Source organism: Lepeophtheirus salmonis, chromosome 13 (assembly GCF_016086655.4).
Source record: "Lepeophtheirus salmonis chromosome 13, UVic_Lsal_1.4, whole genome shotgun sequence".
Lineage (NCBI taxonomy): Eukaryota > Metazoa > Arthropoda > Copepoda > Siphonostomatoida > Caligidae > Lepeophtheirus > Lepeophtheirus salmonis.
Genome location: NC_052143.2, coordinates 37,774,076 through 37,918,254, shown reverse-complemented (window position 1 = coordinate 37,918,254; position 144,179 = coordinate 37,774,076). Strand labels below are relative to the sequence as shown.

General features: G+C 30.9%; 1 protein-coding gene across 1 annotated transcript; it reads left to right on the top strand.

Moving 5' to 3' along the window:
* Positions 1–45,668: 45,668 nt before the first annotated feature.
* On the top strand, positions 45,669–139,415 carry LOC121128209 (uncharacterized). Its single transcript, XM_040723783.2, has 3 exons — positions 45,669–46,980; positions 125,714–126,067; positions 136,110–139,415. The coding sequence occupies exons 1-3, from the start codon at positions 46,137–46,139 to the stop codon at positions 136,856–136,858; spliced, it is 1,947 nt and encodes a 648-aa protein (XP_040579717.1). The 5' UTR covers positions 45,669–46,136; the 3' UTR covers positions 136,859–139,415.
* The last annotated feature ends 4,764 nt before the right edge of the window (positions 139,416–144,179 follow it).

Below are 144,179 nucleotides of genomic sequence, written 5' to 3'. Positions count from 1 at the left end.
AGACTCCAGCAGCACTCTACGACCTTCACAATTTTTTCGAAACTTAGTTGGAAATTGAACATATCAGACACACTTTCCTTTCCGCCTCCATGCTAACAACTCTTGATTTTTTAAAGTTTATTTTATTATTTAGTAACTGGAATAGTGCTTACTTTTAACAACGCAACCTAGTATTTTAAAATATTCACACTAAAGTAATAAAGATTGATTTAATGTCAATTCTACGATTTTACCTTGTACAATGTAGTCATTGTCTAACTCTCTAACTGCGTACATTTGCGAGTATTTATTTCTTGTCATCCCTCAATTATTGTTCTGTCCTCCGTTCAAGTTCCTCATGATTTGTTCCATCCTCCTGACCCCTCTTCAATTTCGCATGAGTATACTATATAATTATAAGAAATATATCCGGATATACAACAAATATATTCAATTTATATAGTGTGAATTTTTTGAAAATTTAATGTCTTAGTATAACATTGGTCGAACAAAGGAGATGGAGTTAGCAAGGACTATTGCATGAAAAAAAAAATTGGGCAAAAGGCTTTAAATTGCTAATTTAATTAGTATACATAGATTATGCATGAAGTCAAGCATTTTATATTATGCAATTGTAGAAAGAATATGACTAATTTAAAATGGGCATTAAACTGTCATTGTTTCTGGTGAATATTTTCCTCCTACTGTTCAAAAACTTTTTCTGCTGGCGACAGCCAAAAACCTGACTGTGGCCAAGTTTACATATACGTACATAGTTCCCATGTAGATTTATGTAAAGAAAGGGGATATTTGCTAATTCCTGTACCTTTAATTTCATGAGTTTTAAGCTTATATTCTGGATAAAGAACCTAATCGTGGAGTACTTTGATGTTCAGCATTAATTAGTCCATCTTTTGCTTATTTTATTGCAACAAATCGTTGGGTTCATATTTTTTTCATTTCAAATTGATTTTGATAATTTATTGCGACAGCAAGTACAACTTTTACTTCAGACATTTATTTATGACATTATATTTAGATATGACTCCTATGAATTTTCTTCAATTGGAATAACTCATAATTACATTCATCAATGATAACTTGATGTAGACTAATTAATCTATGACATAAAATGTTAAAATAATCTTATAATTTATTTTTCAATTTTATAATTATTATTTTTATTTGAAAATTCTACAATGGTTCCAATAGGTAGTTAGTTTAAGATGTTTCTATAAAACAAAATCCTTGTTTTCAAATATTGGTGCTTATACATCAATAAGCTAGTACGTTCCTTTATTAGGGAAAGGCCTATTGCTCAGGTACAGATTTGTGGGGAAAGTCTAAAAACAATTTAATTGGGGCGTTTATCGGGGTTATTTATTTCGACGCATTCATGGGATTGCTTATGAGTTTTCAAATAATTAATTTAATGGCCTATCTCCTTATCTAACATCAGTGTTAAGTAATCCATTTGTTACAAATATACCTAAGGGTCAATAAAGTTATGTATTTTAACTTCATTATTTTTCAATAGGATGTTGAGTTTTATTTTTTACATTGAACAGACTTTCTCTTTTTTTTCGTTTTTTCATTTTGTCCTAATTCAAAGTTTTTCATCATTATATTGAAAAAATTATTTGATATTATGTAAAAAAAAAAAGGTCTAATTTACTGAACATTGAAAACATTCTGCAAAATTAGCGAAAAACACAATAACTAATTGAAGAGATTTACGAAAGAAAACGTTGAGGACATGGATAACTTAATATTATTTTGAAGTCGTTATATTTTTCAACAAATATTTTATTCTGAAGCTTAATACAATCTTCCTCTTCCACTTAATATATAACTTATTTTGTAGGTACACAATTTATATAATTGTACTTGTATTCAGGCAAATTTTAAATATCATCTTCTTGCAAAAAAATTTGCAACATTAATAATATTCATCACTTTTCTATTTACGCCTCACCTCAACCATTGACACTATACAAGCCCTCTGTTTAATTGTAACTTCTGTATCTGTACCCTTGTTCTTAAGATACGTCTTTACAGTTGTACATCTGTGCATTTAGTTTTTGTTTCAAAATCTTAATGCTTATAATGAAGAGAGCAAACACTTTTTTTAATAGCTATTAACAGATTTACCATCAATATAAATGATAATACTTATATATAAAGAGTCATAAGAATTACTAGAATAAATATAATGTATTTTTACCAGTATCTAATAAATGGGTTTAGCTGATTTCCATTTATAAAAAATTTCCATATTTGATTTTGAAAATTCATGCAAAGAAGTTTTTATATAAAAAACTTTGATTTTTCGACCAAATGCTTTAGCATTGTGGCCACAAAGAACCACGCAGTTGAAGACATATTTCATGTCTATGAAGAATAATCACTTTCTATGCAAATTATATATTTATTTTTAACTAATTGACAATAAAATAATAATACTAATCGAATCAAAATAATAACGGTTATAATTGAGAGTTAACGTGATTCTAAAAGTGGAGAATACATACAGATATTAAATAATCTATGATTGTCCAAATTCCAAACTCATATTGCCTTAGATTCATAAATGTATTTTTTTCATTTTAATTAATATTTACGCCTGCAAAATGAATGGAATAGTTGAAAAATCATACAAAATGTAAAAGACGTAAATATTAAAATTGATCAACTTTTTATTTTGCAATCAAATAAGTTTTTTGTTTATGCAGTTTCTCTTGTACCCAGCTCACTAACAGCATTATACAAGTAATGGTCATTACCGAAGACTTAAGGTACCACACTTATTTCACATTATGTGTTTTGGTTTATTGGTTGGTCAGGCAGCATTCCGTCAAGTCTTTTTCTAAGTAACTGCAAAAACAATCACTTTGCTGTGGATTGTCCACAAGCCAGTGGAATAGGTGCATTGTCTTGACAAATCTTAAGTGCATAAAACATTGTCTTAATGTCTTGCTCGATTCATGTTCACCATAGTCTTGATCAAAAATAAAAAAATACTTTAAAGAGAATGCTTTACATCCAGAGAAAAATGAATTAGAATCACTTTCGAGTCCTTGTCGAGTCGCGAGTGATGGATATCGAGTAAAAAACAAGTAGTATCGGGTCTTTGACTGAGAGATGATCCAGTCGAGTCTAATGTCGAATATAGTTACGAGTCGAATTTGAATACTTTTCAACACCTTTGTTGTTTGGTGTGATTCTATTTACCAGATTGAAGTTATATGCATTTTCAAACTACGCACACCGTTTTTGAAATTGAATGCGTAATAACATTTTTTTTTTTTTTTTTGGCTACTATACGTTGGATGGCCAGTTGTTGTCATTTGCCTAGATATGCCCTCTTTTAAATTCTAATATAGTGTCCAGGGGGAATTTTCTTAAAAAAGAGGACGGTTGATTTCTAGTGATGTCCAAATTATGTTTATAAACTTATTTGCTTTATGGTTTTTATTCAATTTTTTGTATTTTTAATCTCTGTCGCTTACGTTCCCTACCCCATTTATCCTATCCATCTTTCCAACAAAGCTATTTAGGTTTGTACAATCCATTTACCTCTCTTGCCGAATACCTCCCCTTAATAAAGTCAAACTTTAAGGCCCTAAAAGAGAGCATAACTCAGCACGTTGAAAGATTATTTTTGTACGTCACTGAGAATGTCCAAGAGAGCCTGACCATCCCCAAGTTTGCCAACTAGCTGGATGAGATTCTCAATAATAATCCAGTAATTGAGAATATGAGTAATAATGGTTCAGTGCTCTCTGGTGAGAAACCATGACATTCGTGGCCTGTGAAAGTGCCTTTAGCATTTTCAAGGACCCTTTCACAAATAAGAGCTAACGGGAGACCCCCTGAGGGAACATATGATTACTCAATGGAATAAGAGCACGCTCGAATAAAAGTTTATATTTTGATAGAAATATTTAAAGTTAAAATAGTCCCTTTTTTACTCAATTTAATTATATTTTTGGCCTTTTCTGCTTTTTTATTTGCATCTTCGTTTTTCTTTTTTTTTCTGTATATTTAGCTATTTTGACATCAATATGGATTTCTATAATAATAAAAAAATAAATTAAATAAATATATATATTTAAAAATATAGACATATAAGAACCAATTTTAATTTATTCAAAAAAATGTGAGATAATTATCAAGAATCCAAATTTAATCTTACAATTTATATTAATTTGAAAATATTTACCCTTTTCATATTAAAATTAACCATACTAGAGTATTTTTTTTTTGTCCTCTTTTCGAAATTTAAAAAATCAACACCCTAGAGATATGATAGTTGTAAACTATTCAAAAGTGGCTAGGCCATGGCCTACATGGTCTCGACGTTGCGCACCCTCTTCTTTTATATGCTGATACCCTATACACCTATCATATTATAATCTAGAATGTGCCCTCAGTAGAGTGCAAACCTTCAATAAAATAATTCTCTACTAAAAATTAATACTCCTTTGAATTATATATCTTAATTTTTCCAAAAGTTATGGTACCTTAAGCTTTTTTTACACATTTCGTTTGACCTTGACCTTTCAAAATTTCTTCTGAGTTATGTATCTCAATTAGTGAATGTTATCGTCCATTATGGGTTTGTAACATTAAGTGTAAAATTTAATTTAAGTTATGTACCTCCATTTGTTCCAAAGTTATCGTCAATTATGACCCTTTTACTCCTCAAAATATAATGATCTCTTACTCTTATAAGCTTGCTAAAAAGTTTCACCAAAATCTATTTTAAAACTAAAAAAATGACGTTTTTTATGACCTTGACCTCTCTAAATGTAATAGGTTGTCATTGTTAACATATATAACCTTCATACAAAGTTTTAACAAAATCAATTTCGAACTTTTTCCGGTATCTTGCTTCAAATATAAAAAATCAATAACATTTTTGTTACCTTGACCTTCGACTTTATTCTGTAACATTTTAATGGGGTTTACTGTTAACACACATAACATTCCTACAATGTTGTACCAAAATCAATCAATAGTTTTTTCGGTAATCTGCTTTAAAAATAAATAAAACAACATTGTATGTTACTTGAACTTCAACCTTGATCTCTTAAAAATTTAATAGGCTTTTACTCTTAACATATGTAGAAGTAGGTTTTCCCGGTGTTGCCCGGTCATTAAGAAATTGAAATTAATTAAGAAATCTTAATATATATATTAAGATACTGTTAAATCTTAAGAATTATTATCGCTGCATGTTGGTATTGGTAGTATCTTTGCAAGGAGATAGAGGGGGTATATCCTGCCTTACCGGGTATATTATGAAATTATATTTAATTCTGGAATCTTCAGCTTTATTTATAATCTTTGAGAAGAAAAAATATTCAAGTTGACCTATTGTTCGCTCAACTTTCGTTTTATTGTCAAAAATACTTTTTATTATTTTCTTTTTTTTTCTTTCTTCTTCTCTAAGCCTTACTATCTGCTCTTAAAAAAAGATATAAAAAGATATATTCCAAGATGTAGTGAGAGGGATACTTAAGATTTATCGTTCTTCATTTTTTTTTTATTATATGAAAAAAAAAAATTGTTAGTCAAAAAAATTAGTTTTTAGAAAATGCTATTTAAAGGCCGCCATAGTCTTCAAGGCTACAAAAATGGTTAACAGAACCATTTCTTGAGCCTTAAAAGCCTACATGAAAAATTTCATCAAAATACATAAATTGATTTGGGTGTGATCCCTGGACAAACGCACATACCACAAACACAAAGATATTTGCACTAAATAAATGGATGACTTTCCTATAAAGTTTTATCAAAATCAACATGTAACTTTTTCCAGTATCCTGCTACAAATATAAAAAAGTAATTACTTTTTATGTGACCTTACCCATTGAGCCCTACCACTCAAAATTAAATGAGCTCTTACTGTTGACATATATAACCTTTCTCCATAGATTTCCGACAATTAAGTTTTAACTTTTTTGGCAATCCTGATTTAAATATAATGTATGGAATGACCTTGGCCTTTGTTTTTGACCTCGCAAAATTTAATTGTCTTTATAGTTAACACAAGTAAGCTTTCTATAAAGTTTTTGCAAAATCAATTTGTAATTATTTCACAATCTTGCTATGAAAAAGAAATACGTTTCCTGTGACCTTCACCTTTGACCTAAATCTCTTAAAATTTAAAAGCTCCTATTGTTGACATATATAAACTTTATTATATAGATTTCCCAAAATTAATTAGAAACTGTTGCGGCAATTCTGCTATAACAATAAAAATATAATTTATGGTACAAACTTGACCTTCGACTTTGACTGCTGAAAATTTAATGGGCTTTTACAGTTAACATATGTAGGCTTCCTATGAAGTTTTACCAAAATCAATTTGTAACTTTTTCCGATATCTTCCTATACAAAAAAAAAGATATTTCTTGTGACCTTGACCTCTCAAAATTTAAAGAACTTTAGCCATTCTTCAATGTTTCATCAACCCCCACTGGTAACTTTTTCTGCATTCCTGTTTACAATAAAGTACATGAAATAACAAACAAACCGAAGCCATGCATAGCCTTCAACTTCTTTGGCGGAGATAATAACTATGAATTTATGTACAGTTAAATCTACATAGGATATTCAAATATCATATACCAACATACATTTAATCTACATATTATATATGAAATATAGGAACGGGTCGCTTAGGAAATTAAATCTCTTGGTTCCGCTCATAAATCTTTTCTTCTTATCCTCTCTTTCTCAACCATTATTATTCATTTCTATGTAAAAAAAAAAAACAGATTTTGAATATGTTTGTGCATGTATTTATACATTAGAAATGTATCAAGACAATTTCTTGGTTTTGCATTAAAAAAATACTTGCAAATATTAACCAAAAACCAATATCTTATTCTTATACACACATATGATGTATATTTAAAGTGATAAATCATATGCACTTTGGTGAGTATATTTAAAAGATTACAATTGTAAACATAGCCCTTACAATTTTAATAGTGTTTGGGAGAGAAGCAGGTAACTTGTCATGACCTTTTATTAAGTTAAGCTGCAAGCAGACGTGAGAGGAAGGAAATAAACACAAATTATACTCCGTTTATACCAAGAACATATAGGATGGGACTACTCGTTTGTCGATCCTCAATTCTACTCTAAATCCAAAAAGGACTTACCCTTATAAACAAAGTTGACATGAAGATAAACCCCAATTAATTACACCTCTCAAAATAATGTACCTTCAGAAATGCTGTTTCCTTTTTGAGAGTATCAGATCATAGAGCATTGAAAAAAAGATCTGAAATCAAAATAATTTGAGTGTGTTGAGGGACTAGAGGTCTGAATGTGGCTGGGAAGGAAAGGCTTTACGAACCCCATTTTGTCTCCAGCTGAAAAGTGGTTTACTTACAGAGTCTGTACAGGTACATTTCAAGTGTCTAATATTGTGAAACCAGAGGAGCAGTGTTTTTTTCTTCTGTTAAGTGAATGAGGTGACCACATCTCACATGTTATATGACTGCAAAGCTCTCCGGGCAACTTTTAACGTCGTTGCAAAAAGAGGTGGAATCATCTTTTGGAAGTAAAATTCTGAGGGACAACTTTTTCGCTCTGACGTCCCCAAAAAAGATCCTACATCATGCATTATAGTGAAAGTACAATATTATAGATTAATATTATGTTTATAGTTTTTATTTGATTGTTTTTTTTATCGCCACGTATTTTTTAAGGATTATTGACTGTTCTTTAGGCTATTAATGTTTATATTTTCTTTGTTTGTTAAAGTTGTAGCGAAATAAATGTTAATTTTTGATTGATTAAATAATACATTTGTTCAAATTAAAACTACAAACAAAAAAAAACAAAGTTGATATCTTCGTAATAGAAAAAAGTGTGCGAACAGAAGGCAGAAACAAAACATATAATACGCTTGCTTGCCTGTTATACAGAGAAAACCGTTAGTATTTATCCATTTTAACATACAAAGAATTGAAGTCAACATTAGGAAACATTTAGATACAGGTTTTCCACAGGAGGAGGGCTGGAGGGGCTTTAGTGCCCCCAAATTAAGGAATTTGTTATGTTTACCAGAAAGTTGAAAATTTGAATTTGTTTTTCACTGAATAGCTATAGATTTATGGAATTTTTCTCATAAAATTGAATATTTGATTTTTTTTTACAATAAGGTTTCTATTTTAAATTTAATTTTAAATTTTTCATTTTTTTTCTGATAAAGCTTTGATATTTGAATTTTTTTTCCACAAAATTTAGTATTTTCAAAAAATCAAAAGATTTTCAAAATTTTTGGGAGAAAAATTTAATAATTGAAATTTTTTCCCATAAATTTTATATTTAATTTGATAATTTTTTTTCAAAGAATGTCATTTTTTTGAAATGCTCAGGATTTTTGATTTTTTTTCAGAAATTTAATTTTTTGAGAAAATCTGTAAATTTATGAAATTTTTTTCCAAAAAATCTAATTGTTTGTGAATAGTATAATATTATATAATTTTTTGCAAAAAATTTATTATTGAAAAAATTTTTCTGAATAATTTTAGACTTGCAATTTTAATTTTCGAAATTTTTTGAGAATAGTTATGGATTTTTAAATTTTTTCCCTAAAATTTAATAGTTTGGAAATAGTTATGGTATTTTAAAATTTTTTTCCAATAAATTTAATAATATAATTTTTTTCCAAAATAAATCATTTTTTAATTTTTTTTTTGAAACAATTCCAAAAACAAAGCTCCCCCAAAAAAAAAAAAATATATTTATATATATGTAATCCTGCGGGCGCCCCTGAAATAATAGAAAATTGTCAAAAACAATACAAAATGTCTGATATTGTCAACATACGTTATGGACATGTGTAATAAAAAAAATAATGAAAACAAAGTTTGAGGTATTTTTGTCGAAGCCTAACAACTCCTAGGCGTACTCCTTTTAGTAATATAATGCTCCAAGGGCCAAAGGTTCATTCACCTGTAAATGAGAATTGAATGAGTTATTTTAATCGATCTACATGTAATCGATTAATAGTTGATAATTTATGTTTTATTCTCTTAAATTATGCAATTGGAATAAAAGTACTATAACAGGTAAAGCTTTGCATATATTATATGGGTTTTCATGGTGTTATTTTTATATAATGTTGTATGCACAAAAAAAAAAAAAAAAAAAATGACAATATTAGAGTTATAATTATAATCTATTGATAGCTGCAATCATTTTTATCTTTATATTTATAATAAACTTAGTGTGTGTACTTTATCGGTGCCCATGCCGTTACACCCAGGAGCTTGAAACCGTTTTTCGCATGGAGGGGTCATATAAGGGGTCTTATTCTATATCCAAAATAGAAAAATTGTTTTTTAGAGCTTAAGGAGATTAGATAAGGGGTTAAATACATCGACAAAAAGAGAAATCGGTGAAAATTGCTCCTTTTTTTTAGGTGGAAATAAATTGATTTTTATTGGAATATTGGATTGATAGAAAAAATACAGCTTGTAGAAATTTGTCCAAAAATTTTTCCATATGAATTTGACACATAAAAAACAGATGTTTAATTAAAATATGTTTCATTTTCTGAATAATTAGGAATGTATTATTACATACCTTTTTGCAATTATGGATTGTTATTTTTTAGACGACATTATTCTCCATATTTTTTTTCGTTTTGTAAGTACAAAAAAAAAAAAAAATCCAGGTGGATTTGTTTTCCTCTTTAGAATGACAATACATTATTATGGAATTTTAAAGCCTAACCTCTTCCCCTAGGTACATAAAATTTCTCAGAATGCAACGTCGTCTTTCAGCAGTAAGATGGGACCTCAGCTCACACTACAAAGTTTACTCAGACCTTCTTACCTAACAATATTGATTTCTAGGACAAGAGAATCTAACCACTATAAAGTTAGGATGCCAATCCTCCCAACTTTTCTTTCTGGTTGCACATCGAAAAGAGGACCTGTAGCAACCATTATACGAACGTTGAAGCTATGCCAGTCTCAGTCGTCGAGGAGTGGGTAGCCATGGATCCAAACTTCATTGACAACACATGTAAATCTTATTGCAAGAGGCTGTGATCTGTGAAGCCAACGGCAGCCTAATAGAATAAATCAATTTGACATTGGCTATGCATTAGAAAAAGATTAATAAGTATTTTTGTCAAATATATAATTAAAAGACACACCAAAATAAGGCTTGGAGTCCAGAATACAAAATCAATTGTCAAGTTAGTTTTTAAATCAAATTAAAAAATAATTATACTTTTCAAAGTCAGAATATTTAAGTATCTAATGATCTATATATAATTAAATTTTAATGTTACGTTATAATTTGTCTCATGATTAATTTAAATTTGTATTATGTCAAAGGATAACATTTATATTTTCAAGTTGTTTTTACCTTAATAACCTTCTGGTTTGCGAATTTACAATTTTAGCTTCGTTTTATTAATATTCCCTGTTAATTGTGTTCATCTTAAATATAATACCCTTTCGTTATTTTTCTTTCTCTTTGTGTTTGCGAACAGATTGTGCTCTTTCTATTTATAAATAGTGTGTGTCTGCTGAAGGTGGCACGTAGTCACCTTTAATAAAATCATAATTTACAGTCCACTAATTATTTGTGTTATAAATTAGGCCTGTCCTTGCCTCCTAATGAAAAGAAACCCCGTGACAAAAGTTTTATTCACATTCATTAAGTACAAGGTGATCCAAATATATTAAACCATCAACTTCAACTTAATATTTATCATTAACCAGTGTATAATTTTTAATTATGATTATTGCAAATGATTCTCGCAATCTCCGTCCTTGTTTGTGTTTATTCAAACTTTTTTCTATAATTTGTTCTTGAGCCTTTACCGACTAAATCATGTACCCGAACTGCGCCATTACCAAGGGACTGAAATGCCTCATTGTGTCCAAGTCATCAGCCCACTGCCTGACCAGACCAGGTGCTGGATCGGAGCATCGAAGATATTCCCTTGAACGTGCGCAACGTGTTGTTTTGGACGGCTAACCAGAAGTGTTGGGAGCCAGATAAAAAAAAATATTTATTCGACAATCCTGAAAAAGGTGGAATGTTCTTTTGGCGGTTCGCACCGACGAAACAATGTTGAGATTGAAAACTTGCTAAATCGGAGAGGCCCTTTGTCTGGAGTTTTAGAAAATACTGAAAGTGTTTGGAGCTGGCAGCAAAACTCTGCTCAATACCATATATTTATTTATTTTGACTTTGTTCAACCTATGGTTTGGGACCCAAACTCACCAGATATCAGTCTCATGGAGTTCTTTGTGTAGGTTGCGTTTGTGCATCCCACCAACAGATCTCCCTGCAGTACAAATTCTAAGCTGCTGTCCAGGATCCAAGAGGAAATCTAGAATTTGCCCAAGGAAACTTCTATCAAGACTTATTTTAATTCAGCTTTCATTTGACATTGGTTCTTATTAAAAATGGATGAATAGCTTAGAAGGAAATCCTTTTTTTTTTAAATGTATTCTTGGCTAAGAAATAGAGGTTGCATTCTTCATATAGAAAGAATCAACAGGACTACTTGTTCCTTCAACATTTTGTTTTACTAAAACTGTACAGTGTACTGACTATCAGATTACACACTTGTTAAAAGCCCTTTGACCTATTCTTTAGGATCTTTCAATAGACCTCATCCTTACATGCATACAAAAATATATATTGTATATTAAATATTTAATATTTTTATATGGAAATGGTTATTGCTGCGGAAGAAAATGAGAAAGGGATCGTGATTTAATTGAAAAAAGTACTCAAAGTCTCAAATGTACACATATACATATGTTCCTTGTAGAAAGTAACACAAAAGTAAGCTGGAATATTATTTATCAAAATTTGGTGTGGATTACAATTATATTCTTATACAAACTATCACCAATTTTTACTAATAAATACTAGTAAAGATAGCCAATGAAAAGTTAAAAAGATTTTTTTCATATTTACTTTGTTAATGCTAAAATTATTTTGTAAAACGATCTTACTTTAAATCTTTAATATGTAAATTTATATTATATAACCTCCTGGTATACAACATTTATACAAAATGTATACTTTCTTAATGTCCTTACCATCCTTTCAAGGAATTGGGATCTACTTAAACTATGTTCTTTGAATAACCAAGAAAGTAAAAAATATTGCTTTAGGACAGTAATCCGCGTGAGCATTTGCATATTTCTTATTTTTTTAGCCTTTACACTGATTGTTCGTTTGATATGAGAGAACATTATATTTCTCAAATGGGAACCTAATCTCACACACCTTAAAAACAAATTTATTTCTTAGTACTTACTCGAGATTACATTTTTGATAAGACTTAAAATACTTCAGACGTATTGAAGCGACTTTGTATAATGTGGGTTTGACGTATTAAACATACAAGTATAAATGTATGTTGAAAACGTTAAATCTATTATGTGAAAGTAAATAGCCTATCTACGAGGAAAAATATTTTCAAAATCAACCCACTTTTGCCGTTGAAATAATTCATGGCTTCATGTCCACTCAAATCTGAACATTTCCTCATTCAAAAATTAATGAAGGTTGAGTGATTCAGAAAATAACATTTCAATACATTAAATATATCAAAGTCACATCAAATGTCTCAACTTAGATTATTATTAAATATAGAAATGTCAAAAACACATTTTTGAGTCAGGATATTTTCTCATATTTTAAGAGAATTAGGCTATATTTCATTTATATAACTGGAAGGGAAATCGTACATTTTCATCCACAAAAAATGATAACTGTCAAATCAAAACCTCAATTCTGTTTCCTTTTTTCGTTCATACCGGGTAGTTTATTGAAATCTCAAGTCTTACTTATTCAATAATTAAATCAGGTTGAGTGATTGAAATCAATACATATATCAAAGCATCAACAACTGGATACAAAAACAAAACAAACCTAAGCTCTCTGGCTTACATACACGTCGAGAAAATATCACTTGAACCACAAATTTCCATTCACACACTCCAAGCAGTTTGGCGTCTCTAAGACGCCCTTCTACGCCGTTATCAAGTCCAAAACGTTGGAGAGGAAGAAGGGATCTGGCAAAAAGGTCAAACTGGACCTCGGAGGAGTTAAAGAAAACAGCCCAGGCCAATCCCTTCAAGTCAATGAGGGTTCATACAAGAGATCTTGGGGTTCCACACCAGAATTTCCGGAGATCTATCAAAAAAGTAGGTGGAAAGGCCACTTCTGGCATCAGCAATGAAATTAATCAATGTCTTCCATTGCAAGACACTTTTCAATTAGTCTTTTGAAATCTTTTGACATCTTTTTAGACACTTTTGACCCCTCTGCGGCCCTGACACCTTTAGGGTGCTTGTCAAGGGAAGGTCTGCAGTGTCGTCATTCAATTACCGATGCCCTCAAAGCCACTGCCAGCCGTCACTGCGAAGGAATGACAGAGGATTATATCCGCAGTGGACTCAGACCTTCCGCTGCCCCCCGGAAGCCATCATTGGCGCTAAGGACGGCTACATTAATGATTAAGAGTGCTTCGACACCCATCTATTTATACTATTCATTTTGTTGAAATTATATTGTTAATGAATAAATTATATCTTATTGAAGTTAAAAGTTTAATGTGTTCTGATTTTAATGAACCACTATGTCTGTAGGAGTTCATCTCAAAAATTGTATGACTTACAAACACACATTTTTAAAATCTGTCACAAATTGTTCAATAAACTAATATTTAATCAAAATAGGAGTATATTGAGAAACTATCACGTATGGGCAGGATTGCTAACGGCACCTTTTTTTATTAAATATTTATTTATGTACTTTATATGTTTTGAAACAGTGTTATTTTGTTATGGGTCTCCAAATTGTGACTTAACTGATGATCACTGCATGCAGCTGAATACTCTTGTCATTTATGGTTATTAAGATATGATGGAAAATCCGAAAAAAAGTAAGACAGTCGACAAATGAATGATAATAATATAAAAGAAAGCTGTAGTGGCTTTATTCAGTTATGACCTGAACACTATTTTAATTATCTAAAGATATTATCATTAATATTCTATTGTTGAAGATAGAAAATCAAAGTATAAAGTAATCACTTGTGAGTGTCCTCATGAAAGAAGGCAAGTAATGCTGAGGTGTATTGCTATACTTACAGTAGAATTAAGGATTGAAAACAGAGTAATTCCTGCCTATGTCGTTGCTTGATTTGGAGTGGTGCCTGTTTTTATTTTCTTCATCTTGCAGCTAATTTAATTAGACATCATGACAGCTAAAACATCGGGGCTTCCTCACAGATGGAAATACTATTGTCTAATCTATATTATTTTACGAAGTACCAACCTTCAAACGAAACATATCAAATTTTTTTTGACAATCTTACTATTTGTTTACAAGTTACAGTAATTAAAGTTACGCAACTTTTATTATTTGTAAAAATATGGATTCAAACCAAATTCGTGTGTTGTATCACAGCTTCTTGATCAAAAAAAATACCGCAAAGAGAAAAGTTTGGCTTAATGGGTGTTATCCGAACTCTGCTCCATCGAATGTGACTGTGGAACTTTGGTTTGATGAGTTCAAATATCGCCCTACAGACAGCGATGATGTTGAACTCTCTGATCGCACCAAATTCTGCAGTTGTTCCCGAAAACATACAAAAAGTCAACAAAATGTTTATGTCCGATCATAAAATGAAGGTTTTACGAGAGTGTTGGCATTCTAAAGATATCAAATGGCAGTGCGTTTACTATTTTGCATGAAAAATTTGTTATAAAAAAGATATTCTCAAAGAGGGTGTTTGCTCACAGTCAACCATAAGCTGAAACGTGTGGAGGACTTGAAGCGTTGTTCGGAGCTGTTTCGCCGCAATAAACTGAAGTTTTTTCATCGGTATGTCACAATGGACAAAGCATGGATTCATCACTTTACTCCTGAGTCCAATCGTCAGTCTGCTGAATGGAAACAAAGCGGAGAGAGTAAATCGAAGCGACCCAAAACACAGCAATTTGCAGGTAATGTTTTTTTGGGGGATTCGCCTGTAATATTATTCATTGATTATCTTCCGAAACGTCAAACCATCAACAGTGAATATTATATAGCGTTGATGAATATTTTGAAGAGAAAAATCGTAGCCAAACGGCCTCATAGCTTTTGGTATGGTGAATCTCTATAATCCCCACCGTAACTACTATCGGGCACCAAGATACCATGTCTATAATTAGGGTTTCAGATCCTGAGCAATTATTAGTGTGCAAGGTTTTTGTTGTTGCCAACCTAACCAGTGTTTATTTTACTTTCTAAAGCTGTTACCCGTATAAGAGAACATCTAAAGTAACGTATATTCCAGCTACATGGTTAAATCGATATGTTTATTAGTTGAGGGGCATTGCATAAAACGGTAAATCAATTAATAAGAGGGAGGAGAGGTGTATAAAATATGTCCAAGAATCCAAGAGCAACTTTTTTTAGTTGTCACCTGAGCATTTTATTTTATCATTCAAAGCTTTTATAATTATTATTACGTTCTTGAAATGAGAACATCTAAGTATTAAGTAATGACTAGTGTGTGTGTGCTCATGAAAGACAAGGAGTATGAGGGTTTTTTTCAGGAGCGATAAGTTTAATTCCTTGTTGGACTACGACTAGAATTGAGGAGCAAAATCGAAGTAATTCCAGCCTATACATCATGGTTATCCACCAAGTAAGTTTATTTATTATTTCTTTTCCACTCTCACGGCTACTAGCAGCTGATTTAATAAAGAGACCTTATAGCTAAGCTGCTCTTATCAAACATTCTTCAAATTTTCCTAATTAAAACGTTAATTTTTTTACATACCGCCAGGCATATTATATTTTTATTACTGGTTATAAAGTTAAGTCCTTGTTGGACTCATAATAAAATAAAGGATCGTCAACGGACTAATTACTACCTATTCTACAAAATGTCTTGGCTAGATATGGAGTGCTGTTTTTTTTAATAGTGTAATCATTCCTTATTTTAAATCAATCATAGAACGGAGATCAGAAATATGTAGACTGAATTAAAAATATAGTTATTGCATCAAAAACTATTTAAAAAAATGTTACTATTAGTTAATAGTAAAATTTGATAAAAAATAAAATAGAAAATATACTGACTTTTGAAGTTTTGTTTAGGGATGGAAATAGTGTCTAAATTGCAATGAGCATAAAACTCTGCCAAGATAGTGTCATTGAAAATATGGAAGCTTTGAGAGATGATGCAACGTCATTGCAGCTAAGCTGCTCTCATCCAAAAAATTCTTCAAACTGTCAGAATTGGGATATTGACTTTCGAACCTACGAATATTGAGTTTAGGAGAATAATTTATCCCGAGCACCTCATCTACAGAGCCACTCTTTGCTACTCAAAAAATCCCTTAAACCTTTTTGATTATTGTCACAAGTATGAAACATGGAGAAGAATAATAAAAAAAATTAATTAAAGTATTTTAAAAAGTTTAAATTATACGTAATTTATAGAGATTTATATTACATCTTACTAGTTAGTATTAACTCTTCAAAATAGACGAAGTTTTTTTCTTTAAAATAAGTATGTGGATATATATATGCTTATGTAGGTATCTATTTAAAGATACACTTGCAATTTTCTTCACTTATCTTTGTCTTAGAAAGCGTAGAGTAGACAGAAGGAGTTACAACCGTCCATTGATCTTGAAATTCCAAAAAGCTACATTCACAATGTCTACATTACAATTATAAGATACAGAAATTCCACGACGGATCTTGGATAACGTAGTATTTGGAATTATTCTGATGTCCAGGAAAGTGATGTTCTTTTAAACGTTCCCATTTTTCTCTGGCCTTATTCCATCTCTCTAGACACTGGTTTTAATACAAACACACCCTAATAGAGAGTAACTCCGGTATAAATGTGTTTCTAACACGTCAGTTGGCCATTGTGCTTCCTTGCAACAACGTACTCCATTTCTTTTAATCAGAAACCAAAACGTTGTGCAATATTATTGCTCACTAATGGATGATTAAGATGCCCCTAATTATAGTCTAAATTTGTCTTATTAAAATTATAGAAGATATATGGATGTATAAAAAAAAAAAATATAAATAATGTAAATATGACCGGAGGGTTTTAAAATCAAATTCAATTTTAGCACAACTTTTCGGATACAAAATGATTTTTTAAGCACTCTGAAAAAAAAAAAAAATAATCCACAAAAAAAAAAAATTCTTCACCAACATAACTTTAAAATTGAAACTTCTAAATCCCTTTACAAATGGAGAATGTCGTTAAAAAAAGTCCTTTTCAAGTAGCTATAGATGCCAAAAAACGCCCTTTGAAGAGTAAAATTTTAGAAACATAATTTGTCCGTACAACAGAAGATGGAATTAACAGGTCCCCTAAACACTGGACACACAATATTACATACGTTAAAATAAAAATTTAGAATAAGTTGACCTTTTTGTGACCTTTTAACTTTTTTATGACACTAAAAATGTTATATAATTATTGATTTATGCTTAAAAAACTTTAATTGGCATGCCATTCACTAGTTTCTTCTTTTTTCTTTGGAAAAAGACAAAATAAATACGCATTCATGGAAAGGTAAGGATCATTTTGTATCCCCGAAAAGTTGGGGGCTAAAATTTAATTTGCTCATTTTCATGAATTAAATTACCCCCCTCTAATTTAAGACCAGTCCATACCAAACTTCTTTTATTATCAGAATTAGTTCGCGCCACAAAATATATTTATTATAGTCTTAGACGGGTATTAAATTTTTAGACCCAAACTCAACACTAATTGCTAATTAATGTATTATTGCCAATCCTTACGCGACTTGATTATTTTCATCTTGTTCCTTCTTTAATATGTTATGTAATGTTATTAAAGCTTTTAGCAGGTTGTTGTTGAAATGAGCTTACAACACTCATTATCGTCCATTCTGTGTAGTTGTCTCCATGAATGGATACAAGGAATCAATGTACTAAGAATGATTTCTATTGGAGCTGTTGCCGAAGTTTTTTTAATACTTTGAGAAAAGTTTTGGAAGTATATTGATTTATTCTTGAATAAATTGTGAAATTAATTTTTGGCTGGTTCCCTTTGTCTTATTCGTATGCAAAATAAATAATTTAATATTGTTGGCACCTTTGCAAATTTTTTTTAGTATAAATTTTTTTTTATCAATCATACAAGGAAGATAAGAAATATATTCTGAGTTAATTAAAATCTTAAATATCATAAAAAAACGTGAATATTTTGATATTATTCTCAACTTGTACCCAATTCAGTATAAATTAGGGTTTTTTAAATCATAAAAGGCTAATTTATGACGACATAACTTGTAGATATCAATGATGACGTGATATTGAAAAAAAAAAAAAAAATAGGACGGCTTTTGTGTCCAATTCGGAATTGTCCTTAAAATTCAGGCCGGGAGGTCCAACTTTTGGGAATAATAAATTCCAAATCAAAACTGATTTTCAGGAGTAAAACTAATTATTTGTCAAACTAACAAAGCAGAAAAAGTTGACAGCAATGAGACCCAGTCCACAAGGAATCGTTATCTGAGAGAAACACAAAATATGTATCCGTTTTGGTCTTGTATCTATAGGAAGTCGGTGTTCAGTTTAACTTAACATGATATTTTTTGAAAATGGTGTTAGAGTGGAAGAATATGATAACGCCGTTTACTTGTACAATCTGTTTGTACAAGTTGAGATTTGTAAATAAGCAAATTGTACACATTAAGACATAAAGTTTTAATTTTTACACGCCGAATATCCTTATTTCCCTCCCTTAGACCCAAACTCAACACTAACTGCTACTTGAACCTGAATCGGAGTATACAAATTTACCATAGTTTGAGTCGGAGTTGCATAATTATAAATGGTTGGAGTTGAAAGGGCTAAAGAAAGGTTCCAACAGAAAACAAATTCAATTTACTGTTTTAGTATGTTATGACGTAACATATACTCTCATATTGATATTATAATTATTAAAATAAGAGTCAAAAAGGCGCTCCAATAAATCAAACAATATAATAGAGGATCACTTACTGAATGATCGATCGTATCCTCATTCCCAAATCAGAATTTTTTTTTTTTTTTTTGTTTCAAATTTGAGGATATCTTTGGTAATTTAACAAGTTTTGTAATTTTTAAAAAGTATTGCATTTTCGACAGAGTATTTAAGATTTGTGTAATTGAAGTTGTCCAATCACCTCAATCATAGATCCTTGATCTATAATGCAAATCTGATTATATATTAATCTTCTATAATATGTTGTGAACTGTTGCACCCATTTTGTTTATGAGGACATTTATAACATTTAATGGGCCGCATTCACATGTAATTTTTGAAAAAAACGACTGACTTGTGTACAATATTTAATTTGATTAAAACAACAGTTGATATATTATTGTAAATGTTGTATCAGTTTTTTGTGTTCTGTTGTTAAGCTACCTCTTAATAGTTGAACTAGAACAAAAAAATAAATATATACATCTATCTTCGGTCTACCCTAGTCCTATCTGTGCAATTTATCTCCATTTTTTGTAAATAGGAAAATTAAGGTAATGGCTCAGAGAAAATGAGTGGGTTACAAGAGATGGAACGCTTTAGCCATGGATCATTAATTATTATTTCAACATTCAAATATTATGTAATTTCATCATTCATCAAGAACCACACAGATAAGTAAAAAGTATTAAGTAATTTGAAAACTTTTTGAGGAATGACATGAAAATGTAACATATATATTTTTTCGTTCATTTGTGTTCAGGCCTTCATTTGTTCCCTTTGATGAGACGAAACAAAGAGCATTCATGCAAATAGGACATGAGCAAACCAAAATAAAGAAATTAAACAAGTCGTACTTTAAAATCTGAGCACTTTGAATTTTATACTTCAACAATATATAATTGATTAATTAACAATATTAATACTATATATAGATGGGTGTATGAGTTATTTTATTTATTCATGTAGCCGCCCTTATCGGCAATGATAGCTTCCAAGCCGCAAGCGGAAGGCCTGCCAGCAGCTGCTGATGTAGTCCTCTGTCATGAATGAAGTTTTGCAGGCGTTTAGTTCAACTCATATATAAAAAGAAAAAGAAAGTACTTTATATAAGGTTAAAACGATAAATTAATGGGACTTTAGATGAGGTTTAGCGACGACCTTAAGCACTCCCTGGCTAATTAAATCACTTTTTTCTCTTCTCAATCTTTTATTATTATTTTTTATTTTTGAGGAGGGAACGTTGAAGTATTGAGTGAGTAGCTACGTGTGAGTGTTCAATTGAAAAATAGAAAGCAACACAAATCATTTCATGGAGAATTGTCTTCTACCTATATTATTAAAGTATAATTTGTATGTTCTTAGACGCCTATTAACTCCGACAATGCCGGGTACTATGGCTAGTACTTTAATAAAGAAAAATAGACGAGGAGGTGCTATTTTTAAAAGAACCTATTTATCAAAGTGAAGCTCGACACTTTTATTTTTTATTTGTGTTGTTTAGTTATTTACTTTCTAAATATATATATAGTTCAGATATTTGCTTTATACATTTTATAGGTAAATAAATTGAAGAAAAAAAAGTTTGAAAAGGATACAACATTCTATATGTATTTGTGTTCTGAGAAAGTGAATGCAGTCAATTCTGTAGAATTTTCATTAACCAATCGTAAGTGAACCAGAATTTTCTATACCCCAATTTTATAAGATTGCTTCAAGTCTGTTTAAATAAAATTTTATGCAGGGAAATTATTGTATGCTCTTAAAACAGATTTGTTCTGGTAAAAATGTACTTTCATGGAATTATTTGTAGATTTACTGAAATTGATTAATTTGTATACTTTTAATCGTTCTTTTCCTATTTCCATTTTTTTTAAATTTAAGATATACGTGCTTCTATTAATGTGATATCAGCTGTTTTTCTTTATGTCATACTCAACCTCATCAAAATTAATAAATACATTTTTGTACCCCAAGTTTGTTAAAATATTTTATAAAGATTTATGAAGAAGACATTTTAATTTTTTAAATATACTTATCACATATTATATTTCGTCGATACCCTCGACAAGGGGCCCCCTAGATTTTATAATTTGGAGGGACTTCAGAAAATTTTAGAGGGTTCAAACCCCTCTCCCCTAAAAAAAAAAAGGAGCTAACGACACTATTGCCCTCAAATAATATTTTAAAGATTAATTTAAACAAAATAAAGTATTTTTTCGCCTTACATTGAACTCAAACAAGTACTTTTAACATTTTAATTAATATTTTGGAGTACAAACGGAATGAATTTGTTAGAAAATTATAAGAAATTGAAATAAGTTTATTTGAGTCTACGTCGAGTGTGTTTCAAACAATAAAAATTGCTTAATATTTGAGATAATGTTTAACCCCATTTCCATAACTACATACAAAATTATTCACTGATGAAGTGTAAAACGTGCGCGTCATATTTAAAATGAAAAAACAGGGAGGATATGTGTATTGAGTTGTTAAAAATGGTATACAAAATGTATGAAATCTTGGAGGCATTTACGTCAACTAATATTTTATACAACTTTATATGGTACAGAGTTGCATAAAATATTATTTAAGGACTCATTTTTAGTAACGAGTGTGTGTTGGAAAAAACTAATATTACAAAAAGAACATAAAAAGCAATTAAATTATAGAAAATAATGGATGCCACTTTTGATTTGGTATAGCAACGATTGAGAGCAGCTAAATCTCAACCAGGGAGTGCTATAAAGACTAAAATATCCTCTGTTTATGACAACATATTAAATAGAGAGAAAGGCAAATACATATATATGATGGTTGTAATACTAAACATTCTTTAGCCTGCCAGTTATTTGTTGTTGGCAAACTAAACATTTTTTTTCTTTTTATAAAATATTCATTTTGGAGGTGAGAAGACGTTGTTATCTATATTTGTAAAACAAAGTTTGTCAGTCAGTTTTTCTGAATGGATGAATATATAACAACAAGTCACGGGGTGCACTCTAGATAGTGATCCCTGATGTATATCATACACATATTTTATTTTCTCAAGAATGAACGAATTATAACAAAGACTTGTGAAATAAAATCTAAACTTATTACTCATCACAGTTGAGCCAGGAAGTAATTAGTCCCTAAAGAGCTACCTGACTAGGCAGTATCTACATACACTTCAACTGACATGCAAAACGCTTGCACGATTTCATGAATATGATAACATTGTCATTTATTGGATCGAAAATGGCTATTTTTCATTCCAACATACATATAGATAAACTTTGCTGATTTAATATAGATATAATAGTTATTAACTATGTTCTAAACAAAATAAGTAACAAGAAAAATACAGAAGACTCACTGACGTATGCTTATTAATTTTCTTTTTCACAGTATAAGACATAAGAACTCACACGATAAAAAATGCTTGAGATTTACAACCAAATATAAATCAACGTACTACTCTTTTTTTATACATGAAGCCATGACATAATCTAAAGTTTTAATCATTATTTTTATATTGTGCTTCCTTTTTTTTCTTTTTTATTATGTGCATTAGCTACAGAAACTTATTTTAAAAATATGGGCTGACCTACACGCCAGTCAGATTTTTCATTTCTTTTTTAATATGACATACACACTCGATTACATTGTTATTTTTTGAATCAAGTATCTATGCAGTCTACAAAAAAAAAATGACTGTACTAAAGCCAAACATACATATATCTAATGATGAAAATCCATTGTTAAAAAAATCAAAATGAAAATCAACATGGTAACCCTGACAATTTGAAAAATGTGTTGCAGGGGAGAAAAAATAATTTACATGACGTTACATTATATCAGCAACAATCAGCTGTGACAAGAGAGGATGGAGAAAAGAATGTAAATTAGGACATTTAAAAGAATTACTCGCCGATGTCGATCCCCAATTCTACTCTGAGTCCAAAAAAGGACTTACAATTATAACTCCGCAACAAATCCTCAGGATTACGCTCCATCGTTTATGAGCACACACGAATGTTCAAACAAGTTTTTAATATATAATTAAATCTACTTAGGAAAGGATGTTCACTAATCAGGAATTAAGTAATAATGAGAACTGCTTAGGAAAAGATAATTCATTTTGTATATTACCAAAAAAAAAAAAAAAAATAACGAACCGGCAAAAAAACACACACGGGATTTACATCAATACAAAAAAATTCAAGTAAACTTTGCTTCGTGAATGTAGGTAAAAGTTTTTTTTCAAAGAGGCATCACTTTCCTTTACAGCACCCTCGGATCAGTTATTTTTAATAGATTAATCTTCTAAATTTGTTTCATACTTTTGAATTCATTTATAAACAAAGTACATATTTGCCGCTTTTACACAACAAATTTTCTTAATATAAAACAAAATATGAGCTGAATAAAATATGTTATTCTGCCTTTTTTTCACAACTTGTTCAAAGTTTTCTGTTAAAATAAAAACCTATCTTGCTGCAGCTGTAATAATAACCTTCGTAATTTCTCCAAATCGTAGTTCATTGTCAGATGTAATTCGACTGGTGATAAGTCCTTTAGAACTTATTAATTGATAAATTCCTAAATTGATTTCAGGGCCGGAATTTCTTAGCAGAGGAATCCTAATCCACGAAAGCATGTATGACAGACTTGTATATCCTCCCACAATCCTTCTTCCGGAGAGGTTTTATCCACACACTTGTGATAAAACCTATCAAACATCGAAATAAAGAAAGTATGAGAAAATCTGGTGGCATAAGTGTATTTATAACTTGAATTCGTAGAAATGGAAAATAGAATCTTATTTAACGACGATGAAGGTTCTACAATTTACAAGGTGTAACAATAAAATCTAGCTCTTAGATTTTTGGAAATTTCTGCCATTTATAAATACAAAATTGATTTTTTGTTATGAAATATACATATAAAAGTTTTCCTTACTAACCAAAATACAGCCATTGAGTCAACAACAGAAGATTTTAACCCTATTACATTTACAAAGGAAGAACACAGGTGCGCTCTTGTGATGATTTTGGTGAAAAGCCAGGGGCGTCTTCCTGGGAGTCTTTCCTCCCAAATCTAGGATTTTTTACGTATTACTAAAATTTTTTTTGGTCATGATGAAAATTTTTTACGCATATCAATTTTATCAAATATGTAATTTTTGAATTTAAAAAAAAAATGTACAATTTCTAATTCTTTATTTCAATTTTTTTTTTTAAATGTGAAATTTTTGATATAATTTTTGAAATTATTATCTAAAAACTTTCATTTTATAAGAAAAAATACCAAAAAAATTAATATCTCTGTGAATACTTATGAAGTTTTAAATTTTTTTTCCCGAAAAATATAATATTTCAAAAAGAAATTCTGGAAATTAAATATCTCAATTTTTTTTTCTCCATACAAATTAATTCTAAAAACCAAACAACCCAGCCCCCTCCCCCCACAACAAAAAATATATAATTTGATAATTTGATTTATATAAGTTGAGGAAGGCCCTGGTGGAGGCCAAAAATTATGGAATAACATCAAGAACACAGTTACTACTGGTTGTCTAAGTTTATTCAGCCTCCAAGCTCCCTTTGACTGAATCTGATTGATCATTTTGTCAGGTGTTACCTTGATGATTTGGGCAACGGAGGTCCTCAAACAATAAAAATGTCCTGAATCTATTCCATCGTCTAGTAATGCAAGAATTTAGATCGGATTTCAGTTCTCACGACGAGCACGCGGTTCAAGGCCCGAATAGAGGCTTTTATGGAGACCAACAGTGGCTACATTAACTTAAATATATTCTACATGATTGTATCTGCTGTTCAGGTTTGGTTTTTAAATAAATCTTAACAAATGAGCATTTTATGTATGTAGATGCATCAAAAGCGTTGGATTTCTCTGTTATAAACTATATATAATTCCAGAACGAAGGAATTATTGATTGAACCTATTTTTAAATTTGTAGACATTTACTATTATGCACTCTCATGATAAAAGTTTAAAAGAAAAGCAAAGAAACAGTAGGTGTGCAACATTGTAGAGTCTTAATTATACAGATGTTTCATTTCCTTTCTGAAAGATAAGCATGGAAGAGTAAAATTCAGAACCCTTCGACGTGTAAATTTCAAATAAAAAGAAGAAAAATGAGATATTCAAATTCAGGTCGAAGAGCTATTCAAATAAATGTACATAAATTGTACACAGAATAATGAAAAATTACCAAGTATAAACTAACAATAAAATACTATTGGTCAAAAGTGGGAGAATGCCCATAATTTGCAAGTTCAGTAGAGCATAAAGGTTTTGGTATAGAGTCTCATATCTTATATCACAAATATAACTTATTGATTTTCCATTGAATCCAGTTCAAATCCTCAGATTTCTATCACGCTCTATTCAAGTCGTCTTTGTTGATTTGAGAATAGGGCTTTACATCATGAAACATCAACTTTATCAAAGAACCAACAATAGAATAAGGGGCTTAAGAAGATCATACTTGGTCAAGAAAACTCCAAGGCAAAAGACAAAAGGAAAAAGTTTTTTTCAATGAGTCAACTTTTATTAGTAAGTACAGGGCGGTCCATTGAACACTTACTAATTCAATAATAATCAAAGGTTGAGTCATTGAAATTAATTGATATTCCGATATACATATTAAAGCATAATCAATTGCTTACAAAACAAAACAAACTTGATCTCTCTAGCTTACCTACAAGTCGATAAAATTACACGTAGGAGTTGAAGAAAAAAGTCTAGGCCAATCCTCTCAAGTTCATTAAGGGAATGCAAGAGATATAGGAGTTTTCATTAGACTGTCTAGAGAGCTATAAAAAAAGTGGGTGGAAAGAGTGTAAGGAAAGCGCGCCCATGGAAAATTTATATCCGGAAAATTTGTCCTAGGATTAATTGCACTGGGAAAATTTTGTATAGGATAAAGCTCGCCAGGTGGAAGATTGTTCTTCCTTTATTTATTGTAAATAATAATCTCACTTATGTCGGGACTAATTTGTTGGAACCAGGCACGAAATAATAATAATAAATATAAGATTAAAAAAAAAAATTAAACTTGACAGCCATTCGAATGAAAAAAGTACTAATCACTTAATTATCCTTTATCAATTATCATTAGAATGTAGACATGATAGATTATTCATATTGGATGGATGGACAAACAAGCATAAAATCAGATTAGGCAAGAACAGTGATTTCATATTCGTTATGTGCCAGGATATAAATAAAAAAATCACTGATTAGTGAAAGAGGAGGTTGGATGGGATGAGACAAATCACTTAGAGGATTTGAGGAGGCAGTCAAAGGTCGGGGCGTAAGTTAGCAGGAGGAAATGAGAGATGTAAGCGAGAAAAACTGTACAGCCCAGTACATTTGGAGTAACCTAGAATTGGAATAGAGAGATGATAAATATATTCTTCGTTTCTTCATGAACCTTCATTCATACTCAAAGAGTACGAAGCAGACTGCATTAAGTAGTCACTCAAAGGTACTTGAATCCTCGGACTTATATTTATAGAACAGGGAATTTATACCTACAATGGATCACAAGCCAAGTTTTGAGAGCCTTAAATATTGACTTATGGACTCCTTCAACGAATTTTTGAGCGTACATATTTTTTAAATTAAATAAAGGAAGGCGAGTCTTCCACCTGGCAACCTTTATCTGAGACGATTTTTCCTAGGGGGGTAATCCCAGGACAAACTTTCCCAAGATAAATTTTCCGTAGACGAGCTTTCCTTACACTTGTTAAATGATTAAAAAAAAAATCAGATTTGAAAGGAATAAGAAACGGTATTCCTTATGTAGCCTTTTCTTCTGATTTTAGTGATTCCAATATTTTTTATATTTATTCCACAACGAAGGAGTAATCAGAACTATTCGTCAGAAATGACTACTTGATTTTTGTAGCTTTTTAATTCTATAATAGAGTTTTGCAACATACATTATTACATTGATGTGTCATGTCAGATTAATGAAATTTCATCAAACGATAATTGAAACATTTACCTCTGTGAGGAAATTTAAACAAATAAAATAATTTAAATAATAGGAGAAAATTATACCTAATAATATACCTATTACTTGAGTATTATAGATGAATTCCTTTCTTTCCTCCTGATAGCAAAATGAGCGCCACCTACAACTTCTTTAACAACCCTTCTAATATGTCTTAAAAATATGTTATTACATCGTTATAAAATCATATTTTCATATTGTTGATACAAATGAACTATTACAACTGAAATAATTTGATCTAATTCTCGTCCTTAATCGATCAAAAATATATATATTTCAACAAATTAAGCCATTTTTAGTATATATTACTTTGATTATATTTAAATAACACTGTTTATCATTGCTATCAAGTAGTATTCAATGCAGGTATTAAGCTTTCCTTATTCTGAATGTCAAATAATGAAGTTAAATCCAGATTTATTAGAAATTTGTCTATTTGATGCAGAAAAAATATCAACTTTGAGCCCCCGAAGGACTTCAATTATGATGCCATTTATAAAATGAATGAAACCCCTATATTATTAGAAGTTATAACAGTAATTAGTTTTTGCAAAAATTGTGAACTAATAAAATTAATTACCTTTGTGTAAGAAATATAAACAAATAGTTTTATCATTTTAAGGACTTTATAAATAATCCTTTCAAGAGGTTGAATGAATAACTTTTAATTTATTTTAGCAAATTAGGATATAATACGATTAAAGTTATAATAGATTATTGATTAGTACTATAGATTGCAAAAATGCCCTCTCTAAGCCTCTTCAAACGCCTGTGATGCGAATATAAGTATATACAGGGTTATTCTTTTTGTTTTCAATCGGGAATGACATAGGTGCAAAATCATGGAGAAGGACAACAGGACATCTTATTTCTGAACAGAGCAAGCTAAGACGGTTGGAAAGAGCACAGCAGATTCTAAATTTTATAAAGGCTAACAAAAATTTGGACGTAGTAAATATATAGTTGTATTATTAATATTCTTTGATAAATATCACAAAAGACTGTAATTACAAATAAAGTTACATATTCAAATGTCAGTGTACATATTATGAAAATATGTAGACTGAAAAATTCGTTGAAAGAGTCCATAAATAACTTTTTAAAACTCTCGAAACATGGCTTGAGATCCATTGGAGATATAAATTCCCACTTTTAAATATATAAGTGAGAGGATTCAAGTCACTTGAGTGACTACTTAATGCAGCCTGCTTCGTACTCTTTGAATATGATAAAGGTAAATGAAGAGACGAAGAACATCATTCACATCTCTCTATTCCAATTCTAGGTTGCTCCATATTTACTGGGCTGTACAGTTTTTTCTCTTTCTCTTTTCCTCTTTGAGTGCCTCCTCGAATCCTCTCAGTGATTTGCCTCGTCACATCCTACCTCCTCTTTCACTGATATATCCTGGATCATAACGAAGATTAAATCACTGCTCTTACCTAATCTGATGTGATGCTTTTTCGTTCATCCATGAGTCTTTTCCAATATGAATAACCTATCATATCTACATTCTAAGGATAATTGATAATTAAATGATTAGCACTTCTTCCATTCGAATTGCTGTCGTGTTTTCTTTTACTATTCTTTCATCTTATATTTATTATTATTCTTATTTTATCTCTGGTCGAACACATTAGTCATAACATAAGTTAGATTATTATTTACATTAAAAAAAAAGAAGGGGAGTCTTCCGCCCGGTGACCTTTATTCTAAACAAATTTTTCCAGTACGAGTAATCCCAGGACAAATTTTCTTAACAGAAAATTTCCGTAGGTGAGCTTTCCTAGATCTGGTGGAAAGAGCCCTGTGTAGGGTGGAAAGGCCCCTTTTCACACTAGCAATGAAAACCCCATCTTCTCCGTTGCAAGACACTTTCGAATTAGTCTTTTGACTTCTTTGAAACTCTTTCTTTTACTCCTTTGCCCTCCCCTACAGCCCTGATACTAAGCCCCTCGACTACACATTTGATGTGCGCGTGTCAAGGGGAAGTCCTGCAGTGTTCATCTTCCAAAAACCAAGGCCCTCAAAGACACTATCAGTCAGGACTGGGACACCATGGCAGAGGGGGTAACCAGGTTCCGATAAGGTTAAGAAAACAGCCCAGGCCAATCATCTCAAGTCCTTGAGGGCCCATGCAAAAGATCTCTCGGTTTCACACCAGAGTGTCCAGAGAGCTATAAAAAAAAGTTGGTGGAAATACCCTTGTAATGATTGGGAAGGCCACTTTTGACACACGCACTGAAAAAAAAACATCTCCTCCGTTGCAAGACGCTTTTGATTGACCTTAAGAACACTCTCCCCCCTTACAGACAGACACTATGGCCCTGTCAGCCAACATTGGGACCCCAAGATATAAGACTACATCTGCAGCGGGTGCCAGGCCTTTCACCGCCGTCTGGAAGCTATCATTGTCGTTAAGGGCGGCTACATTAATGATTCATAGAGCTCAGACAGAAATCTATTTAAAGAATTAGTTTTGGTACAAGTGCACAACTTTATCCAATCCCTCTTATATCATTTATATTTAGGCACAATAAAAAATTTTCTTTCTTTCAATTTTTAATAAAATTTAGTACTTCAAAAAAACTATAATTTGGAAACTCAAAGATGAAATTTGATTTATGTGTCTTAATGCAGCTCTGAGCTTCATTTCATAACGAATTTGATCAAATATCGTCTTGAAGATCCTTCCTTGGATGTTAAATTTTAGTTCTTAAACTACTCAACTGATAAATACATATTATACATTATTTGATAACTATTGAGTTCTTCCACAAAATATTTTATATAACTTTTTTTTATTGGGTTATAAAAAAGTTTGATTAACTTTGATCATTTTTTCTTTCTTTATGGATCACAAATATCTTTTGATTTTTATAAAAGTTTTATCAATATATGATCTAATTATTATTTCACTTTATTAAAAAAAATAGTGTGGTAAGTCTATGGGATAAGAAGATATCAAAAGTTTAATTAGTTTATATAAATGAAATTATATTTTATCATTTTACATTTAATGGTTTTAGAGGTGTAATGATTATTAAGTTTAGGAAATCTTGTGATTTTAAGCCAATTCAATTACAGTATTTAATCTTATAAATGGTATAATATTATAATTTATTAATCAATACATCTAATGGTTCAACTAAACCACTAAAGATAGTTCATTTATTGCGGTACAGTCATAAAATAAGAGTAATTGTGATATTTATAAAAAAAAACATAACTTCATTCTTATTGTAAAAAAAAAAAAAAGTTTTATCGAACATACATTTGTCTATTAAAATAGAATAAATCTACAAAATATATTATATTAATGAACTTATGATTTTTATAAATAATATTCTTACTCTTAAATACAGGAATTTATCTATTACACTTTCTTAAAAAAAAAAAATTAGAAGTTATTGTCTTTGAACGGCTCAAATTTGAAATAATTCCCCTTTCATTACAAAAATATAGAAAACTAATTAGATAACCTTTGTTAAGCTAACTGATTGATTTTTAATAATATATTTTATATTTCCATAATTGCTTTGACTTATGAAATATCACTAATCAACCATTTATACAACTGCTAATTTCCTTATCTTTAAAACCTCAGAAGACAGAGGTATATTGAGTTACGAATCCAATATTTGGTTTTTGAGTAGGACAACTATCAATAATACTACGGTGAAATTAACAATTATCTCATTTAATGTGCTTCCCCTCGAGCTGACCTACTGTGTGGATAACGTGCCTTCCATCAACAAGTCAAAGCATCCAGAAGGGCTATGATGACTGGTGTGGTTATCTCCAACAGCAAGCAAATTTCCCCATATTAGCTCCTAAATCGGCTGAAGATCGAAGCCAATGAGCATCTGGAAGTGATGAAATCAGTTGTTAAGCCTTTGATTGATGAAAAACTTAAGAGGTATGTTTGACAACAATACGGTGTTCCCGGCCATAAAGCAATCATAACTAAATAGTTTTACGAAGAGAATATCTTGAATATAATTTTGGGCTAATATTCGAAATTCCCAAAAATTGTTCTGACGCAAAAAATGACTAACTAAACGTGTTCCTTTTAAAATCAAAGTAGATTTACACTAAAAAGTTTTCTTACGTAAATCTTTAAAAAAGTATTGAATTAAATATTTAAATTGATGAATTTGCCTTACAAAAATAAAGCATCAACTTCTATTCGTGTTTATACAAGATTAGTATTTCGAAATTAAGTATTTATTAGTCATTACAACTAATTACCAAGATGTTAATATCAAACTACAACTTTCACTAATACTATCGCTTTATAACTATTCATACTAGTTTACATAAATGAGCTTCTCATCAAAAATAAAGATATTGCCCATAACAGGTTCTGTTATCAGAACTAGTGATTCTCCAGAGAGTATTTGAATCAGTGACACCGGAACCATAAAAGACAAGGGGTCATTGTTCCTAACATTTTTAGACTAAGTTTAATATTTCTATAATAAAATTGTAAATCTGCGTGACTTTGACGAAAATCATTAATTAATTTCGCAATGGTCCCTTCTCCCTTATGTTTCCTGAACCACTGGATACAACCAACATAATAATGGTTTCATAACTGATGGGACTTACATATGATGTCGGATTATTGGTTGAGCTTAATGAGAGACAACCCAGAAGCTGTCAGAGATTAGCCAATAGAAATATTCAAATTACTGCTATTTACCAATGATTTGTCCTATATAAACTTTTTTAAATATTTTAATTAGGTAACTATATTTGATTGTATTTTCTCGATCAGGTGTTTTATTCTTGAAATCTTTGATGTAATGACTGGTGAGTAATTTTTATAAAGAAGTAAAACATTCTGATGATATTAACAATAATAGATTTCGTATTCATAATATTTCAAAACTCATTCCAAAGGTTCTTGCAACGGAGGAGATGGGGTTCCTTCATTGTTGTTGTCAAAAATAGCATCTCCACTCTTACAAAGCTCTTTACTGGGGGGGGGGTATGGGGGGCCAAGTTTAGTTTGAATTTGTTTAGTTGACCACTGTTAAGAATAAGGACGTCCAACGCAGAAAACAAACTACACCACTAAAAGAGTAGGGTACACCCATAAAGAAATAAATATATAAAGGCATGCAAAAGGTTGTTCCATTGTATTCAGTTGTTAACTTTGGTCTAATGATTTCAGGAGATATTGGTTATCTTATTTGAACTCAGGGATTTAATTGTGCTTTAAAAAAATAGATATGCCACATATTGAATTGAACTCATAGTTTCTCAGTTTTTAAGAGTCTTAGAGGTCAAAATAATCAACTTTGTTGTCTGTAGAAAAAAAAATTACATGGACATTGATTTAAAGAATGACTTGTTTTAGTTCTCATTGGAGCAAATCGAATTTAAAATTTGCAATTCAAATTTAGGTAGTTTGAAGTAAAATATATTTGCATTTTTACAATTTTTTAAAGAAATACGAAACAGTTTGATGATACCAAATGTTAGAGAATTTTTTTTTTTTTTTTTTTGACACAATGGGAGGACTTAAAGAACCAAAAGAATATTTGTAGGCATGTAAACGGAACACAGAATTGAACGCAAGTTCTATAGAACGTGCGTTCAGTGAACGGAACATATATATATTTTTTTAAATGATGAACGTTGAGGTGTAAAAATCAGACTTTAGCTTTCTGTTACAATACTCCTTACAAAAAAAAGTCAGGATATCAAAGTTTATATATTTTAACTTCATTTAAGGCTGATGAAGCAAAAACGAAGGCTATTTTGTGACAATGTCACAGGGGGAGGGATGGATGAGTGGGCACTTTTTTGAAGGCTCTTATCGAACATAAAAGTTTATAGTCATCTATCTTAACTCGAACAAATGAACTTGACCAGTTCCGTAGTTCTGAATCATGGGGCTGAAGGTCATCATTTGGCCGTGAATGTAATCAAATTGGCCATTAAAAGTAAAAAAATCGGTTCTCGTATGTTCCAAGGGTCACAGTAGAGTCCTGATGAAACACATAGTTTCCCTCTGGGAACTTAGTCTAGTTGATCAGCGGAACCTCATCAAATACGTTGGCAAGGTAGCAGTCGTTCCTATAGTTTCTCAAATAGTCCACCGTTCAGTTTTTCTTGTCTTGTTCCCTGTACTGGGCGCGAATAAAATCAGCTATATTTTGCCTTTTGGCCTCCATCTCAACAATCGTGTACAAAAAATATATAAACCTAGTTGTTAAATGAGGCTTCCCTGGCACTATCAATGTGGAAGTTTCAATTTGCTGTCGTAGAGTGTATATTTTACTACCTTTTGATTCGAACGGAAATAATGGCAGAACGAAGATTAAAAAAAATGAATGGAACATTGAACGGAATGACAAAATACCTAGATGAACACTTAGAAGCCTGAATATTTGTTTTTTTTCTTAAACTTTGAACAAGAACAGAATCATCTTGTACCGTCAATGAACCCATTCCCCTCCTGTTAAAGCCCTATGCAATCAATAATATCACTAAAATCAGAACGATAACTTTGAGAAAGAAAGGACAACTTAGGAGAGAACTCTAAAAGTTGTACAAAAACTATTATATTTTATAAATTACAACAACTCAACATTTTCAAAATAAATGATCTGTTAAATGCACCTCCATCTTTTTTAATATTACTGGTGAACATTATGATGGACAATACTTTTTTTATACAAACAAAAAAAAACACTTTTTGAGATAAAATGAACAAGGGTGATGTTGTGATTGTTAATTCCTTTTGACGTAACCAACGTATTGTGCTATCTAAATAAGTCAAAACATCAAGCCTGACGAATATGTAATATGCCCCCTATTTGGTTTGGAATAATGCACGTTTGCAAAATACATTCATTTTTTTTTTTGCTATACATATACAGAATGGCCGTCAATATATAAAAATGAAGCACTACACATTCTACAGTATGAAGAATTTCATCCGATAGAGTGACATGTTTTAACATTTAGTTTATTTAAAAAGATATTATTATAAGAAAAGTTGAAAAATTAAATATTCAAAATTCAAATTATACAAATTCACCAAAATAAACTTGGATAGAAACACTATTCATTCCTGTGTCTTATTGCAGCAAAATGCTGAAGGTTATGACCACAAAAATATGGCATAGTTATTTCAACAGACTTTACCCATTGTAAAAGATGTGTAAGAGAGTTTATATACACGACTATACTCAGTGAGTTGCCTAAAAGAAATTATTTTAAACCTCTCAATTCTTGTTAGAGCTTTATCCAAAAGATTTTTTTTAATAGTTCCTCTAGTTAAATAACATTAGTTGGAGACAATGCTGCTTTTAATTTCAAGACTGGAAAAGAACATCCTTACTTTTAAACCCAGGAGTTTTTGTTTTGATGAATCCATTTCATTCATTCATCAATAGAGTTTGGCATTATCTGGACAGCTAATTTAACTCTCATTTTGCAATTTTTAAATGTATAACGTCCTATTACCTTATTACTAAGTATAAAATCATGATTATACTGAATGTTATAGAGTTCTTTAAAATAAGATCATCGGATCAAACTTTGATCTCCCCAAATACTGGTCTTGTAGTCTGCCAACAGATTTCCGATGTTTTGGAATTTTGAGATGGATTGCAAAATCCAAATATGGTTGTATTTTTGCATGGATGAGGAAATGTTGTAGACATGTCGAATATATTTTGAATTAAAAAGAAGGAATCATACCTAATAGGGAATGAAAAGACGTGTACCATATTTAACTGTATTTTTGAGATGTGTAGTAAGACATTCTGAACAAATATATCCCAATTCTTGACAAAGATTGAAACAAAAGTTTTGTGAGTGTAACTTTAATCTGCACCAATAATGTCATCTTGGACATAGTCAATCATCTTGGAGTAACCGCCACAACACTTACTACGTTTGTAAGCGTGTATGAAATGAGTTCGTCCTTTGTCAAAAGTGGTCAAAGCTGTGGGGGAGAGTCAAAAAGATTTGAGGAGAGGCAGTTCTTGACGCAAAACATCAACAATTCTGTATGGAGCGTGTTAGGCGTGAAAGGTACAGCATTAAACTTGAACTTATTCAAAATTATAAATACGAGAGTCGTCTGAAAAGTAGTCATATACTGAACAAAATTAGAGTGAGTTAATTTGAGTACTTTTGTGAAAATGGACAAGATCGATTATCGATCTGTTGATGCAGTTTAGGGGCAATAAATCCAAGTTTTTGAACCAATTCACTACAGTAGATGAAACTTGGATACAAAATTATACGTCCGAAACAAAAATATAGTATAAACAGTCCATTGCAAAGTTTTTTGTCAAATATAGTCAATCACCCTCGTAAACAATTATTTTTCAGAGAAAATCGCCTAGTACTATTTGGACGGATTACAGGGATGGAAAGATAGCTGATAGAAGTGAGGAGAATTACAAGGAGACTATGTTGAAAAATAGAAATTAAAAAATGTCTTGTATCTTTGTTGGTCGGGAACTTTTCAGATCCCCTTTGTATATTAATGGCTATTCATTCCTTGTACAAAAAGGGTTTTGGACATGAGGTGGAAATTGGGAAATTCTTAAATCCATAAGTCGAACAGCGTCTCCATTTCTGTCGCATTTATATTAAAGATAAAACCAGATCTAGTATCTTTATTTTAGCAGCTGTAGGCATAACAATTTACAACGATGATGAAAAAGTCAAATGATAGTTTAAAATAATTGCAAATCAATAGTAAGTACGTTAAATTTAGCTGAATCAAGTTGATTGATATTTAAATTAAATAAATTATTCGTCTTTTTTTTTATCTTCTCTCGATTGTTTATTTATGAATTGATAACGTCGAATCAGTCATAAATTTAATAGGCTGAATAAATATTCCTATAAATAAAATTAAGATTAGGATTCATGTAGTTATAGATGTGCTCATTTAAATCTAATTAACCTGAAATTTGGATTTAATGTAGCCAAAATACAGTATCAAATAATAAAAAAAAAGAAATGGATTGATTTTATGGTTGAAATGGGTCATATTCGAGCACATATCAGTCTCTTAAATCAAACAAATGGTAATAAATTAGATTTAAAATTCTATGGTATTTTAAGTCATTTCACAAATTTAAAAATAAAATCACCTATAATTGACTCAAATATATTTAAGAAGTATTGGGCTGGATATAAAGAAAAAAATCCATTTGGATTTTCTCAATTTATTGATCATTGCTCAAAATTGGTTTATGTTGACTTAACTATTTTTCCACTTATTATTTAAAAAAATCCTTCAAAAAAATAAAGCACTGTTAATTTTCTGAAAAAAATGAAATTATTTTTTAAAAGTTTGATTAATAATGTTCTTAAGTTTTAGTTTGGAGTTGAAGACAAGTCTCGAATCTTTGAAATACAAACTCGAGGTAACAACAAGGTTAGCCGGTCAAAATTATAGCAAAACGAATAAAAACAGACTACATTATTACTACAAAAAACGGTTCTTCCAAAAAGTAACTTTCACTCTTGAAAATCAGTTTTTACCCAACATGTCAAAGAAGAATTCACAAAAACTTTGGATTTTTTTCTTAATAATTGATATATATCACTTTATAAAATTGTTGAAAAAATGAAAGAAATAATCAATTATTTGTAAAATTCTTTAAAAACTTTTTAAAGATTGTTTTTTTTTTGTTTTTTTCTAAATTAACAATCTTTCAAGAGTTTTAAAAGAAATTTTGCCATAATTGATCTTTTTTTTCAGTACAAGAAAAAAAAAGCAGAGCTTATTAAAAGAAAGCCAACCTTTTTATCCGTTAAAAACAGACTAACATTGTTAAATAGCTGATATTGTTAACATATGCTATGAACATGAGAACCAACATACAAAATTAATAAATTTGAGAGTTGACTTCAAAACGAGAAAATAATGGTTTCTATATTATCATAGTAGTATGAACACAAATTAAAGTCTTCATTTATTTTAAAAGCTACTGCAGTTAGTGATCTGGTCTTTATGTATTTCTATGAAATCGTGTCAGAATGATTCGCCTGGAACATTTTTGCCTTGTACGTACTCGCTTTGTACAATTTGAAAGGACCAGAATGGTTATATTAATGGCTTAATTCTCATGAAATTAACAACTGTTTTTTTTCTATCTTTCTCCTACACATCGAGAGTTGAATATAAATAAACTGGAACAAATAAATTATTCTAATTATCCCCCCCCATTTTTAAATATGCGTATAATAATTAAAATTTGAAGAATTGTGATTGTCTAGCTTGATTACCTTTTTGTTTTTAATTTCTCAAAGCTGGAATACAAGGGTAAAAATCAACTAAGGAATATATAACTAAGAAGAAGTTGTGTTTCTTCTACTGTTATCCAAGGCAAGAAAGTATCAATGCGAAAACATCCCAAAGCAAGAGTGTCAAAAGAAGTACACGTCTCAAGGGAATATATACACGAAAAAATGTTCTCAGTGAATCCTTCGAAAACCGTATGAAACATGTCCATCCAATTTTACTCCATTTATGTAGTGATATCCCTAAATGGCTTTTAGGACAATTAACCGAATGACATTTTGTGAAAGAACAATTCTCCAAACGACCATTTGGGACATTTGACTGAAAAATGACATTTATTATATCGATATATGCGATGCATATTTTAATTCAATTTAAATTGATATCAGAATAAATAGGTACTGTTCTTATGTTATATGTATCATATAGGCAAATTAATTAGTCTTATTCTACAGAAAAATATTTTTTAAATTAATTTTACCCTTTAATTATCATTATATAAATACAACAAAGTAGTATGGGGCTCGAATATAATTCGAATCTTACTGACGTAGTACTTTATGTAAAGTAAATAGTAAACAAACACGACAGGAACTCGAATTCAAGAACCTATTATAGTTGTTTGTCAATCAATGAGCATTTTGCAATATGAATAATCCATCACGTCAAATGATAATTAAAGGATAATGAAGAAATGATTTGTAGTTATTCCATTGGAGTTCCTGTTGACTTACTTAATTTTTTAATTAACTTTTAGTACAACAACCGTAAAGATTGGAACTACATTCGAGCCATATACTACATATTTTTTTTTATATAAGGATCATTAAAGAATATAATTAATCATTTTAAATTAAATTAAAATATATAATCATATATATGAATAAATTAAATATCATTTTTCGGCCAAATGTCTTTAATGGACCTTCGGTGAAATGTCCGTTTGGTAAATATTATGTATGTACATTCCGCAAATTGTCCTTGGGCAAAAATGTTTTCGGTCAATAGCCTTAAATGGTAATCCAGTTCAAAATCCTAACTTAGTGTACCTAAATCTCTTTTGTGGTGTCCTTATTAAAGAAAAATAACTTGATTCTTGTATTGACACTCATCAAAATGATATTTTGCTAATGTTATTTTATTTTCAGAAGGGCAAATGGCTGAGACAGTTAGTGAAGAATAATTAGATGTGTCTAAGAATATTCTAACTTCCATTCCCATTTCCACCAATGGCTGTATTTAAACAACCAGAAAATCTCAAAGCTATTATCTGAGAGGGCAAAGTTCTGGAACCTTCAAGTGATACACCTAGCAGGTCAAATGTGCAAAAGGAACAAATGCAATTGCTACCCATTTCTGGATACTAACAAACGACTGCTACTCAATTAAAAGCTGTTATATATATTAGTCATTTGGTTGACTGTGAGACAACCGGAGTAATATATTGCAATACTTGCTCAAAGCCAAACTGTGGAGCCCAATATGTAGGCCAAACAGGAAGAAAATTAAGTGAGAGAGTGAGATAACATGTAGATTCCATGAAGAGTGGAGAAGAATTTCATCGGTTCCCACATGATTCATAAAATGAAAGGAAAAAAATTCCGAAAGAACCCCAAATACACAAACTACGCCCACAACTATATCCAAGTTTCCTTTTGAAAGAAATAAAATAATTAATTGCCAGATTGTGTTGTTTTTGTATGTAATTAGTATCATCAGTGACGATTGAAAAGGCTTCAAAGAAGGAATGAAATATATTTTTGTAAACTGAAAGAAATGATTTTTTTCCTCCTAAGTCCAACTAGGAGAATTGTTGGTCGTCTAACTCTAAAATCAATCTTCAGTTTAAAAAAAAAAAAAAATAAGAAATATTTGCATAATGCTGAAAAAATTAGACGTAAATCAGGGGACAACATGCTTGGTAGAAATTTTTCTATTGAACTCAAAGTGCTTAGGTTTGATTCACGGTCACTTTTATCAAATGAAATATAGATTGTGTATAAGGACTTCAAACACAAAATTTCCTAGTTGAGATGGAATAAAAGAATATGTTTTTTTTTGTTTACTTATGTTAGTTAGTAAACAAAACAACAGAGAGGTCCGTCTTTCGACAAAATAATACAACTCCTTGAATGTTGGTGTCAGAAAAGCTTGCCTTTGAAAAGTTTGTCAAGGGCAAATTTCCCCTGGGATTACTCGCCTTGTGGAAAATTTACCTTCCGGAAAGTTTACCTTGGATAAAACTTGCTGCGGGGAAAATTTACCTACCTTCACTTAATATAAATAATACGGTTGTAAGAAATCCAATATTGAACATTTCAATTATTACTCAAAGTCCACTTTTTACTATGTTTCCTTAGTTTATTTTTAGAAGGTTAGGACAATTAAAACGTTTTATTCATCATACATTATTTCAAATAATATATCATTTTAAAATTTAATCTAAATCGGGCATTTACTTGATTTTTAATTTGTCATTTCAATACTGTAAAATAAAAATAATCAGAACTTCAACAATATTTATTCAGGAACTTTTTTAAAAGCAAGCTTCTATGTTAAGTATAACCAAAATATATAAGTCTAGTTATCAAATTAAATACATACTACAGGACACTCCCACCTACAAAATTATACCCTTATATTTTATAAATATATAGGTAAAGTATTCATCAGCTAATCAAGAACTATAAAAACTCTAGTTACTTCAAAATATTGTTTTTTATAATTTATTATCATAATATTAAACTATATGGAGAGTCATATATCAGAATAATTCCAAATACCGTGTTACACGAAATCTTCCGTGTTTAAAACTGCGTTATGAGGATCATCCTCTACTTGAGGATAAAAATTGGTGAAATGTTTTCTTATACACAAGGAAGATGATCGTGCATTGACCTAAGAAACCTTCCTGAAGCATCTTATAGAATCAAAGAATTGACCTGCCACTGTAATTTTTTTGTTTGAGTATAATTTGCAAAAATTTATATAAAGAATAATAATTGGTTCATAACCAAGTTTTAAATGCTCCGCCTGACAATTTTACGAACAAAATATTTTTTATTCAAAGGCTCCCAAATTCATCCATAAGTTATAAGTTGTTTTTCGAGTGTTATTTATTTGATTTAAATATATATTTCTACATATATTAATGAGAGCCTAACCCTACGATACTAATACGAAATAGTTTCTACAGATCCCGAAGCTATTCAAAAAATCTTAATAAATAATTAATACTATCAAAATCCAACTTATGTTATGAGTTTGGGCATATTCGTATAAAAGTATAATCCCAGCACAGACTATATAACATCAGGATATAGATATTCAAATTAAATTACTTTAGTATTCAGTCTGTTGTTTTTTACAAATTTATTTTCAATATGCTGCAATTATTAAGATTCAATTTGTTATTGCATTTCAATGTGTAATAAGATATTTGTAAACTATGGCTTGTTTGGATGTTTCATTCAAAGTCATTTTTGAATGTTCACTTGATATTTCTTGTGTGTCTATTTGATCTAAGAAACAACAACGTAGCAACGAGGGTGTGTAATTAAGCCTCAGCTACTAGGATAAAACAACTTATACACTTATCATATATTGGTTCTTTATGAGGAACTTGACCTGTTTGTATTTGTACAGGTAACCATGTACCTCAAGCACATTCTGATTTTTGAATTGTTGAAATTGGACTAGTCACACTCCAACAGAGGTGGCCAGACTGACGAGAATGGCTCGAAATACAATGTACAATGTTAAGAAAAGAACAAACCACACCGAGACAATAGAAAGATAGCTCCAGAAAAAAAGATTCACCATTAATGTGGACGCCCTCAAGGACACCCCTGATCTATTTCTCCAGAAGGTTACATGCTATCTGTAGCTATGCCATCGACGTTGGGATGGGAGGCAAAACTGCTCCCCTGTGTCCAGGGGTATTTCATCGACGGTAACGTTTTCTTTCATCAAGATGGGCTCCCATTCACACTGTAAGATTAACAAAGGCCACCATATAGTCCGGATGTCAATCCCCTTGACTTTTCTTTCTGGCCACACATTGAGAGGAGGACCTGTAGCATCAGTCACCTGAACGTTGAACCCATGAATGCCCCCATCGACAAGGAGTGGGATGTCGTGGACTTGAACTTCATTGGCAATCCTTGAAACTGTTTTTGAAGGAGGCTTTTTGCCATCTGTGATGCCAATGACGGTCGATTAAAATACATCAATTGATGTTAACATTAGCTATGTATTAGAAGAAGATAAATAAAGATTTTTATTAAACGTATAAATAAAGAATGACAGTCTATTTTCTATCAAAGTGTGTAAGTTGCAAGTTTCTACCCGGTATAATATTTAATCACACATAAAATATTTTGATATTATGTAACTTTTTTTTTCTTTTTTAATTAATAAATTTAGACAGTGAAGAATATTTTAATCCATAAGCATCCTTTTATATAAGAAATACTTTCTGTATTTGCCTATAGAAAAAAAATATAATGACATACAAAATGATAAAATATATCCCGGTTGACGGAGAAATAATTTAAATAAATATGCAATGTTTCAAGTTAGCTTGACAATGCCTCGCAACTACAGGTATATGTCTCATCAGACAATAATATTTGTCTAAATTTTTACCATCCAGCGATTACGAAACATAAATTATTTAAAAAAAATTAATTAAAATTTGTTTTTGGTGGAAAAATTTATGTCTGAACATAAATTTTCTAATAAATATACAAAAATAGTGGACATCTGATGTTTTTGTACTGGTTGCCACTGCACAACTTCACCAAGTGCCCCAAGAAGAAGACATAATTGTTGGAATAATATGAGTTAACACTTATACTAGTCAGCAACACTGAGCTTTGCTCCGTTAGGACGTCATGAAAAAAGTTTTTAGGTAACGTTAACCAGACTGCGTTGCAATTTTCTTATTGAGACACCTTGACTAATTTGAATTATTACTGGAAATCTAGAAAAGTTCATCTTTTGGCCAAAAAAATGAATATATTTTGTATTGAATAATAGTATTCTATGACTATAAACCATGTATAGTTTATATAACGTGAGTTAATTTAAAGATGTAAAGTATTTTTAAGAATTATTTGTTTGTACAGAATATAAATTATTAAAAAATAAAATATCGAAAAAACTAAAAAATTAACTACATTAAATCTATTAAAAAAACATTTCACTACGAACCACTACGAACCGTGGGTTAGACTACTGTCCCAGTCCAAATAAATATGAATATAGTTGCAAACTCTAAGTATTTTTAGCTTGTGAGTGTTATTGTTGTTGCGAACCTGCAATATGTTTCTCATTTTCTCAAGCTGTTATGAATCATCATTATTCTTTCATTCTTGAGGAGAGAACATCCAATTATTGAGTAATTATGTGTAAGTGTGTCCATGAAAAACCAAGATTAACTCTAAGAATTTGTTGGGGAATCTTATACAAGAATACCCAATAATGTCCATACACCAAACAAATCGGAATTTGTTTTTTGTTTTCTCTTAGGTTTCTGAGGTTTTAGATGGATAGTTAACACTGGGGGGTCCCTGAAATCTGAACACTTACCAATGCAATAATTAATTAATAAAACAGTCCAAACCTATCCTTTCTTTGACGCCAGGAACCAGACTTTCGAAAGCGCTATCAAAAAAGTCCGCGAAAAGAGCCTTGTGAGGTTGGAGAGGCCGCTTTTAACATCAACAATGAAAGAAACTTATCTCTTGTATAATAAGACTCTTTTGAATTCTTTACATATTTGCCCCCTATAGCCCTGACGCCAACCCCTCGACTATCCCTTATAGTTGCATATCCAGTGCCATGACAGAGGATCTGCAGTGGGTGCCAAGCCTTCCAACGCTACCTGGAAGCCATCATGACAGCTAACGGTGTCTACATTAATCATTAAGAGATCTCAGATACACATTTATTTATAGTATTAGTTTTGTTGAAATTCTATTGTTTGTTAATAAATTATGTCTTATTGAACTTTAATGAGGCACTCGGTATTATAGAAAATAGGTTTTATATGAATAGTTATTTCTATTTAAAAAGATGCATAATGAAATAAAATAATCACTTTTGATAGTTGTGAATAGTTAGAGTATAAAACAATTAATTCCGTAAGGCTCCTAAAAAGGTTGGTTTTTTTTTACATTTTAAATACTATTTGCATGACCGGATTTGACAGGGGTAACGAAATCTTTACGCATAATACTCTCAATTTTGCAACTTTAAGTAAAAAAACGCAAAATATGGACAACCTTTTAAGTTGTAAGAAAAATAATGAAGAACTGACTAAATTATGGTAACAAAAATATATCTTCTCCTACTATTAATTTTACTCTTGAAAAGCAATTTTTATCTTATATCCCAAAAGAAAGTTGAGAAATCGTTAATGAGCATCATGTTTTATTATTATGAGACATTTGAAAAATAACTTCTTACAATCTTTACGTGTTGAAACTGCCCCATGTCTTATTTATATTACCGTCATTTAATGGTAAATAACGTTACGAAGAGGGTAGTTTAAATTTCGATACATTGTATGGACTGAAAATTATTATTTAAACAATTGAAATAATTATATAAAGTGTCAAAACATTTTTCATGCAACTATTTGTTGATTATACAGGGTTGAACTTATCCAATGGTACACAATTTATTATTTTCAATTTTAAATAAAGTAAAATTTAAGGGTAAGACTTTGTGAAGACATTTATTTTCCAAAATCATCAAGAAATAGTGATCGGCAATGCTTGTATTCAATATGTGAGCCCTCAGATCTAATAATTGCCACAATACGAGTCTTAAAGTCCTTGCAGACCTTGGCTATGTAGTCAGACTCGAACTTGATCCGCTCCTTCTTGATGAAAGCCTCCAGATATTGTGTGGTACACACTCTTTCCTCCTGACGCGCCTAGATAGAGTAGTCCAAGGGGTTCGCGTCTGGAGAGGATAGAAACCCTAAGTTTTGGTAGCAAAAGTCTAGAAAGTTGTCTCTCAGGAGGGCATGAATATTATTGGGTCGATGACACGGAGCTCCGTCTTCAGTGAAAAACAAAGTTATTCATCGATTTTCTTAATTTTGTGAATGTTATGTACATCCGGAAGAGTCATTGGCCTTCTAACTCGACAGAATTAAATCCTTGATACCATTTTGTCTGCGGCAATGCTGAATGAGCATCCAATGAAGGTTCCCTGAGGACCACAAAATTGCAATGTTAAAAGGGTATCTAATCAAGGTTCCCAAAGCACCACAAAATTTATCCAAAAAAGGAGCATTTACACCTTACTCAGTGGGACATTTTCTGCGACATTTTGATCGTGCAGTCTGAGCCAACGGTAATTTTATTCCTTGAATGTCAAATTCATTTTATAATGGTGATTTTTGTGAAAATCTAATAAAATCTGTAAAGAAACAAAATTTAATCAGCGTTTTACTTATTTTTCTTGGCTTGTAAAACGTTTAGATGATCTACCCTTTTTCTTGATGAGTAATGGACTTAAACATAGTCTGAAATATGTCAAAATTTGTTTCAATTCTAGTGGATGACCTGAATGAACTCAAACACAAAATTTGGATTTTCTTCATTTATTTGGATTTTTGTTAAATATTATGTTGCAAGGGTATTTTGTATCAATATGTGATACAAAACTATTTATAAAGATGAATAATTGTTTTTAATAAATATGTACAAAGTTTTACCAATTACTTGATGTAAAGTATCTTCGAAAAAAAACAAAAACAAGACCAACGCGGACGTGAGGAAAAAGCCCATTCATTAGAGTTGAAAGAGAATGAAACAGAAAGCGGGACACTGCAAAAAAACAACCTTGACTCATTCTTTTACTTATGTTATAGGTTTACCTTCCATTTTTGTATGGTTCTAAGTATCTAATGGTCTATGTATTAGCTTTTGCAATACATGCAAATCGAGATAAGGGGAGTTTTGAATCCCCTTTGCGATAATTTTTGTAGATAATTTTCAGAAGCAGTTGGAGTAGAAAAAAACAGAACCTTTTATGCAAATACGACCATAAATATTCTTTTATTTTTTGCATGAAGATAAGCAAATACACACAGCACAACGAGAAAAAGCGTGTGAGGAAAAGCACTCGAATAGAGAGTAGAATTACATATTTAAAAAAGGAAGAAAAAGAGAGAAGGGACAAATTATAAGCTTTCACAGAGCAGACGTGCGTTCTCTCTCCTTTTCCTCCAAAAAAAAAGAGAAAAATCCACGGAGCCAAAGAAAGAGAGAGCGAATGAGGAAAAAAAAGAAAAGAATTTATGCGTTAAATGATTTTTTTTTTCTGTGAGTATATATTTCCTCCAACTATTTTCTTCCCCTTCTCAGTTCTATTCCTAACAAAAATGTGTTCAATTGACGGACTCTCACACTTTTAAAACATGACTTTATTATCATTTTAACCCCCCTACCGCAATTAACAGCACACCTAGTACGTGCACAAGAACCATTTTTGAATCCTTCCTCTTCGTTACTAAAACCGCAGAGACAACTTATTATTTTGTGTGTATTTTGGGCTCTACCCATAAACGTAGTGTTTAGTGATAGTGACTCATGATTGGGGGATCGGGTTGTGAATGAGTGATTCAGTATACTAATATTTGAGCCCTGGGGCCTAAATTATTACAAACATAACTGTGTGTACACGAGTGCATGTTTTTTTGTTTAAGAAAGGGGTAATCCCAAATGCCCATCAGTTTATTGTCCCGTTCCCTGTGAGAAGCCGGATAACTTATTTTACACCGTGTCCTGTTTATGAAGGAAAACATGGATTTTGAATTAACGTTCCTCAGATCCACAGTCATGGGATCCTGTCCAGGTGGACCCTGTGACTTTATCTCCAATTATTCAAGTTTTCTGCTGGGAATCCTCATTTTCAAAGGCATCATATTCCTTCTGTCCATATTCCCCTTCATTGTATCCTGGAAAGAAAAAGTTGATGGAAAGTCCCGGATCTTTTTTGCAGTCTTCGCTTGCATATCCTTTTATTTCTGGTTGTTCCTTTTAGTGATCAATTCCACTCTTTGCTTCGGATTCTTATCTCACATGGGCCCATGTGCTAAGTCCAATGAGTCATCTATTCAAAGCTCTCCTTCCCCCATTTTAAATCCCGAGCTTCTTTCCACAACGACAATAGATTCCAAATTATTGAGTGAGGAACAGTCTTTTCTCACGACGATGAAACCAGCGTCGCCTCCATTGAAGGGCATTATATCCTCAACCACAACAACAAAAGCCTTGACGACAACGACATCTAGTACGCCAACAACTGCATCTACTACAAAAAGGGTTCCATCTACGACAGCCAAGGAACTGTCCTACATAGACGCAACATTGAGCCTCAGTTCTCCTTCTTCTTCAGCAGAACAGAAGGAGTCTCAACAATTCAAGGACGACCTAAGTACTAGCAGCAGTGGGGGAGCGGATGCGATTGGTCCTGTTGCATCTCCACTCTCTGCCAACTTTTTTGTTCGCAATATTTCCTGCACAAGTCAGATCCCATCAAATCAAAATGTAGCAGAGTTGAAAAGAGTCACATTTATGAATGGTTTCATCATTGCATTTCTCATCATTGTTCTACTCGCCAATGCACGAGAAGGTAAGGATTGTTATGAGCATCCATGTATGTACGAAACACGTGATGGGACAGAGTTAAATTATAACTCTATAAGACCACAAAATAAAAATAAAATATCTGTCCCTTTTGTCTTCATCATTTTTCTCCCTTTCTCCATTCAAAAAACAAACAAAAAGCAAATCTTTAATAGCTTTCCCAAACAAATATGTTGTATTTAAAAAAAATGTCCACTCAAGCCCTTATTATAAAAGACTCTTAGCTTAGGCACAAACCCTTCATTAAATGTCAAATGTATTGAGAGTCAGCAAGAAAAAAATGAGGTTAAGCTGAATCAGGCTGACATGTGTTTGAACCGGACGCACTATTATTTTTTCTCTTTATAAAACCTGTGACATAATCATCAAATTTAAACCTTTTAAAAATTGAAGTATTTGAATAAACCCTTAGTATTGTAACAATAATGGCAATCTATTTGAGATGTCAACATAAAAACAGACTGGGATAAAAATGAGAAAAAAGGAATTTTATTTTTCTAGCTATTTACCTTCATAAAAAAGAATTAAATGATTATTGACAATCCATTATATAACCATATATCTGTAAAATAGTACTTGCCGCTATGGGGTAATTATTAGTAGGCTTGGAGCTTTTTTAATGACCCTCACTTAAAATTTCAAGGCCTAGAAGTCTTGATTATAAAAATCAAGACCAATATATTACTATGTTTAACATTTATTCATGAATTTTGGTCAAACGTAATTTTGCAGCTATAAACCGCTCCTCACTGCCAACAAATTAAAAAAAATATTTTATAATTTAAAGAACATTACTTAATCAGTTATTTTTGCTTACTCATCGATTTTCACATAAACAATTTCAGGCTGTTTTATGTTGAAATAATCAACTTACAAAATTATCAAACTTAACTATAATTCCATTGATTAACTAAAGTACTTTATAAAACTACGGCTAAAAGACATATTTTGCATAAGTAATAAAGAGAATAACTCCTCAAGAAAGTGTCAATGTTACTCTCTGTTTTTCATAAACACGCTCAAACGTAACTACTCATAACTTATATCAATTCATATGTCTTGCTCAAAATGAAAAAAAAAAAGTATATAATAAAAGTTTGACAAACAAAATTGGATATGTTGGGCTGACTGATGAGTACTTTAGTCTTTAGATGGCTGACTCACAAAAACATTTCTACATATCAGCTTTTACATTTTATTCAATTCTTAACATATACTACTGATATAAATAAGAGATCGATAACAAAAGCAACAGTACTTCTGTTATACATGCATACGCCTGCAATATTTCAATAATACAACTACGTTGTTATTTCTTGGATCAAAATATGTTCATAATATACATCAGAGAGCATAAGTCATTTTCATATATTCATACAGATAGATAGACACACGATGCTTTATAGATATGGTTGTGAAATTATGTCATTTAACGAGAAGACATTTTAAAATGGAACGTATTTTTAGGAACAATTATAGGGACGGGATCTTTCATATGCAGTCATAGGACGATTAGAAAACAAAAACCCAATGCAATTTTAGTTAAACATCTGTATGTCGATTCCAACTCTTTAATATTTTAAAAAATTGTTAAAAATACCATTTTGTTATAAATTTCTAAGAATTGCAATTGATAAAATCAATTGTCTTCCTTTTTAATAATATATACCTAAAGTAAAGGAAGGTGATTCCTCTGCCCGGCCAGCTTTTTCAAGACAAACTTTCCCAGGGCGAGTAATCCGACGGCAAACATTCGAAAGGCAAATTTTTCTAAGATGAGCTTTCCTAGATACCTTTACAAAACTTATTCAACAAACATATCAATATTTTCACTGACACCATTTGCTTAGACACTTTTTTTTCACATTTAGTTTGTGTTCAAATTGTTCCTTCTCAGTTTTCGAGAATTTTTATGAAAAATTAAATAAATAATATTATTTATATTATTATAAGACTCATGTAACAAATTCAAATGGTCGTTTTTATACCTTGACGGATATAATTCAATACCAGTAATAAATAATAATACACATAAGAATCGGAATCCCAAATTAAACATTGTTTTTCCAATGCCAATTTCGATTCCAGAAAAAAACATTCCGATTCCGATTAATCACCCCATCTCTATTTTTAAGTCTATTAATCCTAGTTTTTCGATGCAAGTGTATATTTTCGCTTTTTCAAAGATTCAAACGTCCTTAGCCGATACATATGTTTTTTCTCAGGCTTACCATATGATAATTATATTATTTGTGTGTCATTTTTTTACATACCAAGGATCATACTTTTTTCACATCTCTAAAAGTTATTTCATCATTGACAATAGGCGCTTTGTATAATGGCCTAGTCGTCACCGTTTTTGACATTCAACACAACTATGAGCCCATTCTTTACACTCCTTAAATAAATATTTATCAATATTCATAATATATTGTATATTTGTTGAACATAAATCTTTAATTCCCAATAAAAAGCCCTCGTATGCAAACTTTTAAAAGTAAAATATCAATTTTTTATTTACAGAATATATCGAAAACACATATTTCAAAGAAATAATATTTGATGACCCCAGCATTTATTTATTTATTAACTAATATTTAGTTAGGTTGATAAAGTGAAAGTTGTAGGAAGGGTCCTACAACTTATATGTTGGAGACCAAAATATAGTTCCCTAGTAGACTGTAAACATTGACGTCTGCAAATAAAAAGTACCTCAATGCCATATAAGAGCTAAAATGTTTGCACTTTAATTAAAACTCGTTCATGAAGACGATGAGAACTAAATTAAGTTTATTTCTAGTGATTCATAAATGAAATCCACAATTTTCAATCCACGATATTACCTCTCTCATCCTTAATGACGGCCTCTACCGACTTCCTAAAGGCTATAAAAACTTTACGGATGTAGTCATCTGACAATTCAGTCCATGTAGTATTGATGGTGGACTCCAAAGATCTCACAGACCCATAAAGCTTGTTGCAGGTAGTCCATCGATCTTTACCTAGATGGAGTAATCAAAAAAGGTTAATGTCGGGAGAGCCGGTCGGCCAAATGTTCCTGGACACATTTAATAGAATCTTGGCTTTAGACAACCTCTTCTTCATTGGGGCTGTTGTAATGTGATGTTTCTTCCTCTTTGCTATTAATTTTTCTCCGAAGTCATCTTTAATTAACATTAGGAGGTAAACCTGCATATCATCCTGACTGGATACCTGGCAATGCCGTTTTTGACATGCATAACCATGCATTTGTTTTTCGTGTTATTTCTCGAGCTTCCCCAGAATTTCCTGCGAATGCTCCGTGGTTTTCCATCACTTTTTTAATGCAATATACAGATGTCCAGCTGTTCTTTAGGTAATATGCAATCTCAGTTGAGGTCCTCTGGTATTCCCATCACAATAATTATTTGGTCTTACATTTTGACGTATTTGAAGATCTGATCTATGTATAGAAATAACAATTGTTAGCATATGGTTAGTTGTTTTTTTTTTTGCTCAGTGGTTTAACACCAACCAAGAAACAATTGAATACTTGTATTTACAGAATTGTTTCGGACTTTAATTAGCAATGATTTTAATGTACCCCTATCCCTTGGCATAGTGAAGCTTAAAAATATTTCGTGATTCTTAGTTGTTGATATATTTAAAAAAATAATTATTATTGGAAAAATGTAGAGCTTTTAATTAATTAGAGAATAAAGGGTATAATAGTATCAACTGATTAATTATTAAAGGCTTATTAAGCGTGTGAAAAAGTCCATAAAATTACTTTGTAGATCAATTTTTTGAATAAAAGACCTTAAAAAAATGTTTCCTCGCAAATTACAGAAAGTTTACGAAGCATAAAATATTTTTTTAAGTAATTTATTTTATTGATTACAAGTCCAACTACTAACCTAATTTTCTTCATTAAAAATATTAAATATTAAAAAAATGCTTTTTTGAGTTGCAAGTCTTCAAAAATAGAGTAAATGAAGTATAATTAATTTCATATTGTATTTCTGTTTTATATGAATTTAAGAGAAATCTTGTAAAAGGAAGAAAGGAGAAATTCAAAAACTATTCGAGGAACAATTTAAAAAAAATAACGATCTCTACGAATATTTTTTCGACTATTAGCTACCAAACAACCGACGTAAATATGAGGAGCCAATTGTTTGTTGGGTAGCAAGTAACCATCAAAATACTATCTGTATGCTAGATTGGAGCATTGAAATGTTTGGTGTATCCAGAATTAGAGTCCCATTAACATTTACATTATTCTATCCACCCTTCGTTAGTGAATTGGGATATTAGACACCCCAAGATTTGTAAAAATGATTCTTATTAATTTAAATCAACATTTTATCAACAGTACTTTTTTGTATGCTCCTGAAATATTAAATCTGATTACATAAGATTCTTTGTTTATCTTGATAGAGTCTTGCTTAGGATTTATTCGTAAATGTAGCAATTTTTAATCAAGGCTTAGTCAATTTAATTAACTGTTTTACTTAAAAGTCCTTCCTTTAATTTTTCTTTTGATTTCATGGATTTTTTTTTTCAAGTGGGGACTGACAAAAACAAGGGTATCTACAAATGATGCAGTATTTCAGCAATTATTTTATATCATACACGCAGCCTCATCAAAACTGATTCCCAAAAATTGCGTTAAGTATTAAGAATTTTATAAAAAAGGTTTGTCATAAATATAAAATTAATGTATTTACATAAAGAATAACAAATTATATCTTGTTAAAACCCAAAACTTTTGTTATTAAATTTATTTTAGAATAGGGATTTATTTTTTCTCCGTGTTCCATATCCATTCAAGTATTTTTCGCATTTGAATTGATGTTTGCGAGTGTAAAATGCACAGAATTATAATAAAATAATTATATAATTATAATTGATCAACTTTCTATTGTTAAGTACAAAGTAAAAACTAGAGGGGCTGCTCATGAAAAGACAGAGCGTCAATAATGAGAGTTGCCTCTGGAGTCTCTAAGTAATCTATTACGTTTTTTATTATTTTTATATCACAGTTATGAAAAGGATGTCACTAAGGGAGGATGAAGATTATTGTGTGTAGAGATCTCGTTATCCAAGTTATAAAAATGACCACACCTAGCAGAATGGGTCCAAATTCCACACTGCTAATGAAGTGCAATAATGGTCATAAGACAATTTTGAGCACATTAGGGACATCTGATCATATCCACCTTGGATTTACCATGTAGGGTATAGTTGAGAGGTAGGGCTATGCAGTGTCTAAACTGTCCAAAGATAGAGGCTCCGAGGGAGAATATTCTGGTAGATGACGTCTATACTGGCTGCATGTCAGTGTCGAGGCGTCTCTTTTAAGTTGTTTAGAACAATGACAGGCCCATTGAATTATATGTATGGGTCAATTTAATACAATGTATTTTGTTGTCAGATGTTGGTCCACTCATTGCTAATTCTTCATGGCTAATTCATAATTTATTCTTTTTGATAAATAAACGATGTAACAAGTATTGCACTAATTATGATCCCTTTCCAAAATGAGAGGAATACAATTTCTAGTTTTTGTCCTCTATATATATTTATATATAGGTCATCGTCTTACTTCTATGCATATATTTTAGCTACCATATAGAATACAATGTATAGCTGCGCTTTTAATAATATATAACTAAGCAATATTATAATTCAGTGTCGAATCAAATAGGATTTTATTATTCTAAAATATACTAGGTTGTGTCCAGTTCAAATTTAGTGGTTCTATTGGTCCTGGCATGGGTTCTTTTATTTAAACAGTTTCGATCTCGATCCTCAGTTTGGTAACATGCACTAAAAATAAGAGACGTCGCTACAAAATTTACAAACTGGGCCGCAGCTACGTTATACAGAGAGTGCATAGTGTCCCAAGCTCACCAAATACTAAGATTGCTTAAGACAATGGCTTTCAAAGTGGGGCCATGAGGGGAGGCCTAGGGGGGGGGAGAGGGTAGCTCAGAAATATGGTTGACTTATTTTATTATCTACCAGATGCTTTCGTGTGTTTTCTCAGTTTCTTTCTGGGCGAAAGGTTGCGTGATACCATAAAGATAACGACGTTTTTCATTTACATCAAATTATGCTGATGGAATGCTGAAAGGTTATAAATATACCAAAAACTACAACAAACGAAAATAAGGATAAGAACCGAGACCAATAAGCGAGATATTACGGTCTTGGTTCGAATTTGTCGGTTCCAGTTTTAGGGGTCCAAGAACTCAAACTGCTTGAACCGTTAGAACTGCTTAAATGAAAAAGGCCTAACCTTGGAAATATAAATACATACATTTAATTCATTTTAAAAGTTGGGGAGAGATAATAAGACAATGATAGTCTCGAAGGACTTAAGATATTAAATATCAATTTATGTTATTGACTTATTGGGCTAACTACCAGATGATTTGGGGCGTTTTTTAAGTTCCTATTTCAAGGAAGGGATGTCATAAAGGTAACGACTTGTTATAGATATTTCAATACAAACCTGAAGTAAGAGAATATTTGCAATGGGACTCTTATTGTGGACATTGTAAAAGATTCAAAAGGAATTATTACATAGAATAACTATTTAATTCAAATTTGAATAATTGTAAATGAATACAAAATTCGGCTTTCTGCTTTTCTATCATTAATTTTTTTAGAACAAAGTTACAATCTTTCTCCCCTGTCTCAAACACTACGCACTTATACAGAAGAACAAGACATAAAATATGATATATATCGTACACTCAAGGCTTTCAAAAGATAAGAACGTTATTTGTTTCTTCATTAAAGGATAGGACTACATTTATTGCAGATGGCATAACTTTATCCGATATTACTTTTTTTGTGCAAATCTGTTTATTCGGGAAAGAAACATCTGTCATAATTAATTGTTGGCATTACTTATCAAACTAAGTATGGATATATTATTAAAATAAAGAGAATGAGAAGAGACTTAAATACATTTCCATTAGGGAAATTAAAAACGTACATATGCATTGAATGACTTTATAGTGTCAACCTGAACAGTAGGATGGTTTGTTTTTCAACTTGACCCAAATTTCGATTATGGCTAGTTCAGAAGAATATAGTTGCAAAATTTCATCTTTTACGATGTCATCTTTGGGTAGCACTTTCGGCTCAAAATTTGAAAGGAGACAAAAGTTATTCAGTTTGTCCATAAGGATTAAAATAGAGCATTAATTCTTATTTGGCATATATTAACTATGAAAAACATTATTTTAGCCAATTAAAAGATAAATGAAGTTTTTTATTAAAGCTACTCTATGGATAAAAAATAGAGAATAGATCTTTCCTTTCAAAGAAAAAAAAGAAAAAAAAAAGGATAGGCAGATCATCAAATTTTCTTGACTTTTTTCACATTTATCGTTCCGTATGGCTATTTTAGAAATATATTGGAAAAATAAATTTTATAGTAGAAACTATTGTCTATCAAAATAGTTTTTGTTCAGAATAACTAAAAGTGGATTTTTAGTTAATATATTTATTAATTAAATATTTTTTGACTTTTTTTCATAATTTTATTATATTTTCCAGAATTTTCGATTTGAATACTTAACGTCTTTTTACACTTTTATTAGATTTGAGACAACTTTTGAGTATGAAAATAATTAGTAACCCAAATGAAAACTAATTTTTTCTTTATAAAACTTTATGCTAATTATAAATAAGTGTTTTAATTTTATTTGTAATTATTCGATTTTAAGAAAATGTAGTTTATCACTAAAAAACGAAAATATTTTATGGTTTTTTTTTTTTTTTAAAGTAATAACCCATTGGTTTTTAAAATTTTCATTTCAAACCGAATTTGATATGGAAAAACTCATTGTAGATTCGTAATCAACGCATCAAGTACTATTAGAATTGCCTTTGAATTTGATTTTTTTAACAGGTGTACTTATTAAATTCAATAATTAATTAAGGTTGAGTGATTGAAATTAATTCATATTTCGATATATTAAAGCATAACCATAGAGTTACCAAATAAAAAAAATACAGAAATTACACTTGAACGTGATCCACGAATTTCCATTCGCGCACTACCTTACGTTGGGCGTCTCCAGGACCCCTCTGTACGCTGTCAGCAAGTCAGAAACGTTCAAGAACGAAAAGGGCTTTCTCAAAAAGGTCAAAGGGTGGAGAAGCCACCCTTTGACAACATCAATGAATGAAACCCTTCTCCTCCGTTACAGGGCTCTTATGAATGAACCTTTTGAGGTATTTCTCAAAATAAATTGAGATTTATAGCCCTCCTCCAGCTCTGATGCCAACACCCTTACTTACACGTTTTGGGTGCATGTTGATGGTAAGGCCAGCATTATCCGTCATCCAAACACGGAGGCTCTCAAAGACACTGCAATACATAATAGAGGACTACATTTGCAGCGGGTGCCAGGCCTTCCGCCACCTGGAAGCCATAATTCCGGCAAAGAACCGCTACATTAATTATTAAGAGAGCTCAGGTACACATCTGTTTATACCATTAATTTTGTTGAAATTATATAATTGATTAATAAATTATATATTATTGAAGATATAAAATTCAAAGTGTTTTCATATAAATTGAACAACATGGTATAATCTAAATAAATATTACTTTTTTTCAAACGCAAAAGGTTAATTACTATGAAAGTAAGTAGTTTTATTAGCATCTTGAAATAAGTTAGAAATAGAAAAAGAAAATTCATACCCGAAAGATTTAATGTACTAAAAAAAAGAAAATAAGAATATCGTACCATGCTATACCTAAACCTATGCAGTTAAGTATACAGTCATAGTTGCCCTAAACCACTTTTTAATTAAAATACTCAAAATTGAGTTTTACGTACAGGTTTATTATTGTACTTATTGAGGAGTTTAATTAACTCTGTTGCAGAATTACTTTGGGTTCTTAATTATAAGAGTTGAGAGTTGGTCTAAACCCGATTAGTTTCCTTGTTGGATGATAAGTAGTTATTTCGGTCCAGACCGTGGTTTAACACCGTGGAGCGAAATTTAATTCGTAAAAGGGTTTTATGGTGAAACTTTACAAGTTCCATGTTCTCTCAATTTTAATCTACCGATACCAGATCTCGAATCCTTCTAGAATCTATTCTCTTAACTTCCTGGAAAACGTAGAAGTCATGTTTGTATCGAAGGTTTCTTCATTGTGAGATAATGTCGACTATCCATGCAAACTCAAAAGACTTTAGGTGTATCACTTTATACTATAGACACGGCATTAAAGATGTAATTATACTCGAAAGGATTTATAAAATAAGAGATAAACTTATCCACCCCTCAACCAGGATACTAAACAACTACTAACTCTTCAATGAAATAAGACTCTCTGATCATAACACCATTTACCTCCCAAAACCCAATACGGTGATCTTCAAAAATAGTTGTTATTCTACGAGAAGGCGTGTTTTCAGAATTCCCCATCCGTATTAGGCTGACATTAAGCGAGTTTTTTTGTTTTTTTTCCACATATATTGATGATTATATATTATATACAATTTAGAATTGTTTTTTAAGACATTAAAAAGTTATTTTTTTAAATTATAATATTCTATGATGTGTATAACTTTTACATATACAATAATATTTTTAAGTGTACCTTGCACTAATTAAAGGTTTACCTTTATAAGCTTTTACTACCCTTGATGGTCGAAAAAAACAACTGCATAAAATAAATATTTTCAGGAAAAAAATATTTGTATTTCATTCTATTCTCATGACAATTTCTTTTTTTGTAGGAGCAATTTTTTTTGCGATGACCGAATATTAACAAAATTTATCTATATCTAACTTACAAAGATTTTTTTTTCTTTTAATTTCATCCTGATGTAAATGCTCTTAAAACAAAGGAGTTAAAATATAATATAGATATTTACATCTGGATATAGATAATTAAAAGAGCAGAAACATTCATAGAGGCATTTGTAATTATTCATTTGGATGATCATCTTACTATGAGACTTTTTATACCACATATTACTGGCAAATTAAAAAACTTTTTCAAATTGTTAATTCCATTAAAAAGTAAAGTTCTTCATGAAAATAGTTGATACATAACAGATAAAACATAAGACGACTCTTCAGTAAATCTATAGGCTTTATCTGTCTATCCATTTAGCAAATCTTATAATTTTTTATTTGACTCAACAGATTCCTTTCAATAGTCGCCTGTCTACCCCCATTGACGGGCCTAAAAAGTAAAGTCCAGGACTTTTCTACGAAATTCAAAATCTCTAGAACTTTCTTTCCAAGTTTTCTAAAATTCGCAGTTTTCACAAAGTCTGTAAAAATATGCAATGGCCTGTCTACTGTTTCACATTTCAACTTTCCTTCCGACGTTTTTCCTGAAAAATAGTTGCAAAATAAATACTTGTAGTTGATATGAGTTTGCAAATTTCATTTACACGGAATGAGTTCGATCTTACTAAAAATTATAGCGATCTCAGACCGGTCTAAAATTTCCTGAGGGAGCCGTAATACTAGACTAATGACACTAGTCAACAAATTTCTCACCTGGAATTGTGATGGCGTTTGTGTTTTTGCTTTCATATACTTTGGGAAACCTTATTATGACTGTAAAGCCAAGAATTTATGTTTTTATGGACAGCAACATTTTATCCAAGCAATCAATACGCTTTGATTAATTTAGCTTATTTCTTTTTTCAAACAACAAATCTTATTTTTTTTCTAGATAATTATGTTTCCAAAATGCTCCTTATAATTATACAGTTGTCTGATTTATTTTTACGACAGACTATCATTTTTTTCATTGTGATATAAGCTGAGGAATTAATTCTATTTTTTAATAAAATATTAATATTTTTTTGTTTTTTTTTTTTTTTTTGCTTACAAGCAATTTTTTCCTTTTTCGAAAAAAATAGTATAGTAATCTAAAATCATGTACCTACAGACTTTATTTAATGATTTTGTTAATTTATATCTTATAAGGCGAAAAGTAACATTTAATTAATTAGATGTTATTAAAAAAACATTGCAGATTTCAAAATCATAAGTATTGTGTTAGAAAGGTGAGTTTAATGTTTCTCGGGCTAAAATCAATAAGAAAAACAATCTTTTAATCACAAATTAAGTAGAAAATATGAAATTTGGTAGACGAATGTTATTTTGAAGCAAAGGATTTTTTTTTTAATTCTTCAATACTCTTCAATCCATACAGCCTTTTATTGATAGACCGTCAATTAAAAGCTTTGTATTCAAATGTCTGGGATTAATTGACATACCCAAAATAAGAACCCTCATTTATAAGACTCAATTTTACAACAATTTGTCTCTTTCAAATGAAATCCATCATTTTTTAATTATTTCATTGTAACGATGAACTTTTGCTTCTATAAATGTAATTTGAGGCAAACGCAAAGGATTAATCAGAATAATTTGTTATTAGAAATCGACAATAATTTGAACAAAAATATAACCCAGATTCAGTTTTGGGGAATATTATTTTAGCTTTTTTATGAGTTGACGGATCACGTAGTTTGTTTCCATTTTATTTCAATTCAAAAATTGATAAGAAATTGACAATCAATCCAATTTCAATTTATGAATTGTTTAAAAGGGCCTCTTTAGAACAAGTTGTAGTAGATGATTGAAGATGAGAAGAATGAAGGAATATTTTATTTTTGTGGTAGATGGCGTATAGAGAGAGAGAGAGTTCACGAACCATTGGTTTGGGAACACATTGTAAGCGATATTATTGTTTTCGTGTTAACTATCCTCCTGGTCTTCTTTTTTTCGTTAACTAATTAAACCATTTCCGGTTTTCATAACATTATTTACTTTATTAGATTAATTCTAAAGGTAAATGCTCTACTTATAAGGTATATTTATGTATGATTTGGTTGACACTAACAAATAGATATATAACTGATTGAATTTATTAAAACTTAATATACAAAGTAACTTTTTATTATAGTTTTAAAAAATTATGCTTAAAAACAAAAAAGTTTGAGACATTTTATGGACTACAGATAATAATCGTAATTTAATATTTAAGTTAGTAGAAAAATCAAGAACTTTTTGTATAAAAAATCAATTTTCTTTAATATGATATGTGTATTTAAAAATAAAAGGTATCAAACTAACTGTTTATAGGACATGAAACACTTGCAGAGGAGAGGGTCTCTTCAGAGGTGTGAGGGATTATTTTCGAACTAAAATAGTCACTCTGGTATGCCATTTTGTTATTTTCAATTCTAATATAAGAATACTTTTTTTTTTCTTTTGGGGAGATAAAATTTGCTAGCTGCAAAAAGGGCTCACAGTGAAGATTTTCTCATAAGAGAAAAAAATATCCAATTGATATTGGGTCCTTCAAATCATTTAGGTGTTTTTTTAATGTTCCTATAATTGGTCAGATCAAGTTGCACTGATTAGGTATAATATTACAATGCCTCTATCTGACCCGTGAATTGTCTTTGAAGCCCATATACATTATGTATTATAGATGAAACGATTCCAAAAGAAATCAACCATGCAGATTCCTTAATATTTTAAATAGCTTTTTCAAGAAGAATTTTCCCAAGGCGAGTAATCTCACGGTAAACTTTCTCAAGGTGAACTTTCCTAGATCCATATATTTCTTTTTTAGGAAGGACCGAGATGCAAACTTACAGACATTGAGTTCAAGAGAATAGTTTTACCTGAACCTCTTGTCCAGAAGCTACGTCGTTCTACAGAAGTATTATAATTATGTTTTTTTTGTTTCTTTTTGTTTTTTTGCAAGGTACTCGACTTGAAGTTTCATATTCTTCAAATCTTAGATATTGGGTCCATATCGAGTACCCTGGACTCCCACCACCTTGGCTGTAAAAGGAAGAATAGTTCAACATTGGAAAAGAAGGAGAATATTGTCAAGTTGCAAGTTAATTTCAAAGTCTCTTGTATTTATTTTTTGGAAAAAAGATTTAAGAGAGGAGTCCATGAAGTACATTCGTGACCCCTTAACACAAAAACAAGCCGAAATTTCGAGTCTTTGATTAATTATACTCATTGTATATTAACAAATTATTCTTATTTAATAACTGGCCGAGCTAAGGTAATTGCACTTTAAGTAGCCAAAATTGATCATTACAATAAAATAATGGAAATTGTTAGATTTTATGGTTGAAAAGTCCATATCGGGGCCGATATAAGTTTTCCCTGTCAACTAAAGGTTTTAAACTAATGCGAAAAGTCTTGAGTACCTTAAACTGTCTCAAAAAAATTATTTTCATACCTTATAACATAATTATCATTAATATTTGAACTAAAAGGTAATATGAGATTTTCTCTTTTTCCATAATTTTCTCCAATATTGTTTTCCTTTTGACCCATCCCATTTCCTGGTGTTTTATAGTTTACACTCAACCCATTAACGAAAAGTCATTTTTGTTCAACATTGAATAAAACAGATACCCAATAAAAGAGTTAACTCGCTCATAATTGAATTAGTCATTAGGTAGGAAGACTTCCTGAACTATTCGAAAATCAATTGTTATTTTTGACACAAATAAATTAGATATATTTATATCTAATCGATAAATCTTACTAAAAGAGAATAAGTGAATAATTCATTGGTATTAAAATAGTTATAATGTAAAAATCTTGCTTTTGCAAACAGTATTGTGTTATGTGTCTATTTTTATAATAAATCATTTTGATGATATAATATTTTTTGATTAAATATTTATTATAGGAACGAAAATCATTTTTGATCTTAAATTATAATTGTACAATGCATTCGACAAAATATGTAATTCCTTTTATTTATCCGTGAAAGCAGTGAACCTTTTTTTAAGAAATACTTTAGTTTGGAAAAAATTAGATTTAAAACGATAAAAATTCAATCTATGAAAGTGTAAATCGTCTTTGGATCATTTAATCTTATTCATAAATATTATTTATCTTACATAATAGAAAAATTGATTTATATATTCGTGTTTTTTTGTTTTCTTTACTTTATATTAAATACAAAGTATTCAGGTCTTTTTTTAAAATAAGTACTTCTTTCTTACTAATCTTGGAGTAGAATCATTAATATTATTGTGACTTGCACATATGTTAAAAAAAATAGATAAAAGTTATTTTGTCATCCAGACAATTTGAGGACTGTTTAGGAGGAAAATAGCTAAGCTGTCATGACATTTCATTTAATGAACTTCCGAGTGGTCAATTAAAATCTGAACGCATCGAATATTAAACTTTTTAGTGGCCCAACTCTCAATTTCCCACCCCAGCATCGGTCTTAGAGAAATTCTATTTTAACCCATGCAGTGTTTAGTACGTAAATTGACGGGTTTTTTTTTGTGCTGTTTTATAGTCCTTAATTTATATATTTTTTACCAACAGTTACCACTCGGAAATAAAATACATACGAAAAGATTGTAATTTTTTTTTCTCAATTTATTTGGACCATTAAAACATACCAAAAAAAAGCAAAAAGCGGGTTAATGAAACTTTTGCATTGGTTTTCCCTTGATGAGTGTCTCAATGTTCGGTTCGACTTTTGACATGTCACAATTTTGTAATTTGATTTTTATATCAAACGTAGTCGAAAACGCCGAATTGCACAGGTACGTGAAGGGAAATGCAACCACTACTGAGATGACTGTCACAGCAACCTGAGGATTCGAACCATGCATATGGGCCCAGAATCGGTTCAGGGTTAACTCCACAGCAATAACATTCGCAGTGGAGTCATGTACCAGGTCTAGAAACTGGTCTAGACCGTCTTTTGTTTCCTTGTGTAAGTTGTCAACTACTTAATTGAAGGGATCCTTCGTGAACTCCATGATTGGGCTGTCACTTTTAAAGTCTGAAAAAGCATGCGTAACTCGTCCAGCGGCTTGTTGAGGTTCGTGAGAACGGCGCTGACATTAGGTCAGGTAGAGTAAATCTAATAATATAATGTTTACTTATACTTAATCAGTGCAAATCCATTTGAGTAACTAAGAACAAAAAAAAAAAAAAAAAAAAAAATCACACGAGTGCCAGATATTATTTTCAACAACTATAGAAATAACTAATTATACAAAGTCCCATGAATATACACATATATGTATACCTAGAGAGTACCATAATTCCATAAAGGGAAAACTCATATTGCCCTACAACTTATGACAAAGTTTAGAGTAAGAGCTTCTGTTTATTTTGGTTGTAGGTAGTTACAATAAAATAACGCCTTCAGAAAAAGTTTCGTTGTTAGTAGTAGTCTCTTTTTTTCTTGTCTTAAAATGGACGCTTTTTTGTTTTAACAACAGAAAAAAAGTTTGAAGGAAAAACTTTTATGGATGTAATCACAAATGAAAAGGAGAAGGGCCCTAATAACATTGTGCCTGTGTTTAATTTTCAACTCTTTGTAAAAATTCTTAACAACTGTCATTCTTTGTCATATATGTATTGTGTACAATAATTTTTGATTCCTGTTTCTTTTTTTAAATAAGGAAAACAAATCATAATTCCTTTGTTCAACGTAGGAAGAGCGGGAAAAGCAGCAATACTTTTTTCACAATTGCTCAAAGTTATTTTGACTTAGACACGCGAAATGTTTGCACAAAATGCCTATAATTATCTATAATAATGCAGCAAGGCGTGTCCATCAGTGGAAGGCTTATTTTTTAGTGCACTTTTAATGTCGTAGACCTCCATGATCTAAAACATAGCAATGTACGTGTGTAGCTAAAGCTCAGCGTGTCATATAAAAAAGAAGAAAAAATATACGATTTTACATACAAAAAACGCCCAAGGGAGTAAATTTATTGGTGCATAACAGCAAATATATCTTATTCAAATCTTAAATTATAGTGTAAATACATATTCATTTTTCAGAGAGGAATAACAAAAAGAAATTGAAGTAGTTATCCTTGTGTTAGTGCACACTTCTGCAATATTGCATCCATGTAACTATATTGATATTTCTTAAAAGAAATATATGTATATAATATACAACCAAGAGCTTAATATAGAGTACACCCTGTATACAGAGTGGTGCCTAAAAAATTAGAAATTTTTAAAAGCCGTTTTTCACTTCTACTTATTTTTATTTTGTGCCATTTTTATGCCAAAATTTTGCATCAAACGTTGGTAATTCAACAATTTTTATTGAATATTCCCCCCTTCATTCTGAATGATGCCTTCAATTAGGAGACGAACAGATGCATAGATGGCCTTGATGAAGTCCTAAGACAAGTGGTGCCACTCCTCCGTGACCACAGTCTTCAGAGTATTAACATTCGGTGATCATGGCCCTCAGAGTATCAAAATTCGTGTGAGAAGTTTTGTTCGACTTTCCCTCCAAGACACTACAACCAGCAAAGTCCAGGAGGTTTACGTCGGGTGAGGACGAAGGAAATAAATTTATCGAAAAGAAGGCAGCCATGATTTCATTACAGAAATGTTGTAGCTTATTGGACGTGTGTGTGCCACACGCCATCTTGAGTAAACACATAGTTATCCCTGGAGAACACGCTCTTCAACAATGGCAAGGCATGTTACATGAGGACCTTGCAGTATAAGGCTATGATAACTTTTTCTCGTTGGCCTTCAAGAAGTATGGAGACATCAAGCTGCTGTTGGAGGCCATAATGACGAAGACCATGATCTGAGCTGAATGTTTGGTCTATTAAGCGATCATTTCTCCTGTTCAGAACAGCTTCCACTGTGAAGATCTTCATGTCGTAGATCGACGTGTTTGTGAAGGAGATTGTTACAGAGTACAGTATGATATATATAAATACCTGCAATTGAATTGTATAATATGAAATTCGAGTATATAAACTCTTCTGACGCTCTCCAGATAGCTATTAAAAATAAAGTAGCTGTTTGAAGAAAAAAGAGCTTGAAGTTGATTATGTCGGGTTAAAACTAATGTACGTCGCATCAACAGATTCTTTGCAAATCTCACAAAATAGTAAATTTATAAAAGTCCATTAATCATATTTTTAATTTGATCCATTTTACTTTATTTGTGGTTTTGGAGGCTACCTTGTGATTAATTATTTTCTAGCAATAGAGCGATTAAACGAAGTAACAGATGAAAAAAAAAAAACTTGCTGAAAAATTAAGAATTTGTCTACATTCTATATTTTTGATGTCAAGTTGATTTGACATATTTAAGTAATAAACATCCAGCATTTCTATAGAGTTCACTTTTAGACTTCTGTGCACGCTTCCTGCAAAAGTTTCCCTATCCGTAAATCGGCATTTTATAACATACCAACAACTTTAGAAAATAGAGAAAACGCTCATCAAGTTGCCAGCAACCGAAAAACTTGTATGCTAAAAAATTTTTAGGATATAAAACCCAAACTATAGACAGCGTGGCCGGCTTCCTCCTGACAGTTACGGCGCAGAGCAGAGCGTGTCCACCCTATCAAATTCTTGATAAGAGGGATGACAAACAGATTTCAGTAATTTCTATTTTTCATGACGTTTCACTAAATTAGCTGCAAGGTTGTATGACAGGAAGGATTAAAACTCATTAATTGTTGATGAGCTTCAAAGCTCATCAACATTTTTTATAGGATTCTTGTGGTATGGCCTTTACCTCCTTCGACGAATTTTGTTTTATGGATTAATTAGACTCAAAAACGGTTGCTCAGAGTGGCAATTTAAGTTTGGAAAACAAAAAAAGTCACAAGAAGATAAATCAGGTGGTACTAAATCTATGATATTTATTGCATTTATGGCTTCGTATTCAGTTCGGTGGGAGAAGACAATGGTCGTCTAGAACGCAGCATATCTTTGATGATCTTACGGCCTTCATTTAACACTTTGCCCCACTCACATGCAATGGTTTTCGATAAAACTGATTCCCCAAAAGCTTTTTCAAATATTTTTAATGCGTCAGCACATGAAATTTTTTTGTAACAAAAAATTTAAGGCAAACTCTTTGTTCAATAATTTTGTTTATTGAAAAAATCGTGAAACAATAGTGAGGTAAATTGACTTATCCAGCTGTTGCAAGCAAATAGGTCTACAGATCGCGCTTAAACTTGGCACGATAATGAAAGAAAGGGCTTCCGAAATAGCGAAAAAAAAATAATATTTTTAAATCCCTTCAGTGCAGACAATTTAAATGAACAATATCTGGTACTTTTTTGACAGAATTGAAAACTGTCCTTAAACCCATCTTTGAGGTTGTATCGGTCCTTAAATCAAACCCACCCTCTGTTATCGGTCCTTACAAACAACTCATATTTTAGAACGGCCTTTAAACCCATATTTTTTTCTTAGATTATAGTAATTTACATCATTTTACCAATTAAATAAATTTAGTTAAACTTTATGTATATTTCAGTCACGATAACTTAAATTGACTATTGTTCTTAATACTGTCTAATTAAAGATTTAACTCTATTAAAGCATTAACGCAAACTGACTAATGACTTTATTTAGCTAAAGCAGTCCTATGGAACAGCTTATGCCTCCAATTCGACAGTATGCGACGTAAAAGTTTTGAGGCCGATATATCCCTAAAAAATAGAAATCTCCATGCATCTCAATTTTAGTTATCCTTGTAACCACTTTTGAATTCAGTTGGAATAGAAAATAGTGTAACAGACCAACTTACATTTTCTTTTACATATAAGTGGACTGTGGAAAAACTTTTTGGAAATAGTTATAAAAAGTAGTAAAGTTTTTGTAGCTCTTTCACTATTTGAGGTTATTTCCTTCAGAAACATAAAAAGAGACGTCAGAGATAGATAAAAGCAGAAATGATTCAACAAATCACTTTTTAATACATTTAGTATTAAAAAGTCACATCAAATGTCACAACTTGGATCATTATTAAGTATAGAAATGTCAAAAACATATGTTTTTGACCGGATTTTCTGATACTTTTAGAGAGTGAGCATTTATATCAATTTTAAACTTGGAAAAGGGAAATTAAAAATTTTCATCCCCACAAATCAAAACTTCAATTATTTTTCCTTCTTTTTCCCGTTCATACTTAAAAATATGTGTACTAGTGTTGGATTTGGATCTGAAATCCTAGACGGGCCTCAGACAGAAATGATTTTTAGTGGAGCGAACTCATTCGGTCTTTTTTATAAGTTCCGTCAAGATTGGTCAAAGAAGAAAAATTCCCAGCACTATGCAACTTACATCGAATGTTGTTTCTTGTCTACCGTCGATTATTCTTTTACTTGTATCAAATACAATGTTACTAGAACAAGGCGAAGCAAAAAGAAAATGGCTGAGCAAGCACAGCAGATTGATTAAATAAATCTATTTCTTTCTATTTCTGGTGACATCACTGGGACGAGTCTTGGTTATGAATACTGCATCAATTAAAAAGTAAAAGCGATACTTTATTAAATAAAACGCCAAAAGTAAGTTTTTAAATAAATAAATATCGAACAATCACTTTTATGATAATGATAACTTTTATTAAATTTTTTACTTCTTCAATTTATGTTCTACTATTAACCAAGAATCGTCCCAATGACATCATTAGGAATAGAAAGAGAGAGATACATCGAATACATCTGCTAAACATTCCCAGCCCTTTTCTTGTTCTATGTAGGTACATTGATAAAATATAACATTCATATGTAAAAAAATAAATCATGCCCAAAACTTTTATGGAACCACTTACAATTTCAAAAATGTTTGAGAGGAGAACAGCTAAGATAGCATAACGTTTCATTAGGTTGTTATTAAGAACCCAGACAATTTGAAGAATGATGGGGAGCAGAGCAGCTTAGCTGTCATGATGTTTCGTTTAATAAGCTGCCAGGAGCTATAATTGGAATGAAATAAACACAAATTACACGTTATATCTAGAAATAACATAAGCAGGAATTATTTCGATGTCGATCCTCAATTCTACTCAGAATCCAACAAGGTATCATACACTTATAATTCTGCAACAAAACCTTACTCTTACTCTTCTTATTTAATGATCGCCCACAATGGTAGTTTTGTCTTTAGTCGTGGACTAATAATGATAACAGCTTAAAAAAGTTAAAGACTATTAAAGTTACAAACTAGAAAAAAAATCTTGTACAGGTTAAATAAATATTTAATCTTTATTATTCAGTTTTATTATTGTTTTTCCTAAGTGTTGTTAATTTTGAAAGGTTCAACACGTAAAAGTAATTGTCAGCTAAAACAATTTAATTTGTGCTATATGAAAAATAATCCCACAGTTTGCCAAGAGTTGACCATTCAGATAAATCAACAAACATACAAGATCACACCAGAACAAAAAAAATTCGAGGAATTTCGTAAAAATTTATAACATATATATTTTTTTTATTAATTGATTGTTCATTGATTAAATTAAAGAATATTTAACATTAAAGAATATTTCTTTCTCTAGGAATGAATGGGGCACGAACTTACCTATATTAAGTTCAAGAGAATAATTTCTCCCGAGTGCGTATTTGAAACTTTTTCTCCACTCAGAATTTGTAACCTTTCCTTCAAAGAGAAAGAGAAAAAAGTCCTAAAATCAGCTGATTTTACGCCAATTTTTCCCTACCATATAGAATTATTATTCAGAAATTGCTGGGAAATGTTTGCATATGAACAAGTGATTATTAGAATTCTACCAATAGATATTTAGGACACTGATAGGAATCAAGGGTGTAGAAAAATAGAATGTTTGGGTCCTTATTGAGAACGGAGGACCGCAGTGCATTCCCATTTAGTCTAGTTCTGCTTGTCAATCCTTAAATACACAAGAAGGAATTTGTGTTGAAGGACTTGAATTTAGTCATTAACCTCCCAATTCCATTTGATGCCACACATTCTAACTTCATTTGCACGTGGTAGACAGTCTTCATGGAGATTCAATTTCAGTTAGAGCGTTACCTATGTCCTATAAGAATGATGTTAATTCCTGCTCTGATTATATTGCTTTCATTAATTACCAAATATATGTATACACTTTTATATAGCTGATATTTCATTGAAATAATAAAAATTTGGAATTTTTAAAGTCAATCTCTTAGAATGCACATGATTTTAGCTCTACATAGTATAGCTGATTTTCTTTAAGCCCACCTGGCAACACTGCCAACATAAATTATTCGAAAGTATATTTTATCAAGATAAAGTCATTAACATTATTTGGGAGGGGGGCCTGATTGTTGCACAATATTCATTTGGGATATTGTAAATTTACATGGAGGAAATGCCTAGAAGCAAGGCTTCTTATACAAAAGAATAAAAATAACAACAAAAAAAGTGTTTGGACAGATGCCAACAAAAGTAAAAAAAAATGAAAGAACAAACGAACAAGAAAAAACTCGAATAATAAATAAGGAAAACCATCTTGTCCAATTTTCTTAATTGAGCCAATAGGAACCCCTCATTATATGTATGTTAGAAAAAACCAAGGTAGGGAAAAAGGTCTTTAAATTTATGTATCTTTAGTAGATATGTGGCACGTGAACATAAAAACAATCTTGAACAAAAATCAAGTAAACAGAAAATCCAAATTTATTTTTTAATTTATAAATATATATCTTTCTTTAGGTTGTTCATACCCTATACCAAGGGATTAGTTGATATTAGGGGTATACCAATGTATCAGAATCGGTTCAATACGGGCAAACATTGCGAAACGAAGAATATATTATTGGAGTAGGAGGATAGAGACCTCGACTTTTTCCAGATATTTGGATATTTTGGAGGATCATAAAAGTAGATGGAATTTCTCAATATGTGGGGACGGTTATGAGTTCTTCTATAATGAGAATACAAGGGAAGGGGAGGAGGCAGTGGCACAAAGTTGGGTTGAATGGTTTACTCTGAAACTATTAAATAGATTTTGATTAAATATTTCTTTTTGTGCATGTTTGTTGAACGATATTGTTTATAAAAGAACTGAGGTTGAGTCCATATTTTCTGAGTTAAGTTCAAGTCATCAGTATCCCCCCTATGTAAATTAAAAAAGATACGAGTCCGGACTCGAGCACTTGTTTTATACATATTTCACTTCCTAGAGCAAGCATATCAAACTCAGTTAGGAACTTGAGACGGTTTAAGACCATTTGATTTCATGCGGACCGAACTAGAAAATTGACTTTTGTTAGTGTCAATGTATTTTTTTTTTTTTTTCCCATCAGTGAGTCAGTTGAAATTAGATCAGAGGCCGATGGACGAGGAGGCTGACTTTAAATATCTAACAAAGGATGGGTGTCAAACTCCCAAATATGAGCCAACCAGAAATTAGTTGACTCCTGAGCAGGGAGAGTAATTAACTTACTGAAATTAAAATTGATTAAAAACTAATTATGATGGATAAAATTTACGTGTTTTGTTCCTATCCGTAATTAATAAAAAGTTAAATATTAAGAAGAGTAAATAACTTTGTGATATTTATTTATGCATAACAAGGAATCGGAATCGTCCATAAGGATGGTATCGGAATTAGAATTGGCTAAAAATTTGGTATCAGTACATCCTTAGCTAATATAGTTACAAATCTTACCTTTATTTGATTAAGGACACTTATACGTACCCTTATATTTCCTCTTTCATCTACAAAATCCATTATTTTATGGTAGTGATCAATTTGGCTAACTGTGCAATTCGCAGCATACTCAAAGGTTTAATAAGGATCATTTATTGATCGAACAGTACAAATTTACAAACTCAATTTTGAACTAAATCAATTTAGTTTGCTTTTGTGTTGACAGGCCACATTACTTTTTTTGTGGCTTCTATCGCCCATGAAAATGTGACCTCAGTCAGTTCTGTCCCAGTTCTATCTCTATTTTATGTTGTCCCAACATATGGTAAAATAGCCGAAAAAAATTGTATGTTGTAAATTTTGTATAACTTTAATCGAATAATTGGTCGATCATCTTTCTTTGTCACATAATTTTATAAAGCTAGTAAACAATGTCTACAAACTTCAACCAAATATAATCACCTTTGGATGTGATCTTATCTTTATGGGGAAGAAAACAGTGCCAAATATACAATCATATGTCTCGTTTTAATTCCTCCTTTGGGTCCATCTCTTTCAAATATATTATCTAAGACTATCTTTTGAAAGATTGGTCAGCTATGAAGCAAAGTGTAAAAAATTAAGATATAGCATGGGTATTAAAAATAAATATGATTATTTCTAGTAGATACGAATTTCAGGGTTGTTTTTCAAGGACAGATATCCAGGAAGGGACTGATTATATGGCCCATATGAAGGACCCACAAAACCATAATATTTATAGATATTATTCAATTAAGAAAAGACAACTCCAAACACATTTATGGCATGTTTAAATAATATATTTACCTATATTTTTTATTCAATATATCTTCCTTTACAAATAATAACAACAGGCTGGCGAATAGATTCATTGTTCTTGACTTATTGGACGTTCGCATTAAGAACCACACTGTCATAATAACAACTCTGAGCGAATCCATTTTTGGAAGAGAGGTATGGCAGATAGTATTCTCTATGACACTCCAAGCCTGGAATATGTAGGGGTTAAGGTCAGAGCTGGAGGAGAGCTAATTGGAGACAGGCCAGAAGTCACCCATATTGTTGCTGCAGAAGTGTTGGTTCACTCTGGTATATAATGGACTGTATTAGACTTTATGATGTCGTAGGAAGTCCGGTACCAACGATCTCTGCAGTCTTCTTGACGTGGAGGACATTTTTTAGACCAAACTAAACCGATTTTTTTCTTTGGTTCAATTTAGACCGAATTTTCTGTGAGACCGGTACAGACTGAGCTTTTTTATTGGACCGAATTAGTTCTATGTTACAAAAAATATCAAAAATTTCCAGATTAAAGACTAATACTTGTACCAACGTACTGCAAGTATTGGATACCGGGTCTGTATGAAAAGTTTATGCAGTTTTTTTTTTTTTAAACCCAATTAGTTTTTACTGCAGCATGCAGGTAAACACGTAAGGTGACCCTGATATTTGTTATATCCGATTAAACAAATTTGTTGACATACGATCCATCACTAAGGGCTCGGAAAAAGTCATTATACTCCAAGACCAAATCTAGTATCAAGGTCCTTAAATATTTTCTTCGATTCCTTATGTATTTCTTTCAAGCTCGTTTCAAGTCCATAATTATAATATATAGCAAGGATTAGCAATATAGGTCAGTAGGTCAACTCCGATCCGCCTAAAGTATTAAAAACTACTCTAAAAATATTTAATATACATGCAAAATAGACTAAACAACCTTGTGAGGGGATGAATCAATTGCTAAATATTGGTTCTATCGGTGCTAGGTATTATCCTTCCTTTTTCATCTCATGTTTTTAAATCAGCTAACATGACCTCGACAATAAATTATTCACTAGTACAATTGACTCAACAACCAGTTTAAGCATTTGTATACTAAAAGATTTGCATTCTCTAACCTAGCTTTCCATTTTTATCTATTTTACAATTTTTTAAGGAATAGACGTTTAATTAAAAATGTTCATACGTTGGAAACTATATTTGACCATGTGGTAGTAGATGTCAGCAATTATTTGCAGTTTCTTCCATTTTTTGTGGAAAACAAATAAAAATTTATATTATTAGCTAACAAACCGTTTTTATGAGCAGAAAAAGCTCGGCCGTGATGCACTCATACGGGATCTGGATGATGTCAAAGTTCATATTCCACCCTCATTTCCAAAACTGAAATATATTAAATACTTACATCTATAAATAAAAAGAAAAATTTGGAGGACATCGACATAAAATCAATCCGGGATAATAAATAAAAAATTGAGAAAAAAAAGGAAGTTTCAAATATATGCAAATATCTATTGAAATACCTCATTATTTGAATTGGTAAGAGGTGATGGGATAAAATATTTATTATAGAGGTGTGACGTTTTCCCCTGACCTCTGTAAGGAATTATTTACGTTCATCGTCGTAAACAGCCATTTACAATTTAATTTAAAGTTTGACTTTCAAATTAAATTGTAAAAAGAGTGGCTTTCACTCAAAAAATTAAAAAATCTTGTGAATATGGTTTAAAAAACAGACCTTAATCAATAATTTTGGTTTGCTGATGGATTTTTACTATACTAATTCAAGTCTGTTTTTATGCTGAAAATTAATAAATGATAATATATTTTCTGCAAAAATATCCCACCATTAAATTCTAGTCTTAAAAGCACTTAATTTATACAAATATAGGCGTTATACCTAGGTACTTATACATCCATATATTGTACGTGTAACTGGATATCTCTTCAAAGAAGTAATCCCCAAAAGTACTACTTCTATTTACTATTATAGTTTTTGAGAAGATGCAGGATCTAATGGCATTGTTTTTTATTCCACATATAAAATACTCAAGGGGGGAAAATTGAAAACTTTGGGGATTACGAAAAATGAAGGACCGACACAACGCTACTGCAGACGATTACAATCTTCTTCCTTTCGTTATTTGTGTTCGATATTATTTTTACGAGAACGCACCAGATATATATTATTGGAGTTTCATTTGTCAAGTATACATTTTGTTTCCGTTATCACCCAGTACATATAATAATCAGAGCTTGAATCAGCAATTTTCTACAATCCAACATGCATTTAGTCATGCATGTATAGCTGTAACAATACCATGATTTACATTAGATTTAGTAGATGAAGAGATACTAGACATACTCATTAGTCTTGGCTTGGGTCTGAAAATACTAGAGCGGGTATTAAAAACATAAGACTTTAAGTTGAATTATTTATTCGCATGGTTTAAGGCTTACAATGTATACTCCTTAAAAATATGATTTGAAAATTGTAATGTAACCATCAAAAATATCACAAATATTAACAAGAATGGGCACTCAGTTGAGGGCAAACCTCTGCCAATATTCCCTTTTCGTAAATTGGATTTTTTGCTATATGAAGCATCTTATTGAAACCTAAATAAAGACACAATTTTTGGCTCTTTAACTCAATTTTTTTATAAGTTATGTTTATACATTTTGATTAAACGTCTTGACCTTTCACCTTAATCTGTCTAAGTTTAATTGCATCTTGCGTAGGCCATTTTTGTACCAAGATTGATCAAAATCGATTCGTAACTTTCACCATTATCCTAACGACTAACAAACAAACAAACAGAGGCTAAGACGTAACCTCTGTTCAATTTTGTTGCAGAGGTAATTAATTATGAGAAAATTGTTACATTAAGCATAACTAATACTTATTTGTAGGAGTTTCTTTGTAGATAATTAGATACATTACTTTTTACTGTTTTTAGAACGGAATGCATCTTTTTTAAATGTGATCTAGGGCCTAATTTGAAAAGTGAGTTCGGAAAAATAAATCGCAAATGACATCATCAATAGGTTCTAAAGGAACTATTTTACATTAGAAATAAATGTTGGGCTGTAAAGTTCGGATCACAGACTTTTCATGCTTGGAAAAATGAAATTTGAACGGCGTACTTTCACTTTCGGGCCTAGACTAAGTCCAACTCTATTTTATAGATGAATGGTAGATGACGTCATGTGTGTTTAAAAATTGGGACTATTGACCTATAATAACGTCATATGAAGTATGTTTTTCATATATCATATTTGTAGAACTCATAAATCAGGATAACGAAAAAAAATCGATCTATATCACGACATTCTCTCACAAACCCAAAAAATATAAAGTATATTTGCTGTCAGCTGTCAATCTTTTAACTTATCTTCTTCTAATCAATGTTCTGAACGTAAACTGCTTTAATTATAATTATCTGTTGTTAAGCTTTGAATAATTCCCAATAATAATTGAGAAGAATTGGCTAACTTCCATAAAATTTTGGGGGCCATTCTTTGTGTTTCATATTCAGAGAAGGGGTTTCGTGATAAAATAAAAGTAACTACTTCGTAAATTACTACCAAAAAAAAATATCTGTACGATTTGAAACTATTAACTATCAGTCTATTCTCTGAGTTCGTGCTCTAAATCACCAAAATACAACTCCAAATTGCTCTAGAAAAAACACTAATAACCGAACCCAAAAAAATATTCGATTTCGTACGGAGGCTCAACACTAATATTTATATTCTGTTGGATATTGAGTCATCATTTTCGGGTAATAAAATAAAAAAGTATTTAATTGTTATTATATATCATTTCCCCTGACGTAAGGCATATCAGCCTACAGGTACGTCTATTTATAAGTATATTTATTAGGCCAGTTTGTTTTTCATTAAGCACAACTACTAATATAATATAATTTATGTCAAACTCATTGATCTACGATTTAAAGTTGATGTCGGCCATCTCAATGTAGTTTTGAAGAAAGGAAAACATAATTTATTTAGTCAAACAATAATGCATATTCGTTATTTCAACTAAAGTAACTTGAATTGACATTTTTTAAGCTACAAAAAATAAAAATATAATTTTTTGTCAAACTTATTCTATATTGCAAAAAAAAAACGTAAGAAAATTAATTAAAACTGCACAACCTACACGAGTCATCAAATTTTCGAAATAATAGCTGTAGAAAAAAATATACGATTTTGCTAATAGATGGCTTCAGTAATGAGTGTCTGGGGGTGCATAAACCCAATCGGTTTACAATTTCTAGTGTGAGAAGATAAGATATTGCCCTAAAAAACTCATTTGCACAGTTTTGTGATTGCTCGATTTGTTTAAGTAGTCGTCAACGATGGACACCAACAAAGAGAAAATACGCCCTATTTTAAAGCTTTCCTTGAAATAAGGTGAAAATGCAGGCAAATATCAAGAAATGTGAATAATGTTTATAATTCTAAAACTGCATCTGCCAATCACACAGTATTTTAGTTTTGTCGAATACGTTTTTGTATTTTGGATGTCAAAGATGCAACACACTCTGGAAGGCCAATTGTGGAAAAAGTTGATAAAATAAGTGAAATGGTCGAGTCCAAATGTATTATAAGCAATGTTTTGATTGCCAATGAGATAAAAATCCAAAATCACTAATTATTTCCTTCTTTTTTTCTCCATAGATGGAGTTTCGAAAATCACCTTACTGAGACTTTGCATAGATTAGAGCAATGTCAAACTGATTTATTGCAAAATTACAAATAATATCTTCTTTTGAATCTTTACTGACTAAAAAAATAACTTTTGCCTTTTTTCAAAATTTGACCGAAATGATAGATGTAACGATGTTTTTCTTTCAAAATAATATTCTAGATTGGTTTCTTTCTACAACCATCCTAATCTATAAATTGGATATACTATCATTGAAGATCTAAAAAAAAATACCTACAGACTCCATTTTTATTGTCTCATCCCTTCCAGAAAAAAAGAAAGCTTTGATTGCATGAACAAAGAAAAGAAAATACCAAGAAAGCAGGATAGGGTTCCAAGAACTGAATTAAAATAGTAGTTTATCACAAACTTTAGTGATCATATTTTGTCCTTGTCTTTAGGGCTAAATATCCCACCCATTGATAATATTCATCAACACAATCTCAAGTATTAATTGGTAATTTTTGTTTAATTAAATTAATAAATATGTGATAAATTAGCACAAAAACTAAAGTTTAGAAACATTATTTGCTTTATTAAACTTCACTTGACTCCGATATGGTCTTTTAAATCAAATCTACCAATTTTTAACTCTTTCATTGTGAGAATGATTTTTACTACTTTAAGTGGAATTTGCAAGAGCTTCAAAGGATTAATCCAAATAACTTTTTGGTAACGATTGATAATATTTTTTTGAGCAAAAAAATGTTTTATCTTGTAATCCAGACTCTAGTTTGAGGAAAATCAGGTTTGCGAGATTTGTGTTGATGGGCCTCTTATATTTTTGCTATAAGTACATGGTAAACTTGTTTTTAGTTTCAACGTCAGCTGTTTGTACATGATACGCAGATCGAATGCATAGTTTATCCCAAAAAAGTTAATTTTGTTTATGTTTTGCTTAAAAAATTAGTGTTCTCTAGTGATGATGATCTCTTTGCTAAAATGGGAAAAGCAACTCTCTGATTTGCTGACTAAATAATACATTTGAATTGTATTTTTTGAAGGATTAAAACTTTTTAGTTTCCAGGAAAAAAACTATCTGTCAGTTCAAAAGTACTTCTCAGATGCTAATTTAGTATAGTTATAAGTACTTTATTTGATTAAAATCTTGTAATAAAATTTACATTCTAGACTACCTTTTTGATTGACTATATATTTTATAAATGTTAATCATATGCAAAAGATCACAGAATTTTCTTGCTTTCCTAATAATCAAAAACTAGGAGATAACTAATATTTGTGATAAAGTTCTCAAATTCCATTTTTTTATTAATTTAAACTTGTCAAAAAGTCTTTTGTATTAAAAAAAAAAGTTCTTTGTCAAACTTGGCATTCAAAAAGAACAAAAAGATCAGTCAAAAAGCTTCCTCTACCACCCAAAAAAAAAATCCTATTCAGGCCTTGGCTGTGGCTTATGTACACTACTGAATTGCTATTGTTTCTTTAATTAATTGCTAGGTCCTCTATTTTTCTTCATCTTCAAAGATCCTTATCATATTAATCCCACCCATATAGGAAAAAATTCCCAGTCCCTTTCATTCTCTCACAAAATTGTCTTTCCTTTCCGTCATCAATCATTCCTCCAAAAAAAAAAAAAAAAAACAATAACAAAAATAATGTGCATATGGCACTACTGCCTTGAAGATGAATGATGATGACAAAGATATGAGCTTTTTTTTTCGTCATATGTACATATGGCTTTGATTAATGTAAAGACATCATTAATGTTTACATACTGTCTGTAAAGAGGGGAAGGACAAAGATCTTACTGCTAGAGGTGTAGAAAATATGTGGTGCCGGTATGCTAAAAAATCAACATAAAATCAACATGAATATCCTGATAAATTGAAGTATGTTTGGGGAGAGAGTAGCTAAGCTGTCATGACGTTGCATTCGATTAGCTACAAATACCCAAGAGATGAAGATTTGAGTTATACAAATCGCAAGCCCCATTCTAAGGGAAGTATTTACTGATATATTTGAAATGGGAGTCATCCCAAATTTATGAATAATGGAACTATAACTCTCATTCCAATAAAAAGGAAAATATATTTTACACATTGAGAACATTAGACGCATTACACTCATTGCTCAAAGTTCGAACGGGTAGCTGGAACAGTCGTATAAAAATTTTCTTACCTTATAGAGTGTACACCTCTCAAATACTCCCAGAGGACATACCAAGATCCCTTCAAGATGATCGATAAGTTACTGGAAAAACTAATAAAGAATTTGTAACGATAATTGTAGATTTCTAGAAGGTTTTTGATTCGATAAGCCATAAATTTAGTGTAAATCAATTACATGAGGATGGGTTACCTTCAAATTACCTTTCAAAAGTGGCAACAATTCTAAGGTTATCTTTCTCAATACTTGACCTACCTGAAAATTGGGGGAAAAGAAGACATTGACGTGGACCACTGGTCAAATTGTCAGAATTACCATGAAGCTCTTCAGTTTCTTTTATTTTTACATATTTGCAGGACATATGGACATGGTGGATAGTCCTTCAAAAGGGAAAACTATTGGACCTTTTTTAACGATCCAGACGAACAAAGATTTAGTTAAGCGAGCCATATTGTTGAATAAAATAAGACTTAAAAATGTATAGTTGCTACATTAACAGGATTTATTAGCATGTCAAGCTATTATCATTAATATTTAATTCGTGAGATTAGATCAATAAACTTATAACTAGAGCGTTTCCTCATGAAAAACGTAGTAACAATTTGGTGGGGAAGTTATAAGCAGTGATGTAAATCCTGAAAAATTTTTAGCTTGTCCGTTTTTTTGGAATTTTCTTTTCTTTTCTTTAGCAATTGTCATTATTATTTAATTTCTGAGTAGTGAACTTCCTTTCCTAAATAAATTATAGTACTTTCAAAACCTGATTGAACATTCGTGTATGTTCATAAAAGACGGAGTGTAACGCGGAAGATTTGTTGTAAAATTATAATTGGCAGGCCTTATTTGACTTAGAGTAGAATTGACGATTGAAATAGGAAGTAATTCTGTCAAATGTCCTTGTTTATTCCTTTATTTTATCCCTCCCTTGTCACAGCTGATTGACGCGGATCTAATTAGTATTCTTTAAAGTGTTAGGGTTATTATTTTGATATTTGGTTTCATTTTTTTAAGCATGTCCATTTTACCCAGGATTTTCATCACTAATTAGAAGTATAAGCCCTTGTTAGATTCGGAGTAAAATTGAGGATCAACACCTAAGTAATTCCTGCCTATATGTCCAAACTATAGGTTGTACAATACAAGTTCATAGCCTCTTTGGATCCTCAGAAATTTCATGTCCCTTTTTTAGCTCCAAAGGAAAATTTATACCAAGACAAGTTCATCGCAAAGAATGTTCATCCTGAGGAAAGTTCATCCCAAAAAAAAACATTATCCCTGGGAAAAAACTTATTTGTATTTAATATTATATAATTATTAGACATTGTAAAATGCGTTGTTTAATTTGCTTTTATTCGTTCAAGGTGTATTTAAAAAATATTAAATACAAGTCTAGATAATTTGAGACAATGCCACAAGGAATGAAATATAAATGATTTAGATATCTATATTCAATGAGGGGAATGAAAATATATTTATGCTATGTTGCAAATTTGTTACAATCTGTGGTTAAAGATTAAATCAAGTTTTTCGTTTAGGAATAAAGCTCTTGTTTAAATTAGAAACTTATCAACTAGGACAATGAGTAGAACATGTCGGATGAAAAGTCCTGTGCTTAACAAAAATATGGGTTTATTTTCTTTCTAAATTTGTTTTTTATTCCCCATAACACTTTTCAAGCCCTTGCTTAGATTTAAAAGCATTTTTCCCATCCAGAAGCCATGTGGAATTAAAACACGAAATTATTTTTGATCCATGTTTTTGGAATTAACGAAAGTAAAGTGGGACGTCGCGTCCCACTTTACACAATAACTCACAAGCTAAAACACGAATGGTCATGAAATTTTGACAGCTGTCTTTTGAAGGTTGGTACTAACTAAAAATGAGGGGAATGAAAAAAAACACCATCTATGTGTGAATCCCAAGACTTTTCAGTCCATGTGTTACTATTGAATAATTAAATCTTTGTATTATAATGTATAGCATAATCCAAATATATGTCTTGTTTGGAATGAACTTGTCTTGAGATGAACCTATATCAGGATGAACTTATCTTGGGGTGAAAAGAGGGCCTGAAAACTTTCCAGGGATAAAAAGAGCACAGTCAACTTTCAGTATGTCGTTTAAGTTATAAGATGTGGAATTTGTGGGTATTTCCTTCCTCTGACAGCTGCTCGTACCTAATCGAAGAAAACGTCACCCAAAAAATTTCAATTCGTCAGGGTTACAACCATATCTATGTTTGGTTTCCTTATTTCTTTTTTCAAACTTGGCCTGAAAATCCACAGCTTTAGATATATGTAGATGACGTTATTTTTAATTCATATCATTTTCCGTGTGTACCAACCTTCAAAAGACAGCTGTCAAACTTTCATGACAATCTGTTATTATTATGATTTTTTTTAAATGTTCCATTAATTGGTATGATAAAGTTGCATTGATTGAATATAAGTAAATATTAGAGTTTTACATTTACTCAATATGACCAAGGAATCTTTTTGGATGTACATATACATAAAGCATATTTCCTCCTCTAGGAACGACTAGGGCTTGAACCTACGGACATTGAGTTCAAACGAATAATTTCTGCAGAGAGCATGGTCTATGAGCGAAGATCAGTTATTTAGTTTGTGAGTTATTGCTAGGTGTGATGCTACTTTTTTTATTAGTAAATTAATGTATCAACTACAATTTGGTGTTTGAACTTTACACTGCTTCTTCATGGAAAATAATATCGTTTAAGCTAAGCAATGGCTTGAAAAGAGCTATGGCGACTCGACTTCATTAAGTAAATTTAGAAAAAAAAAAATAATAATAAAAAAGACATAAAAAATGGACATTAGAAAAATTTTCGGTCCTTGTAAAGCACAGAAATTTTTCGTTCATATGTTACAGTCAAAGTTGCTTCAAATTTACTTATCTACCCATAGTAAACAATAATTAAGTACTTAATAATTATGTAAATATTTATAATTTTCCAAAGCTATAGGATTTGAATAAATTTGCATATAAATATATTAACAACTTTCCCCCCGAATCTTTTTCTTCTCATTCTTGAATGGCGAACGATAAGGGGAAAGGCAGGCTGTAATGAGAATAAAAATGAAAACAGGATTACAGGATTTTTTTTTCTTCTTTGGAAATAACATAAGATATCTTTTCTTCTTCAAATATTAAAAGAGAAACTGTTAAAAAAATAGTAGTTATGAAAAAATTTAAACTTTGAAATGATGTATTTGCTTATCATGAACATACACACACTCCTAAAAAATATAAATATATAAAGAGAAATTATCGTGTTTGGTTTGTTCTTGTAAGATATCTAAGGTTTTAAACAGTGAAGTAAGTCTTGCGTATTTTTTAGATGTCCCATTTTTTTGAATTGTTATCTGATGAATGATTATATTTTCCTAGCAGGGTTCCTTATTATATAACTCCTGATTAGTAAACATCATTTCCTAAATAGATTCAATTATATTCAAAACCTGATTGAGCATTCATATGTGCGCTAAATGACGAAGAATAACCTTGAGGATTTTCTGTGGAGTTTAAATTGTAAGTCCTTTTAGACTCAAAGTAGAATCTCATTCACTTAATAATTAGTCAGAAATTTCCTTGAGGCAAAATGGGTTAAGGAAAAATATCCTAGGGCGAAATGGTTTAAGACTAAATATTTTGTGGCAAATAAAAATCGCCCTTTCATTTGTATTCAAAACTTGATTCAACAAAAGTGTGTGCATATAAAAGTCAGAGAGTAACCATGAACAAAATATGTGGAGTGATAATTGTTGGTCCTGGAGTGACTCAGAGTAGAATAAATAACCTGCAAGCAAGGAAATGAACACAATTTTATACTCCGTATCTAGCAAGGACATATTGAGAGAGGAATTCCCCTGATTTCAATCTTCAATTATACTCTGAGTTCAACAAGGATTTAAACTTATAACTCCTAAATATTACTCTCTGCCATTAATGAGCACATATTTCCAGGTTGCACTTAAATATATAGACGTTCTCTCCTCAAAAATGAAATTAAGAAACTGTTTTGGTGGCCAAAAAAATACCACAGGGAAATGATATTATGTAGAAAATCCAGCAGAAGTTCAGATATTTTTAGCTTCAGACGTCAATACAAATTTCCTCTTGATAGGTGTAACATAATTAGAATGACATTTAATAAGGCACACCCCTCTGCCTCAAATCATTTTCAGTATGAGTGATGTATCTCAATTTCTTTAAAAGTTAACGTTATGCTATGACTTTTACCTTTAAAAAAAATTAACAGCATCTTTACTGTGAACATATGAGGGTGTTCTGAAAAGTTTCCAACCTCAACCTGAAGATGGCAGCACTCTTAAATAAAATCTAGTCACATCCATTGAGCATCTATTCACAGTTACTCACCCAAATTTCAGTCATTTGCTTTTGTTTGAGTGAGTTGATGTGATTCTTTTTGTGGAAATGAAGAATATGGATTATGGAGCTGTCATTAAATATTTTTGTTTGAAAGTGTAACTTTGAAATAGATTCAAACAATAGAAGACATATAAAGGCTTGTTGTGTAAAAATTTGACACATCTAAGTCAATCAAACTTGGAGTAATGAGTCAAAAACAAAAAATGACCCGTAAACAATTATTTTGGAGAGAAACGGTAGTATTTGGACGGGTTGCAGAGATGGGAGGAGCATTGTAGGGAAAAGTCTGTGGAGTTACAAGGGGACTATGTTGAAAAATATAAGATAAAATTAAGAAAATACGTCATGTATCTTTCTTAAGTCGGAAATGTTTCAGACTACCCTCGCATTTAATCTTTTTACAAAGTTTTACTGAAAATTGCTCTGTAACTTTTCTTGTAAGGCTGGTTAATACAGACAGACAAACAAACAGAGGGAAAAAAATTTAACTTACATGAATTTTGCTTCTTGCTTTTTTTATCAATCGGCAGCACTACTGATTTAATGCTCAAGAATGAGTGAACTAGGAAGCTAATTAAAAGTATTTAAATAAAATTATTTGTCTTATTTCATCTGAATCTGTGACATTAGATGTTCAGAGTAGTTTACTTTTTTATGGAAGTACTCATTTATGAATTTAGGCTTTCCGAAATTCAATTTTGAGGCTATAATGAAATTTAATTAAAATATATTATTCATCCGTTAGTCTATATACAACGTCATCTAAAATCAATATCCGAATTAGTTGGATGCATACCTTTAAAGATCTCAAATCTATTAATAAAGTATAGATACAGACTATATTCTATTGTGTATATTACAGAGACTTTGTGACGTGATGGTTCCATTTTTATTTTTTTGTATAAATGACGTCATACCTTACTTGCTTTAAACTAAAAACTTATGATGTATTTGACGTGCGAGTAGGTATATATCTATATTTTAGAAAAAACAAAATTTCACTCCTGGTTATTGATAATAACATTAACTCTTACTTCCTTCAATCTTGAAGGATGTTCCATGCCGAGAATTATGGTATTTTCAAATGTGTCCATGATATAAAATTTGAGTAATCCGGGAGTTTATACAATTCGATTGAGTTGTGTGAAACATTTTTTTCTTTTACAAAAAATCTTGTTAATTTTCGTATCTAAAAAGTAACATTGATTCAATGGAAGAGCGATCTTGTGAGTAAAAAAGTAATTGATATATGTCTATATGATTTAAATCACGTCACCGGGTGAACTGTGTATAGTGTTCCTTGCTCAGATTGGAATTGAGGATCGACATCGGAGTAATTCTGAAACGTCATGATCATAAATTCCTTCTCACCTCCAAAACATTCTTCAAGTTCTTTGGGTGACTGTGTTGGTTTTTGGTTTCTTTTTTTTGTACATGACCATTGCACACATAATTTACATCACTAAATAAAGCTACAAATATTAATATGGAAATACTTTATATTTAAAAAATAAAGGTTTCTCACGATCATCATGAGCGTCCTAAGCAAAATCAAAAGATCAGATAAATTGAATATTCATTGAGATATTATTATCTGTTGAAATTGGTATAAATGGCTATGTAAAAAATCTAAACTTCGGTATTAAGAGGTTAATACCCAATGATTTAAAAAAATAACGAAGCACACCGGTTTGCTTGAAGAGATGAATGGTCTTTGTGTTATTTTTTTTATCATAGTGCAAATGACGTCACTATAACATTGTTACACACACTTATTCGTGACAGTTTCCAGTTAATTTTACCGGTTCTTTTCTTCAAAAATCAATTAAGTTTTGATATCAGGCAATTATTATTATTTCCCCAAAATATTGTATTAATTGTCAGGGTTGCCAAATCATTTTTTGCTTTCTTCTTTTTACGTATCTAGAAGGCATATTTTTAGGAATTTACACCTCTATTGATAAAATGATATGTCGAGGCATTTTTCTAATTTAAAAATGTTTATATTTTAATCTCTCTCTGTGAAAATTTATTTATATTTGCAAAATCACTAGGGCGGTTTGTTTTTCAACTACTTTCGAATTTCGATTACGCTGTCTTTGGAAAAGTTGTGATATGGAATGAAAAAAAAACCACCACAAAAATGCATTGACCTATAATGTCATCTTTAACAAGTAAATCACGTGCAATGCTTGAAAGGAGAAAAAAGTTCTTTATTTCGTTAATTAAGATTAAATTACTGCATTGATCATTATTTTGCATTTACTTATTATGATAAACATTATTCTAACCTATAAAAAGTATTAAAAAAGTTTTTTTCTAAAGTTGCCTTATAGAACAAAAAAAGAGAATAAAAAAAAAAGATTTTACTTTTTGAAAATGTAAAAAAAAAAATTATGCGTGCTATACGTGGATTATCCAACTTCCCTAACTTGTTTCTCTTTTTTTGTTCCATATCACTTTATTAAAAAAAAAAAAACTTATAAAACCCTTCTTATAGCTTAAAAAAAATAGCTATAAAAATATTTGACGACCCATAACTAAAAATGTTTTCTAAGTATCTAAATTTACAAAGTAAAGAGTTTTCGTCATTTTTCATAACTTGATAAAGATGTGCGACCTAAAGATGACCCCGTAGGACAATATAATTTTGCATATTCAATTTAAATTCTATAACAAAACTTTTCCACACACGCCGTAATCGAAATTCGAAAAAAGTAGACAAACAAACCGCCCTAATACTCACATAGGCATACCAATTTGAGAGAGAAGAATAAAATATATTAAATTCTATTTATTTAGTCTCTCAAAAAGGAAGGAAAGAAGATAAAAAACCATTTGTAATCATTAGTGTTGCCTTTGGTCTGAAAATACTAAACCGGTCTGAGTCTGTAACGATTTTTTTTGCACCAAACTAATTTAATTATTTTAAAAACTTTGTTCACGACCAGTTGTATAGAAAAATTAGGGGTATCCTGTATAAGTTTGGCCGCATGTCATACTTTTTATTTATATTTCGAACTTGGAGATAGCGACAGAGGAAAGATAAAATTAAATTATGGTAACCTCTTAATAATAAGGAAATAACTTAAATTCACACTAAAACAATTCCATTGATGACAGTAGTTGTGACTCAAAATTGTGAATATCCAATTAAAATAACAACATAAGAAGTTAAATTTTATAAATCATTTGGACAACTTATAAATTAGGAACGGGGAGAAAATCGATCTATCAATTGAGACCGAAAAAATCGCTCTACGATTGAAAAATGATTATGTTTTGGTCGACAGTCAAATATCGTGGTCTAGACACAAATATTGGTCCAAATCGGTTTAAAAAAAAATTAAATTTGAGGGAGACCGATTCTATAGACATCATGAGTGTTTCAAAACTGTGAATAGTGGCGATTAAATTTATATACAGTTAAATGCTATGAATAAAACAAGTTTGGACAACTCATCCAATCAGGATAGTGAAGAAAATCGGTCCATCAATTTGTAGCAGAGAGAGGAATAAAAGTAGTACTCTCGAAAATAGAATTAGGAAGAGATTCCTTTTTATTTTATAAGATGACGTGTACAGGGGTCGGAAGCGAAACATGGACAGTTAGTAAATTCGAATAATGTAATTGAAATAGAGAGGTTTTGTGATTTTTTACTGTATATTACGAATCCCCTGTCCTTTTGGCATAAGTAAACAAAAATCAACATTTCTCAAATCTTTCATCATGATTGAGCATGAAGCAAAACGGCAGAGAATCTCAAAAACTTTTGGATGCCAAAACTGAGATGCCAGAGATTATGGACATTGTGAAATACTCCAGGAGCCTCATTTTCAAGGTGGCCAAGATGAAAAAGGATGAAAAGACCTCTCAAGGAAAGAAGGAAGTGGAGGACATAGCTTGAAAAGGGATTCTGAGTTTCTGGAGGACCTGAAGAGGAAGATGAAGGAGGCCCCACAGAATCCATGAATCGCCCCTCGAACGAGTTTGCCGTGGACGAGGGGACAACCAGGAGGGCTGTGAAGGCGGACTTGGGGTTGTCTTCTTACACAAGGTGCCCACGCTACCTGTTGACGGCCACTCTAAAGGAAAGGAGACTGCAGAGGTGCAAGAAAGTTCGTGCGTGAAGCAAGGCAAATGGATCCACAAAAATATAGTCTCTCACAAGAAGATTTTCACCGTGGACCAGGTCTACAACCATCGGAACGACCGTTGGCTTGTTAGTTCACCAGATGAGGTCAATGGGGTATTCTTTACAAAACATCCACCCCAAAAATGGTCCCGGGGGGTGTGGTGTCGGACGGCAAGAAGATGCGTCCCTTCTTTTTTAAGGCTGTGGAGAAATCGGCCAGGAGACCTACTACAAGGTGCTGAGGTTCACCATACCGTCATAGCTTAAGACCACCTACCCAGAGGGCAATAATGTGTGGACACAAGATGGTGCACCCTCACACACATCGGACAAATACCAGAAGTTCTGCGCCGACAATACGGTAGATTTTTAGCCCAACGACATGTGGTCATTTTTTCGCCGGATTATAATCAGTTGGACTTTGCTGGAGACTAACTGGACATTTCAGCCGAACGTGGCCTCCCTGAAGGCTGCCATTGTGAAGGAGTGGAACAACTTGTCTGAGAAGTTCATCATCAACACCTGCTAGACTTTCCGCCGCCGGGAGACTTTGATTGCTGCTGAGGGCGGCCATATTGAGTGAGCATGTTCAGAAAGGTTGTGTCTCAAAGTTTTATGAATTATTTATCAAAAAATAAAATTATTCACATTTTTCTAAAAATAAAATTATTCACATTTTTCTAAAAATAAAATTATTCACATTTTTCTAAAAATCAGTCGTTCAGTCCACGTTTTGCTTCCAAACCCTGTTCTTATAAATTCTTCATATTTATGTAGTAAATATTTTAAGGTAAAAACGTGTCTAATAACCTATATTCATATATATGCCTATATTTGTTAATAAATATACACTATTCATTAGTGTTATCATGCTAGGTTAAGATTACTTAATTACAAACTTTTAAGCTACATTGATGACCCCTTTATTTCAACTCGAGAGGCTCAGGCTCCGTTGCTCCAACGGTTTGTTGTTATTAAATGAGAGATCCTACACTCGGGAGCTACAGAAACTCAAGCACCAGTTATTTTGACTGTTTTGCTAGCGATTCCCCCTTTGAATACATGTGTTGCGGAATTCTGGAGTATACGAGCCCTCTCCATGCTCCAACAACACTACCACTTTTGTTTACCTACCAGCCATTCTCCATCTACACGTCGCCGACAAAGTGTCACCAAAACGTCGCCCACACTATATGGAAATGATTAAATTTCAGTTTGGTCAAGAAAAAATCCCTTCAGACCAAATGGAAATATTTAACTCGATTTTGAACTGAGTCTCAACACTAGTAATTATAAAATACTAAGGATCATCGCCCCCTCCCTTTTCTGACCTTTTGTCCTTTTCTTTTTAAAGTAAAAGGACAAATATAAAGATCTTATTGTTACCCTATACAAATATATATAAGGCAGTCCTGTTGAGTTATTTACAATCCCTTTTGTAAAATTCCAATCATTTCTACATGAAAGTATTTGCTGTCTATGAAGATGCAACGGGTAAATTTAAAAGGAGGATGGGAAAAGTAGAACTGAATTGTTTATTTTACGAAAATTATTTCAGTCTGTTTTTAAGTTCTTGGTTATACTTTGAAAATTAATTAATAAATTATATTTGTCTAAATGTATTTTTATTTAAATAATATTATAGATAGTCTTTTAAATAATATTAACTTTTTATCTAAGCTGTTCATTTTGAGCTCGAATATCTGTAAACAGTATTGCCAGGGGTTTTTAAGGAAAATTGGGTATATATTTCTTTAAAAATGGCTACATATGAGCTAGTTTTAACCACAAACGGCTAAAATATCAATATAAAAATAATTTATCACCTTGAATCAAGTTTGCAATGTTAGTAAATAAAATGCCAGACTTCAACATAGTATTTTGAATGTCACCAAGTCAAAGTCACAGTTTTTTAATGGTATATTTATAGCTTATATAATTACGATTGAGTCATTTGAGTCTAGAGACTATAAACACAGATTTCATATATTGCTATAGGTATTTATTAGTTATATGTAGTAAACAATTGTGCAATGTATAAAGAAAATATCAAGACCAAATCAAATGCATCAAAAGCTATTTATTGTTTTTAACTTTCTGAACATAATTGATCTACTCGTAAGTGAGGAAGCCTTCATTGATTATTGAGTTAGTAAGTGTTCAGATTTCAATGAACCATCCCGTATATTATTTGTTTATAATGTCTATTAGACGTTGGCACAAAGTGATGGTCATGATTTTACCCTAAAATGCCAGTATACATGCGGTATTTACACCATTACGTAGCAAAATGAGACCCTACACTAGCCTGACTGTTTTTTACGAAGACAAGGGCTAATGTGGCTATGAACCCCTGCCTTTAACTCCTGGACAAACACTCAATGTGACTCTCTGTCAATCATGAGCTCAAGTTTTTCATATTTCCATTTTCTCCCCTGTGGAATAAAAATATTCATAACAGCTTTTTCTAAATAAATAAAAACACTTCTACTATTACAAACTAATTCAAATATAGCACACAATAAAATGCTTAGAGTTTAAAACAGGAGATCCTCACCATAATTTGAAGAGAAGGCTTAAATTATGTAAGCTACAAGATTCATTATTAAGTATACAAATTGCGATGATTTAATTTTTTTATTCATTCTTTTCTCTATTCTTTTTTTCAATGGATTCTTTTAGCTAAAAAATATCTGTACTTCCTTATGATAAAGTGAGATCATTAAAGTTATAAGAAGGAAAGATAAAAAGGGAAAAGAAACCTGTCAAATCCAGAAATCGTTATCTGTAGTCTTTTTTTTTTTTACTTTTTTCTTTTTGGATAGATAGTTTTGATTTTGACTTTTATTCCTTCAAAAAAATCATCTCTAGGATAAGAATTTAAATGCCTTTGAGGAAAAGGACTGATCAAAATGAATTATTCCATCATATAAAATTATATACTTATATAACATATACAATTTTAAGTACTCTATACATACTTAGGCAGAGTTTCCTCAATATTTGGATAAACTATTTGATATGAATATAAAACTCTTTTTCAATGCAGTGGAAGTATGATTTACAATGAATGAACTGACAATCCAGGATTGGGAACAAAAATTGTACTGTTAATTAATTTTATGATAAGAAGGTTTAGTGATTATTATTTCTATTCTGATTCAGTTATCTTTGTGCATAAAAAAAGTATAATAAACATTTCGTCATAATAAGTGAGCAAGAAGTCAAAAGGTAGTGAATCTCAGATCACCTAGATGCTGAAGTTGAGGGTGTGAGGATTATGGACATTATTAAGTGTTGTTGGAGCCTAGTTTTCAAGGTGACTAAGATAAAGAATGGAAAAGAATTGAAAATATCATATTAAAAAAGCACATAATTTGAATACTTTTTGGCCTCCTTAAATATTTTTTCTGTAGCTTAATTCATCTTTCATTAGACGATTAAGACATAATTTAATTTGCACTTCTAAATGAATTAAAAATGCTTCGATAGGTGTCTTTTTTTTATTGATGCACATAGCCACATCATTTGCAGGGCCTTAATCGTTCAAAACTTTATCTCAAGTGAATCTTTAAACAGTACTCAGCATTTCATTAAATGAATTACATTAATAACTTATTATATATAATAATTATTTATTTCGAAAAGCGACGATAGTTAAAACTATATATTAAATATTACACCTTATATATTTACTTTATACAACCTATTAGATTAAAATGTTAAAAGAAATTGAAACGCACGTAAACGTGGTCAGAAGAATGTGTAAATGTTTATTATCTTCAATTAATTAACTTCTTAGCTTTCTATTTTATATATTTTTGTAGAAGGTAATTTGAAGTGTAATAATTACAGTTGTAAACTTATAATTTCTAGAGACTCGAGTGTTTGTCAGAGAATTATTTTCAACAGAAAACAACCATTAAATGCGTTATATCGTAATACACATAACATATTAGGTTGGAGAAAAAGAATTTTCGTATTTGGGTCCCTTTTTTAAACTAAGTATATCTTGTTCATTATCAATCACATCGTGTTAGTATATACTACAAATGTTTTTTTGCACAGTATTACATTTGACTACCTCAGTCATGGATTATCGTGCGTCGAGTATGGAGGTCTTACTAGAGGAAATTTGCCATATTTTACATTTTTACTAACTGAAAGGACACGTCTAAAGCAACCAAGAAAATATACGATGTATACGAGGGAGAGGCTCTTTTTATTCGTGTTGCACAACAATTGTTCGAGCAATTTTTCCCCAGCTTGATTCTGCCCTCAAATGTGAACAACTCGACCGTTTGATGCTGGCTGTCGAACAGAAGCGGCCAGTAATGGTGAATAGGATACAACAAGACATCATCAAGGCAGCGCCAAGCAGCACTCACCTTTTATGGCGAACCATAAGCTCCAATAGCTTGGATGGGAAGTTCTTATGCATCCATCCTACATTCTGGACCAGGCACCGAGTGACTACCACTATTTTCTGTCTAAGGGGAACGCTTGTGGCTACAAATTTGGCCTCAATGGAGGTCTGTGAAAATTGCTTGTCTGCGTTTTATACCAATAGTGTGAAGGGATTCTATGATAAAGGCTTTATGAAGTTGGATTCTGTTTGGCAACGAGGTATAAAAGATAGCAGGACATATTTGTCTTAAATCGGATTATTGTAACACTTTTTATAAAGCATTCAAATGAAGTGAAAAATAGGAAATTACATTATTCCAATTCTATTATTTTGAGTAAAAGATTTAAAGGAACATCAACTTCAACCAAAAATAAACAATATCGACGTATAAAACTTATTAATTTATATATTAAGGCGAAATATTTTTTTAGGCAAAATGCCAACGAGACAAAATGTCTTGAGGCAAAATAGTTTATGTATCTAGCACTGCCGATCTTCTCCCATTTTTTTTTTAATTTGTCAGGACTACCATATTCCTTTCCAAATTATTTTATTTAACAAGGGTGCAGTACATACTTTCTACTACTCAAATAATAATGTTTTCATTTAGATAGCCTCAAATGTCATCCTAAAAAATAAAATCTATTATAATTTGTAAAAACTATGTGTATCAATCTTTTTTATTGACTCATTCTCTCTATTTTGATTGGTCTATTACACATATAGACCAAGAACCCATTAAATAAAAGGGAAATATGTACCCTACATTGAAATTTCCCCCTGCTTTCTCTTTTTTTTCAATTAAGTATATAGAATATATATTTTATTTGATCATTATCAATGCGGATTTATTTGTAGTCTGTATTTTATCCTTCCATTGAAATATTATATTTTTTTATAATTTCATCTATAAAAAATATAAATTAAATGCTCTATGTTTCTCCAAAAATACCTTAAGGAACCCTAAAAGAACCCCTTTTCTAACCATAAAAAGCAATTTAATGAATGGACACGAATCACTTACTGAGAAAGAACGCTAAGATCAACTTCATAACAAATAACAGCAATGACAAATACCTCCTAACTCTTGCAAAAAAATTGTTATAACTTTAGATCGAACTTGGCCTGTTTTTGTTAATTTTTTTTCATCTTTTATCGTTGCAGTTAATACAAAGATACAGGGTTGATTTCATACAGTGGTACACATTTTATTATTAAAAATTTATTAGTACTATAATATAAACAAGAGCATTGGTGAGGACATTCATAAAACAAAATCATCAAAAAATAGTGCTGGGCACGAATTTATTCAATATGTGAGACTCAGTTCTAATAATTTTCTTAATACGAGGCTAAAATCCCTTGCAGGTTTTGACTATGTAGTCAGACTCGTGGTTGGTCCACTCCTTCTTGATAGAAGCCTTTAGAGTCTGGGAAATCCTGTGAGGAATAGTTTCCTTCCGACGCGCCTAGATAGAGTTGTCCGCGGGGTTTGGTTTTGTGTAGGTCCCAAAATTCCGGAAAGTAGTCTCTCAGGAAGGCCCATATCTTTGCACCTAGCTCCTTCTTCCCTGGCCCAAGGAAGCACTTTCACATAAAAAAATTCGATTTAAGCATCTGCATTTAGGTGTTGATTCCTTTCCACGATTATGGAAGTAGAATTGAGGATCGACGCCGGTGTAATTCTTGCCTATATCATTGTAGAGTGAGATTTGTTTGTATCTCCATAATCTCAAACCTTCCTTTAAATAATTTAATCAAAAGTCATGACAACTAAGCCATACAGTCTTCAAATTGTCAAGGTGACCACGTTAATTTTCGGTTTTTGTATTAATTATACCGGTTGTTCATACTATTCTCGACTATATTAATGACAAATAAGTCCAACGATTGATTCACAGGATTTATAGTTACATCAATATATATTTTAATCATTGGACAATTGGACTTTCGCCTATTTACGTAGTGTTCTGGATGTTTAATTATTACATTTCCATTAAGATTTCTATTCTCAATGTCTAACTTCACTATCAAAGACAACGGCTTTCAACTTCTTCATAAGATATTTGTATGATTTTCAAAAAAATTCATATAATTTTTAGACTTTTGACGATCAGATTTATGACCTACTTCAGTAATGCACTTTGATTATCACTTGCCATAAAGATTTATATTCTCAAGGTCTAGTCTCAACAGCAATGACGATCCCCTCCAACCTTTTTCTTACAGATATGCATGGTTTCAAACATATTAATATGATTTTAAGAACTGAAACGATGGGATTTTTGACAATTTCTATAGTTGTTTCAATCTCTTATGTTTACACTGCACACAAACAAAGAAATTTACTCGCAGTGCCTAACATTAACAGCAATGAGGACATCCTCTAAACTCTTCAATACAAATCTTATATATGGTTTAAGAACACATTAATATGATTTTCATTACTTGTGGACCTCTGATGGTCGGACTTCAGCGTTTTTTGTTAATAAGTATTTGTTTGACGGGCCTTTTTATGATTTTAAGAGCCCTTGCGTAGCTGTTATTACGTGTCTTAGTTTTACTTTGTTGTGCAAGGGAACCAGTGGCGTCGGTACATCTCTTTCTTTTGGGAGGGAGGGAAGTTTCACGAACTAAAAAGAAGTAAAATGATTTATTTTTTGTTCAATAATTTCGTTCATTGTAAAAATCGTGGGCACTAGTAAAGTACACTGACTTATCCAGCTGTTGCATGCAAACTTCTCTACAGATCGCGCTCAAACTTGGCATCATAATGAAAGACAGTGCTGCTAACTTAGCCAAAACAATGTTTTTCAATCCCTTTAGCGGGCTATTTACGTTAATCCGGGGCAACGTAATAAGTGATCACATGTCGGTCCAAATCGATGATTTCAATTATTTTATCCACATTTTTACGCCCCTATCACTCGAACTGAATCTTTGAAACCATTGCTTTGTTGTTACATTCGAAACAATATTGGTATATATACAGCACAAAAAAAAATTGGCTGCGTCTTCTGCCTTGTCACTTTGGTCATAGTGATACTGAAGAATGTATCGAATTTTTACTTTTTTACTTCAATTTTGGAAGGCGATAACACACAATTGGCTTCACCATATACAAAACTGTATATGAACTTTTTGTTAGGAGTACGCTTAAACTTTAAGTGTACTTTAAGTTTTTCTTGATGCAATGTATTAATCGTGAAATATAGCTCACTCAAGACATATATCGAAAAACTCTCAGAACATTTACTTGACTTAATATCTAAAAAAACATGTTTAAAGAATTTATTATATAACACTGTTGATAATAATTTTGGGGGCTAAGACCTTCTTTTCCCTCCTCCAAATGTTAAGGGCTAACAGCACCGCCGAAGGGAACAATCAAACACTTAGATTTCTAGTAGATCAGTGAAGTTACAAATATTTTTTTCTCTCTAAAAGGACACAATATTAAAATTAAATAGCCATGATCTATCAATAGAACCTTTCTTAGAGATAAATTTATATGGCATACCCTGTATGTCTAAACATGTACATAAAATTATTTATCATTAGATTATATGGCTTTGTGTCATTAACGTTAATGACTTATCAAAAGAGATTCAGTCGTTAAAGAAACCTTGAGAGAATGATGCTGATGTTTTAGTTAATGATAGTTAGTTTTTTTTGTGTGTGTGACGATTTGAAATTTACAATATTCATTGTTGTTCAATTATTCTGTCAAAATTATTAGAAAGCCTCTGCTCGTGGAGGTAATTTATAAATAGTATAAAAATCCAAAATTGTACCCCTCTATAAATTTAATAGAGATAACATACCATTACAAATTATTAGAATATAAAATTATTTTCTAAAGCTGAAAAAATTAATTTAACAACATGCAAATCTAAACATGTTTTGGGTACAAAAAAAAAAAGAAGAGGAAGAAAATACATGAGGACATGGGCAAGACTTAATTCTACGTCAATCTTCAATTTTTCTCTGAGTTCAACAAAGACTGATAATTATAATTTCTTAATAAGTCTCTAAGGTTACTCTCTATCTTTTATATGCTTACGTCTATGTTCAACAGGGTTTTTTTTTATATAGGAATGGTACCTTGTATATAGTAGAAAGTGAGGTTCACATTTCAGAAGATAAATAATAATGATAGAAGCTTAGGAAAAGAAAAATTGGTCTTGAGGCTGCCAACACTAAAAAAACAGGCAAGCTTAAAAATGCAAGTACATTGTATTTTGTTGGACATCATAATTTATCTTCCTATTTTGACAATGGAAACGTAGTAAGCGCAAATTTGAAATTCAATTCTTGCAACCTTTTACAAATATGATATTTAGCACTTAGGAGTATCATGAAAGGAGATGGAAATGTCTCATCATATTGAATCAGTTGCAAGTTTGTCTCTTATGGAGTACTAGGGGTAGTACCCAGCATTGCCCAGAGTAATTCGGTGTCGACTAAAAGACAAATTTTGCCTTAATGGTATAGAAGATAACTCGGCAAGAAATCCTTAGTCTTGCTCTCTACTTATCATGAGCTCACACACACATAACAACTCAATACTTATAACAGTGCTTATCATGTGTTCTCTCCTCATGAATGGAAGAATAACAATAAAGGTTTGAGAAAAGTTATAAATATATATATTTGGAATGACCTATCAGTACTTTAGTCTTAAGAGCACTCACCAAAAATAAAAAAAACTCATTTTAACATAACAGCACTTATATTCTATTCAAATCTTAACGTTTTCTGAAAATTAGTTTTGTGGCAGTCCTTCATTTGGACCGCAGTCCAGTCCAATCCCACTTGACGGTCCTTAAAGCAGATAAAATGGATCACTCGTAAAGTCATTATTTCCTTTTTATTATTCCCTTATATAAATGAGTTAAATTATAATATTTTCGTGTAATAATAAAAATAGGAATATTTTTGGCAAGATATGTGCAATATTTTTAATATTTCTCTCATATATTATATTTGGCCATCGACTTTTCCTGAAAAATTCCAGGAGCCAACATTTAAGTACCGTTCTCAAGAACTGATGGTCTTAAGTACCACCCGAATGTCCATCAGTCCAAAGGACTGATAGGACCGGTCTTAAGATTGGACTGGACCAAATAAATTAGGAGCTACAGAACACTTCTGAAAATGCACGATAAATATGTTACACATAAGAAACCAATAAACAAAACATACAGAAACAGTCTCCTTGTACACAAAATATTTTGTAATAAATATATCTATAACATACATCATGGAGCACTATATATATTCTAAACAAAGCACCCCATGACTTGTTGCCATATATTCAAACAGAGAAAAAAAGAATATTTGCTTATGAATATGGATATTGTAGTTTGATCGTATAAGTAAATGGTATTAAAGTATAAACGCCTGCAACATCTTATACATACACCTACATTATTACTACTTTTATCAGAAATATTTATATATATTACATCAGGGAGCACTATATTTAGAGCACCCTGTATACACGCTCAATGCTACATGCACACACTCGCAATATTTCACTTATACGACTACATTGCTATTTCTTAGACCAAAATATGTTTTTGATCTACATCAGGGTGTATTGTATACAGCGCACTCGGTGACTTGTTGTCATATATTCATACATTGGGACAGACATACAGATAAATATTGTTGGATTATATAGATGTTGGGGGACGGTCGATCCGTGGGTTATAGGAGGAAGCCGGAGGCGATTATGTTGTAAGGTACTTTGACTTTTTCTTATTATTAAAAGGTGGCGATATTTAAATTTAAACTCTCCGCTTTTATGATAAAAAGATAAAGTATGATATGAGAGAGACTTAAATAATATACTCATAAATGTTACCAATGAGTATTATGTATAGTAACTCCTTTTGAAAATAAAAATAAAAACCTGTTTATTTTATACTACAAAATTTAGTACACTCTGTTTGAGTCATATTATTTTTTACAACCCTACGGAAGACAAATTAACTCTTAGTGACGAATGGGTAGGAAGCAAGCAAGACTGAGTTTAAGTCCTTAATCTGATGTAAATATTTAAATATTGAATAACTATTCTTTTGCGATATATAAAAATGTTTTGTTTTTTGTCAAAAAGGAAATATATTTATAATATATACATAAAAATATAGAATAACATCAAACTTTATGCCGCTGTTGTTTTTTAATATTCTTATAAAATGTACATAACTAAATGTTATATTGTTTATCCAAGCCTAAAAGTGTACATAAGTTAATATATTTTCTGGTTGTAAAATAGTTGACAATATTCATAAACAATGACAAAGTTTTCCTCTTCATTAATTCCACTGCACCATGCTCATTTTTTGAGCAGTCCTTGCAGATTGCCAAGATTCACTTGCTTTTTTGAGAAAGTAGAAATGTGGTCCGTCAACACAAAAATATGCTAGAGTGATTTTTGTTGGTGATATTCAGAAATATTGTTTTTATTTATATTTTAAAGCTGTTCTCGTCATAAATCAACAAATTATTTTTTTCTTGTTGGTAATATTTTCCCAAAGTTACTAAGAATCTATCTAAATGAAACACCTATTAGACATATACCAGGTGGAAACTGGATATTTATACAATTGGAAAGCAAAAAAAATGGCCTCCATTCTTTAATTATACATTTAGCAAAAATCTTGAGACATGGCCAATGTCAAACTGATTTATTATACCGCTATTGTCCTCACAGATGGCGACAACCCTCTTGCAAATAAAAGTTGCAAGTAATGCGAAAGAAGTTGGGGTCCATCGCAACCCACTCCTTGTTGACGGAGTCCTTGTTGGCTTCAACCTTCGGGTGACAGATGCTACAGCCCCTCCTCTCGTTGTACACCAAGAAGGAAAAGTTGAGGGGATCGACATCCAGACTATATGGTGGCCACATTCTTTTGTCCTAGAAAGCAATGTTGTTAGCTAAGAAGGTCTGAGTAGTTTTCGCAGTGTTTGCGGGATCCCATCTAACGGAAAGACGACGTTGTCGCCGATTAAATTTTTTTTGTACCCAAAGCATTTTCTTAACGTTGTAAAATGTCCTACAAACCATTCTTGTCAGCCTGACTAAATCTGTAGGGTTCTTATTCACACAAAGAAGAGTTGATGCCCTAAGCTTTTAATCTCGTTACGATGACATTTTTCGTCTGATAAAAAAAAATCAAAAAACCGAAGGCACTTGACATACATGGCTACCTATACAATTACAATCATAGTTCTACTTTCCTCACAGAGAACCTCTTAAATCAATATAATACAAGGGTGTAAGTCTCAAGTTTCTGCAAGGTAATTAGTGTTGTAAATCGTGTGTATTTGTAGTTTTCCCGTCGTTGTGTTTTTGTAATTGGTAATTTGAATAATGAATTTTATTTTCTTTAGTAGTTTTTATGATTATTTAATTCCGGACGAGTGAACTCCCTTTCTTAAATAGATTCAATTATATTCAAAACCTGATTGACCGTGGAAAAATAGTCTTTATTATAAAATATAAATGTGGTTCGTTGACTTTTATCATGCCTACTCTTCATGCAGTCATTCTTTTAATTCTTATCCATAGTTAGTTTAACTAAGTAGTTCATTTACATAAATTTGCATTTGTTTAATTTGTCCCTCATCAATCATTCTATGATAAAAGAATAATTTTTGGTTCGCCTAACAATTATGTTTGGCTTCGTAGAACTTAGTAAGAAAGAAGTATTTAAAAAAATAAATTTCAAACTTTCAACAATCTAATGAGCCAATTTCTACACATTCTCTCTCAAAAAAAAAAGTTTTTATGTATAAAAAACAAATATTTTCCACTTTTTACAAATATGGCTCGAGATAGGCTTGATACAGACATTTAAAAAATAGTTTTAGAAACTTTTAATATTTGTTATTTATAAACATAATCAAATTATTCATCCGTATCTTCAAGAGCAAGCGCTTAAAAAGGATTTGTATTTATAATTAATGAAAAAAGCTACCAATGCTGTTGCCTTTTTCTTAAGGCTATGACGATACAACTCCAGTAAGTTTATTATATTTATTTCTTGCGACATTTTTGCTTTTGAAAAGTGTAATCAGTCAGTGAAAAAGCATTATTGTTTATGAACATAACAGTTACATGAATGAAATTTGTTTTAATGAAACAATTAGTTTTCCTTATCAGAAAAGCTCTCGTTATTTTTTGCAAGGAAGAAAAATTGGATTGTGTGGCCTTTTCAAGTACAATCAAGGTAAAACAAAAAAATCATGTACTGTTGTTATCTCTACTTGATATCAACATAAAATGATTCTATATTAAGATTGATTCAAAAAAACAAAAATTGAGAAGCAGATACAATCACTCAATAACCAACAGAGTTGGTTATTGAGTGATCGTATCTGCTCTGTTGGTATCAACAACGGGGTTGATTCGGTTCCTGAACCGTGTGTAGGGTCCTGGAGACTAGAACACTTTCTAAACGCTTACATTCCAGAAGGATGGATTCAATCAGGAACTTCTTGGTCGTATGAGTACCTCTGTTGACTCCAAGTATTCTCTCACAAGGTAATCAACAGATTCAGTTTAGGGGGGCTAAGAGGCAAAATTATCATTCGATACCATGACGTAGCAGTGATCCTGGAGCCAATCCTGAGTTTTTCTGAGTAATCAGGCTTTGGCGAAAAGACAAATTTTGCTTTAATAACATAGAATATAACTTCTCTAGAAATCATCAGTGTTGCTCTCCGATTGTAATGATCACACTCATTCGTACCTACTCAATATTTATATCTTTATCAATTCATATGTGTTCTGTCCTAAAGAATAATTATGAGAGTTTGAAAAAGAAGAGAAACAAAATTGTAGGGAAATAAAGGAAGAACAGTGTTTATAAGACCCGGGATCCGGGATGATATGGGATCTAATGATCCAATTTCAATGATCCAGGATGACGAGTCTTTTTCGAATGAACTCATTGACTAGTCGCCCCATATTCATAGTCACAATCGCAGTTGATGTTTAAAGACATGTCAGATATTGATATAGATAGAATATGTTTTAAGACTAAAGGTAAAGTTCGAACTCCCATAATATAAATACATAAAAAGGCGGCAAATATGTCATGCAGTCAAATTTCTAAGCGGCGAAATTTTTTGCTGCAAAATTGCCTAAAACTAGCAGGATTTACTCCAATGAATATTTTTCATCCTACTCCATCTGACAAATTACAGGAACATAAAATTCTAACTAGTTTATAAACATAATCCGTATGACGTCACTAAATATCCTGCTCCAAAATAGGAATAAAATGTGTAGGGATTTACTTCGAAGGGAAATGAATTTACCAGGAATAAAATTGCCGGATAGGAAAAGATGTATATTTAATTTACCAGCAATATACTGGGTTGATCTTATCTTGTGGTACACATTTTAATATTTTCAATTTTTCAAAAGTAAAAGTTAAACCAAAGGTTTTGTGGAGACTTTTATTTTTACAAAATCATCTGAAAATAGGGCTAAGTATAACTTTTATTCAATATAGCAGTCCTCGGCTCTAATAATTGCCTAAGTAAGAGGTCTATATCTTTTGTAGACCTTGACTATGTAGTCTGACTCGATCTTTGTCAACTTCTTCCTGAGAAACGCCTCTGGAGACTGGACACTCCTGTGAGAAGTAGCGCACATTCCTTCCTCCAGACGCACCTACATTGAAGAGAGAAGGGCAACCACGTATTAAGGTCCCAAAAGGCCTTGGTCTTAGTGCTACTACGACACAGAGCTCTGTCTTCAGTAAAAACAAAGTTGCTCACGAACTTTTGCACTTGCTTATCCAGAAGTTTGATCTCCATTGAGTGCTTCGTCTGTGCTGGCAACTAGATTTTTTGTTCAAAAGACATGTCTCACTGAGGCTGAGACATTGTCTGGATGTTTGGTTGTGATGTAGTTGCTGTTTTGCTTTTTTTTGTAGTCCTCCTCCTTGATTTTGTACCAATGTAATTCCGGATTGAAAATTTAAAAAAATGTCTACCACAAGATAAGATCAACCCTGCAATTACCATGTTTTGAAATATTATCCTTTGATGTTGAAAAAGGCAGAAATGTATATATATATATATTCAAGCCATGCTTATCATTTTTTTAAATAATCAAAAAATCGGCTTTCAAAATTAATATCTTTATCATTCTTTATCTGGCTTATATAAACAAATTTAGAATAAATATGCGTAGCTAACAAACTACTTGAAGCAACAATAACCTTTGTAGAAATAAACATTCTACATATAAAAAGTTGAAATAAACCGGGAAAACACAAAGGAAAATAGTAGAGTTTGTAGCATTGGTGGATCTGCTTTTAACATTTGTTGACTTAAATATAAATAAATGAGTGTTTGATAATAAAACATAAGTTTTTTATAACTATAAATATCCCAAGTGTCTTAAACAGTAATGGATAAAGAAAAGGATACAATTCAGCATAAAAATAGAACCAAAGACATAAATGTCTAAAAAACATACATCATTTATTTATTAATTCGTCAAAAGAGGGTCTATTATACGCAAGGCTCAACGGCTGTTAAAATTAGTCACAAGCCAGAAGGGTTAGTTGAAAAAAAGTATCTACTTACCTTGGGAAAAATAAAGAACTTTAGAATACTACAAATATTGGATAATTTTTCGACTTGTATAGCTAAGTTTTTGGGACTTCAAAAATAAAGAAATATAATTTCTGTGAAACACAATTTAAAGGCACAAGAAAAAATTAATCTTGTAATAGAAAAGTTATTATTCAGGTTCTTAAACACCATCAAGATTCCTTTAAACAGTAGTACCGAGTGTTCCATTAGAGTTTGAACACTTTGAATTGTAAACTTTAGCAAGATATAATTTATTAATTAACAATAGAATTTCAACAAAATTAATACTATTAATGGATGTTTATCTCAGCTCTCTTAATCATTAATGTAGCAATCCTTAGCGGCAATGATGGCTTCCAGGTGGCGGTGGAAGGCTAGGTGCCCACTGCAGAAGTATATTTCTTTTATGGGATCACAATACCGGATTAGAGTGGCTTCAAGGGCCTCGGTATTTGGATGACGGACACTGCAGGCAATAGTTGGCATAGTTTGATACGGGGGCAAAAAGTGCGGAGAAAAAGTTTAAAAGAACTCAAAATACTCGTTCAAAAGAGTCTGGCAACAAAAGAGATGGGTTTCTATCATGATTGGTGTTAGAAATTTCCTCCAACCTCACAAGGTTCTTTCTACCAACTTTTTTATAACTCTCTGGAATGCCTCGTGTGATACCCCGAGATCTTGCAGGTGTTTTCTTTAACTCCTCCGAGTCCAGTTTGGCCTTCTTGACAGAGTCCTTCTTCTTCTCCATTGTTTCAGACTTGCTGAGGGCGTAGACAATGGTCCTAGAGACGACCAACTCCTTGGAGTGCGTGAGTGGAAATTTGTTGATCACGTTCGAGTGTCATTTTCTTGACTTGCACGTAAGTTGGAGAACTCAAATTTGTGTATGCTTTAGTATGTCTAAATCTGAATTAATTTAAATCACTCAACCTTCATTAATTATTGAATGAGTAAGTTCTCAGACTTGAATGATACACACGGTAATGCAAATAAGAATTCTCATACCAAGGAGGATTTGAAATCGTTAGTTGGATATCCAATCATCGTTTTTAATTCTTTTTACTCAGCCTCGTTAGAAAACAGAATTAGTTACTTAAGGAAACGTTTTGATATTCGAGCATGTAACCTTGAATAGTATTTTGAACACGAACAGTTTTCTTTCCTATACTCAAATAAGATTGATTAAGAAATTACTTTAGACTTGAGTCTTTCAATCTGTTCTAGTGAGCATTTTTACCAAGCCGAATGCATATAATTGGTAGGCATAACAAGTACTATAAATATATAGTTATAAAAAATATAACAAACTTTTTCCAAAAAAAACTTTTGTATAAAATTATAAGTGATTACTATTACGAAAATAAACACTTAACAAAACGAGAGTTAATTTGGTGGATGTACATATATAAAAATTTAAATATGTATTTAGCGTGCGGAAATGATGTTTAACTTTCCTGATTCTTTGAACTTCCGAAATAGATTTATGAATTATTAATTTTGAGTATTTTTGTTATTTTTCCATTTATATATAAAAACTTTTGTTATTATGTTGTTGTTAAAAGAACCACACAACCCATTGATGATCGAAACTTTATTTAATTAAAAATCCAACAAATATGTGGGCTGTCAACACCAATACAAGCTTTTTTTTTTTTTTTTTTTTTTAAATTGAGTCTGGCTTACAATTGAATTCTTTGGTGACGAATTATCCAATAATTTTTACCAACAAATTAGCATAATTAACCCTCTGGGTATGCTGATAATTACACATAAAATCCCCAAAACTGTTTGTCAATATAAAAGAATGCGAAAGTAATAGACTTTATGCATAAAAAGTGCAATATTGGGCCCAATATAAGTCTCTCAAATCAAATAAAACATTTAAACTATCACTAAAATTCTTGGGTATCTTCAATCATCCAAGTAATTTGAATAATAAGCTAATAACAGAGGGGAACACTAACTTTGTACAAAAGAACTCAAGTCCAAAAATGAATTTATCTTTGAGAGCAGAAATCCAAAACTGATCTCGGGTTTTCAGTCCTCTGATTTCTCAAATATCTGGGATCATAGTAACTTGGGACTCTTATCGGTTATAGTTATTTGCAATCCCCTAAAATAATCCCCAAATTAAAAGTAGGATTAATAAAACTTATGTTAAAGTATTTTTATGATTAAAAAACGTTTTTATTGAATCTATTTCATGTTCTGAACTCAATATATTTCCGTTTTTAGCCTAAAAAATTATAGAATACGACACTCTTCTTTAAACACTTATAAATTATTCATAATACATTGTGATGAGGAATATCATAATTTATATTATAGAAAAATATTCGATGTATAATTTAAAATAAGATTTAAATAAGGATTGTTCCAATTCCACCCCCCGCTTAATTAATCCCCATGTAATTCAGTCAAATATGTCTATGAAATATGAGGCTGTAAATATATATTGTACAACTTTATGTTCGTTAAATGCACGGGCTAATATGATTTTTTATGACACCATCCCTGGTTAACGTTGATACGGTCGCCGTATACAACCCCTTCAAATCGTTTGTAAGGCTCCAGAAGTATCGTCTCTCTAAGATATGAGAAACAAACGTCTCAAAAGATCCCAATGGCTTTTGAATTGGACGAAACAAAATTGTTCCATCGATAAATTCTTTCCTGACAAGAAGCTTTCTTTTTAGGATAGACCTTTTGTGATAACTCTCCAAACGATCGTTTCTTGTCCAAAAAGATGGATAACCTCATCCCAGTAACAAAGACGACATTTGTAGCCTCGATAATGGTACTTGGGATCATTTCCAGGGATACGAAAACAATGCCTCCCCATTTTCCACAATAAAGTTATCAAATTCAACACAGATGGATATAGAAATGGCCTCATCGGCTCATAATCTCAATCCCCTGGATTTTTATTCTTGGTGCAAAATCGAAATTAGGCATGGGGGATTCTGTCTTCAAAATATCAATGCTCTCAAGGCTGCCATCTCGAAAAAATAGCCCAAAATTCTCCCGGATCAAATTGCTAAAGCATGTTGAGAGCCCTGTCTCAAAAAATGCATCATTGCCAAAGGCAGATATTTTGGGTAATTAATGTTTCATTAATTATCCATAAATTATATAGACATAGAAAACAGTTGCATATTTGATAGAACCACCCATATAATTAGTACAATACGAGTATTTATGTTGTTTTTTTCTGTCAGAATAATTATACGGTTGTTTTTTTCACTTGTCCAAGTGACATGTATATTCGGGTTTTTAACTTCCACTTTTTTAGATAAGAGTAAATAGACTCTAAAGCAGGTATTCCTTCCTTTTTATCACTGTGTAGCTACTAACTGTATTTTTTGAGGGAGTATCTATTTTTGGCCGAATAGAAATTTCGTACTTTGAAGATATTTGATGAGTTTTTTTTTTTTAGAAAAACAATTACTTTTTTATTTCTGATTATATTCTTGATAATCTTCCTCTAGACCAGTGATGTCCAACCTTTTAATATAATGGGCAGTATTACCAAATGTAAATATTTAAATGGGCAACAGATCCTATGACATTTAATCTGCTGAAAAATGTTATCACAAAAAAATAGTATTAAGTACATATTTATTTCAAATTTAGGGCCAAAATGACAAATCGAATATTTCAAGGGCAAACTGCTTCAAAAAAAAACAATCTGGCAACCCTGTTCAGGGATATCTGCAGAATTATGATTGATTATTATTATTTATTAATTTTTGAAAAAAATTAAAAAAATTTCCTCCATTGCATAATTTGATCGAACGACTTTTTTCTTTTTAGAATTGAAATTCTGGGGGAAAAAATTCTTTTTGTTTCCTTATATTATGTTTTCCCTCCAGATCCTAAAAAAATACTATTTGAAGTGAGAATGAGTTATGGGCCCCACTTAAAATAATAAGTGGGTGCAACGCGCCGTTTAGGCCACGCGTTGAAAAGCCCTGCTCTAGACAGTTGAATTTTGCTAAAATATTGAGCATTACTTAGTTTGCTTATGGCCTGCTCACACGGTAAATACCATACGAAAAATTTCCCTACACTTGGTGGATAGTACATTTTCAACTCTGATCATAATAACTCTTGTTAATAAAAACTTGGTCTACAGGCTGAGCAAAAATAATAAATAATGAAAACAAATAAAAATAACTTTTTATTATCAAAGTTTTTTTTAGTTTTTTTTTTTTTTTTCATGTTTGCGACATTTTTACTATCTATTTTTATTCTTTCATTGATAGCCTAAAGGATATTTTATTTCTTGATCGTATATTGATTCATATTTCCTTCCTTCTATGGCACCTTAAGGCATTGATAAGATGTAAAACTATAGATTGAACTATTGGGATGAAAACGTTACGTGTATGAGTAGAAATAAGATTATTCAAAGTGATGAAAATCGGGCGTTTGTTTTTTAATTGAAAAGTAATTGTTCTTTTCCTAAGCTGTTGTCATTATTATTTAATTTCTCATGAATGAACTTCCTTTTCTATTTCATATAAGACATCAATAATATACTAAATGGGATTGATCATTTTTGTGTGCTCATAAATGACGGAGAGTAACCCTATGCATTTTTTCTATTGTAAGTACCCTTGTTAGACTCAGAGCAGAATTGGGGATCGACATCAGAGTAATTCATGCCAATTGCTTATTTCCTTCTCTCCTTCCTCTTTTCGCCACAGCTGATTGTAGCTGCTCTAATAAAACGTCAACACAGCTAACTTGCTCTCTTCTAAACTTTCTTCTGAATTAGCAGGGTTACCATCTTGACTTTTGTTAACATTTTTTTTAAAGCCCGAAATACAAACGATTTTGATTTTCAGAATTAATAATGCCCCTCCTTCCTTTAGTTCAACAACTATTACTTCAACTAGCCTGGTTAAATTTGTAAATGCTAGGTTTGATTAAACAGGGAAAACCATAAATCATTTTGAACACATCTTAGATCCCACAACTATTTTAGATAAGGTGTACAATTTTTATACCTGATAAACCAAATCATAGGCGTAGAAAAATAAATCTTTTATTTTTCAAAAAAAAAAAAAAAAGCTTTAGTATGTGTATCTCGTTTTTGTTTTTTTTTACCAATGCAATCGGTTTACGCTAGAAATGTTATGTTAGAAAAATTTGTTATGTTTTTTAAAATACAAAATCTTATTTTTCTAACATAATCTAGCGTAAACCGATTGCATTGGTAAAAAAAAACAAAAAACGAGATACACATTACTAAAGCTTTTTTTTTTTTTGAAAAATAAAAGATTTATTGTTTAAGCGAGCGTCAATGATGGACACTAGCAAAGAGAAAATGCCCCATATTTTACAGTTTTTCTTAGATAAAGGAAAAATATTTGTGTAAATGTCAAGTAATTAAATGGATACTTTTTATAAATTTTATGAGCATTTCATCCCGTGTTTGGACCTGAAAAAAAATTTGGATTTAAAGTTACTTTTTTACTGATTACTGATGCCGAGACAATGAATATCTCAATGTTTTTACTAATAGCGAACAATTGCTCATAATTATTAGAATAATTTTTTGGACACGTCGTTCCCTTGATTGTATTTTTAGATACATCCGCAAGGGGTGGGCTGGGCGATCTGTAGACACCCAATTTAAGGAATTTTTATTTTTTTCCTAAAAAATTTTTTTTTTTTTGAATAGATATGGATTTTTGATATTTTTTTCCAAAAAAATTTAATATTTTAATAATTATTATTGAAATTTTTTTCCGATTTTTTTATTTTTATGCGAACAACTATAGATTAAATTTTTTTTTTTTTGAATAGATAAGGATTTAATTAAATTTTTGAAGGATATTCTTATAGAGTGCTTATGAATGAAAGATAATTACACGAGGATATGTTTGAGAGCTATAAGTATATGGACTCATTGTAGTAATCTTGAGGACATCAGAGTCAACGTCTTTGTTATAAATGAAGTAATCATTGTGCTATTTTCCATTCCTATCATAACAGCTTGTGAGTAATCTAATAAAACGTTATGACAGCTAAGCAGCTCATTTCTAAAATATCCTTCAAATTCTCAGGCTATTGTAATTTTTCGGTCCTTTTTTTCTTTACTAACCAAAACTTCGTTGAGTTAACAATTCTACTTATTCTTTTAAAAAAACACACATTAAAGATTCATAGTCAATTTATTAGACGTACATGCTATTTAAATATAATGTAACATTACAACGATCCCTACACATGAATTACAAAATTAAGTTAATTGACCTCAATTACCCCCACACTTTTAGTTTTTTTCTCAAAAATTGTAATGCCTGCAAAATACACAGTACTTTCAAAATGAGCTCGCTATGCCCTGGGGGACTACAAAAGTTTAAATTTATACGCCTTCATTTATATAGTAGTTTATTAAATTCTTAAGCCGTCTCACTTGCAACATTGAGACTACAAGGTTACGATCGGGTGCACTGGACGTAAACTTTTAAAGATTTCCTTCAAGCCAATGTCCTAGCTTTCTTGGTTCTCTAAGGAAACAGACGACAGACATAAAAATGGAAGAAAAAATATCACCATGAATTGTTGATATGCTTAAAATATGCTATATTTATCATTTGTCAAGTGTCGCTCTGAGGGATGGCATTTTTGTGAATACATATTAAAGCTTTATTCTCTTTGGATTTTACAAATATATCCCATCCCTCCACAATGTTTCATGCAGCAGTATTTTTAACCTCTGTTGATAATCTATTAATGAATGAAAAAAGACTTATTGCAATTGCAAAAATCCAATCTCTACCAATTTCATAGATACAAAGAAGGGTGGCCTCAGTGTTTTAGATTGAATGGACATTTAAGCGAACAACGTTCATGCTTGTGCGAACTTTTTGTTTCAAGTAAAGTCAATTGTCTTAGCTTTAGAGTCTAATTCAAGTCTTGTGTCTTTGATTGTGAGATCGAGTCACAAGTTCTAAGTCGAAGTCCCCACACCGCTGTTTTTAGAGGGTTTCAATCAAAATATTTACTACCAGAAGAATTTACAACCAAAACTTGCCCCTAGACATTGACAAACAGACAAATTTTATTTTATTCATATATGTAGAATATAAGACTCCAAATGATCCTCAGAGTTACTCTTGGTTTTTGATGAGCACCCTTACACGTATTAACTCAATAAGTAGATGTTCTATCCTCAACATTCTGAGCTGGATAAAATATAAAAAAAAAACATTTTTCATGTTCCTAACAAAAAAGAAATTCGAAAGGATATAAAAGTTATTTACTTCCTGAATAAAGATTAAAATACTGCTTTAATCCTTGCTTTACATAAGTTAATGATGATAGACATTATTCTAACCTATAAAAAAGATTAATAAAGGTTTTTTTAAGCTACCCTATGGAACAAAAAGAGACTTTGATTTTTCCTTTCTGAAAATGTAAAAAGGGATGCGCGCTATACGCGGATCATCAAATTTCCCTAAGTTTTTTTTCCTCAATAATACAACTTTAGCAAAAAAATTATTATATACTTTCGTAGTTTCGAAAAGTGTCTATCAAAACTATATCATCCAATATAACTTAAAATATATTTTTAGTATCTATATTGACTAAGTAAAGAGTTTTTGTCTTTTTTTCATAATTTGATAGAGATCTGCGACCTAAAGATGACCTCTTAGGACAATACAATTTGGTATTGGTAAATTTTTATACTATATGGCAAGTTTTGGCCGCTATCTGTAATCGAAATTCGAAAAACCCGTCTTATATGTTATTTATATAATTCTCTAAAGATATTTAAGACAATGATTACGAATCAACAACAAGGCTTTTTTAGTCAGTTCCTATTTAATATCAAACAACTACGCAATATTTCTTATAAAATCATCCAATTATGAGAAAAAATAATTTTATGGTACAAAAAACTGTTTTTGTAAAGTATTTAAATTTGAGTATAAATAACACTTTTTGGTTTCCGAGAGGAAAAGGTAGTATATTTTTTTCTTTGCTTCTTCTCATTGCTTTTTCTCAAGATTGGATGCTTTGAAGCGCAAATAATTGATCATTCATTTTCAAAAGAATATATTATACGTACAGTGGAGTCTCGACATACGAGTGAGCCATTATACATTATTTTGTAATTAGGTCATTTGATGGATTCAATCCCTAATTTTATTTGAATTGCAAGCCCAGAATGAGTTACAACCATTCTATTGATTTGATATTTGATATATGAGCTGGGTCACGGAACAGTTAAAAATTACACCTATATGTATTTCTAGAGATTTTTTTTTTATTAGTGAGGCGTAATTTTAAAGTTGTCACAGATCTGTAGTACAGGGTCGGACAGAAAAATGTGCACAGAAATATTACCAAAGTTGTAGTATATTTCGATTTATTTTCCAAAACTTGTATCATTATTCTTTCAGTCTTAATAAGACGACATCTTTGTATAAAGTTTTATATTTCATGCGTGTGTTCTTGAATGATGGAGATGAACACTAAATATTTGTGGGGTATTTATAAGTATTTGTTGTACTAGGAGTATAATTGAGCATCAACAACGAGGTAATTCTTGTCTACATATCTCTTTACTACTAGATACGGAGTAGGATTGGGGTTACTTCCATTATCACATAACTGCTTGCAGCTAATCTAATTAAATGTCATAAGGGTTAAGCGTTTCTCCTTACCTTGCTTGTACAAAAATGAACAAAATTGTCATACCATTTATTTACGATTTCATCCGCTTTATTTATAATTACAAGGTTTCCTTACGCTACCAAACGACAGCTGGAACAAAAATAGACAAGTCTTTTAAATATCCAATTTCTCCAAGTGTAAAAATGTCAGAGGAACAATAAAAAAGGCAACTTGTCTCAGATCTTCTCCACGCCGGTGTCAGTGACTAGAAGGCTCCAATGGCCATTGTCATCTTCATCCGGACTACCTACACCATAAAAAACTCATTTTTATCCAAGAAGAACCAACACTTCTGCAGCAACAATATTGCTGACATCTGGCCTGCCCGCATAGTGACATTTTTCTAGCTCTCATCTCAATCCCTTGGAATTTTCAGTTTTGGATGTCTAAGAGAAGTATGTCTCCCTCATCTCTTAATCAAATTTGGATTAGCTCCGAGCTGCAATCATAACTGTTTGGTACACAATGTGTACAACCATCATCGTCAAGAGCTATAAATATCTCGCCGGCGTGTGAGGGTTGCTATTGCCTGTGAAGGAGGGCATAGCGAATAAAAATATAGTATTGAAACATATTACCAATTTGTTGTGAGCTGAATTTTTTTGATTTCATAAAGAAATCACGTTGTTGTTTTTTTCCATTTATTCACGTTACTGCAAGTTTTAGAGCATCACTCTGTACTGTGTATTTTGTTGTCAGCTGAAGATGTTTTTGCTTCTTCAAAACGTTCATTGATTCAATGTAAATGACCTACTTGTCAGCTGTGTTGTTGAACAATTATCAGCAATTATTGAATAATAACTCTAGAGTTTTGAAGAATTGACTAACAGTTACAAACTGATTAATGTCTTTTTTAATGTGTTTTTTTGGAGGAAAAATTACGAGATGTAATGCAAGACGTGATTTATATAATTACCCACATTTTAAGTATGTAAATCTCACATATATACATTAACTATGGGATTACAAATTTCTTTATTGGGGGCTGGCAACGACGCTTTGATAAGTCCTTATGATGTAACTGTATACCCCTGAAAATGAAAGCTGAGAAAGAGATAAGATAAAAAGAATACTGTTACATAAAAAGAGTCAAAGATTTTTCTCCACTTTATAAATAAATAAATCTAAAATATATTAAATGCTCTTTTATAATATTAAAAAATAGTCAAAAAAAATTTTTTTTTTTTTTTTTTTTTATCATTTGCTTTCTCTTTTTATATAAAATGTCTTATATCTATGTGAGTCGTCTTTTAGTTATTGATGTTGTTGAAAATTTTGCTATATTCTTATCTTAGAATTGAGTATGAGTTACATATGTATTCTTTGACAAACCATTGTCAATTTCTATCATACAAATTATTCTTATTAGCCATTTTTGTGTATCACAAATTGTACTCAGAGTAACCAAAATTAATTTTTACACCAAAAGAAGGATAAATTGACAAAGTTTTAATGGAAAGTGCATATCCCGGCCAATATACAAAGGGGTGATTCCAAACTTGCGGAAGCTTTTAATTACAATTTTATCCCCGTTATTATTAATTAAGAGCTTTCATTGGACAACAACGCGACAGCTGAATCAAAAATAAACCAGTTTTGTTTTTATCCCATGTATATAAGTGTAATAATTTCGGAGGAATAACAAATGTGGCAACGTGTGTGCACTTTCCTCCTCTCTGGTGTCACTTCCAAGAAGGCTACAGAAACCGCTGGTATCTCCCTCCGGACTACCTACAACATCTAAAAGACAATTACATCTTCATTATTCACCAATAAATCTTTAAAAGAGATCAAAAATGTATCCTTGTGTGGCTCGGAGAAGAAAATCTCTTTTCATTTATTTTACGAATGTCCGATAATAAGCTCATAGCAGCTTCCTTTTTAAACATCCATACCTGAGACTGATTGTTTGTTGATGTATTCCCTTTTCTATAAGAAATCCAACAAAATTGAATTAATCATTTCAAAAGTCCTACGCGTTCTCTACTATGTAAACATTTATGACAGCTAAGTTGCTGTTATTCAAATTGTCCAGACATTTATAGCTTTATAAAATATGACCTGAGACAAGCGGGATACTTTTTTAGTTGCAAACATAAATAGTGTTTTTATTTTACAATACTTTATAATTTTATTATTTGAGGAGAGAACTTCCAACTATAAAGTATGTGTGCTCATATCTGACTAATCTTGACGATTTGTTGAAGGGGTAATAATTGTAAGTCCCTGTTGGTTTTGGAGAAGAATTTAGGATCGAGTCCAGGTAAATCCTACTTATTTCCTTCCTTGGTACGAAGTGGCATTTGTGTATATTTCTTTAATCTCAAAGGAGCTTTTGGATAATATTTGTTTACGTCATGACAGTTAAGTTGCTCTTCTCCTAGACAAACTTCAGAATAACCAGCTTAATTTTCGGTTTATTTTATTTTTACAAGCCGGCAAGCAGTGACGACGCTAACCCCTTTTTGGGAAATAATGTATATGACAATTTATTTGCCAATCTTTATTCAGTCATTCACAAATCTTTCATGACTGGCTCCATAGTGAAGTCAATCACTCAATCTAACCACCTCCAGGCTCAAAATCAGCTTTCAACCTGGCCCTGAACCGGACACAGACCTTGATGATGAACTACTTGTCCATATTGGCCATTGCCTTGATAATTGAAGCCTACAAGAAGTTAACATTGATATGTGTTTATTGAACTATCTCTCGAAGGCATCCTACATATATTAGTTAAATAAGTTCAAATCCGGGTAGCTATTTCGGCCAAGTTTCCTTTGAACAAAACCTAAAAGCCTTCAATTGTTTGTATTTCCGGAATAAATCCAGTTCCAATTGACCGATTTGGACATACTGCATTAATTTAACATTCTAGCATGATATCAGATCTGTAAACATCTATTTAAGCTGTCCTACATCATTATCTATGGAGTTATTTTCGTCTTCTCGGAAAGGAGGCACATAATAGTGGGCGCATGGCGTTTGTACCCCGTGGGCATCTCATATAAAAAAATGTATTACTTTTCCGACAGGTGTGCGGGCAATTTAAAAACTGTAAAGCCTTCTTGAATCTCACGTTCCACCAAGAGGACTTTCAATTGTCTGCTGAGTGGCATTTTTTCCCCACAAGCCACAGCAAGGAACTTGCAGATGGTGTAGGTGGCACTATTGAAAGAGAAACTACGAATGAGAGCCTCCGACGTCCTTAAAAAAAATAAAATTACAAAGTCGAATGATTTATTCGAATATGCACTGGACAATAGGAAAAATATAAAAGATATATTTTTGCACAGAAGAAGATTATGAAAAAGAAAAGACTATTTTAAAAAGAAAGGTTTGGTTTTGCAAAAACCATTTATGGTACACAAAAACTTCATTCATTTATTCCCAAATTAGACCTATCACTAAGAGTTCGCTTGTACAGTGAATAAGAGGAGTCAAAAGTTGAATCTGTTATGTAAGGTAAGTTTAAAATGAAAATGATTGACTCAATCATATTGTTATTTTATAAAATATATAAATTTTCAATTATATTATACTTAAATAAGAATTCTATTTTAGTTTATTAATCAACAGAAAATATGGGCATTATATATAATACGAGTTTAAATATAGAACAATAATACCAATATGCTATAAAAGCATGTCTATATTCCTTTAAATAATGCTCTTGTTGGAAGTGATTCCATTAAGATCCCACTCTGAATTTTGGATATGTTTGAAAACATAAACTGATACATGTTCTCTGAAAATCAAAACAAGGTTTACTACTTTGCAGGGGCGCTACTTTGAAGGCTGCACAAGAGCCCCAAACTTTTATTTTTGATTAAAATAAGATTAGGATTGAATATAAGATAAAGTTTGTGTTCTTATGCACCTTTCGACGTACTTTTTTTTGTAATCAAGCAACTGCAACCAGAATTATGGCCTTCTAGACAGTACTTTTCAAACGCATTATGCCCAACTTTGAGAGGGCCCATAACGTCAAAGAATCCTCATATTGCACACACTCTTTTATTTTATATAGAAAAGCCAGCTCACCAAAAATCATCAAAATCGGAGATGATCATGCCTTAAATTGTAAAAAAGTGTATACACTTCACGTGGAATGACCCATATATAATAAAGCTTTTTTTATTCCCTTTTGATAAAAGCAATCAACGACCCTTCCGGCATGTCATATTTTATTCAAATCTAACATTTATATATTTAATTCCTTAATTAGCTCTGGTCATAGAAGAAAATAACTTATTTAATTTTTCACAAATAAGTAAAAAAGAGAAAGCTCTTGACAAAGATAAAAAAATATTCTAATAAAAAACTCATCAATTAAAAGGATTACGAATTTTTAAAATTATCTACTTAATATTCGTGTAGTATTATATTACTTCTTCCTTTTATTATTGCCCCAAAGAAGTTACAATATGTAGATCTTAGTACTCATTATACAAAAACTGTTCCTTGGAGGCCATATTGTGTTAAAAAAAGAATTAAAAGAGGAATAGAGCGAACACTCATTAGTTCTTCACTTTATATCCTATCCGAGAGAAAAGGAAAATAAAGGGCTATCATGTGATATAAAGATGATTATTGTCGCCCATCTTAAAATTTATAAGAATAGTTTTATTACCCTCCGTTACACAACTGGGATATTTTATACCCCAAAATGAATCGTTTTTAGTATGCTTCTCAAACATTCAATTATATTATATGTGATTTTTTACTTAACTTGATAATGCTTAGTGTAGGATTTATTCGTTGATTTGGTATTTATTAATTGAGGTTTTGTGAATTCAATTAACTAGGCTGCATATTTATTTTTATTCCTTAACTTATATTCATACAGAAAAGTTCATTACTGATTTGATTTTCAATATCCGCATTAAGCACTTAATATATATTTTTTATAAAAAGATAAAAATTGTTGTTCTTACTATAAAAAACGACAAATTATATCGTTTTGAAATACAAAACCCATTTTGTTAATATTATTTTATAATACAGATGTAATTTCTATCAATGTATTATATCCATTGGAGTATTTTTTACCATTTTAACTAGTCGTGTGCCGGGGGCTGATTTTTGCTGCATGAGTATCTTCGAGTTTCCAAAATAAAACGCTCGAGGAATTATGTTCTATACTCATTACTCCCTTGAATATTCGTTACTTTCCCGAGCACATTTGCTCGCTAAAAATCTCGTTAAACAACAAAACTATATATATTTTTTAAATTATTGAAACTTGTGATTTAAAAATTGTTTACGTATTTAATTTGAGGTAAAACTTGGTCTAACTGCTATATGAGATGCAAGGTTGACCCTTTCACAATCTTCAAGTTCAACTAGAGATTCGCAAAGACAAACAGTCATGAGGGTCACCAACTTCACCATTACTTTCCTCATGATTAAAATTCTTAAGGGCCAATTTTTCATTATTCACGAGCTCAACACCAGAAATTATTTTTTCGTCTTCAGAATAGTTATTTATTGAATACGAATACATATTAAAATTGTAACCCATAAATTCACTTCAAGGTGTAACGACTATTTCAACAAAGAGGATAATAGTAACTAAGATAATGCTCTAGTAAATAAATGTTGCAAGTGTTAGATGAATGGGGATTATGTATATGCTTAAGTCTCAAGGGATTTGCCTAACAAATTAGTAGCTAGTCGATTGAAAATCAAATTTGACCATTCAAAATTATCTTTAACAAAGACTCTTCCCGCATGCATTTAGAAATATTCATTAATTTATATTAATGCAGCCAATTTTTACGTTTGTCTATTAGTCTGAGGAGGAATTTTAAGAGTGTATTTAATTAACTGTGTAACTCCAAAAAATCTCGATTACTCCGGCTAGTCTAAAAAGAATCAAACAAAGATTAATTTTCAAACGAACTGTGGAAAAAAGGACCCACTATTAATTGCTCTTGTCGTAGTCTTTGGAATAAGAAATATTTATATGATTTTTGATCAATTCATTTCAAGGCTTTAAAATTTATATAATCAGAACCTAACCAACATTTATTCAACATCACTACCCATAAAAGTAAAAATAGGCCAAAGCTCACACAAATGTGACTTCTCATAGTAAAATTGTACAAGAGATTTATTTAAAAAAATCCTAAATTAACCATATAGACTGACCTTCCTTGAATAAGATTTGAAACTTGTTTATTTTATTTATATAACATAAATATTTGTGGCCTGATAAATACATTAAACTCTAAACAAATACCAATTTGATCACAGTTTGTATTTCAAAATGCTTATTTTCCCTTCATAGCTTAATTTACTTTATTGGAGGAGGATATTATAAAGGGTGTTTAGATCAAATCTTTTTTTTTTTAAATCTTTAAATTCTCAATAAGTTCACATTTTTGGGAAGATTGACTTGAAAATTGATTTGAATTGTGGAAATGTTGAGAAAAAAATCATTTGATTTATTTACCTGTATTATTAATAGGAAGGAGAAGCAGGCGTTTAAGAGGTAGTAACTTGGCATGTGGACCTTTGTTTCCTTGATTGATGCTATCAGAGAGTCTTTGTTGGCATGAGATCTACGATTCGTTTTAGATTGAACATATCTTCAGACAAAATAATCAGTAGGATTAAGATCGAGACCGCTGGAGGGTACTCTGGATCTGTTACCATGAGTTTAAGTTCTCTTATCTATGAAGTTATTTATATCCTTGGCCGTAGGGGACACAATAATGTCTGCACAGTGTTCCTATTTGGAAGACATCTCAATTATTTTATTTTTCCTCTTGTACAGTTTTTACAGATAAATATGATGAGATGACTTACATAAACATAGATTTGAGGCTTGCCAAGATATTGAGGTTTAAACTTACTCCGGATTTAAAATCCTCAACCTGTAAATGTGGCAACACTTAAAACGATTCATACTTTTAAACTACTCCTACAAACATTGATGATTATTTGACAACCATTTGAAAGAGTAGTGGGGAAGACACACGGCCAATAAAGGCCATAAAGACTATAAAAGATATAAAAGTTATTCGTTTTTCGTGCTTTAACTACGTAATGGCTTTCACTTTTTGAGTTAAAGAACTTAAAAATATGAGTCATTTTCACGTTCTTATATTTTTATATTTATGGTTCATTCCACGAAATTTTTTAGAATCAAACAGATTTGTCACAAACTTAATGTGTGGCATTATTGATATTAGTCTTCTTTAAAAATGAAATATTGTATCCGTAATTCAATACAACTCTGAAATTTTGAGGTTTTAAAAATGAGGAAATAAACCATCGTAAGGCAATGTAATGATGAACAAGTATACCGACTGGTTCATTAAAATATGAATTTTAAATTTAAAAAAGAATTGATAAATGAAAATTTTTTTGAATGTTTTACTCAATATTTTTTTATCAAAGATGGACACCAGCAAAGAGAAAATACCTCTTATTTTACCGTTTTTCTTCAAACAAGGGTAAAACGTAAGCCATGCGGCTGAAATTGTGACTAGTGTTTATGCTTCTGATAATGTTACAGCCAATTCGGTACAATTCCGGTGTCGCCGATTCCGATCCGGTAATTTTGAAAGCCTATTATTGAATCTATGGATGAAATAATGGAAATCTTTGAGTCTGTCCCTCATAAAGTCACTGTTTTACTTGCCAAAAAGATAAACATTAATACATTCAATTAATTAAAATTATGGATTTATTTGTATTGATATGATGAAAAAAAATTTTAAAGTAAAAAAATACACATTTTGTCACCATAATTTTTAATTTTAGGATAAAAACTGATTTTGAAGAATTAAAGTAATTTTGGGGGGGAATTGTATTTTATAAAATATGCTAATTTGTTTTTGCCATAATTTTGACATACATACTTTGACTCAATCCGACTCAGAGCTCTAAAGTCTTAAATATGAAGAAATTATAATTTTGATGTTTTTTTGATTAGTGAAGGATCGTACACCAAATCAATGATAGACAAATTATAATACAGGATCGATCGTTTCTATAGTTATTGCTACACTTCATTTAATTTTTCAAGGGCTGCAAGTAATTGAGGCCCCGAATTGAGGCAGATATTAGAGATGAGGCCTCACATATTGAATAAACGTTGTGCCAGGAGGCACTATTTTCAGATGATTTTGTCAAAAAAAAAGTCATCACAAAGGCTCACATATTGAATAATAAATGTGCCAAGCATATTTTTTAGATGATTTTGTAAAATAAAAGTCCTCATCAAAACCTTTCGTTTGAATTTTACTCTTGAAAAATTGAAAATATTAATATGTTATCCACCAAATAAGATTTAGTATTTTCAAACTTTGGAACATTTTATAATATAATTTTTGCAATATTCACAAAAATGAGCCAGTTATTGAGGTTTATTTATACTGTGAAATAATTAAAAATCTATTAGTATGTAAAACACAAATAATGTTGTAATGGTTTTTGACCTCATATATTTCAAGGTTTTAAGAAAAAGTATTAGTTGGTGAAGCCATTGAACTACAAGTAATTTTGTGATTTATAACAATCGTAGCTTAATGTATAAAGTGTTTTTTGTACATTTAATCTATTTTACTATAAAAAGGTACGTTCGATAAAACCACATTTATTTATTTTTTGCAATCATGTGTGAGTCTATAATAAGGAGATCTCATTTTAAGGCCACCATTTTGTCGATTGTTTTCTGTTTATTTAGGTAGAAAGGGGTTGATAGTTTATTTGGTTAAAGAAAATATACTATTAAAGGACTTGTTTGCTGGTTAAAGGTACATTAATCCAAAAGGACTATAGACTACTTTTTTTTATAAAATAAGCTATTTTGTTAGTACCTGTCAATGTTTCTCCCTTATTAGTGTTTTAAATGTTGATTGATTCAGTTGGAATTATATTTGATTAAGTAGGGAACGTTTCTTAGCAATTGTGGAATAATCTTTTATATATATATGATAGAATGTATGTGTTTTTATACACTGTTGGGCATATGAGACTGAAAATTTACAGATGTGCTTTTTATAAACTTGGTCAGGTTAAAACAGGGATGCCAATTTGGAGAGTCATGTAAAAGGGGATTATTCAATACTCAAAACACAAAAATTGGAGCTCAAATAGAGGAATAAAGGGGTTGAATTAAAAATCAAAAAGGTACTGGCGTCTCAAAAAACAACTATACGAAATTGTACACTTTCTAAATTTATTCAAAATCAAAAAAAGTCATGGCAAACTAAAGAAACTGGCAAATATTACAATTTCGTTTTTGTTTTTTTTTAAGGTGCAAAAAATGTAATAAGACGATGGAATATTGATTTGTAGATCAAATAAGTTTGATAGAAATTGGGCTAGAGATTTTTTTGCATATAAATTTGACACATAAAAATTGATGATTAGCTTGAATATCTGTCATTTTATATATATTTTTTCAATTTTTTTCATTCTTTTTTTCATCAAATGTGAATTTTCTATTTGTAAGAAGAAATTCCACATAGTAATGCACTTTGGATATAAAATTATATACCTCAACACAGTAACAATTTAGTATTTTCAAATTTGGGAACATTTTATTGCATATTTTTTGCAATATTCACAAAATGAGCCAGTTATTAAGGATTATTTATTCGACAACATTTTTCTTCATATTTATTTTTGTTTTTACATGTGCGAAAAAAATCTTGGTAGGTTTGTGTTCTTCTTTTAATGCCAATAAATCCTATTAAATACTTTTGTACAAAATTACTGTAAAACAGTTTTTATTTCCAATTTTCTTCTCCAATTTCAATTTGTACATTTTTTGACTAAAATAAAAGATGGACTTCTCATATAAAGGCATTTGCCCATTCATATTTGTTGATATGTTATTTGAAGTTCATAACTTTTTTTTTTAAATTGATAATAATACATTTTATATAATATGCTGGAAGTATATTATAATGCCGCTAAAAATACCATCAAGCTCGCACGAGCAACCCCAGGTAACCCTTTGCAAAAATATTCCATCAATCTTGAAGAATTGATGAACTGCAAGGGAATTATTTTTGAAACGTTTTCCTCTTACTTTCTTGGGGAATGGTTCCGAGCTACCATATATATAACGATGTGAATGAATGAATCTGATAGCTGCTATAAAAATAAAGTTTTCAAAAGTGTATTTTGTACCATATGGCTATTGATTTATTTATGTAACAAACTCGTTAATAATGACGAATTACTAGTCAAGATAAATTTAAAAAAACAATGAATGAAAGAGATTTCTTAAAGAGAAATAATATATTTGAAAGAGAGTTGATATAAATATAAAAATCACAGCTTCTCTTCACCCCGGCACTCTTTCTATCATTGAAGAAGTCTTCTCATGTGCATATAAGGCACATCACTTAAAGGCAAACCAGATTTTTTTTTTTTTTTCAAAATGGATTATCGTTTTTTTAGACTCAAATATACATATCTATATTTATAAAAGTATACAGTTTTTTCCTCCAAAATGAAGTTTAGATTATATTTGTATTTTTCGGTTAAATATCGTCAATTTATATTAAGAATTTTTTCTTTTTAAACTTCTGGGTATGCTGCAAATTGCACTTAAGATACCAAAATTAATCGTCACAATTAAGGAATGAGAAATTGATAGATTTAATTGGCAAGGGTGGAATTTTGGGGACAATATAAAAGGGTGTACCCAGGATTATATTTTTGGGAGGCTTAGTATTTGGAAATTTATTAAAAAAAATTAAAAAACTAGAAAAATTTTGTATCAAAGATTCAAATATCCCTAACTATATATAAAACATTGTAAATATTGAAAAATTTCATAAATTTATTACTATTCACAGAAATTCCGATTTTTGGAGAAAAAAATTGAAAAATTAAATAAAATTTTCTTCTAAAAAGGAAAAATTCCTTAATTTTAGGGGGGAAGGCCCTTCCAGCCCACTATATACTGTATTGAAAATACATAATTTTGAAATAACATCAATTGGACGATGAAGTTAAAAAAAAGAATTTAAATCTTTAATAAAACATTCGCATTAAGATTAGCAATATGGAAAATTCCATCGAGGTTGTCTTCTTTTACTATCCATAATTTATAGACCATATATGGCGTTTTAATAATAATTGCATCAACTCTTTCATTATTTGAAGTAGAGAGGAAATCTTTTTTATCTAGTTGTTTATTGAATAATGTACAAACCATTTTAATAACGTCCCCATCAATTTTAGATAAAGATTTACATTCACACAAAATATGATCGGTCGTCTCTTTTGAACATTGACAGAAGAAGCAAATTCCCTTTTCGTCATTTAAATTCTTTGAAGCAACCTCGAGAGTCCCGGAGAATATTCTGTATTAAAAACATCTTTCGTTCCAACTAAAAAAACTTATTGCCAATTGCCTGAAGGATTTTGTGGCTACGTTTTGAAATGCTGCGTCGTTCCAAATATGCGTTGAATGGTGTTAAGATTGGTGTTTACATACGTTTTCTCAAGTAAGAAGTACTTGTATAACATGATTTCAGTCTAAAAGTGACGAGGGGACGTTTTACTGAAATGTTTGGTCCAAAAAAAAATGAATAAAAGACAAAAGCCATTATATTCATTAGACAATCTGTCAAGTTAACATTTAGAGAAATATTGGAGTTTATGGTACACACAGGGTTTTGGTTAATGCAACCTCTAGTTGTCATATCCCATCGTAAAGATAATCCAAACTTTTAGACTACTTCAGTAGCACAATCACAAAAAAATTTAAAACTCTCCGAGTATAATGACAACACTTTAAAAACATCCAAAAGTCCCAACTTAGCTGAAATTCCACGTGGTTTACCTTTAAGAATTCATTTAAATGAATTTTCCAATAGTCGTCATTCCCCCCATAACTTTCTAATCCAATAGAAGTTCAGAATTTCCATAGAAAACCTCAATCCACTACACCCAGGCTCCCAAAGTTCAATGGGTTATGGACTCTTTGGTGATTCGTGTTTTTTTGGTTTTTTTGGTCAATAATTTCAAGTAGAAATCTTCTAGACATAATATTTCCGTAGCGATACTGTTGTTGAAAGGTGTAATCTGGAAGAGGTGTTTTACTTTAGGAATAATATAAATATTCCATGCCCTGATTCTATCCCATACTTTTAAATTGAAAGAAGAGAAATAAGAAGCCGTCTTCCTAATTCTCAAACAAATCTCTCTCCCATTCATTTTGCAACTTCCTTCGCCTATCCAAGATCCTAAGAGCTGTAACTTTGATTTCAATTTAAAATGAAGCTAACCCTTTCTAGGTAACCCGCTATAAGGACTAATAATTTCAGTTTTCTGTTCATTCAACAGCAGACCAGATAATTTAGAGAATGAAGACAGGGACCCAAACGTGTTTTTGATTGATTTTATTGTCATATACGGACTCCCGCAAAACATCATTGTTAAGTCGTCTGCATAACATAGACATTTTAAATTTGAGTGTGGCAACTGAAGGCCTTTTATCCCATCTCTATGATATATTTATTGTATTAGCCCATCAAGGCATATAATAAAAAATATTTTGGGACAGAGGATCTCCCTGACGAACGCCCCTGTTGTTTGAAAAATATTCAAATTCGTTTTTGCATTTAATGATTGTACGAGTACGCACTAAGGTAACTGCAACCATAGGTATTATAAAATCACCAAATCCTTTTCGGTACAGCATTTTAATTATGTACTCATGAGACAAGCTATCGAAGGCCTCGGCAAAATCCACTTCCATCACTTTTAAGTCACAGTTAGACTCGACAAGAGTCTGTAGCGTACAAGGGATACTATCCATGATCTTGTTTTTTTACAAAACCATATTGTGATACATGTAAAATATTATTTAGAGCTCCGTAACTTTCATTCAAAGGGCGGAAATAAACAGAAATCCAGCTCTGTATATATAAAGGAAATAGGCTCAAATGTCAATTCTCAATTATACACTGACTTTAACAATTATTAACAATTACAAATCCTCACTGTTACACGTTGTCGTTTATGAGCCCACAAACTAATAATCTATATATACCCATATAAAATATATTTTGTGTGTGTACTTTGTGGTTGCCCACAACGTCGGACCTAGGAGGTTGAACGTTTGTATGGACACCTTTTTTGAAACTGGTCAAGCTTAGACAGGGTGCCGGTTTTTGGAATGGAGGTCATACCTAGATTGGGGCTTATTCTATACCCAAAACACAAAAACTGTTTTTGTAGCACAACAAGACTAGATATGCGGTGAAATTTTAATCAAATTAGTGAACCTCCTTTTTATAATTTTAGTTAGTGAGCTAAGCAAAAAATGAAACCCCAAAAATATAACGAATTTAGTATCATGATGAACAATTGAACAGTTACAATAATTATGTCATATAAATTTTGTATCATGTAAACTCTTACGTACATTTGCAATCGTAAATATCCGGCTAAATGCTAAAAATACTTATATTAATAGAAGACATCAATAACAAATGAATCCTTATTTTAAAACAATCTGAACAACCTGTGTTTAGGCTTTTAACAATATATAATTTGTAATTCTAGATGTTGAAAGCCCTACGTTTTGATTTCAGGAAAGTATTTCTAAGAAGTATTGATTAATGTATACGAATTGTTGAAATGAAATTTTGATGAAGTTTTTGATATTTTGATGAGGTAGTGACAAAAAAAATCTAGGGAATTAAAAATGAAAACAAAGACTTTTCAGCAAAATGCTTTATTAAATAAACTAAACCTCCCTTAAAAATGGTTAAATATAGAAATAAATCCTAAAAAAGGCATTATCATGATAAAAAAAAACTTCCATAAAATTTGATTGAATGATTTAGGGGCATGCTGAAAAGTATTGACGATAAAATGTACATTCAAAGGAATAAAAAAACATTTTGGGATCTATAATGTCCCAGTTAACTAACGCAAGGTTCTTAAAAAGAGTTTGCATTCTTATGAAATAAATATGGACAACATTAATCACTCTAATATCACATGGAAATCCCATAATACCCCAGATAACTAACAGAAAGTTGAGAATGAAGGAAATAATGTTAACAGTTTTGAAAAAATTACAAAAACAACGCAATTTTGCACGTCTGAAAGGTTACTTTTGTTACAACTCTATATTTACAAATATGTTAGTTAATGGAGAAGGTCTATAAAACTAAGGAACTTTTATAAAGGTATATCCTTAGCTATCAAATGACTCTGTTGGAACTCAAAATAATCAAAGGCTTGAAATGAGTTTCAAAGATGTATTTAAATAAGGAAAAGTTTTGTAAAATCCTTACAAAATGTATTCCGAAGAAGAAATATAAAATGATTATCTGTCAATGTGTATCTTTTATTCAATATATTATATATAAATAAATAAAAAAAGGGATATTAGAAGAAGGGGAGAAAAAAGGAAGAAAAAGTTCTCCTTTTCTTTTCTTTCAATAACAAAAAGAATAACACAGAAATATTGTTAGAATACAACAACAGACGTTTGGTATATACAAATTGATCCATTTTTAATTCATTAGAAGAGGAAGAAAAAACATGCGTCACATGATAAAGTTGTTGTTCTTCTTTTTCTTAGTATTAGTAGTAGTAGTACTGGTGGGTTAAGGGAATCGTAGAAAGGGGGAGCCCATGACCTTGAGCTGCTCCTGCCTTTCTCTTTTCTACTTCTTCTTCTCCTTGCTCCATAAAAACTGCTCTCCTTTTTTTTTTTCCTCCCCCATTTTTTTCCCTTCCTTTTTCAAAATTTTCCCTCCTAAAAAATATGTAGCCATTTTTCTTATTAACTATAGGACCATATAAATAAATTGAGATTCACTGTTATTCCATTATTTCATAGTCAACTGTTATTATTCTGTGAGGGGGAGGGGGGTTATCATGTTATTAGTATTTCTTTATTTTTACTTTACAAGTTCATACATAAATATAAATACAGCTGACATGAAGTTATGTAGTAAGAGGTCCCTACACTGTCTTATGATTTGAAGTGACCTATGGAAAATTGCATATTCCTACGTTGTCATCATTAAATAGCACATCTCGATCAATTTATGAAAAAAGCCAAAAACTCTCTTCTGAGTAAATCTAGATACTAAGAGGACATTTTTAGTTATTTTGCATTAAATAGTTTTAATGGATATCCATATATATAAGGTATATGGATTTTTTTAGAATCACCTCGGCGCCAATCTACACACATAAAGCTCAAAAGAATAACTTCTCCCGAGAGCGTTGTACATAAACTTTGGCAATTTTTTTAACCTAAAAATAGTGAGGTTAGGATCATTTGATAATCAGTGAATAGTTCTGTTTTTTTTTTGCTTTTTTTTTTCAGAAAGGAAAGATTAAAATTATTTTATATTATCCTCTATTATTTCTCGATAGGGTCGCTTTAAAATTAACATTTTAAAGTGTTTTTTATACATTTCAGTAATGCCTATTGTAAGTAATAAATGTAAAATACTGATAATTGCTGTATTTTAATCTTGATTGACGAAATAAAGAACTTTTGTCTCCTTTCAAACTTTGATCTAGATGTGTTACCTAATGATGACATCGTAGAAAAAAATTAACTCATTTTTTTACCAATTGAAAACTTTTCCACGCGATCCCTTATCGAAATGGGGAAAAAGTTGCAAATCAAACCGGTCTAATGTATATATATATTCTTATAAAATATACAAGTATAGACTGGTTTCAACGTAAATGGGGCATAGATAGAGATGGGATTTGTGTAAGAGGGCAAGAAGAAGGCGGAAGCTAAACATGTGGTGCTCCTGAATTGTTAATAACAGCTGCCTTTTATATATTTTTGGAAGAAAAAATGAATAACTACTATAAATATAAAAACTTTCTACATTTAAAATAGCATTACTCCAGTGAAAATATTATAATAATATTCATGTTTATATATATTTTTTTTATTATGCATTTTTAAATCAATATACACCAAAGATAGGCGATAATTCTTCTTTTAGAGGAAGATGTTTACAACCACACGACTTATCAAATAATGACCCAAAAGAAGAAAAAGCACATACATCCACCGTTTTTCCTTTTCGAACCCCTGTACTTAGTTTTTTCTTTACATGTATCCGTTCTTTAGGCATAAATAAATGTACGGGCAATTTTCCTTCCTTTTTTAAATTTGAGTTACGTTTGGAAAGTGTTTGTTATCAAACATAAAATCCAGGCCTCTTTTTAAGTTTTTCTTTTTTATGACCTCTTTTATTTCAAAGACACAAAGCCCTGATCTCTTACGTTAGAGTACCTATCTTATGCCCTCTCTCAAAACCGGCCCAGCATATAGTAGGCACATATTTTTAAATTATAATTAATTACTCTTCTTTTTTTCAGCCTTAACTGCCAAGGCCCTCTACCATAAGGAAACCCTCTGCAACAAGGATGAAGTACAGAAGTTTCTCAGCTCCCTCGTTTCCAAGAAGCCGGAAGTGGGTCATTTGATCAATTGTTTCCATACAGCAAAAACCACCGGTAAATCCCTTCGTAAAGTGATCACCTTCTCCGCAATAGAAAACTTCAACTTTCACTCTTGGAGGGATTTCTCAGACGTGCGACTAATTGATCCTTCAGCTCAATATCCCGTCATTGAGATTGATATCCTTCTCAACTTCTTCCCAGGGGATCACTTCACTGCAGAGAAATATAAATCCTTTGTTTCGTCACTGACTAAAACTCATTCTTCTAAAGGTAAATATATGCACCATGCATGGAAGGCATGATGGTATCAGATTTTGCATGAAAATAACGTTATACTAAAATAGCTTTCATTTCAAGCTCTCCATTAGAGGGAGAGATTTCGTTCTGTGTAAGAGTATATATTCCTTCTTTTTTTATTAATGATATTAGGTTTTTTATTGTTATAGTTATTTTTATACTCTGCCCCTCCCCCCTCCAGACTATTTTTTTATTTCTTTCATAGAGTAATCGCAATGCCTCCTCATTTTTTGCATTTACTATTGAATCCCCTTCTTTTGGTTCCATTATGACTGTACTTATTTTAGCTCTCACTAGATCCTTACAAAATAAATAAAAGATTATAAATAAAGTCATCTCAAAACTACCAAATTGGAACCAAAGAAATAATGAAATCAGAAATACTTTATAGATCCTTTAGCAGATCGTAAGTAAAATGGGAGTATGTTTATGGGATACTACAATTTATTAATGTATAAGTAGGAGTATCCACCCTTGCTCGGAGTTATTAAACGTCCATGAACTTTGCTTTAACAATATGGCAATGTGCATAGATAAATATTAAATAGAGTAGCATAGCTCTTATAAATTTTGATAAAATTAGCTAGGATCTTCTATGAGATACAGCTCGACGTAGCTCAATAATTCTAACAAATTAAATATCAGTAGGTTCGATACTCAGTATGTTCTAGCAACAGAAATATACTAAATGTTTATTTACTTCATAGACAACTCCTAGGTCATCTGGAGCAACTGTAATACGTTAGGGGGGATCGTATCTAGAAGTACACATTTATTTATGTGCAATTTTTCAAGTGTAAATTTAAACGAGAGGTTTTGTGAGCATATTTAGTAAAGAGAAATAAATTTTAAAGGATTCTGTGCCCAACTTTTATTCAATAGGTGAGCCCTCACTTCGAATAATTGTTTGGAACGTGGATTAGCTCCTCCTAAACTGTAAAAATTTATGGACAGTCATGGTACAATAGTTTCATGGCTTGGAATTTAGGCTATTTCTGTTTCTTTTAGGATTAGAGTTTTTGTGATACAATAAAAGCTAACGATATGTGAGGTATCGCTGTGGAGAATATCAACGCTCTGGATTTTTCAAAATTAAATTGACAAATGAAATTTTTTTGCAAGAAATTAAATCATTTTGTGAATGGCGATTGATTTTTTTCCAATTTTTTTTATTTGAAATTTAATTTTGGCTTTTTTTTTCACAAGATTTAATTTTCTGTGAATACCAATAAATTGTTGTAAGTATTTCCAAAAAAATTAGTTTTTTTTTCTGAAAATCTGTGGTTTTTGTTTGTTCTTTCCCAAAAAGTTCCATTTTTTTTTTTTAAATTCAAAATTTTACAGCTATCGACAAAAAATTAAATTTTTATAGAAAAAATTTCATCATACACAGCTGTTCAAAAAAAAATTTAATTCTCCGATTGTTCTTATTCAATTTTTTTTATGAGAATATGCTCTTAGAATGAGTATGACTGAACAAAAAATAATGAAAATATAAATAATTGAAGGGACGATTCGGAAAAAAAAATCATGATGCCGAATCTTTAATATTTTAAGTAATAGTTAAAAAGTACCAATTTGCTATCAGAAGCGTACACAGGATTATATATATATATATTTTTTTTTTTTAAAGAAAATCCAAAAATTAAAGTTTGTGGAAAAACAGAGAAAAATTAAATTTCAAATTTTAACATTTTTGAAAAAAATATCTTTATTTTTCAAAATCTACACCTATTCAGAAAAAATTAAATTTTTTGACCAAAAATTTCAAAAGCACATGGCCATTCTCAAAAAAATTCAAAAATCCACAGCTATTGACAAAAAATTACATTTTTATAGAAAAATTTCTACCATACATATACTGTTCCAAAAGAAATATATTTTTTTTGGAAAAAAATTTAAAAAATCTCCAATTGTTCTCAATTTAATTTTTTTTTTTTTTTAATTACAAAGATTAAATTTTTAATTTAACATTTTTTAAAAAGGAATTCAAATAATATTTTTTTAGCGAAAAGTTTCAAAAAAAAATAGTTATTCTCTGAAAATTTAATTTTTTTCGGAAAAACATTTTGAAAAATTTAATTTTTTGTCAAAATATGAAAAAAAAATTCATATTAAATTTTCAACAAGAAAAATTTTAAAATTTGGGAGAGGTTATTTTATTCTCATATCTTAGAAAAGCTATAAATAGTTAAATACAACTAATAAATAAGAGTCAATATCACAAATTAAATATTTTCCCAATGCCAAATCCAATTCCATAAAAAATACCCCACTCTCTGATTTCATATTAACCGTACCATCACTAATATATATGATTTGAAACAAAAGAAACAGTAATTTTCTTTTATATCCTTTTCTCCTATACTCAAAAAACTATTTGATCTCTTTTCTAAGAGACATCTGAGTTTCTTTTATGCTATGGGTATAATTTATTTAGTGGGCAAAAGTTTTTTCTTCAAATTTAGTGGATATTGTAAGCTCTGATCCCTTGAGAGTTAATATACCCTTCACCAATAAATAAACAATAATTTGATTCCTTTTTTGCGTGTGAATGTGTTTAAGAGAGTTGTGTAAAATATGTCCTAAAAAGAAGGAATATTTTTTTTTGTTGGCTTTTTAATTTTGCAAAGCTGATATCATTATTATTGAATACTTGAGTATAAAGTAATGACTAGTGGGTGTGCACATAGAAGATGAATTGTAAAAATGTGGGTTTGCTCTGAAGTTTTAACTCATGGATTGAAAAGTCTTTGGTTTAAAAAAAAAACGCTTTTTTTTTTCGTGAAAAATTGCCTTTTTTCAAATTATATTTTTTATTCCCTTTATTGAGTGGTGTCCATATAGAACTAACTATTCAAGCCATTGCTTAGTTTTTACGGTATTGGCTCCCATCAATAAGACAATACGACTACGTCACACGTAGCCCAATAACTCAGTAACCAAAGACAGTAATTTTGACAGCAATTTTTTGAAAATTTGTACACTAACTGAAAGTGAGGTGAATTAAAGAAAAATAGGTATTCTATGTGTGAAGTTCGGTATTTTTCAGCCAATGGACTAGAAGTAGAAGTGATGATTGGATTTGTAATAATTTCTGCCTCTAACTTGCTAGATACAGTGTGGGACTAGTGTTTATTTCCTTTATCTCAAGTCTGAGTCTTACAGCTGATCCATTAATACTTTAGTAAGCTAACCTACCCTCCTCCCAAATATTAGTCAAATTGTAAAGATACCAAAAGTGTCCAAATAGGGCTTGACTGGAGGGCTTTTTGATTTTTTCAAAAAAAAATTATTTGTGAAATTTATCTCAAAAAAAAATAATATTTGAATTTTTTTCAAAAAGTTATATTTTAGACTTTATTTATTGAATTTTTTATTGGGGGTTTTTGAATTTTTTTTTTTTTTAAATTATATATTTTGTGAACAACTTTAGATTTTTGAAAACTAGTTCTAAAAATTTAAGTTTTTGTGAACAGCTGTGAATTTTTTTTTTTTTTTTCCAAAAAAATTTAATTTTTTGATACGAATTTTTGATTTTGATTTTCTTTTTTCTTTTTAAATAATTTTTATGGATTTTTGGAAATTTTTGTTTGGAAAAATTTTATATTAGATTTTTTATTTTAAATTTATTATTGAATTATTTGGTTTATTTTTAAAAGTTCCTAAAATCAATTTGTTTAAAGTTGGGATATTTGAAAACTTTTTTGTTAAAGAAGTTCAATACTAAGGTCGATAATGAGTTTTAATCAAAGCATTAGTGAGCGGCGCTCAACCCTATTGAGCAGCTGGAGTGAACTCAATGTTTTCAATAACGAGTAGAAGCGCGCTCATCATTTTAGAAGAGCGATAAAATCCGTCGAATGTTTGCTTATTTATACAAGTTTTATTATTTTTCCTGTTAATCCTCCTTTTTAGACTCAGCTATCGGTTACTTTACAGACACTTCCCCCTTTTTCCTTTGTGGAGATATAGTTGGAAAATAAATCTTTATTTTTTCTATAAGAATTTTTTAAACTATAATATGATCTTGCTATATTTTTGTTGAGTTGATTTACATAAGACCTCAAAATGTCACGCAAACATAAGTTCTAAAAATTGAGAACCCTTTATTCAAGCTCTAGCTAATTATCAGGCCTAACTAAATGATATTGGACAAAAGTCGTAAATACATGTTCCTTAAGACAGTGGTTCCCAAAACTTTTTGCACCCCAGTCACACTAAAAGACAAACAAAAAATTCTTGACATACCTACTTTAACTAAACCAATCGTTTGGATTATTAAAAGCTATTTCAAATATTGTATAGTTGTCACAAATTGAAAGGCACACTTGAACTTGAGATATATTGAAATCAATTGCAATTAATTGCAATCATAAAGAGTTGTCAGATTCAAATACGAGAGAAAAAATGAGTGCCGCTCATTTTAATTGAACTGAGCGCGCTCACAAAATTAGTATCTGAGCGGACGTGGGAGTGCGCTCAGGATTTCTTGAGCGGACTATTGCTAAGGGAAAACAACATAAGATTTTATAAAATCATATTAAAGTTATCTTTAATATACTAAAAAATATTTATAAAATAACATTCAGTTTTGATATGTTTCTATCATCCGTAGTCAAATCTTTCTTATCAAAGTTTTCCGTTGATGAGTTTGCAGAGAATGATCCCTATTTTCAGAAATAAAACGTACTCACATATCCTCCGAAAGTTCATTATAAATTCAGAAAGCAATCAATTTTTATTTGTTGCGGGCACTACTCACCAAATTGAGGCGAAAGACTCAATAAATATAACTCTCAAAGAAAACAAATTGTGTAATAATTTCCGTAGCAAAGAAAGCATCATCGCTCAAGAAATGCTCTCTGTATTCAAGAGAAATTGTGTTACAGAAAAAAAGAATCACGTATTTAGCAAAGTAATAACAAACTCCTGATTCTTTGAATGGTGCATTGTAATTGCTTCAACATATAAACAATTTTAAATAAACATCAACAAAAGGAGAAACCCCCAATTTGTTATAATATTTCATAAATACCATCATATATTATTTAACATCTGAGTAGGGACTAGCCAAGGCACCTTCACGATAGAACCTTAAAAATAAATAATAAATAAATCATCATTTACCGGTTGGTCCATTGAAATATGAAAATGAAAACAAAATATATCTGAACTCTCTAGCTTAGGTACAAGTTTTAGTAAATGACACTTGAGCGTAATCACCAAATTTCCATTCGCACACTCTAAGTAGTCGGGCGTCTCAATCACCACCGTCTACTCCATTAGCAAATCAAGAACGTTAGAGAGGAAGATGGGATCTATCAAAAAGGCTAAACTGGACCCGGAGGAGTTAAAGAAAACAGCCCAGGCCAGTTTCTTGAAGTCCATAAGGATATATGCAAGAGATCTCACACCAGACTATCAAGAGAGCTATCAAAAAAGTGGGAGGAAATAACCGTGTGAAGGTGGAGAGGCCACTTTTTACACCAGCAATGAAAGAAACTCATCCCCTCCGATGCAAGACTATTTTGAATTAGTTTCTTGAGCTCTTTTGAAATCTTTTTTGACACTTACATCCCCGATGCAAATTCCCTTGACTACACCACTTAGCTTCAATGTAAGTCAAGCAATCACTGAGTCCCTCTAAGCACCTGTCTGCCATCACTAGGACGCAATGACAGAGGACTACAGGTGCAGTGGGTGCCAGGACTTCTGTCACACCTTGGAAGCCATAATTAACGCTATGGACGGTTACATTAATGATTAGTAGAGCTCAGTCACACATCTATTTATAGTATTAATTTTGTTGAAATTCTATTGTTAAGTAATAAATTATATCTTGTTTAAGTTTATCATTCAATGTGTTCAGATTTTAATGTAACACACGGTAAATAACAATTATAGAAAAGAAGAATCATGAACGTAAAGAGAGGGTCTCCTTTGAAAACCTACTTATTTGTAATCCAAGTAATCAATGAAGCAATTGTGAAAGATTTTTTTTTTTTAATATTTCCTTGTTTAGAGGGGAAACTTGAAAGATTGCTTAAAAAGTAATAATCAAGCAAAATTCAATTTTGTGAAAGAAAGATAATTTTTATGCATAACTTTCTTCTATACCTTTCAGATCTTACTTCTAATCACATATCCATGAATTTTTTTATTGACATATTTGAGTCAATTATAAGCTTGGTATCTAAGCTTCTGGGATGAGTTAAGCTATTTAAGAATAGCTTACTTTAGAACCTTCAGTTGACTTAAGAGACTTGCATTGACCCCAAAGTATAAATCGATATTTCATATACATATTGAAGCAATTGTAGGCTTACTATTCAAATTTGTGGGATAAGTTATACTAACAAGGAGTTTTATCTGTATTTTAGAACTTTCATTTAATTTCATAACTTCATGGCAATTTGCAATATTTAATAGGGTACATTAGAATAAATTCTTGATAGAAATTGAGGTGAATTCATATTAGATTACAAATGTAATCTAGCTTTCTTTAGTCTTGACAGGCCACATACGAGGGTCGTTTGAAAAGTCCGTGTAAAGTCCGAGAGATGGGACTACTAATTAGTATCGATGATATGTTTAGTTAGTAGTATCTCTTCGATGAACCCATACAACTTTCATCCAGATCGATTAACTTATTTCTGTTTGGCATTCATTCATTTGAATCGTGGAATCATGGCTCAAGATTATGGTGACTGTCTTTTGGATTCACGAGGAATATTCATCTTCGACTATTTGGAAAGGGGTAAAAGAATTACATGTCCTTATTATTCATCCTTATTGGACTGTTGGAAGGCCCAACTGCAAGAAAAACGCCCACGATTGGCCCACAAAAAAGGCCCATCACTACAATGCACCAGCTCACACCTCAGTAGTTCCGGTTGCAAAATCAATATAAATGTGGTCCCAACTCGAGATACCCACAGCACCAGGAATCGCTAGTACGTTCACTCTTCTTCCCTCCAACACCAAGTCATGGATATCAATTATTTCTGGAGTAGTAACCTCAACAAGGGTGTCCCGAACGGTCAGCATCACTTGTGCCCATATAGTCACTCCGAAATTTTTGAAGACACTTATAAACTATTCTAATGGAAGGTGTAGAGTCCCCATAATGTTTATCAAGCTTCTTTAAGGCGTTTTGCCTTTCAAAAAGTAATATTTAATCAACACATGAAATTATTTTTCGAGCATTTTTTAAAAATCACTGCACTTCCTCGATTCAAACGAATGCAAAATAGAAATAAATAGACAAATCTGGCTGTGTGTTCTTCCAAGACATGCTACTAACTAAATATAACCTCGATATGTGACAGCAGTGCCATCTCTGGGACTTTGCAAGTACTTTTCAAACGACCCTCGTAAATTTTAAAATAAAGTCCAATATTATTTTATAAAATATTTTAATTTAAGATTACATTCGTTTATCTGTTACAAATCCTCATCGACCTTCTTTTTTTTATCTTATTTTCAAAAAAGTTTTCAATCTATCTAAATTTTGAAAAATAAGTACGTGAAGCGTTTGTCATGACGACTAATGTATTTGTTTATTTTCCCTGTTTCATCCCTTGTTATTGTATTTTATGTATACAATACACATATTGTTTTTCTTTTTGAGATCTTTTATGGCTTCAATTTGTTTATTTAGATTGGAGTCTAAGTCCTAGAGGAGAAAGAAGTTAAGCCTTTTGATATTTAATGAGTTCCACCAAGGCAACACTTATTCCTTTTGTTATTTACCTCTTACTTTCTCTTTTTTCTCCTTTTTGCTCTTCATTGATTGAGGACAAGAAAGGGTACATTTGATTTATTTTAACATAAAGATGAAGGCTATTTCACTTATCTATAAACTATATGGTCCCTGGTAATTTTGTCTTAAATTATTTCACCTGAAAACATTTGCCTTAATATATAAATAAAGGAAGCTCTTACGTCATTATTGTTTATTTTTTATTATTGTAATCAAAATATATCATGCTTATTTCAATAAAACGCATTAAAGGTTTCTCTTCTGTTTAAATAATGATAGATTTGGTTTCTCCTTCAATCAATGCGTATTTTCTTGTCTAATGATAACATTATCCAACAAACTCCAACTTTTTTTATGCATTATAACAGCATATGCTCAACTTAGTAGAACTTATCTCATGATTCCAAATATATCCTTATTTTCCCCCTCAGAGCATCGTGGCCTTCAGAAAACGGACAAACATTTTTTGTTACTTTTAAGGTTAAAAGTTGTTTTAAGCCCTCAATGTTGAAGATATGGATAAATTCGATTAATATATTTTAAAGCCGAATGATAAAATATTCTAAAATAATTTTAAAAATATCTGCATGTTCCGTATACCTAGATTTATCTTTGCCTAAGTTGGAAAATAGGTGTTTTTTATTCAGAGGATCATAGCTTCAAGACAAATCTATTCAAAAAGTTTAAAAAAATCTGATTTCATTGCTGCAAGTCGAAGCTTTAATTTAAAGAAAGAACTTTCCCAAAAACGCTTTATATCGTTGTCAATTTGAGATAAGGCCACGAAAATATTTCAAGGATATAACTAATTTTTTAAATGATATCATAAGAAAAGTCCATATATATTGGCACGTCCCAACTAGAGGAGAAGAAAAGAGATAGAAACAAAGAGAGAAAAGAAAAAAATGAGGGGGAGAAATTTAAAAATGTAAAATACAATCCCTGCTGAGAGAGGAATCCCAAATTCGGGATCGGTGTTCATCAAAGAAGAATTATGTATGTATGGGAAGGAATACCTGGCTACAAAATCCCTGCTGAACTGCCCTTGCCATTAGAAATTGCTCCGAGGACTCCCTTAAAGATCTATCCCGTGGAATCCCTCACTCAGTAGTGATATGCAATGAGTCATTATGTGTACATGGAGCTTAAAATAATAATAATTAATTAAATCAAGTAATTAATGATAGATGTCTATATAAGGAATGTTCATATACAGAATAACAAGTTCTGCTTTGTAATCTTCAGTCTATTTATATAAATTGTAATTTATATGAAATAGTTTCAATGAAAATAAAAATATATATTATACAATCTATTATAACATTAAGCCTCACTTCTGAAACTGTATAAGTAAATACAGATTAAAACAACTCTTTGGTTCCATCGGAAATGTTGCTCTGATCCAGAATTTGCTCTTTTCCAAAGTCTATTGAATATTTTATTCTATTAAATGAGAAACTTTTCAACTTTTTGAAAATATATTCGTCTTGAACCTATGAGTCTCTGAATGAAAAGCACCTATTTTCCACTTAAAACGAAGATAACTCGAGTTATAAGCATCATGCAGACATTTTAGAAATGGTTTTAGAATCTTTTATCATTCGACTTTAAAATATATTAACCTAATTTATCCATATCTTCAACATTGAGGGCTTAAAACAGCTTAGAACCTTAAAAACGGTCAAAATTAACAAATAAATTATGGCCTTTTCTGAAGACCACGAGGCTCGGAGAGAAAAAAATAAGGTCTTATATGGAATCAAGGGATGAAATCCTACTAAGTTGAGCATATGCTGTGATTGATACATTTTTGCTGTTGAACAGTGTAATTACTAATGTAGAATTAATAAGCAAATCTTCGTTTCGTATTTCGTTACTTTTGTATTTTTTTATTATACTAAATTTTGACTCTGGTTTAAATTTATTACGTAGTGAGATTTTTGTTGGTGTGTGCATTGAATTTTTGGGCCATGATGTCATTATTTTTCCAACAGAAACCAACCATTTAATGCGTTTTATAGTACTGCATAGAGCCTATTTTGATTAAAAAAAGGAACATCAATATGAATCATAAGTACCAGAATGATCTATAATTCTCATTTATATATATATTTAAACATAATATATATTTGAGACAAAACAGTTTAAGGGAAAATTATTTAGCACTAAATTATATATCTGTTCCAGTGTGTTCACACAAATTCCTATATATTTATTTAACTAACATCACCTTCTATTTATTTTCCATAGACTCGAAAATAACGATTGATGACTACTTCCACATTGAGGATCAACGAGAATGGAGTTTCTTCATCGGAAATCCAGAGTTCATTAACCCATGGTGGGATCGTATGCCTTTTAAAGGGATTCTCTCCTGCGGACTCCTCTTTGGATGGCCTTTAAGAGCAAAATATGGGGGTCGAATGGCAAAGCATCGTATTGAAGTTAAAAAGGCTGTTTTCTGTGAAGACGCCATAGAGGAAATAGAGAATGAAGACGAGGAGCAAACTATGGGGTCTTCTTGCAATACCTCACCTCCCTCTGACAGAGAGAAACCCATAGAGGAGCCACCACTAAATCATCATTGTAGTAGCAAAAGCGAAGGAAGACCTCTACCTAAGAAGAAGAAGAAGGATATGAACTCCAGCATTCCCTCCACTGGCACTCCAGAGGAAGATCAGCAGTTGCATCATTCTCCAATCGTTATCGAAGAGACATCCCACAACCATCCCCTGTCTCCTCCCTCAGTGGCCAATAAAATACCTTCAGGAGGAGTTAGCGTCTTTCCTCCGGCGTCTTCCGTTCATACTAATTGTCTTCGAGGCCAACCCCATCGCCCCATGCCCATTACCTCTCCTCGAACGCACATACGAGAAAGCAACAATGATATAGTAACAGCCGTCACCCATCATGATATTAACGGTGTGAACTCCACCGTGACTCTCAAGGACATTGACGTCAAAATGGCATCCATTACCGGATATGAAACCTACGTTTAAATCATGTTGGCGATTAATATGACATTATTATATTTTATTCACACTTATAATATCTCAAGACAGAAATCTCTCTTTGTCACTTTGAAAAAGTGATAGGGGATCTCTCTCTATCTATTTATGAATATCTTTCAAGGAACTTTTTATGTTATAGATTTTTAGTCCTTGTCATCTCTTAATATAAACATCTCAATTTTTCTTCTCTTCCTATTATAGAAAAACAATTAAAGAAAAATCAACAAATAGCTACATAACTCATTTCCAACTCATGGTAACTCCAAATATTACCTAAATATCATTCATAACATAATTACTCAAAAAACAAAGAATTTCATATATTTGCATAAAACCAATATATTTAAAGAAAGGTTTCTTATTCAATTATTTTTAATTGATACCTTCTTTGAACATTCATATATTATATAAAAATTCGAATGGTTCTTAAAATGTTGGGGGTTTTTTACGAAATGTTGAAGATATTTGATGAATATTTAAAAGGTTTTTACAGCCTTTGAAGCTTCAAAATTTCATAGAATTCTTAGAAAAAAACCAAATTTCACTCTATTTTTTTATTTTGTTGTTGAACTACGTTTCGCTGATCTGATATTATTCATAAAGGACAAAAAAAGTGCGCGCAATACGCTGACAAGGTTATTTTATTTGTCATTTTGTTACATGAAATAATCCTTTTTGAGGGAAAACTATATAAAAACTTTTGAAAGATTGATTTCTAATCTAAACTGTTTAATAAAAAATTTCATATTTTGAGTTGTATAGACATTTTTTGGGTGCAAAAGTTTTTGAACTATGCCTTAAGTCCTGACTCATGTAGTATCTCAGCTATTGAACTAACGAAGAAGAAAATGGCGAGGAAATAAAAAAAAGGATTAGTGTGTTATAGGACAAAGGAGACACAGATCTGGGATTCTGAGTCTACTTCCAAAGGACTCAAAGACGAATGACATTTATTTCTTTGTCATGATCTCAGTATTTGTGAACTTTGTCCACCCTACATTTCGAAAGAAATCATTTTAAGAACCAGGCTAAAAATCATAAATATCACATCTTTGTTATCGTTTCTAAGCGTTGTTATTACTTATTTCTATCTATTGTTTTTCCTTTATTCATATAAATATATATATATTGCTTAATTAGTGAGCCAATCCTTTTTCATTCTTATACACGTTTTCATTTATATCATTTGTAAACTTTCATTCTATATCTTTCATTTATCCAATTACTTGACTACCATTAACAAATAAACATGTGTATTGGTGCCATTTAATGGAACGTAAGATTCAAATCCCATGGCTTCTCTTTCAAATATATAAAAACATAGCAGGTTTTCCCATCAATATATCATAATTATACACTTTTTCAAATAGATTCATAATAATTAAAGTTTCATATATAACCTATACTTAAAAGATATATCAGCCAACTACATTAGATGCTGTGGATTCAAAAATTGCTGGTTATTATATATATATTTATAAATAAGTATACTCTTCGCAGAACCCCACTCTAGAGCAATTCCACTTGAAGCAAACCGGCCCAGACTATATTGCTTAAATATCTATCATAATTAGGAAATTATTTGTTTATGAAGTAATTAAAAAGATATGATTTAATTGGTTTATTCGAATACATTTGCTTGTGATTGGTTAATTCGAATATATTAGCAACATGATTGGCTTATTTAATAGTATTAAGTTTTTTAAAACGAATTAATTGTATTATAGTGTCTTTAATTAATCTATTTGACAAAATGTATGGTTAAATATGGGGGCAATCCTTATATGTTTAAATCCATGCCTACTTTTTGAGTAATATATATATTATTTCCTTTAAAATGATTCCTCTGGGAGGTACATTATACATTTCATATATCTATATTAATTATATTTATAAACGATGCCACATAAACTACTTCATCTATATTATATATCATTCCAATTAAATTTCTTTTTATATAATATTGTATGTAATTTCATAGCAAAATATCATAGATTTTATTTATTTATTTATTCATTACTCCATAGCTTGAATTTTACAGAAAAAGTATTTTTATTTATTTTTAAGTCAAACAAATTATTATTATCAAATATTGTAGGACGAGAAATCAAGAAATATGTAATCCATTGGGCCATTCTAGATATTCTCCAATTATAGCTTATATGTACTCTATTATTTTATTGATTCATATATCAAATCAACTTTGTTATTCTATAAAGTATTATTAACCATATTAGCATTTATTAATTAATTATATATATACGTAAATATTATATAAAAAAGAACAAACTATATTCGTTTCAACGCAACTTTATGTAATGAAAAAATCACACAACCTCGTGTGTTTAGTTTCTTTCCCTCTTAATTACTCTATTCAGCCTTGATTTATATGAATATTTTTTTTTCTTTTTAGACTATATTAATATTAATTATATTATATTCATTGTCAAAATCTACAAAATTGTTTTTATCAATATCACATTACTCTAATATTATAACAGTTCTATAAGAAAGAAACAGAAAATATTACTTACTTATTTAAACATAATTGATTTGAGAAGTTTTAATAGTTCTATTACCGGCGTAAGCTCGCTAACACAAAAATCATGGCTAGATTTGGTATTACCTTGATAACAAATGATGTAAGAGAGTAGTCTGAAAAGTTTCCAACCTCGAATTGATGCTGGGAGCTCACGTAAATAAAAGCTAGTCACATACAAAGCAGTACCTTAGAAAATGAGAGTCTGGTCATCATGCACGCCATCTAAAGCTAAAATATGAACTAATTACGTAAACCCTATGCATATATCAATTTATAAAGTAAAACATAGTCAAATAATTAATTAGATACCAAATTAAATAAATTTATAGAAAATAGTATGGAAATAAACAAATTTACAAATTGTTTAAAAATTTACAAATTATGAAAGAATTTGTCTCATTTTCACGCTTTTGCTTGCATTACTTTTCACTAAAACATTTGAGGCACCTTGAAATTTTATATTTTTCTGTTAACAATAAAATAGTACAAGTATTTTACAAAAGAGGGGGTCATCTAATCTCTTTTCTCCCCCGCCTATTAAGTCAGCTCAAACAGCTGATTGATCAGATGTTTCGTGACGCATAAAACGCCATAAATAATTACATCTTTTAAATCATAAATTTGATCACTTTTTCTTAAAGAAATACAAAAAATTCACCCTAATAATGTTTTGAAGGGTATAAATTATATCGTCACTGCAAAAATTAGAAAAAAAAATTCCAATATACACATTCATTTAATAACTCAAAATCACCTCCAAGTCGTCTTAGACGTTATGGGCCCCCTCTTATTCAGAGACATCATTTTTTTAACCTAAGACAGCTTGAACATTTTTTTATCCATTAGTGAAAAAATATATAAATCAATAGACAGAATTAGTTTTTATAAGATGAAGCAGTTTGTAGTCGCTAAGTAATAAAGGATATAATGAACTCCAGATTTTTGTTGCAGTTTTGAGGTAAAAAATAATTCCTTTCATTTGAGAGAGTAAAATTTTATTACAGAAAAAGGAAGCTTGAATATTTTTATATTCATTGGTGAAAAAAATATACAAGTTGATTCAAGACATCAGTTTTTATGACATGAAGAAGTTTGTAGTCGCTAATAAATAAAAGGAATATTATTTTATATTCAAATTGGCCTCGACGTTTTTGGTCAAAAGTTAATAAAGATTTTTTTTTTTTAAACTTAAGGAAATTTGAACATTTTTCTATTTATTAAGGGAAAAAAATTTATAAATTGATAAAAAAAATCTGTTTTTATGAGATGAAGAAATTTTTTGGCGCTAATGGATTATTAGAAGAGTGTCATGTTAGTGTCATGCTCATTCCCATTCCTCACTAGGAATAGTGTTAATGATATTGCCTTTCTTTAGCACTATTGCGAGCTCCCTCTATATCGCCTGATTTGATGGACCTATATCACTGGTTATCGACCCAACTGTCAAACCAATGGTTGAAGGTGAAGTGATTATTTCCTTAGTTATGGAAGGAACTTCCTTCGGGTAGAATGAGTTTCCAGTAAAATGATATGCTACGATTAGATTGAATACCTTTCAACATGAAGCACAAAGGATGAGTTGCGTGGAAATCGTTTTTATTAATGGATGTAAATATTTTTATTGATTGTCCATCGAATAAAATGACAGACTTTATGCCCATTTCATCGAATACTAAAGAACAATGGAGTTCATTAGGAGAAAAACTTTGAACTTTCACCTTAAAATATAAAAGAAGCTGCAAAATAACTATATTTAACATTAAATTTTAAACTACCTTCAACAAAGTAATTACGTCCTTTAAAGTACCAGGATTGAAGTCCAAAACATCCAACAGTCTTTTCAATATCCTTAGACTTGGTAGAGGAAATATTTGTCAAAGGAACATGTCGTATCCTGAGGTACGACAAGTAATTTGTAGCTGGACTAAATTTTTCTTGGTGCACGGAGACAAGGTATCGAAATTTTTTGTATTATTGTACTGATAAATACTCCTCTGAATTAGCTTGGAATTTTTAAATTTGTGTGCAACACTCTCGTACATCGTGCTAGAATTCGATAGTTTGAGTAGCCGTCATTTTAGAAATTGTGTCATCTACTAAACATAAAATTCAATGTTAGTCATAAATACATATATACAAATTAGATTTATATTAACCATTCATACATTTTATAAGAATACGTGATGTCAATAAAGTACCTGTTGAATTGGTATAGGAGGGTTCAAGGAGTATACAACGTCCCGATTCCGTGTCATTTTCAGATGAAGCATCTCCAACTTTTCCAACTTGAGAAAAGTTGTAGGCGGATACTTCGGCTTGATCTGAGCTAAACAGCGATTGATCATGTGCCTTCATAGAATTATTTTTTTTCTCTTGGTTTTGCTTCTTTATAATAGAAACACTTGCACCAGGTCTTAAATGCCTCCATTTGCTTTGAAGAGAGCAGAACATAAAACATGGAAGCCTTTTGGTACGTAGTTCTTCCGCCTCAGAACACGTAACCAAGTTTCATTTTGTTGTATATCGTTTGGAAAACAACATAACGATCGATCTATTTTCTAGAAGATACTTATTCCGCCATTCAAAAGCAGTACAATCAAGCTTTTTCACACAGAAAAATTATTCTTATAGATAAGAAAATGACTTTTATTCTTTTAAAGAGGGGTTTGAGCGACATGTTTAATGAATCGCCTGACGTTTTAGCAGCATAACGACCAGACTCTCCTATTCTAAGGCACTGATCTAAAGAGACTAAAAAGGAAAAATAAGACAAGATGTTTTAAATAAATAGGTATACAAAAACTATGTATATGAATTATGCTCAGGATTCACGTAGCCTCGATCAAAAAATATATAAATCCCCCTGGTAGGTGATTAGGGTTATATATTTTTGTTTTAAGATAACTTTTATAATTTTTTTAGAGCATATTTATGATTCGGATACTATGATCTATGGTTTTAATTGATAGTTTATGTTTTTGGTTTATTCTAAAGAAAAATACATCACCCAAACGTTGACTTCTATTAAATTACATTAAATGAATCTTAGTAAAAAGACGTGATGACAATGAACTGCGCAAGACCTGATGAAAATAAAGTATGTAGAAAATTCTAGACGAATCAGAATTAGAGACAAGAAAAAACATTCTTGATTAATTTACATGACGCCTCTTTCCCTTATAGTCTCTTAGTCACATCTATCTAGCATCTTTTGATAGTTAGTCACCAAAGTTTCAGCCATTTTAGGGATGCAGTTATTTTGTAACAGCTGTTTGAGTGAGTTGATGCGGATGTTTTTGTGAAAATGGGAAAAATCGAGTATGGAGTTGCCATTAATTTTTTTTGAAAGTATAACCTTTAAATAGAATCAAAAATTTTAAATATATATATATATAGGCTTGTTATATTAAAATTTGACGCGTCAGTCCAACTCAAAGAAAGTGAACCAAAAAAATAAGTCTCTCGAAAACAATTATTTTGCAGAGAACAACGTCCAGTACTATTTGGACGGGTTAGAGAGATGGGAGTATCACTGGAATAACTCTGTCTAACTACAAGGACACCATGTTGGAAAAGAAAAATTCAAAAAAAAAAGGTCTTGTATCTTTGCTAGATTGGACACTTTTCGAACCACCCCGTAAATCGTGTGTTGTTGTTTTTTTAGGGCCCCATATATTTTGTACTTGGTAATCTAAAAGATGAATTTTCTTTCCGTTAGAAGTTGTCATTATAATTTAATTCCTGAATAGTCCAAACCCTTGTCTAAAAAGAGTCAATCATATTCCAAACCTGATTGAAGATTCCTGTGTACTCATATAAGACGGAATGTAACCCTGAGGGTTTGTTGTGGAATTATAATTTTAAGTCCTAGTTGGAATAAAAGTTGAATTGAGGATTGACATTGGAGTAATTCTTGCCAATGTCGTTGTTTATTTCCCTCTTCCCCTCCTCCTTGTCACAGCTGATTGTAGCAGATCAAATGTCACGACAGCTAAGTTGATCTCCCTCAAAACATACTTCAAATTGTCAGGGTTACTAAATTGATTTTCGGTTTCTTTTTTTTTAATATGACTAAAATACACAAAAAAATCTAAACTATTCCCAACACAAAAAACACAAATAATGTTTTTTGGAGGTAAAAAAGACGTGATAGAGGATTCATCTATAAATTAAAAAGTGACTGGATTCTCAAAAACAAGTATACGAATAAGGACATTTTCTAAATATATTCAAAATTAAAAAAGTTGTGTGCACCAGAAGAAATCGGTAAAAATTGGATTTTTTTTTTTTTTTTTTTTAGGTACAAAAAAAATGGTTTTGCAATTAAATATATTGGATTTTAGATAAATAAAGTTTGTAGAAATTTGCCTGAAGATTCATTTGCATATGAATATGAAAAATAAAGATGATTTTTTGGCAAAAATATCTTTCATTTTCTTTATAATTTGTCAGTTCTTGTTTCTTTTTTTCAGCAAACGTCGATTTTCAATTTTTAGGACGAAATGCAAACAAAATTTGGACACAATTATACACCTTCACATTTACACTAAATAATATTTTTAATTTCCAGAATAATTTATTTCATAATTTTTGCTATATTTTCAAAAATGATCCAGTTATCGGGGGTTATTTTTTCGACTACATTATTCTACATAACTTTTTTAGTTTTGCACGCACAAAAAATAATGTAAGGTTTGTATTTCTCTTTACAATGTCCATAAATGATATTAACTCTTTTCTGTTTGAAAAATTTGTTCAAAGCAGTGT

Coding starts and splice junctions, on each gene's coding strand:
- LOC121128209 (XM_040723783.2), top strand. CDS start 46,137: ATGAAGGAAAACATGGATTTTGAATTAACGTTCCTCAGATCCACAGTC. Junction 46,981..125,713: donor ACTCGCCAATGCACGAGAAG/GTAAGGATTGTT, acceptor TCTTTTTTTCAG/CCTTAACTGCCAAGGCCCTC. Junction 126,068..136,109: donor TAAAACTCATTCTTCTAAAG/GTAAATATATGC, acceptor TATTTTCCATAG/ACTCGAAAATAACGATTGAT.